Source organism: Lithobates pipiens, unplaced genomic scaffold, assembly GCF_037356315.1.
Source record: "Lithobates pipiens isolate NorthernLeopardFrog02 unplaced genomic scaffold, aLitPip1_a1.2 Scaffold_1, whole genome shotgun sequence".
Lineage (NCBI taxonomy): Eukaryota > Metazoa > Chordata > Amphibia > Anura > Ranidae > Lithobates > Lithobates pipiens.
The window spans coordinates 223,677,149-223,788,740 of record NW_027507685.1 but is presented as its reverse complement, the minus strand read 5'-3'; the positions used below and the strand labels follow the sequence as shown (position 1 = coordinate 223,788,740).

The 111,592-nt window shown below is 44.0% G+C and overlaps 2 protein-coding genes and 1 pseudogene across 4 annotated transcripts in view; 1 reads left to right on the top strand and 2 right to left on the bottom strand.

Annotated features, from left to right (window-relative positions):
- Positions 1-962: 962 nt before the first annotated feature.
- LOC143983616 (carnitine O-acetyltransferase-like) lies at positions 963-49,731 on the bottom strand (the record flags this gene model as incomplete). The annotated part of the gene is given in 12 exon segments (XM_077483537.1): positions 963-1,025; positions 1,375-1,510; positions 1,599-1,721; positions 5,433-5,561; positions 10,059-10,159; positions 13,444-13,622; positions 16,341-16,515; positions 17,738-17,903; positions 28,381-28,434; positions 30,755-30,873; positions 38,002-38,232; positions 49,568-49,731. Coding segments are annotated over 12 exon segments (1,521 nt in total), but the record flags the coding sequence as incomplete, so codon positions are not given.
- LOC143989482 (U2 spliceosomal RNA) lies at positions 37,177-37,261 on the bottom strand (annotated as a pseudogene).
- A 20,108-nt stretch (positions 49,732-69,839) lies between the features above and the next one.
- The window catches only part of PPT2 (palmitoyl-protein thioesterase 2), a 57,208-nt gene continuing 15,455 nt past the window's right edge, over positions 69,840-111,592 (top strand). Inside the window, exons 1-5 of one of the 3 annotated variants that reach the window (XM_077483502.1) lie at positions 83,800-85,711; positions 88,675-88,797; positions 92,360-92,533; positions 94,655-94,811; positions 103,076-103,171. In XM_077483502.1, the coding sequence (XP_077339628.1) occupies positions 85,697-85,711; positions 88,675-88,797; positions 92,360-92,533; positions 94,655-94,811; positions 103,076-103,171 (565 nt within the window). In that variant the 5' untranslated portion in view covers positions 83,800-85,696. Of the gene's footprint in view, positions 69,859-83,799; positions 85,712-88,674; positions 88,798-92,359; positions 92,534-94,654; positions 94,812-103,075; positions 103,172-111,592 lie in introns of those variants that run through there. The other 2 variants (XM_077483524.1, XM_077483513.1) reach the window with 2 other exon arrangements.

Genomic DNA, 111,592 nt, shown 5'->3' with positions numbered 1-111,592 from the left:
TTCAATATACAAATACCATACTGGTGACCCCACAATAGGGATAAAACTTTTTCGCAAAAGGGAGTTTAACAAGACACGTGACCACTCATTAAAACGAGAAGAAAAGAAGTTTAACCTTAAACTATGTAGAGGGTTCTTTATTGTAAGAGTGGCAAGGAAGTGGAATTCCCTTCCACAGGCGGTGGTCTCAGTGGGTGGTATTGATAGTTTCAAGAAACTATTAGATAAGCACCTGAACGACCACAACATACAGGGATATACAATGTAATACTGACATATAATCACACACATAGGTTGGACTTCTGTCTTTTTTCAGCCTTACCTACTATGTAATTATGGAAAGAATCCTTCATTCACACTATGCAGTGTGTAGATGAATCTGGAGTGCCAGATATTGTAATTCTGACAGTCAACAGCTATCTGAATACTCAAACAGCAGCTGCATGTGATTGTATGCAGTCACTGTTTTTCTGACAATTTTCCACCCCAGCCCTTTTGATTTGTCAGTTGAAGGATCTTGGGTGGGAGTGTGCCTACAGGGCCACCCTTGAAGCAAAGTTCACACAGTGTATGACCGGCTTAACATTCTGTGCTGACATTTCCTTCCTGAAGGCTGGCATAGCAGGGTAGAAGCTGTATTAGCATTCATATGCCCTAACCACACTCTCTGGTCAGGCAGATAGGCTTTATTTAAACGATTTTGTAAAAATGTTTAGTTGAGACACATATTCTCCACCCGTCAACCACCCCCCTTAAGTTGCAATAGGCAGCACACCCCTTTAGGGTGAAGTTGCGCTTTAGTATAGGACTGGTAAGAATGGGATAAGGAAGACAAGAGTCAAATAAAATCAAAATGAAGTTCCAAAGTAACAGAAAGAGCCCTCATCTAGAAATCAATTGATCGCAAGCATCTTTGATTGTAAATTTCATGCATAAAAATAAATTAAAATTACACTTGCTACCTGCTCTCTAGCGGTTTGGTGACTTTGTATCGCTCTCAGCATTAAAGCCAGCTTCTCTTCCACCTAGTACACCAAAAGCAGAGTACAAAATTACACCAGAAAAAAAAAACGCATACACAAAACTGCATAAAGTGTCCTTGTCATTTAAAGAAGAATCTTCCATTCTGTAAGCTCAGTTAACATTCATAAGCATGTGGCCTATTGATTACAAAATACATCAATGGGGTATTACTCGCGGTTATGAATGAGTGGATTGCCTGTCTGCACTTGATGAATGCCTCTTTTTTGTGCACTTTTGTATTTTATGGAACCTAACACAAGCTTATCTAGGTATAGGAATAGGTATCCTGCTATCAAATAACTCCTCCCCTGAGGATCCATGGCAATGCCATGTGACTGCCCCAACCCATACCGATTTGCTTGGATCATCAGCAGCTTGTACAAATTCCAGGGCCTCGGGGGAGGAACAGCGCACAACATCCGATCTTCCCTGATGAAATACTCGCAGTGAAACCACCTCACATGTGGCACATAAGGAGCTGTGTAACCTGCGGAGAGGTTTGGGAGGAATATCAGGTCAAGCTAGCTAGTGGCCCCATGCTCCAACCAAACAAATCATCTCATTCTTTTCCTTACCTGTAATAGGCTAGCTGAAGGGAGATCTGTAGGAAAGCTCCAGGACTGAGATTGTGTTTCTGTGGGAACTTCTTCCCAAAATCGGGAAAGGTGAAACAGCAGATGTCCAAATCATTCACCAGTCTGTAAAGGGTGAGAAAAGTAAAGATTTAGGGATAATGCACAATCAGGAGCTTGTTTTCAAATGCGGCTAGTATTACCCGACTGTCTGTTATTTCTACATGTAGTGCCAGATTAATGGTGCCATCTTGTGGAACTGGGTTCATGAGATCAATTGCCATCAGGCATGAGCTCAATGGAATATGTTCATAATACTCAAGTTTGAATGGGGGTTTTTTTTTCCCTTCAGTTTCCTCCCACAAAAGAAAAACCTATTGATAGGTTGATTGGTTTCTGAACAAAGCGGCCCATGTGTGTTTGTAATAGCAGTGGGGACATTTGATTACCAGATCATTTGGGACATCTCTCAAACTTTTCACCCCAGAGGAAAAATGTCCCTTACATTATTGGTCAGTAGGAAGAATGCCCCTTACAGTGGTGGTCAGAAAACCATCCGTAATGACAGCGAAAAAAGATTATTGGTTCAGCTTTAAAACACACATATTGGGGAATTTCTAAAGAAACAAACCTCTCATCAAAAAAAAACAAAAAAAAAAAAAAAACCCGTAACCACCTCGGATAATATTTCGTTTAGAAAGTTATTTCAATTCCAGATTTTATTTTACACAGAGACCTCTACATTTCTGGGCTGTGGGAGTGCACTATTGAGGATAAGTGGTTAGCCCCATGGATGTGTAGCGTTTGGGTCCTGGGCTCATCTTCATAGAGTTTTTATAGTTTCCCCGTGCTTACCTGGTTTTTATTCTGGTGTTCCAGTCACCTCCCTCTATGCAAAAATTTACTAGCTGGTTGAAGGGCCCACCTAAACTGATTTTTCACTTTTTCTGCAGATCGTTAAGAGTTAAAGTGGTGTTGCCACCAAAAAAAATAACAAATTGTTTAAAATTCTTAAAAAAATAAATAAATAATAGGGGAAAATTTTTTTTTTTTTTACTCACCTCTAAATACCTGTTGCTAGTGGGTCCCTCGTAGTCTGCCTTCTTCCTTGCCCGGGCTGGTAACATCACTTCCCCTCGCGCCGCACAGTCATCTGGGATCTTTCACGTGTCCCAGGTGACTGTGCGGCGTATCAAGGCGCCCTGCGCCGCTCGCACATGCGCAGTGAGTGCCCGGCTGTGAAGCCACAGCCGGGTGTCCACAGTACGAATGACGGCACAGCGAGCGGAGTGGGGAACGAGGGGGGGGGGGGGTTTCGTTCCCCTGCATCGCTGGACCCTGGGACAGGTAAGTGTCTGATTATTAAAAGTCAGCGGCTGCAGTATTTGTAGCTGCTGACTTTTAATTTTTTTTTTTTATAAATTTTTTTAAATTAGCAAGGGCTTCCAACCTCTTGAGGACTTTGTTGGTGAAATATCTGTGCTTGAGCCTTGGTTCACACTAGATGCGGTGCAAATTCGCTGCGGATTCTGCACCACATTAAAAATCACAACTTGTTCATGCGAACCGGGTTGTGGAGTGCATGTTAACGACACCCTGAATTTCGTTTGCACCAGAATCGATTCTGCAAATCTCACTATGTTTTGCAAACAAAAAAAATAAAATAAAAAAAAAAAGAAGGTCCTGCTTGAATTTGGTGCGAATGCAGTTTGAACCATACAAATCCATGGCTCAAATCGCACCCAGAGACACTGCATATAATTTACACAGGAATGTGTTGCGATTCCTGTGCGAATTACATGTGGTGTCCTGCACTGCATCAGTGTGAACCTGGGGTAAAGGATAAGTTCACTTTAAAATATAAAAAAAGATAGAGATAGATAGATAGATAGATAGATAGATAGATCAGAATATTAAAAGATGCACAACCATATGAAAGCTGCACAAACATGGAGTCCTTACAGCAACATCTCAGTGGCTTAATTAGAGTAACATGTGATTGCATAGCATTAAAGTGGTTGTAAACCCTTACAAACCACTTTGACCTACAGGTAAGCCTAGATTAAGGCTTACCTGTAGGTCCAAGAAATATCTCCCAAACCTATACGGTTTAGGAGATATTTGCCCAAAGACGGGCACCGCTGTCTACGGCGCATGCACTGTAGACAGCGGCGTGCAGGCGCACTGAGCGTGGCATCCTCGATAACGAAGATGCCGCGCGTCTCGGCTCCCGCACGCATGCACGGGAGTGACGTCATCGTGGCTTCACCGAATGACAGCGGCGGAGCTGCGAGACCCACCCAGAAGATGGATGCGCTGGACTACAGGGGACAGCGGTGACTTCGCTGGCTCCTGTGTCAGGTAAGTGACACATAATGGGATACTATGCGATGCATAGTAGTCCATTATGCTTTACCTTTGCAGGGAATGAAAGAGAAAGTAAACTCATCAGGGTTTACTTCCTCTTTAACTCTAAGATTCTAATGCACAGAGAGTGTAACAGAATCATTACTTCAGCTAAAAACTGTTCAAAATACAAACAGCTAGTGGTGACTATCCTCAGGTGTCAGTCTTAGGAGTCGTCCAGGGTAGCTCTGGTAACACAAGTGAAGAGCTGGAGAGATTCCAGACCCAAGGACACAGATAGGACACCCCACAGAACAGGAGTACAGTGGTAGCAACTGAGGAAGTGGTCCCCAGAGAAGCTGCATGCTATTAGAATGTTGCCTTGCTTCTTGCACACCCGTCCTGATAGTACTAGACAGCCCCTCTACATGGCTGCAGATCACTTGCCCAACCATCACTGTCTTATCAAGTGTGCATATGTACATTTTGAGACGGGAATGAGGGACACCTACTAGAAAATGTATGTAGACATAGGACACGCCCCTGCCACACCCCCTTAGAGAATTAACCCCAAAAAAGGTTAATTAAATCCACAAGTGCTTTTTGTTACCACTACCATTCCTTTATATTGGCTTTTAAAATGTATAGCAATGCAGAAATGTAGAATTGGATGAAAGGTTTAGCGCTGGGAAACACTTTTTGAAAGAAAAAAGTGAATTTTATATACAACTATATGGATCAGACCAAAATGAGGGACAAATGAGGAGGAATGAGGGACAGAGGGACATTGCTCCAAATCAGGGACAGTCCCTCGAAATCAGGGACAGTTGGGAGGTATGAGTGTGTCCCCCCCTCTGAACTATTGAGGGAGGGAAGCAGACAAACGTATCTTCCCTGTGCATGTACAGGAAGCCAGGATGTTGAAGGACATGGGGCTCCAGGAGCTTTTGCCTGCAATTGAGCATGGTGAGTAAATGGGCACTCCACCACACAGGAACTAAGGCAGAGAAAATGTGCCCATAGAATTTCAAGGAGAGGAGGACTCAGGTCATTGCACTCCACTTGCTCCCTTTTGATCTGTTACTATACCATAAGTGTTTTGTTATATCTATTCAATAAGTGCAAAAATACCCGTTGGTCCTGCCAGAAATCCCATGGGAGTATAAAGTCCGGTGCGCTATACTTCTGCTGTCTGTTATACGTTCCATTGCTTACAGTTCACACCTCCACCCAATGTTATGGTGATAAGGAGAGGGTGAGGTATTCTGTAGTCCTGTCGTAGTGTGACAATGCTGCTTCTCCATGGATACAGTAATGTCAGCGAGCATTGTCACTCTAGGACAAGATTATATTACTGGCAGAATCACCAGCTTAAAAAAAAAAAGGCAAAGGGCAAAATGATTTGCTATAAACATCACCAGTGACTTATTACATTTTACAGCACCCAGAAGACCACCCCCCATTACCAGCGACAGAGCATCACCCACTCACATGTCCAGGTTCTGCTTGGCCTGCTCTACGTGCTGCTTAGTCTCTGGGGGAAAATTGAAATACAGCTTCCTCGGGGGAGGGACTCTGGTGATGGGTGTTCGAGGAGGCAGCAAACTGGGACCCCTGGAACTGGAGGAGGAATACAAATTAGTCCCAAAGTAATCGAGTTATAACTAAAAATGTGAAGATACATGGGAAAAAACAAAACAAAAAAAACACACATTACATTGTAGTATACACAAAGAAACTGGAACCTTCTTAGGGCAGAATGAAGTTTTTCTTGAAAAGGTGTACTATGGGCCGATATACAAAAAATACATCAGTCCCATTTCAGTTTTACTGCTACAGAGTGGCTCTCCTGTGCAGAATATATATATATATTTTATATATTTAAATAAAATGAATATTCACAGCAGAAGCCAAATCTGTGGTTGCCGGGCACTCAGTGTCCTCCGGCACCCGCCAATCATCGGTATTACACAGAGAACTGAGATCTGCCTATGTAAACAAGGCAGATTTCAGTTCTGCCCGAGGTAAGTAAGGATTTTGTGTTCTTGCAAAGCAGAAAACAAAATCCATTACTTCTCTTAGTAAAGCCAACTCACAGTACACAAACACTGGCTAGGCACACATTTAACCCTTTGATCACCCTAGATGTTTACCCCTTCCCAGACAGTGTCATAGTACAGTGCATATTTTTAGCACTGATCTCTGTATTCGTGCCACTGGTTCCCAAACTGTCAGTGTCCGATTGTCCACCACAATGTTGCAGTCCAGCTATAAGTTGCTGATCACCACCATTACTAGTATAAAAATAAAAAAAAATGAATTAACCACTTCAGGACCGCCGTATTGCCATTGTACGTCAGCACAATGGCACAGGCAGGCAGAATCACGTACATCTACGTGATTGCCTTCCAGCGGGTGGGGGGTCCCATCGGACCCCCTCCCGCTGGTTACGGCGGTCCGATTCGGTCCAGGAGCGCTCCGTGATGAGGGGATGGCCGTTCGTTTTCGGCCACCCCCTCTGGATCGCTCCTGGCCAATGAGAAGCTTCCTCCCCTGTGTATTGTTTACACAGGAAGGAGGAAGTGATGTCATTCTCCTCGGGGCGGTCTTTTTGACCGGACTACGAGGAGAAGAGTAAAAGTAAGTCTGCACGAACACTACACTGACATGTAGGTACACACAGGCACACAAACCCCCCCCGATCCCCCCCCCGATCGCCCCCCGATCCCCCCCCCGCCCCCAGTCACAGTGTCACTGATTGCATTGATCATTTCTTTACTGATCAATGCATTCAGTGTCAGTTGTGACAGTAAAAACTGTCAGGACAGTTAGTGTTAGGTCCAGGGTAGCCCCCTATCACCCCCCAATAAAGATTTAACCCCCTGATTGCCCCTAGAGTTAACCCTTTCACCCCCTTTTGCCAGTGTCACTAAGCGATCATTTTTCTGATCGCTGCATGTGTCGCTAGGTAGCTAGTTATTTTTTTAGGTTCACCGCCAGGTTTTTATATCGCTAGGTACCCCGATATACTACCCAATAATGTTTTTAACCCCCTGATTGCCGCTAGTTAACCCTTTCACCCCCTTTTGCCAGTGTCACTAAGCGATCGTTTTTCTGATCGCTGCATTAGTGTCGCTACAGTCGCTAGGTAGCTAGTTATTTTTTTAGGTTCACCGCCAGGTTTTTATATCGCTAGGTACCCCGATATACTACCCAATAATGTTTTTAACCCCCTGATTGCCGCTAGTTAACCCTTTCACCCCCTTTTGCCAGTGTCACTAAGCGATCATTTTTCTGAACGCTGCATCAGTGTCGCTAGGTAGCTAGTTAACTAGGCTCCCAAAAAGTCCCCCACATGTGGTATCCCCGTACTCGGGAGAAGCAGCAGAATTTATTTTGGGGTGTAATTTGACTTCTGCCCATAGCATGTGTGAGCAATATATCATTTAGTGACAACTTTGTGCAAAAAAAAAAAAGTTTGTAATATTCCCGCAACTTTTGGCAAAATATAAAATATTCCATGGACTCAACATGCCTCTCAGTAAATAGCTTGGGGTGTCTACTTTCCAAAATGGGGTCATTTGGGGGGGTTTTGTGCTATTTTGGCATTTTATGGCCTTCGAAACTGTGATAGGTAGTGAGGAGTTAAATCAAAAATTTGCACCCTTAGAAATCCTGAAGGTGGTGATTGGTTTTCGGGGTGCCGTGCGCGACTAGACTCCCAAAAAGTCCCACACATGTGGTATCCCCGTACTCGGGAGAAGCAGCAGAATGTATTTTGGGGTGTCATTTCACATATAACCATGGCATGTGTGAGCAATATATCATTTAGTGACAACTTTTTGTAAAAAAAAATTTTTATTTTTTTTTTTTGTCATTATTCAATCCCTTAGGACAAAAAAAATAAATATTCAATGGGCTCAACATACCCATCAGCAATTTCCTTGGGGTGTCTACTTTCCAAAATGGGGTCATTTGGGGGGGGGGGGTTGTACTGCCCTGCCATTTTAGCACCTCAAGAAATTAGATAGGCAGTCATAAATTAAAAGCTGTGTAAATTCCAGAAAATGTACTCTAGTTTGTAGACGCTATAACTTTTGCGCAAACCAAAAAATATACGCTTATTGACATTTTTTTTACTAAAGACATGTGGCTGAATAAATTTTGCCCTCAATGTATGACTAAAATTTAGTTTATTCGATTTTTCTTATAACAAAAAGAAGAAAATATCTTTTTTTTTCAAAATTTTCGCTCTTTTTTCATTTATATCGCAAAAAAAAAAAAATCGCAGAGGCAATCAAATACCATCAAAAGAAAGCTCTATTTGTGGGAAGAAAAGGACGCAAATTTCGTTTGGGTGCAATATTGCATGACCGCGCAATTACCAGTTAAAGCAGCGCAGTGCGAAATTGCAAAAAGACCTCTGGTCCTTAAGGTGTTTATTGGTCCGGAACTGAAGTGGTTAAAACATTTTTTTTTTTTGAAAACTCCATAAATATATCCTATCCCAGAATTTTTAGACACTATAGCGTTCATGTAAACCAATCAATATACGCTTCTTGGGATTTGTTTTTACCAAAAATATGTAGCAGAATACATATTGGCCTAAATTTATGAAGAAATTAGATTTTTTTAAATTGTTTTATTGGATATGTTTTATCGCAGAAAGTAAAAAAAACATTGAGTTTTTTTCAAAATTGGTCTTTTGTTTATAGCGCAAAAAATAAAAAAACGCAAAGGTGATCAAATAGAAAGCTCAAATTTTATTTGGGTACAGTGTTGCATGACAGCGTAATTGTCAGTTAAAGTAATGCAGTGCTATATCGCAAAAAAAATGGCCTGGTCATGAAGGGGGAGGGGGGTAAGCGGTTAACCGCTTGCCGACCAGCCGCTGTCATACTGCAGCAGGTCTGCTCTCCTGTGGAAACCGCCGTAGATGTGCGTTGTCTTTGCATAAGAGATAGCAGGTGCGAGCGTGTCCACAGGTCTGGCAGACTCTATGTCCGTCGGTGACCCGTGATCGTGGTGCACAGAGGCAGAACGGGGAACTGCCTTTGTAACAAGGCGATTCACCGTTTTGCCAGCTGACATGTCAGAGATCTTCTGTTCCAAGTGATCGGGAGCAGTGATCTCTGTCATGTCCCTAGAAGCCCATCCCCCCTACAGTTAGAACACACCAAGGGAACACACTTAACCCCCTTGATCGCCCCCTAGTGTTAACCCCTTCCCTTCCAGCATTTTTATAGCACTGATTACTGTAATAATGTCACTGGTCTCCAAAGTGTATTTTGGGGTCAGATGTGTCCGCTGCAATGTCGCAGTCCCGCTAAAAATCGCAGATTGCCGCCATTACCAGTAAACACAATAAAAAATAAATAATTGCGATTTTTTTTTTTTTACCAAAAACATGTAGAATATATAATCGGCCTAAACTGATGAATCAATTTGTTTTTGTTATATATTATTATTTTTTTGGATATTATACAGAAAGTAAAAAAATTGTTGCTCTCTTTTTGTTTATAGCGCAAAATATAAAAACTGCAGAGGTGATCAAATCCAACCAAAAGTAAGCTCTATTACGTACGGGGAGTACGTCAATTTTGTTTGGGTACAACGTTGCACAATTGCGCAATTGTCAGTTAAAGTGGCGCAGTGCCGTATTGCAAAAAATGGCCTGGTCATTAAGGGGGCAAAGCCTTCCGGGGCTGAAGTGGTTAATATAATTACACATTAAAAAAGATTGAAATCTATATATTAATGCAGTTATTGTAATTAACTGAATTGGACCTGCTGCAATCCTCTTGTAATTCCTTGCACAGCAGCACACAGACTGGGAGAGAGGGGGGCAGCACTAGGAGCCAATCATATATGCCGCAGGCACATGTACTGACAAGGAACATGTTGATAGGAGGAGAGAGCAGGGTGAGGTGAGGTTGGAACTGCTGCTGGTCCCTCTCTGTCCAGTTACAGACTGGGGGTGGGGCAGTGACCTAGCTGTATCCATATAATTGTAGCACAGAAAAGACAGGTCTCCAGCCTGTGATGTGTAAATCCCTGGACTTGATGGATAGAAATGCAAACACTCACATATACAAGGGAAACATACTACTCACGTACCAGTAGTCTAAAACATGTCTCAGCATCCTCAGGACCGCAGAAGCGTCAGCTGTTGCTTGATCATATATGAGACCGCATGTTCCGTCTTCTCCCACCACGAACTGCAGGAGTCATACTCAGTGTCACTGTGCGCGGTGCTTAGGAAGGTAAAGGGTGCTGCAAGGAGTTAGTTGTTGGGAGCGATGTCGTGAGATATTAGTAAGGGAGAGGGAAGCGAGGTGTATGGCCTTATTTATTAAGCTGGTGCAGACCACCCCGACAATGGCAGTAAAGGTGGCCATATATATCAATTTGTTATCAATCTGTGTATGGGCGATCACAAACAAGCATCATCAATTACAATATCAAAATTATGTAACACATATTGGTATTTGATTGACAATACAGTGGAACCTTCGTTTACGAGTGACGCGGTAAACGAGTGTTTTTCAAAGACGGGCAACTTTTTTTATTTTTATTTTAAATTTCTGACTCAAATTCTGAGCGTTGTCTCGCAAAACGAGCAGAATTCAAGCCAATGGGGTGTGCAGTAGCGCATTTGGCCAGAGGTGTGGGGGTGCCGGTGACACGCGGAAGGATTCGGAGCCGTTCGGAAACACTCAGTTCCCAAGCCTTTCCGAGTTCAGCCGAGCTGTCCCCGAGTATTTCCGAGGCTCTCTGGCTCCCTCCCACCTCTGGCCACATGCGGTATTGCATGCAATAGAAGTCAATGCGGAAAAAATTATCTTCGTTTCCATTGACTTCTATGGGGAAACTCGCTTTGATATGGGAGTGCTTTCGATTATATGCATTCTCCTGGAACGGATTATGCTCGAAATCCAAGTTTCCACTGTACCATCCAAATGGGATTTTTGTACTCAACATAATATCTTTTTCTCGGCGTTCCTCGGAGGACACAGCTGGATCTTCAGATCCTATTTAACCCCTTGATTGCCCCTAGATGTTAACCCCTTCCCAGCCAGTGTCATTAGTACAGTTTCAGTGTACAGTATTATCACTGATTGATGTATTCGTCACCAACTGACATCGCTGGTGACACTATCGCAGTCCCACTATGAGCCCTTTCACACTGGGGTGCTTTGCAGGCGCTACAAATATCGCTAAAAATAGCACCTGCAAAGCGCCCTGAAAGAGCCGCTCCTCACACTCCAGTGTGAAAGCCCGAGGGCTTTCACACTGGAGCGGTGCGCTGACAGGACAGAAAAAAAAAGTTCTGCTAGCAGCATCTTTGGAGCAGTGAAGGAGTTGTGTGTATACTGCTCCTCCACCGCTCCTGCCCATTGAAGTGAATGGGGCAGTGCGGCTATACCGCCGGCAAAGTGCCACTGCAGCAGCACTTTGCAGTGGTTTTAACCCTTTCTCGGCCGCTAGCAGGGGGTAAAACTGCCCTGCTAGTGGACGAATACCCACAGCTAAAACGGAGCTAAAAATAGTGCCGTTTTACCACCAGCGCCCGCACCCCCCCAGTGTGAAAAGGGCCTATAGGTTGCTGATCACCGCCATTACAGTATAGCGTTTATAGCTGCAAATATATCCGGTATATATACACCATAGTTTGTAAATGCTTTTACTTTTGCACAAACCATTAAATATACACATATTGGGATTTATTTTTTTATTTTTTTACCAAAGACATGTGGCAGAAAACATTTTGACCTTGATTTATAAAAGAAATGTTTTTTTTATTGGATATATTTTAGAACATAAAAGTAGAAAATATTGTTTTGGTTTTTTTTTTTCAAAATTTTCTGTCTTTTTTCATTTATAAAATCGGAAAAAAAAATGAAAAACCCAGGTGGTGATCAAACACCAAAAGAAAGCTCTATTTTTCATGGAAAAAAATAGATATTTATTCCATTTGCGTACAGTATTGTCAGTTAAGGTAGGACAGTGCTGGATAGCAAAAAGACCCTGGTCATAAAGGGGGTAAAACCTTCTGGAGGCCAAGTGGGTAACTCAAAGCAAAAGATTTTTCAGCGAGTACAAAAATAAAATTTTTTCTTCTGTGTATTAAGGTAAAAAAAAAACCTTCTCTGCTGCAGGATCCCCCCCAGCTCCACCTTATTCTTACCCGAGTCCTATCCAATCCAGCGATGTGCACGAGAGCAGCGGTTATCGCCACCGTCTCCCTCCTCAATCAGCAGATTGATAGGAGCGGGAAGTCATTGGCTCCTGCTGCTATCAACTCCAGTGACACGGGAGTGGGGAGAGGGGTAGGGAGCCTCCATGATTAAGGCTTGGTTCACATCCAGGCATCCTGGACCACGGGCGTAATTGCTGCGATTCTACCCGCGATCTCGAATCACAGCAAATCGTGGGACCCCCTTCCGATGACCGTTACTTCCAATGGCACCCCAATCTCGGTGCGATTTTGCTGCAATTGTCACCTGAAGAATCCCGCTACGCCTGTCGCCAAAAAGAAGTTCTGTCATTTTGTTTGCGCGATTTTAAAGCAATTCGTCTGACAACAATCGTGGCAAAATTGTGGCACGATTGGGGTGCCGTTGGAAGTAAGGGGGATCGCAAGGGCGTCCCGCAATTCGCTGTGTTTTGGGATCGAGGGCAGAATCGCAGCAATTCCACCCACGACCTGTGACACCTAGATGTGAACGGAGCTTGAAAGAAGTGCAATCCACTGAATGAAAGGGTGGGCAAGAGAGTCAGGCGGAGGAGGAAAATGCTAGATAATTCTGGACATTTCCCAGCCAGGAAATTAGGTGGGCTGTATTTGGCTTGCTAAAGCTTCTAACATACACTGTGAGGCATTACAGTGTGCAGAGAAATCGGACTGAGCAATTTCAGTACAGCAAAGGAGATTGCGCAACTGTGCAAGACAAAGTGCTTTTAAATGCAGAAGTTTTTTTTTACGTTAATGCATTCTCTGAATTAAAGGTAAAAAAAAAAAAACTTCTATTATCAGCTACCCACGACCCACCCCCTAAATACTTACCTGGTTCCTATTTTGATCCAGCGCTGTGCTCTAGAGCAGCATCGCCTCTCCCTCTAGCCTCACAGACACAGAGGCAGCAGCTGAAGCCATTGGCTCCTGCTGCTGTCAATCAAATCCAATGAGGAGGGAGTGAGGCCAAGCCGCACTGTGTCCATGGACACACATAACCCAGCTCGGGCACGGTTCAGGACCTTTCTGTGGAACACCATTGGGCAATGATGAATGGCAGAGTACAGTAAACCACTGAAATTAGTTTCACTGGAGCTACTTACTCAGAGCGAATGCCTTTTTCTGTTTTTATTTTTTTTAATAGGCCCAGCACATTATCTGAGACATGCTGCATCAGTGCCATAGCACAGAGAAACACAGAATGTAATCTATCACTACAGAGGGAAGAACACAGAGGACACAGTGAGGGTGCAGTGCTAAACACACCTGCAGGGTTTTATCAAACCAGCGATTCCCACTGTTGGCGTGGCTCCCTCCACCATGCAGCATCTGAGCGGCAGTACGACTGCTGTACAGATCTTCAGAGTACTTCAGTGCGGTGGCGTCCAGACACACCGTAAACAGACTGCGCTGGATGCTCCGGACAGACTCCCTGTTCAGACGGTCTGGAGATAAAGACACAAATAAAAACTGTGGATGGATTGATATGGTAACTCCACCTTCATGGGGGGGGGATAAAATATAGCAAATAAATAAAAACGTTCCTTTTCAATCTGCAGCTCTGTAATTTTCTGCAAAACCCACTGCAATATGACAACCTGAAGGCTTTCTGTACACATCCTGTATAGAACAAGTCATGTCATTTCTTTCTTGTGTGATTGTCAGATTTTAGGCATCCCATGGAACAACATTTTTTGCTGAGATATTCATTAATTACTTCTAAAATGATTACAATGTTATGTCAGTGCTGTGCAGTATTCTTAGTATAATAACCTTTAGCACACCTTTTACCACAAAATCCTTTAACCTACTTGCAATCACTGAAATCTGGCTTCATGAATCTGACTTTCCCCCTCCTGCTGCCCTCTCCCCATGGTGGCGTCCTCTGGATTCACTCTCCCAGGCCTGGTGGATGGAAAGGAGGTGTAGTTGGAATCCTCCTAGCACTTTCAGATCCTTCATCCACCTCCCTCTCCTAATTAGAAGCTCACTGTATTCATCTATTCTCTCCAGTTTTTTTGGTAATTGCTGTGCTGTCTGCTTCATGGACCAGTATCAAGCTTCCTTGATGACTTCTCAGTCTGGCTACCCTACTTCCTCTCTTCTGAAATTCCCACAATCATCCTCGTTGACTTCAACATCCCTGTTAATGTTAAAACTTCTGAGCTTAACTTCCTCTTTTGACCTAAAACAATGGACATACGCGTCTACTCACTCTGATGGCAACTGCCTTGACCTTGTATTCTATCTATGCACCCCGTACAACCTCTCCAACAATTCTTTCCTCTCTCTGATCACTAACTTATTAGCTTCACTGTCTCCTTGTCTTCCTCCACCTCGCCTTCCAACTACCTAACAATTACACATATAAACCTTCACCATCTTAACTCTTTTTTTTCTGCAACAGATCGTCTCTATGACAAAATCTCAGCCTGGTCCTTCCTCAACCCGGCCACTTCTGTAAACAACGGTTCATGGTCATACACCCTGGAAACCTTGGCCACCTCACTACACACAGAATCAGGGCCGACCGCTAGAAACCTGGCAAGAAGACAATACCACAAGCCTAAAAAAAAAAAAAAGCGTAGCCACGCTCTTAAGCGCCTGTGGCATAATAAGTCCCAGCAAGACATCAACCAATATAAATCTGCCCTTCAAAAATACAATTCTTGCCTCCACACTTCCAAACACTACTACTTTATAACTCCCATTAACACACAGTCCCCATCAGCTCTTTTCTACCTGGGACCCTCTACTTAATCCTTCATTACCTCCACTTACTAATTTACTCACTCCCCAGGAGATTGCTAATCACTTCAAAAATAAGATAGATGCAGTTTGTGACGAGATCTCCACTTTACAGATATCTCCTTTACCTTACCCCTCTTGTCCACCTGCACAATCAATATTTCCCTCATTTAGCCCAGCTACTATAGAGAAAGTGACTACATTTTTTTCGAATGCCCATTTAATACCCTGCCCCGTTTCCTCGCAAATACTACGGTCACCCTCTGGCTTTATCCTACACTCTTTAAATCATACCTTCAATCTCTCTCTCTCTACTGCAATCTTCCCCCAACCTTCTAAAACATGCACTAATCACCCTCATACCTAAAAGGGACTCACTGGACCCCACCCATCTCCCTTCTCCCTTTTGCCTCAAAACTCCTTGAACGTCTAGTGTACAACAGGCTGAGCTGCCACCTCATCGAGAATAAACATCTCGATAGCCTTCAGTCTGGATTTCGCCCCCAAACACTCCACAGAAACTGCTCTCCTAAAACTCACAAACGACTAACAGCTAAAACCAACGGTCGCTATTCCGTACTCCTACTCTTGGAACTCTCCGCTGCCTATGATACAGTTGACCACCCCCTCCTCTTCAAAAAACTAAAATTTCTTTGGTTTCCGTGACTGTGCTGTCCGTTGGTTCAAATCTTACCCATCTCACTGCACCTTCAGTGTCACTTACAAGTCTACTTCCTCCTCTCCCCGTTGGGGTCCCCCAAGGTCCTGTCCCTGGACCTCTCCTATTCTAAATCTACACCTCCTCCCTGGGTCAGCTGATAGCCTCCATCACTGATTTACTAACATATTAGCCTGGATTTCACACCACTTCCTCAAACTCAATCTATCCAAAATGGAGCTCATAATATTTCCTCCCCCACGTGCCTCTTCCCCTGACTTCTCAGTTAAGATCAACTATAAGTCTGTCCCTACATGCCAAGGGATAACCCCCCGCCCCCCCCCCCAAACACGCTGACTACTTTTTTGGATTGTACCCTTGTCTTTTAATGGAATAAAGTTGTATATGAACCACTTGTGCTTCAATTTTAATTCTCATTAAATTGCAATGCTCCCATATTGACATTGTTGTGGGTTTTTCGGCCCTGAACATACTGTCTGCATTTGGTTCAGTGTACCTGCACCCGCATGGATGTCAAATTGGGAGCAGTGGCTGTGTTCATGCAGCTGCTGCACCCCAATTGGCATGAATGGGACTGCCTGCACAGAACACCTGTGCATCCCTGTGTGGGTAAACACAGCCCTCTCATGGGTGTACGCTGTAGTACACCTTTGTGAACGAGGCCTTATTGAAAGGGCTGTTGTCATCTGCTGTTCCTTCCATAAGCTTCAGCTGTATTTACTCAGAACACACTTACCACGGATTAGCGTATTGTACGCTCGGCCCCAGCTGTTCCTGTGGTCTGTGGTGAGCACACCCACCGGCTCCTTGTCAGTTTTTTTGGAGTGCGCTCGTAGGAAGAGCATCTGCTGGTGAATCTGGTCTTCTGTCAGTGGAGAACCGTCGCTGTTGTAGACATCAAGCTCAAAAAACTGACATAGAGACGGATACGAGGGGGACGATAGAAAAGACAGTAAAAATTAGAATACATATTATCGGGTCTATTTATAAAACATTAGTTGGATGAATGTCACAAGCTTTTGTTCAGCCTGCACAAATTCCCCTTGCATGTACTCTCATATGAATATTTCCTACGATTGTCAGCACCATCTAGTGGCTAAAAATTCCATCATTTTTATGAAACTCATCAAAAAAAAAAGAGACTGCATTTTGGCCACTAGATGGAGCTGATGATCAAATGAAATAATCCTATTAGAGTAAATACAGGGAAAAAAAGTGTGCCGGTTGGACAAATGCTTGTGCCATCTGGTAAAAATTTTTTTTTAGAAATAGATCCCCATGTGTGCAAATATTTTACAGTGGTCAGGCTTTCCTATCACACATTTCTGCTTTGTATGCCAAGCTCCAACTTCAGCTTTAAAAGTCGAAGATAAGCCGCATCCATTATTCCATGGGCTACTCTCCATAGGCTGCTTTGCATTACGGGGTACAGGCAGGGCTGCATTTTACTTAAAGCACTTGTGGGTCATTGCCTAGTTCAGCAGGGCTAGGGGAATGCCACAAAGATCTAAAATATACAGACTGTGATCACCAATTGTTTATTTTGTCTCCTCCTGTTCATCCCTACAGATATATGACCAAGTTCATCAAAAAGACTATACAGGGTAAAAGGTTCCGTTAAGGGGAGTCGCAAGACTCCTTATGGTTCAGGAAAGCTAAAAGCAAGGTAGAACCGTAGCTAGCATTTAAAGCAAAAAAGAACTTGATTTTACTAGAGCATTCTAGCATTAGCTTTTATGAAAAAAAAAAAAAAGAAGTTGCAAGGGGCAGAGCTTGCACAATCATGCAGGTGTACCTAGGGCAGTGATGGTGAACCTTGGCACCCCAGATGTTTTGAAACTACATTTCCCATGATGCTCATCTACACTGCAGAGTGCATGAGCATCATGGGAAATGTAGTTCCAAAACATCTGGGGTGCCAAGGTTCACCATCACTGACCTAGGGAATCATGATCTCTACAAAACAGCCTTGAACACAGGGGGCATGGCAAGGCTTTGACTTTGTTTCTGGAAGCTTTAATGTTACTTAATATCATATACATTTGAACATAGTGTATATATATTTTTTTATTCTACCATCTTAAAATTTTAAGCAGCCATACATTGACGTTACTATTATCAAGAGAGAGTCACCTGGTAGTTCTTGCAGACGGTTACTCGGTGAGGTGGGGCTTTGTTAGGTGGCTGCAGAAGGACTCGATCTCTTTTGTAGCCAGGCTCTCTACAGGAGCCAAAGAATTTGTTGTACTGGTCCGGACACAGGGCTTGACCTCGCCACAGCTCCTCGAGACCATCAGGGCTGGTTCAAGAGAAAAGAAAGATTTTGAAGCCTTATATATTGCAAATTTGCATCATCTCGTATCTATTAAAGCTGAATTCCAGGTAAAAGGCTAAATACATGGATAAAACATACACATGCATACACACACACACACACACACACACACACACACACACACAGTGAGGGGAAAAAAAAAAAAAAGTATTTGATCCCCTGCTGACTTTGTAACAGTGAGAGACAAAATAACAACAAAAGTATCCAGAAAAAAAACGCATTTAAAAAAAAAAAGTTATAGATTTATGCCTTTTAACCATTTGCTTACTGGGCACTTTAACCCCCCTCCTGTCCAGACCAATTTTCAGCTTTCAGCGCTGTCGTACTTTGAATGACAATTGTGCGGTCATACAACACTGTACCCAAATGAAATTTTTATAATTTTTTCCCCACAAATAGAGCTTTCTTTTGGTGGTATTTGATCACCTCTGTGGTTTTTATTTTTTGTTAAAAAAAAATAAAAAATTTCAATTTAAAAAGACCACATTTAAAAAAAATAAAACTTTTTTTTTTTATATATATATATTTTGTTATAAAATTTTGCAAAGAGGTCATTTTTCTCCTTCATTGATGTGCGCTGATGAGGCTGCATTGATAGGCACCGATGTGGTGGAGCACTGATGGGAGGCAGTGATGGGCAATGATAGGTTAAACTGAAAGGCAGCACTGCTAGGTGGCACTGATTGGCACCACTGGTGGGCATTGATAGGTGGCACTTGCAGACACAGAGGAGGAGGCAGATGTGCCTCCTTCCTCTTTGGGACAGATGTCCCTTGAGCATAAGCTGGTGATCAGCTTTTGTTTACCAAGCTTTTGTTTATACACGTGATAAGCTGTCATTGGCTGACAGCTGATCATGTGGTAAGGGGCTGGGATGGGCCCTTACTCGGATCGGTGATCACCTGAGTCTCGGTGACTTGGTGATCACAGCGCCTGGGGGCACGCGCAAAAGGGTAGGATGTCCTATGACGGCCTCCCGGAAATTCAGGTCCGTGCTGTGGCCGTCATTCGGCTGTCGCGCGGACCTCAAGTGGTTAATGAGTGAAATAAATATTTGACCCCTTCACAAAACATGACTTCGTACTTGGTGGAGAAACCCTTGTTGGCAATCGCAGAGATCAGATGTTTCTTGTAGTTGGCCACCAGGTTTGCACACATCTCAGGAGGAATTTTGTCCCACTCCTCTTTGCAGATCCTCTCCAAGTCATTAAGGTTTCAGGGCTGACATTTGGTAACTGGAACCTTCAGCTCCCGCCACATATTTTCTATGGGATTAAGGTCTGGAGACTGGCTAGGCCACTTCAGGACCTTAATGTGCTTCCTCTTGAGCCACTCGTTTGTTGCCTTGGCCGTGTGTTTTGGGTCATTGTCATGCTGGAATACCCATCCACAACCCATTTTCAATGTCATGGCTGAGGAAAGGAGGTTCTCACTTAAAATTTGCCAGTCCATTGTCCCTGTGATGCAGTGAAGTTGTCCTGTCCCCTTAGCAGAAAACACCCCCAAAGCATAATGTTTCCACCTCCATGTTTGATGGTGGGGATGGTGGTCTTAGGGTCATAGGCAGCATTCCTCCTCCTCCAAACACAGCGAGTTGATGCCAAATAGCTTGATTTTGGTCTCATCTGACCACAACACTTCCACCCAGTCATCCTCTGAATCATTCAGATGTTCATTAGCAAACTTAAAGTGGTTGTATTATCAAATTTGGGACTTTTGCCTACAGGAAAGCCTATAATAAGGCTTACCTGTAGGTAAAAAAAAAAATATATATATCTCCTAAACCATTACGGTTTAGGAGATATTCCCCTCGCAATGCACCGCTGACTGCAGCGGCGCATGCGCAAAGGGGATTTTTGGCTGAAAGTCTGGCAGACGCCGGACCCTGCCGGAGAGAAATCTCCCGCGCGCATGTGCGGGAGTGACGATATCGCGGCTCCGGCCACTCACATCGCCGGAGCCACGATAACCGGAAGAAACGCAGAGGGAACATGTCAGCTCCCTCGGCGTGGATCGGGCCAGATGTCAGGGCCTCGTTCTAAGGTAAGTATTTCATAATGAGCTAGTATGCGGTGCATACTAGCTCATTATGACTCTTCCTTTGCAGGTGAGAAAAAAATAACAAATAATTCAGCGGGTATACAACCGCTTTAAGACGGGCCTGTACATGTTCTTTCTTGAGCAGGGGGACCTTGCGCACACTGCAGGATTTCAGTCCTTCGCGGCATATAGTGTGTTACCAATTGTTTTCTTGGTGACTATGGTCCCAGCTGCCTTGAGATCACACGGGACAAGATTCTCCCGTGTAGTTCTGGGCCGATTCCCCTATCTCATGATCATTGAAACTCCACGAGGTGAGATCTTGCATGGAGCCCCAGATTGAGGGAGATTGACAGTTTTGTGTTTCTTCCATTTGCGAATTATCGCACCATCTGTTGTCATCCTCTCACCAAGCTGCTTGGGGATGGTCTTGTAGCCCATTCCAGCCTTGTGTGGGTCTACAATCTTGTCCCCGACATCCTTGGACAGCTCTCTTGTTTTGGCCATGGTGGAGAGATTGGAATCTGATTGATTGTATAAACGACACCTGTCCACAGAAGTAAACAACAAGCTGAGATTAAGAGCACTCCTTTTAAGGAAGTGCTCTTAAACTCAGCTTGTTATCTGTATAGAAGACACCTGGGTGTCAGAAATCTTGCTGATTGATAGGGGATTAAATACTTATTTCACTCATTAAAATGCAAATTAATTTATAATTTTTTTGAAATGCGTTTTTCTGGATTATTTTGTTGTTATTTTGTCTCTCACTGTTAAAAAAAAAATAAAAAAGTCATCATTAAAATTATAGACTGTACGTTTGTCCACTGACAAAGAAATGATGAAAGTCAGCAGGGGATCAAGTACTTTCCCTCGCTGTACATCTATAAAATTTCAGCACACATGTACACAATGAGTAGCATATGCATGTACACTATAGTAACACAAGTGGAGCAGTTGACTATGATAACCAGGTTTCATCTTAAAGTAGAAGTGCAGGTAAATACTATTTAAGCTCAAAAGAGATGTATGGTGTTTGTTTTTTAAGAATCATACTTCTGTAGGTGCTGCATCTGTCCCCTGGCACCTCTAACAAAGAATTAAGCGATCAAAAACCACTGATCACGGTTCTCAGGGCTCCCTGAGCAGCTCTCTGCTCTGCGCCCAAACCTCGCCCCCCCCCCTGCGCTCACTGAAGCGCTGGGCTGTGGGAATGGGCAGCTCACAGACTTCATTGTCGCAATCTTGCCCGTGCCTGGACCGGCTCGGACGTCGCCCAACAGCTGACTTTAACCCGCTGTCTGCTGAAAACAAACTGCACTCCTGTGATTCACAGGAGAAGTACAGCCAAACGAGGAAAATGCTTATACTTGCCTATTCTGAGGGCACTCCGGTCTGGTCATATGATTGGCTCCCAGCGGCAGCTTCAGTGTAGAGGAGGGACAGCCAACAGATGGCCCGAAAGCCTGGTACACACGATGAGATTATTGGATGAATAATCATCCGTTTTTTTGCATGCTAGTCTCCATATCGAAAATGAAGAGTTTACTAAAGTTACGAAAATTCTCGTACGACAGAATAAAAATTTGGAAGAGATGAAAAATATTGTATTTTCTGCCCAAATCTGTACAAGAAAATTTTTTGTGTTTGTCCCTTCGAATAATTTATGATGAACTGTTGTGATCGGCTCTCGAAAGCTGCGTACGATCAGATTATCATACGAATCGCTTTAAAAGCGGTATTTTTCGTACAATTTTCTGATCGTGTGTACTAGGTGAACTAAGAGAAGTACTAAAAGGAGTTTGGTATTTTTTTTCCCAGAATCATACTAACCTAGATGGATGCAGCATCAGTCCGACTGTGCATCTGTCCCCCACCACCTCCAACACCGCTGATCGCTAGGTTCTCAAAGCTCCGAGCAGAGAGCTGCTGATTGTCAGTCACCGCTGTCTGCTCTGCCCTTCCCCTGAGCTAACTGGAGCTTTGAGATGTAGAAGGGGGGGGCTGGCTCTGACTCTCAGTGGCTCGCTGAGAGGCGGGGCCAGGCACCGGTTTAGGGTTGTGGGTGGATCTCGACCATATTGTTGCGATCTCGCCCCAGCCTGGATTGGCTCTGCGACGTCAGCCGACATCAGGCTTCAACCCGTTGTCTGCTGAAATCATTTTAAGCACCCCTGTCAGTGTTAAATGTTTTTACTCATCTCTATAACAGATGCATTTGCTGGAGAGCTGGTTTGTTTAACAATTAGGCTTACTGACTGGACCACCTGGAGGAAAATAGAAAAAGAAAGAACCTACTGCTTTAAAAAGGAACTTTGACCCTGCTCTTTACAGGCTGCACCCCCACTCTGGCACTGCCATTGTTTTGCATGTGCAGATGCACCAATGGTCTCTTCCTAGCCTTTAGGTTCTAGCAGAGCCCTTCGGTGCATCAGCCCATGTGAAAGTGATTTTCCCTGCATGTGCAAAGACGGGAAAGGTTTTGGGCTATCCCGATGGCCGTCTTTCTGCACAGGGGGAGGGGAGAAGGAAACATAATTCTCATCTAGGCACAGATAAATGTTAAATAAATTTTTTTTTTAAATAAAAAGTCCAATTGTGAGGGGGGGGGGGGGCAGGGCAACATGACATGGCCTTTAGGGTGAAGGTCCACTTTAATATTGAAGCAAGAAGTCGCTATAGGACACTGCTTCAATTTTATTCTAGATTTGATCATCCAGGGCAAAAAAATAAAATAAAAATCGTGTACACTAATTTTGGGTTGTTTGAGAAGCTTTAACCACTTAAGGACTGCCCTGCGTACATGTACTGCGTCAGGGCAGCTCTTAAGCGCAAAATTACGCACATGCATGCAATTTCTGTTGACAGCTCTGGGGCATGCCTGCGAGCCGCTGGAGCCACGCGCCCGTTGTGATTGGACACAGCGATCTAATCGTTCTCTGGAGAGGCAGAAAGGCGGTCTGCCTATGTAAACAAGGCAGACCGCCGTTCTGTCAGAGAGAAAGAGAGAGAGAGATCTTGTGTTACTGTTAATCAGGAGCACAGATCTCTCTTCCCCCAGTTAAGCCACCCTCTATACCGGGGGTGTCAAACTCAAATTCATTGGGGGCCACATCAGCAGTATGGATGGTTTGAAAGGGCTGGTTGTATCTGTAGGGCTATGCATCTACTATTTAATATTGTAGTACTGTGAAGGGCAGGTGCAGACCAGCACGAGAGCACTCATACTCCTGTAGCAGATGATGCAACTCCAAAAAGGAGGGTTACACAACGCTGATATCCACAAGAAACGGCATTGGAGACTGCTCAGACCAAAACACCATCAAAAACAGGGTTCAGGAGCAGTGGCGTTGCTAGGCAGGTGCGGACCGCACCCGGGTGACACCCGTGGGTAGCGGCACCACACGCTGCCCTGTGCCTCACGCTGCAGCTGTGTCCCTCAGCGGAGCAGAATGAAGCCACCTCCCCCTCCTCTCTGTTTACATCCACAGAGGAGGAGGAGCCTGAGCTCGAGAGACACACACTGCTGTATCTTCTGTTCTGAGGTCTGTAAGGGGGTGCATCTATACTGATGGGGTGTCTGTACTGCTGGGGGGGTTCTGCACTGAGCGGGGGTGTCTGTACTGCTGGGGGGGGGGTCTGCACTGAGGTGGGGGTGTCTGTACTGATGGGGGGTCTGCACCGAGAGGGTGTCTGTACTGAGGGGGGGGGTCTATATTGATGGAGGGTGGTCTGTACTGAGGGGGGGGAACTATAGTTAGTTGGGGGGGGGTGACACCATTTTTTTCACACCGGGTGACACCAACCCTAGTGACGCCACTGTGCAGGAGTGCATTACGTACAGGGTGCAACAGCTCATTCTCAACCCTCCTCCTAGGTTCTGACCTCTGCACCCACCACTCCTCCCCCACACATAAACCTCCATAGCCCTTACCCCCCCCCCCCCCAAAAAAAAGTCCTTATATCTGTACTCTCTCCTACCTTACCTTGCCCCGCTCTGGTACCTCTCTGTATAGCAAGTCCTCAAAAAGCTAAAAATTGCCGCTCAAGCTGACAGGAACCTCCGCCGCTGACAGTTATGCCGGGCCGACTGCACATGCACTTAGCGCACCGGTGCTGCTGGATGGACTGAGCAGGAAAGGGTTACTCTAGTTCCCTAGGAGAGGGGCAGCTGCGCATGCGCTCACACAAAGTTGCCGCCACTCACTGGACTAAGGAGGAGAGCAGGAAATGTTTATTAGTTTCCTAGGAGACGGCCGGCTGCACATGCGCTCACACAAAGCTGGCGCCGCTTGTGGGACTAAGGAGAAGGATGTTTAATCTTGTCTGGGAGACAGGCAGTGGGAAAAACACGGACGCTGCGTGTGCCACATGACAAGGCCTGGCGGGCCGTATTTGGCCCCGCGGGCCTTGTGTTTGCCACCTGTGCCCTACACTGTTAGAAATAATTTCCTAGGAGCACACTTAACCCTTTGATTTCTCCTGATGTTAACCCCTTCCCTGCCAGTGTCATTTATACAGTGAGAGTGCCTTTTTTTTTAGTACTGATCACTGTATTGGTGTCATTGGTCCCAAAAAAGTGTCACTTAGTGTGAGAATTGTCCGCTGCAATGTCGCAGTCCCGTTAAAAATAATTGCTGATCGCTGCCATTACTAGTAAAAAAAATATATAAAAAAGGTCCCTAAATCTATCCCATAATTTGTAGACACTATAACTTTTGCGCAAACCAATCAATATACGCTTATTGGGATTTTTTTTAACCAAAAATATATAGCAGAATACATATTGGCCTAAATCAGTGGTTCTCAACTCCTGCCCTCAGGACCCACTAACAGGCCAGGTTTTATATATTACCTTGGGGAGATGTAGACTAGAATACGGCAATCACTGAGCAGCAAATTATATCACCTGTGATGTATTTCAGTTGTCTTGCAAACCTGGCCTGTTAGTGGGCCCTGAGGACAGGAGTTAAGAACCACTGCCCTAAATTGATGAAGAAATTCGATTTAAAAAAAAAAAATTATTGCATATGTTTTATAGCAGAAAAGTGAAAAAAAAAAAAAAAATTCCCCAAACTTGTTGCTCTTTCGTTTATAGCGCTAAAAATAAAAACCGCAGAGGTGATCAAATACCACCAAAAAAATAAATAAAAAATAAAAATAAAAAAAAAGGCTCCATTTGTGGGAAAAAAAGGACATAAAATTTTATTTGTGTACAGCGTCGCACGACCACGTAATTGTCAGTTAAAGTAACGCAGCGCCGTATTGCAAAAAATGGCCTGGTGGTTAAGGGGGTAAAACTTTCCGGGAGCTGAAGTGGTTAATGAAGACTGTTTCTTTACTGAAATCAGACACATATCTTGCAATTGTTTTATGAGGCATATATGATTTTTCGGCTGATCAGTCATTGTCAATTACCAATGAAATTGAAAAATAACTAGAACTAATGTCTGTCATTTATTCAGCATCTAGAACATTGCAATGTTGTTTGATTTGCCTGAATTGTTACTGTACAAAAATAGGTCTATGTATGGCCAACACAGAGCAGAGAGCAGTTATGATGGGTCACACTTCCACTAAAATGTCTAGATTATTGCTCTTTGCATTATTTATGAATTTATTACAGGCATTTATATAGCACCGTACACTTTACAAACTGTACATTCCCATCAGTCCCTGCCCTCAAGGAGCAGGCAATCTAAATATGAAAAACGGACTTTAAACACGGCTGCAGTGCTTACAGGAATACATTTGTAGCTCACCAATTCACTTGCAGTCTGGGATTGCTCTAACATTCGGAGTCTTTTTTTAGCCGCTTTGCTGGCCACTGGACAAAATCAAAAGTTTGATTCAAAAATAGAAACAAAATAGTGTAGCCAGGGCTGCTGTTAAGGATCATGGGGCCCCGTACAGCCTATCTACCCCCCCCCCTCCAGAAAAATAAAAATAAAAAAAATCAAATAAAATTTTCGCTAAAATAACAAAACAAAAAAAAACAAAAAAAAAAAAAAAAAAAAAAAAAACACAAAAAGCATTATTAGTGGACACAAAACAAAATTCCTAATAAATCTAACAGATAAAACTGTATTTCATTAATAAAGTTGTGTGTGCCATCAGCAGCTGCCAGCGGGAGGGAGAGAAGAGGAGGGAAGCCAGAAGCTCTGTGAGGGAAAGGAAAAACAGGGGGGCCCCAGACAGAAGAGGGGTGGAGGATGATCTGAGCAGTGGATGGGGGGTGTGGATACAGATACTAGAACCAATCCTCCTGCTGTGCAGCCATAGAGGGAGAGGAGAAGCCGGCATCGCTCAAAGAGGTGTCAGCAATAAGGCAGTACAGCATGCCCTCCTGCTCGGCAGGTTCTCGGGCCCCCCTTATGAACGGATGGGGTCCAGGCCTGGTATGGGAGGGCTGGCTGTACTGGCTTATCAGGGGCCCTGAGTGTAGCAATACTAAGGGCTGCCAGATTCCCAGGTCTTCCCTTTACACACAACCAGGCAACAGGAATTTTGCCACTTTCTCACAGACTCGAAAATGGGTCCAAGGGATTTTTGTTTTTTTATTTATGGGTTTGGAGGGAATATGGGAATATGGGAATGGCTGGAACTGTGGAGCGTGAATGAAATCTTTGAGGACTTGCTAATCTCTCTGGCTGCTAGGTATTAAATGTAAAAAATGCTGTCCTCCCATAGGATTGATGGCCCTGCCAAACTGACAACAAAAAATGCCGACTGAAGCATGCAGGTGCTGCTCCTTAGAGAAATACGATCAGACCTGGCTGCTATGAACCCAAGCTAGGAGGTGTAGGATGGCTTTGATGGCTATTAACTAGCATTAAGCGGTTCCTTGGTCTAGCTGAGGCTGGCAAAGGGGTGAGACTTCCAGCTGCTCCTTCTCTCCCCCTTGTCAAGCACAGGAGTCACCTCCAGATGACTGGATCCCACCACTCTGCTCCCTCACTGCCAGGCGCCTGAACATTTATGGCCCATCTACAACCCACCGGCTGTTCTTCTTCCCTATCAAGCAAGTTTTAGAAGCCAGGAGGCAGAAACAGGAGTCCCAGCTCTTGGAGCTCTGCACAGTAAACACAAACTAATAACCCCAAGTTACTCTGCCTACAGGGGAGCCAAGCTAAATTGACCTACTCTGTACACGGAGGGTACTACAATAGCTTGAACTACTGACATCGGTTAACAGGTTATTTTATTTTTTTTTAACAGATAAATAGATCCAGAAAAAAAAAAAAAAAAAAAACAACATGTAGATGAATCGAAATTGAGCAAGTTCAACGGGGAGCAGCCAAATTCTGATCCTTATGTAGCCATTCCAACTCAGCAGACGTTGATCTAGCAAACAACTTTTATTGAAAGGGGATGTTGGAAAATTTTAATTTGATCACCGGCTGTGTCGCTGATCAGTGTATTCTGACAGTGGAGGAGTCCCAGCTGTCAGAATACAATAGTACAATAGGGAGGATTCCTTCATCCACTTTGATTGTGTGGATAGGGGAATGTGTTCATAAAAAAAAAAAAAAAAACACAACAAATCATCTACCCAAAGATAGGTGGAATTTCGAACAAAAATTCTTTGTAAAATATTCTAATACCCCTTTCACACTGGGGCCAGGGGCGTGTTAGCACTAAAGCACCTCTTGTTTTAGATGCACTTTTTCGGCCGTTAGCGGGGCGCGTTTAACCCCAAAGAAGAGCTTTTCAGGCACTTTGGAAGCACTGCCCATTCATTTCAATGGGCAGGGCATATCAGACGCTATTTAGAGGCCATTTCTAGTACTAAAACGCCTGAAAATCGCCTCAGTGTGAAAGGGGTCTAAGAAAGTCTGTTCATTTTTCTAATCACTATTGGGTCAAATCGACATTTGTTTTGACTGCAATGGTGAGAAAGTTTAAAGGAGCAGGATGGAAAAATGTTCTCAAACTAATTTCTAACCATGCATGTGGTTTTTGTTTGGTAAAGTCCATTCATTCCAAAATCAAATGTTAAAAGCAAGAAAAATCTTTTCCGTTTGAAATTCTATACATCTATGGTCAGTTTAAGGCTTCAGCTAAAAAGTGTTAGCATTCTGCTGGGATTATTTGGATGTCTCAGATCGCTTATCATTTACAAAATAAAATATTGGGAAGGATTGTTATTGGACTCCAGCTCTCTCTCCAAATGAAAATAAACATGCAATTTATAAGCAATTGTTTTTATTGTAAAAAAATATATTTTTAGTCCTAAAATTAAAAGGCTAAATAAATGTAAATCTATAGAAAAAAAAAAAAAAAAAATTTTCCTTTAAAAACAGATCTGATCTGTGCACATACACCAGAAATAGTGAGCATGGTTTGCTCTTTTTTGTACCTTTTACTTTACAAGCAATAAACAACAACAAAAACAAAAGCGTACCTTTCAATTTTGGCTTTGAAATCCAAAACACCACATATTAATTTAGAGGCAAATCTGAAATCATATGAAAGAAGACATTAAATATGGGCTTTCCAAAGCATAAATAATAATAATAAAAAAAAAAATTGCTGAAAAAGAACAATTGAAACACCATTAGCAAGTCTAAAGCTCCCCTCTACCAGGCTTCTAATTGTATCGTTTGCTAAACATTACACTAAAATAACTTTTTTTTTCTTCTTCTTAAAACCCCAATTAAAATTATATGCCTATTATAATTATCTGTTTCTGCTTCACATTCCATGTGGATTTCCTTATCTTCATTTGAGAAAAAAGTTAAAAAAGTTAGGCTGACAAAAGAAAGTAGGAGAGAAAAGGAACCACTGGGGGCAATTGTTTATTACTGCCCTGTATGTGGCAATAGTTCAATAAATAAAAAAAAAATAGAAAAAAAATAAATTCATAATTTATGCCACAATTGGCAATATTCAGAAAACGACAGAATTGATACCATGCACTGAGCCAATGAAAGTGATTTTATCGCATTCTGACAAGTCTCTTGAGGCTGATCTTTACAAAAAATAAAATAAAAAATAGTGTAAAAATGAGCTGCCAATGCAGTCGCTTGCTGAAATAGCTAGTTGCCCGACTGTCATGTTGATCCTTCGATGCCGAGACATGGAACAGGAATGCGGATCAGGTGTTCAGATCTCACGTCAAGCTCACTTTCTCCATACTTGTTCTGGGTCAGGGACTTGTAAAGTACTGATGTCATTGTATCACCTTCACAGCCAGGCAACTGGGGTTTTCATAAGAGGAGGTATGCAATGGTAGCCTCCAAATCTTATCTGTACAGGTTTCCTCTACTTAATTTTTCATAAAAAAAAGGGAATAATCCTTTCACTGTGCAATATTAAAACAAGCTAGTAAAGATGGTAACAGTGGTGCACAGATCTGGACAAATGATCTACAGGTAGGCAGAAGATCCTCCCTCTATAGCCACCCTATGCCAACACTGCTGACCTGGTAGGAAAAAGTGTCACAGGTCACATTGGCCTTTATTGCACTATTAAGGTTTGAGCAACCCAATGGCTTACGTTTATGCCTAGAGCCCCATGCACACTGGCAGTTTAGCCCTGGGGCATGAGACTCTGGCATTTAACTGCCGGCGAAGGACACCACTGTCCCATTCAGGCTGCTGGCAGTCTGTCAAGCTCTATGGAAGACTCACAGCTGCTGGGGCTGGACAGGCACCTAACGATACGGGCAGTATAAGTCCAAAACAAACTTCTTTCACATTGTCATTATGGGGTATGGTTTGTAGAATTTTGAGGAAAAATAACAAATTGAATACATTTTGGAATGAGGGCTGTAAGGATGTAACATTACAAAATGTGGAAAAAGTGAAGCGCTGTGAATACTTTCTGGATGCACTGTATATAATTGAATTCAAGTGTACCTGTCACCACCTATACACATTAGTGCAGCCTCTGGGTTTTGGGGGTGGTTCCCTCCAGCACTGTTGGGCTGTGTTGAGCAGTGCTGCCCAGGGCAGTTTAAAAAAAAAAAAAAAAAAAAAAAAAAAACACACACAAGAAAGAAAAAGGCAAAATGAGCTAGTATGCATAGCATAGCCTAGATTAAACATTGAAGTTAAAGGGCAAGTTCACCTTATCACATTAAAAAAATAAAATTTGAAATAGCTCCAAATATCCTGGCCACCCCTCTAGAACCTTCCGCACATAATGGCCAGAATACCTTGTGCTGCTGGTGTAGCGATCTGTACACCATACACTGCAATATATAGCCTCAGAAGGAATATCCATCACAATGCTTGCCATGGCAAGTGCTGATTGGTCAGCACAGCAACATGACCATGAGAAGCGCATCTGGGGCTTCTTCCAATAAGGTGTCCCAGAAGAAAGAAGCTCTTCTGAGAGTGCTTACCTTTCCAAGCATTATATTGGATACCCACTTTCGTGGTTGTGCACTGCGGTGTACAGACCGCCACAACGTCAGCACTGGGACATCACAGTCACAATGTGCAGCGGGGTCTGGAGGGGTGACCAGGATTTTCAGGAGTTTGTTCACTTTTTCTTTTTTCTTGAAAAATGTTACTTACCCTTGAAGAATGAAGAAACAAAAGTGAGCACCACATTGCGTTACAATGCATTTCAGCTCACATCCACATCACATGTCAATGAAGAAACATTATGTACTATGTGATGTCATGTGTCGTGACATGGCAGTTATAGAAAGGGGAAGTGCGTTTCCTCGAAACAAGATAACTACTTCCAGAGTGACAGTTATAATACAGTTAAGTGATGGTCATTGACATATATGAAGAGGGAACAATGAAAAGAAGTTAGAGTGATACCTCAGCTGCCCCTTCCAATCTCTGTATTCCCTCTGGGGAAGAATGACAGCCGGGCTTGAATGTACAGGGAGTGGTAGATGGTTCTCTAGGTAAATACATTCGTGTCTCCAATCTGACAGCTAGATAAGTAAAGATACAAGTTTAGATTTATTAGAAGTGGGCAGAATTGAACATATAGTAGACATTTATGAAAATTGGTTACGATAACCATGTAACAGTGGTAATTTGCACCAAATTATAACATGGTGGGTGGGCCAGTGACTAGCTTTGTGGCCTTATGGTGCTTAGTGATATCTGTGTGGTGTTTGTACATTCTCCTTTGATGTAAGGTTCTTCCAGAAAATATGGCTGACAATCCAAAAACATACTGGTAGCACATGTGGCTTCTGATTAGGTCACCTACGCCTATATGACTGCCATTTTGTCCCAACAGTGATATCTGTAAAGAGTTTGTACCTCCTCCCCTGGTTTATTTAAGGTTCTTCCAGGATATATACTGTAGCCTCCTGCCACAGGCCAAAAACATGTTGGTAGGCTAACTGGCTTCTGACTAGATTGGCCATAAATTGTGTGCGTCTATATGACTGAAAAATACAGGATGGTAAATTCCTCCTAGTATCGATATCTCTATGGAGTATGTACATTCTCCCATGGTTTTTGTAGGGTTTTTCCAGGAGTTATGGCTTCCTACCACAGGCCAGAAATATACTGGCAAGACAATTGACTTGGTGTGTGAATAGAACTGGTAAACACATGATTGTAAATTTCTGTCAGCAAAGACTAGTTCTTTCTTTGTAATTTTTCATGTTTTCCATAATCTGTTGGTGCCAAATCACTATGAAAGATAAAGTTCCAATTGGTAGCCAAGGTTTGTGGAACCAATTTTTTTTTACTACACCAGTGTTCATACATAATCACACATTATACATAAAATCAGTAAAATTAAAAGCCCAGTTGAATTCTTAAAAAATGTTTTACTCTTTATATTACTGTACCACCATACATTTACCTGATTTCTGCTTACAAAATGCCTTATATTACAAGTTTTTCTTGGTTGAAATGCATTTCTTGCTATCCCACTTCAGTGCGCTAAGGTCTCAGCACACGTACCTTGTGAAGACTTTGAGGCGTTACTGCATCTTTTACCACAGCGCACGTTAAATTCCACCCAACACTGCTGACAAGACAAACGTGTGTTGCAGCTTATGTGGAAATATGGGCCTACAATGATTTTTACTTCCAAGAATATCATAAATATTAAGCCATCATTATCTATGAACTTTTTAGTCCCAAGGAGCACTAGTTGGACATTAACTGAAGTTCTTTGAATAGGCAATTTATCATCTGTTTTTGTACTCATAAACCCCACCCCCCCCTTAAAGAGATTATGAAGAATGTAAGCCCTGGACTCATTGACATGTCTAACACCTCCTAGAATGCATTGTAATAGATATGCCTGTGGGAATATATGTCTTTTATAACATCTGGTGACCTAAAACTGACCAGTGTCTTGAGCACCGCCCGTTGACTGAAAGTGGCAATGTCTTAAGATATGTGAAAGGGAGTGTCTATACCTGAAGGGGTGGTTATAGGGGTTGATATACAAAGGTCAGAATACAGAACTTGGTTTTCTAAAACGCTGGGCACAACGCTGTCCGTGTAAAATACCGCCATTATCTGTAACTTTCACTTTCTGTAATTGCCTCTGTCCATTGGCACCAGTTATAGCAGATACTTTATATTTGATTAATAGTAAGCTGCTTTTCTTTTTAAATACATTTGATCTTTATTTTTAAGCACAGTCATTTGTTACTAATCCTACCATGGTAAGAGCTGCATTAAGATTGCCTAGGTTCTTCTGATATAGACCAAAGATGGTATCCACCTATTATATTTATAAGCAAGCAAAGAAGTGGCGGTAAAAATCGCAAAAACACAGCACAATGTGGGGCAACATACTAATGTGTGCCATGAAACTAACCTGATGCTGTCAAAAAATAATTGTGCCCAAACCTTTTGCCCTGCACCACATTGCACATTAGTAAGTTATCACATGTTGAGCTGTGCTGCTACATGTCTGTAGGAAGATGCATTGAGATGCCATTTAAAACGAATGCCCCACGTTGCACAAACACACAATAACACATTGGTTACCCCAGCACATCTGGTAAATGGGCCTGCAGTGCAGAGGAAAAATAAATAAAAAAAGTGTCTGCCCAGGGCTATTAAAATATGGAGTGCACAGGGCAGTGTGGTTCAACTCTGGTGTCTAGTTGTTCTTAGACACGGTCAACTGCCGTTACAAGAAATTAATGTAAAACTATGAAAATGGAGTTTGTTATTAAGAAGTTTGTATGACTGAATATCTAGTTCCATGAATTCAACTGGGCGTGAAGATGATCATTTCAGGAATTGAAAATGACATTGTTATAAAACAAGACCTCAATGGTGGCGAATATTAATGAATAATGCAGAAACCACTTTAGCTTTTAATATTAAGGACCCCTTTACATTTTTGCTAAGCGTTATGTCACACAATAATGTGTTTTGCATTCAGGCAGCCCAAATGAATGAGCTACCAATGCACTAAAACATTCTACAAGGTAACATACTACCACAGGCGAGTTGGCTTAGTGCATTGGGTTGCCAATCAAAATGAATGGCACGTCAACAAATGTAGCGTGCATTGTGGTAACACGTTTTATTAAATTGCAAGAATGCAAAGGAGCCCTATAGGAAACCCAGACTGAGGATGTATGAAGGGTGCAATTGCGGACCTCTCCTTATGAAAATGTTTGTTGCCTGAGTGATATGGTAATCCAGTGGCTCTAGTATCACTAACTTTACCAGGAATAAATGCAGATCAGGAGTTCTGGCTACACTTAAAATTTTCTAATTTGCATGCTTGTTCCGGGAAAATGGCAAAAGTATAGAAGCCAGGTAACTGACAATTTTTTAGAAAGTCAGCAATGCAATTATTCTACCTAGCAGAGGTATCCTTTAAATAATGCTATTACTTTAAGAGGTTCAGCAGTTCTGTAAAGTTTGCTTTTCATCCCAGATTTGTTAGCAAAAAAGAGTTGGGAGATCTGGACAGGAGGATAATTACCCAAAAATATCTGTGAATTTACCATTTAATCACAGACTAGGCACGAAAATGCTATTTAAAGTAGAACTGAGGCTTTGCTTAGGATGAACAAGTTTACCCATTTTAAGGGTAAAGTCTGGGGGTGATTTGCTAAACCGAGAAGCAATGCAATCCATACTTCACTTCAAACAGCCAACCGTAAGTAGTGATTTGAGTAGGTCTAGAGCCCTTAAAATGTATCTGTAACCAAAGTTTTTAACAAGAATATGGAATGGGAAGAACCTCTTTTTTGCTGTCCTTGTTGCAACAGGGATAATTTTCCCCAACAAAAAGTGAGATGAAATCTAACCAAATTGAGAAGAAATCCAGTCCAATCTTAAAGAAACACAACTGGAGCAGGTGTCCCCATTGAAAGATTTCTTTTCTATGTCTGCTCCTGTAAAAACTGTCAAATTTTGGATTTACCATCACTTTTTTCCCAGCCACAACAATGGTCACCAAGACATATGCAGAGGGTGAATGTCCCTAGCGAGAGCAGACAGCAAGAAAAACCTGATCAATGAAGTACTGAAACCAGATACTCAACACGACAATCAGACAAATAGCATTTTCAGGAGAGGTTAACAATAGCAACTTCCATGTTTCACGTTAGACAGGTTTTCTTTACAATATGACAGAAATGTATCCTCAACAAGGGGGCACACAGCATTTGGAAAATATGCTCTAACCCTTCCCTATTGAAAACAAAAAGCTTTGGCTATAGATACACAACATTTCTAGTCAACAGTTATCTTGACTCCTCAAGGCAGGAGGTCATAGCCAACTCCAAAGGACATCCTGTTTCTTTTCCTTCCCTTCTCCAATACTCTTTCCTCATCTCTGTCTCAAAATTTCATAACTCTCCACTTCTTTCTTCCTCTACTTCAGGCATTCTCAACCAGGGTTCCTCTAAAGCAGTGATGGTGAACCTTGCCACCCCAGATGTTTTGGAACTACATTTCCCATGATGCTCCACTACACTGTAGAGTGCCTGAGCATCATGGGAAATGTAGTTCCAAAACATCTGGAGTGCCAAGGTTCACCATCACTGCTCTAGAGGTTATTAGAGTTTCCTTGAGCAGTGGCTGATTCATCTCTCATCTGATACCTGCATAGTTCTAGGGCCAATGCAGATCCAGCAGCAATTGACGTCTTTAAGGATGGCTTTTCTTCACACTGTAATCTAATTAACCAGTAAATTCCCACCGACCACCACCGTTAAGGGTCATTCTTTCCAAGGACCACCACCACTATAAGGGTCATTCTTTCCAGGGACCACCACCATCATAAGGGTCATTCTTTCCAGGGACCACCACCATCATAAGGGTCATTCTTTCCAGGGACCACCACCATCATAAGGGTCATTCTTTCCAGGGACCACCACCATCATAAGGGTCATTCTTTCCAGGGACCACCACCATCATAAGGGTCATTCTTTCCAGGGACTACTACCATAAGTGTCATTTTTCCACCAAGCACCACCACCATGCTGGTCATTTTTCCACCGACCACCACCACCATAAAGGGTCACTCTTTCCACTGACCTCCACTAAAAAAGGGCATTCTTCTCATTGGCCACCAAAGTAAAGGGCTATCTTATCATGAAGATCCCATGAATTATACACAATCTTTTAACTGACCTCCAATGCAAGATACATTCTTCCTCCCACCAAATATAGATATAATCACATTTATCTTTATTCTTTTACCTATTTCATCTACAAACTTACTGATCACTCTAATGAATATGAGCTGTAGATATAATTATAGCAGGGTTCCCCGAGACCTGAAAATTATTTCAAGGGTTCCACCGGAGTAAAAAGGCTGAGAAAAGCTGTTCTATTTACTCATCTATTGTCTCTCTTCCCCACTTATCAAGTTCAAAAAGCTATGCCTTTCAAAGCTTCCTTAAAGGTCATCCTTTTGAGATACACTATTTTAGTGTCCATATGTAATCTGAGATTGTTAGATGCTTGGCTCCGTATCCGCTTTCAGAGTCAGTGGCACCAGACTCAGATACTATAATTTTTTATTTATTTGTTACAAGAAAAACAAACTAAGATGCAATCATGTTCAGGAGAATTTAAAAAAATCCAGCTTCCCATGTACATGACTGGATGTTTGAAGTAAACACAAGCTCAGTTCTCACTTTAGCAAATCAGGCTCTGCTGCATACACAGATGTTGGGAACATGCTGATCGTAGGAGACAGCAGGAGTTGCTTTTTCTTTTTTTGAAAAAGCCCATGGCGTGCAAAACACACCCAAAAAACTTCCACCCGGTGCATAAAAAAAAGTGCACACACATAAAGAGTGAAACACTAAAAAGTGCAGACGGGCGTCTGACGTCCTCCACTAGGAAGGACCATACCCTGATCCCCCGGGGCGTTAGGCTCCAGACAGGGACTGAGGTACCAGACTCATCAGTGGTCGTCTAGCCGGAGCCAGACAACCTCCTTTCCCCGGGAGGACTGCCGAAACAGAACCTCCTAGGTACTTGGTACTATGGGGCTTCCCCGAAGGTAGGCCCCCCAATGGAGGTTGGACCAAGCCAGAAGGCCTATGTCCGCCCTCCCACAAGACTTTCAGGATAGGTCCGAAGACCGACACCCTACTCATCAAAACGTGAAGTGACAAACGTGACTCACACAACACAAATAAAATAAATAAAAAGTGAGGAAAGGGATAGTGAAGAGGAGAGTGAAAAAGTGGCCATTGTGCAATACAATGACCAGGCCCTCCGGCCAGGAATCAAAAATTCCTCTGGTCCTAGCCAAAAGGCCGGGCCCTAGAGGCAAGTGTAAAAAAGTGTGTATCTGGTGACGTGACCTAGGTGCGGAATATCAGAGTGCAAAGCACAGTGAACATAAGGCACCCCTGGACTGCTGCTCCAGGGGCACATCACCATGGGCTTTTCAACAGAAGCATCCCCGACCTCCCAGCCCAGGCCACGACAGCCCCCACCCCAGCCAGAAAGGCCTGGAGATCCAGGAGCTTGGTGAGACCCTTTGCCATCAGGTCACACCCTCACTCCCATCACTCCTACCTAACTACATTCGGAAGGTACAGGCCGCCCCCTGCTGGAACAGGAAAACAAACGTTCCCTCCCGAAAAACTGACTGGAGCTAAAGCTGCCACAATCCAAGCCAGAAGGCCAGGGTCCCCTCCCCTGGCGCCGACCAGTGGTTCTCCATCCCCATCAGAAGGCTTCCCTTTCGGCTACGAACCACACCGGGTCACCTTTACACCAGCAGGCTTTGCATAGCAACCGCCCTCCCTGCTCCACCTCGCCGTAGAACAGGGACAGAAGCCAGCGCCACCTACTGGTAACTGATAAGAACAGATACTACACTTGATCTTAGCCAAAAGGCCGAGAAGGAGTTGCTGCCTCAATTAAAACAGCATGTATAAAATTTTTACATTGAGGTCGACTAAGCCTAAAGCCCTAAACTCGCCAAAATCTCCAACCACCTTACTTACGGTGACTGTCCATCAGCAATAGTTAGAGATTTGGATGAGTTGCCTGTTTTCACAGAACACTGGCATTGTATAAACTAAGGTACACGACAAGTTGGCTGTTTTCACAGAACACTGGAGGCCGCCATGTTGGTTAGTATCAGGCGGACTAACAACGTCCACTTATTATATCGTGTACCGTAGTGTATACGCTGCCGGTGTTCTGTGAAAATCTCCAATTATTACTGCTGGACAGTCACAGGATATGTTGTGGTTGGAGATTTTGGAGAGTTGGAGTTTTTTTTGGCAGAACACTGGCCGATGCCACCCGACATTCGGGTCATGTATACTAGGCTTAGGTACTGCTGTACACAGGTTACAGAAAGCAAATTCTGGCTTTTATACTAGTTGTATTTAAAATAACCATTTACAATGATGGGCACCACTCCACACCTAGAGCAGGTACGTTGCTTGGCGTTTTGTATTGTGGCAACATGCATGTAGCCACAATAAACAAGTGCAAACGGACCATTACATGAAACCCTTTTAACCAAAGAAGCAAATTACTTAACAAAGTTCCACAAAGTGCCTCTCTTTAAACAGCAATTGCTACAATAGCCTCATTGGAACATAGTTGTGCCAAGCTGTAAGCTCTTGTGGTCTCACCCAGTTGTCAGTGTGCTCGGCCCTTCGCTGCAGTTGCCTCTCTAGCTCTTCTCCCTGTCCTCCAGGACGTAGGAACTCTTCTACAAGCTCCCGGGTACTCTCCAGCTCCTCATCGCTGACCAGAGGCTGGAGAGAGCGTAGGTAGCGGAACAGAGTTTTCTGCAGATCGGGGACTGGCTGTCGTGGGAGTGAAGTGGGAGAGCTATACCTACGGAGAGAATGGAGGAAAACCTGGTGGGGAAGAGAGCAAGAATGAAATTAATTAGAACATTATTGAGAACATATATTTTTATTGTCTCAGAAAGATGTGCACTACTTTACAGTGAGCCCCTATTCACACCTGAGATGAACGTTTTTCAGGCAATTCGGAGGTCCCATATCAGTACACAACATCAACAGTTCGAGGGTACATGGACCATCCTTATCAAGATAACAGAGTAGCGATTCTGCTTGCCAACTTCATGAAGAGGGACTACATATTCTCAAAAGTTTGTGTACCAACATAGAACTTCACACTGGAGGCATTTTTCATGTGTTTTAGCGCTAAAAATAGTTCCGGTAAAGCACCCAAAAAAAGCCTCATCTGCAATCCCAGTGGGAAAGCCCAAGTGCTTTCACACTTGGGGGGGCTGCCTTGGCAGGACGTCAAAAAAAGTCCTGCAAGCAGCTTCTTTGAGGCACTTTAGCCCATTGAAATCAATGGGCAGCACCACCGAAGGGCCTACAAAGCGCCTCAGCAGTGGCGCTTTGCAGGCACTTCTAACCCTTTATTCGGCCTTTAGTGGTGCTTAAAAGCACCCCGCTAGTGCCCGAAAATTGCCACAAAAACAATGCTTTACCACTGATGCTGGCAATGTGAAAGGGCTCTACCTTTGATGTCAAGTTGGCATTGTTTTTTTTTTTTTTTTATACTTTTTGGGTTTTTATTGCTGCCTGTGTCTGTTGGGGAGAGGTAAAGTATAAATACTCTGATCCCTCCTGTATTGATTTGTATTGCAAGTGTACTGTCTGCCCTCATATTGTAAAGCGCTGCGCAAACTGTTGGCGCTATATAAATCCTGAATAATAATAATAATAATAATAATAATAAAGCCAAAACCCATTTCTTCCAGGTTTGATAGAGTATAAATAGTTTTTTTGTCATTTTTTGTCCAATTGGGAAAATTTCCAAAGTCCTGTAGACCCAGGAAGTGAGAAAATCTTAGCCCCCAATTAAATATTTCCCCTCTACTCTTGTTATTGAGACAACTCAAACATTTTTACAATTTTCCCCTCACTTTCTATTTCAGGGATAATGGTCACCAGGAGAAAATTTAAATGGGGGAATCTTCCCAAGTGGCAGGGGTTGTAAAAATTCTGGAGTGTCAGAAAGACAGAACGTGATGGGAAATCTTTAGACATGTGCAATTCGTTTCGCACGAATCAGAAATTTGTACATTTGTGAGGATCCCAAATATAAATTTTTATGCATACGAATTTTGTACGAAATTTCGTTTACGAATTTCGGATAATTTTATCATAACGAACTTTCGTTATTGTTATGAAAAGTTAACGAAACTAAAAAGGTTAAAAACCCAGTCAGCACAGTACAGGGGTGGTGGGAGCCCCGCTAAATGACCAAATTTATCATAAACTTTTGCTATTGTTCCGAAAATTTTACGAACCTAACGAAAATTCGTATATAGCGTACGAATCCGAATTGAATTTTGGACAGGAATTACGAATTCATTTTAATACGGAACGAAACAAAACAAATTTATTGACGGTGCACATGTCTAGAAATCTTTCAGATGGGGACAACAACAAAAGCACAAATGGGTTATAGAAGGGGAAATGTTTAGAACATCCGTCAAGTTTTTATTAACCTGCGTACCCTTATTTCTTGTCTTAGTATAAATGGGACAAGAAGCGAGGGTAAATTTTCCCTCAAACACAAACAGCAATTAAAAAAAAAAAAAAAAAATAATAACTTTACAGCCATTTTGACTCTAACAAACTTATAAAAAAAAAAAAGTAACAAATATACGGAAAATGTCTAGTAAAGTGGTTGTCAACTTAAGAAATAGGGGCCTCGACTGACACTATCAAGGGGCCACACATAATATTTAGTGTACACTGTAAGACTGCTGTCATGCTAATATAGGGGATCGTCAGAGTCTGGGTATATGCTGGAGTAGATGGTCAAAGTCTAAAAACACGCAGCAAGAGATAGTCAGAATCTGGGGACAATCACGAAGCAGATGAGATGGTCGGCGACTGGGGGCGCGCTACGGGAGGTGGTCCGCGACTGGGGGCGCGCTACGGGAGGTGGTCCGCGACTGGGGGCGCGCTACGGGAGGTGGTCCGCGACCGGGGGCGCGCTACGGGAACGGTTGCAAAAACGAACCAAAAGGCTGCAAGTGGTCACCCTTAGGCCTCATGTAAGTTGATCACTAGGGTTTAGTGGATAATCTGATCTAGGAAAATAGTATACCTTCCGCAAATATCAGCATTCACCAGATCAGAGAAGATGGACACAAAGGGCAAATCACTGCACATGATTGGTGACGCATTTTTATAAATGCAGCGAATGAATACACAACAAACATTATCAATATACTGCGAAATTAGAAGCAGACTAAATCGCAGCAGCTGGTATGTAAATGTTGGCACATGGGCGTTTTTGTTCTTTCCCAGGTAGCTTTGCTGTGCACTGTGTTCTGAACGCTCAGCAGGGGGGAGAGTACTGTACTGAACAATGTAATTATGGGGACAGATGCTGAATGCGGCTGGTTCATGTTCTGTTTTCTTCACCAGCGTCACTCAGAAGAGAAGCGATTGGTTCTCACAGAGCTTGGTCACAGCAAAGCTACTAAGGAACATATAATACCGATGTGTAAATAACCGGACATTAATGGTGGCCGCCCCTCCGCCAGTTCTAATGAACAACAAATGCCAGAATATTCAGGCTTTTCTTTGCGTCCATACAAGTCATTATGAATGCAAAAGCAGCTGGAAGCAACTCAGAAGCAGGTCAAAAGCAACTCCTCTGCAACACAAAAGACAAATTGAATCAACTCAGCAGTACCTGAACATATATTGAGTCTGACTTCTATAGGCCGATGCCTGTGTAAAGTAGATCTAAACCCTAAAGGCTCATTTACATTGACGGCTTGGGGGGGGGGGGGTAATCTGCAGTTTTATAGTCCCATGACCAACTGCCTTAGATGGTGGTACACATGCCACAGGCAACGCACTTCATTTTGTGGCTACAGCACTTTTGATGTGTTTAGCAGGCAGTACCGCCGCCAAGCGCAAGTTAATATGACTTTGGCAAAACTGCGTCTGATGTACATGCATTCAGGGACCTTTCAGTGGTTTAAACAGGCTTCTAGGAGGTGACATGTCAGTCAACTGCCCTCTAAATCCCCTGCTAATCATTTTTCTAAGGTTTAACAGCTTTCAGTCTGGGCCAATTCTGACATTCCTCTCCCACGTGAAAAAAAAAAAAAAAAAAAAAATCTGCATTTATTTGCTAGAAAACGAAATTAGAACCCCAAACATTGTATATTTTTTTTTATGTAAAGGCCCTAGAGCAGGAATCTTCAAACTACGGCTCTCCAGCTGTTGCGGAACTACACATCCCATGAGGCATTGTAAAACTCTGACATTCACAGACATGACTAGGCATGATGGGAATTGTAGTTCCTGAACAACTGGAGGGCCGTAGTTTGAAGACCCCTGCCCTAGAGAATAAAATGGTGGGTGTTGTATATTTATGATACTTGGGCACTGGTTTTTCAAAATATTTTTTAGAAAAAAAATCGTCTAGGGGGTTCCTGTGGTAGATGGCCCAAAGAAATGTGGAAACTGACACAATCTTCTTTTGGGTTATTTATTTGAACCAGAAACAGAGGCTCTCAGTTTAGGATAGAGGGTTAGAATTAAGTTCAGGTACTTTAGACTGCAAAAATGTAAAGTCTCTTATAAAGAAAAATCCAGAGAATAGCAACCGTTTCACAGCTGAGACCTCCTCTCACTAGGCGTAGCAGCCGGTAGGGTGTTAAAGTGGAAGTAAACCCATTGATTTAAACAGTTTAAAAAAAACGGCATGCCGGGAATGCTAACTGCACATTGGCTGTGCTCTCAACCAAACTGTAAAACCACCCAATGGCTGGTGTCGTAACGGATCACATGTGCAGCACCGTGGCAGCTGAAGATTAAACAGAGGCAAAGATGGCAGCTTCCGTGGATGAAAACAATAGGGGAGTTTACTCTAGTAAAGTCTCTGCCACAGACTTGAGCATTACTGAGGCACATAGACAAATTTAAAGAGCTATCATACGGTACTAGTCTCTCAGCCGATCCAGCCATACCGTATGAGTGTAGATCCATGTAGTGTCCTTCAACTAAGCCTCCAGGCTCCTTCAGAGAAGCCAGCCTTGCGCACGGCCTTCTCCTGAAGAGTCCTCCCCTGGGGTTTCTCCAGTTGCTGGGCCTCTCCCTTAGATGAGACGGCACCGGACCACCTTTGGATCAATAGGCCCTGAAATCCATTCAGGCCTGTCCCTGCAGTTGCGTTGCCTCGGGCCAGCCAGCCACCGAGACTTAAAATGCATGGTTCCGCAACCCAGGCCAGGAGGGCCACGGAGCTGGTCAGGAGGACCAGAAGAACCAGACAGACAGAAAATATTCTCTGGAACGAAAAAAAAAAAAAAAAAAAAAACACCACGAAGCACGTGATGTCGGTACCTTAAATACCAAATACCACCTCCCAGAATGCACAGCAGGAGAACACTCCCACTGGGCTGGTTCCGAAAGAACAGTGGCATTCAATAGACCCAGCTAGACTGCGTTCTCAACTCTTGCCAGCGGTGACAGCGACACCTGCGGTCAAAGAGAACCCAGTGCAACCCAGCTAGACTGGTACTGAAACCAGAACTTTAGAAAATTAGCCCCAAAACCCAACTGTGGTTTCAGGAAAGTTAACTTTGAAAAAGACATAGCGCCTACTCATCAGGAGCCAGCACTACATTTAAAATTGCGTACGCTCATGAAACGACGCCAAACTTGGTACCTAAAAACCTCCCTAAGTGATGCTTTAAAAGATCACCAATTTAGAGTTACACAGGAGGTCTGGCGCTAGAATTATTGCTCTCGCTCTGATGTTTGCGGCGATAACTCACATGCTCCATCGACGTTCTGATCACTTTTACCATGTAGGGAATCACCGGCTGAAAACAGCGATATTGGAATTATGGTTTTATCCTCAACCAAGATCCTGGTATAACCTCATCAACCTTAGGCTGCTTATAAATGGCCTAAAGATGGTGACAGGTTAATGTTCGTTAAATCTAGGGGTAGAGGAATATGCTGTAATATTCAACGACTAAGGCTCACACCAAAACGCGTCAGCTGTTTGCTTTTAATTTGTTCATATGTAGCCAATAAATGTTTGCATGAAGGACCGTCTCTTCTCTTATGTAATATTCAACATACTCCTGGCCCTGGCAGGCTTCAGTGCAACATTCTGGGTTGGAGGTGGGCCCTAACCATCCTCACATACAATACAGGACCGAGGTCTTCCATTGTGCGCCATGACATCAGAGTGCGACGTCCAGCCAGAGAGTTGTAGAGAATAAGCGTAGAAGGGCCGGTCACACAGTTTGGAGGAATAGGACCTATTCCTCTAGACTTAATGAGGACTTGCGTGGGGGGGGTTTCGCCAGTCCACTGCAAGGTTATTCTTTTTTTTATAAATCCCAGCGCTCAGTGTATTATAAACAACTGCCATAATTATTTTTCTATAAATTATTATTTTCACATCTTCATCCTTTGTTGCATCTCAGTGCTGCTAATTTCCTACAGTTTCACTCCGCCACTTCCTGTCTACATGCACTTGAAGCAGCTTTGGCTGCATATCATTGCTCTAAGCCGGCTTCCTAAAAGTGGTAATGGTGGACCACGCTACAGGAGGTGGTCAGCGACTGGGCACACACGCTACAGGAGGTGGTCAGCGACTGGGGACACACGCTACAGGAGGTGGTCAGCGACTGGGGACACACGCTACAGGAGGTGGTCAGCGACTGGGGACACACGCTACAGGAGGTGGTCAGCGACTGGGGACACACGCTACAGGAGGTGGTCAGCGACTGGGGACACACGCTACAGGAGGTGGTCAGCGACTGGGGACACACGCTACAGGAGGTGGTCAGCGACTGGGGACACACGCTACAGGAGGTGGTCAGCGACTGGGGACACACGCTACAGGAGGAGAGTTCCGTACGAACGGACTTCGCCATACACAAATGGACTAAGTCAGTTCGTTTTGAACGTGATGACATAAGACGGGACTAAAAAAAAATGAAGTTCAATAGGCAGTAGCCAATAGCCTCCCTTGCGTCGTATTTGGTCCATCGGGCAGATTTGAAACATGTTCTATTTCTAGGTCCGTCTGATTTTTTTTTGGAAAAACGATCGATCGGATTAGCCCACATGCGATCGGAATGTCCGACGGACTGATTCCGTCGGACCTAGTCTGCCGGAAAGTTTGGTTGTGTGTACGCGGCATTAGTCATTACTACTCATCTCCACCATCACAGGATAGAGCTCTCAAATGCTGAGCTCAGAGCTACTGCATCAGAGAAAGAGCTCACTTCTGTGATGGTGGGGCACCAGAAGCAAGTTCACCTCTCCCCCCTCCTTCTCGGCAATCATCTGGGAGACGTCACAGGTCCCAGATGATTGGCAGTCACGGGTTGCGCATGCGCAGTGCGTGCCCAGCTATGAAGCCAGACAATGCCGTTGCTGCAGAAAGGAGGGGGAGACGAGCAGGGCTTCGTTCTAGAGGTCGACCGATATATCAGCCGATATTTGGCGTTTTTTAATTAATCGGCATCGGCCGATTGTGCTGTTAAAAAAGGCCCGTGATATATTCAGCGCGACTTGCAAATGACTTCAGTAATAGAAGTCAGTACAAGTTGCCTGGAGACTTGAGTAAAGTGACTTGTCTCCTCTCTGGGCAGTCTGCCAAGAAAAGATCAAAAAGATACAATATTTACACTTGAATGAATGAATGAACTCAACTCTGTGTGTAGAGTTCTCAGTTTAACCATTTAAAGACAATCTTTTTTGACACTTGATGCTTACAAATAAAAATCCTGCATTTTCTGCTAGAAATTCACTTAGAACCCCCAAAACTTATATATATTTTTTTTAGCAGAGATCCTAGGGAATAAAATAGCGGTTGTTGCAATATTTTATGTCACACGGTATTTGCTCAGCGGTCTTTCAAACTCAATTTTTTGGGGAAAAAATACACAGATAAAAACAAAAACAAAAAAAAAAAAAACAGTAAAGTTAGCCCATTTTTTTTTTTCATCCAAAAGTTTTGATTACCTGTTTTTGTGTATATATATATTTTTCATTCTAAATTATACATACAAGTGAACTATTTGGATGTTTGTTTTGTTTAATAAATGTAAGAAATTTTCTGTATCACTTAAGGCTGCTTTCACACTGGAGCGAGCAGTCGTTGACGGTAAAACGCTGCCAGTTTTAGCGGCGCTTTACCGTCATTTTAGCGGGGCACTTATAATCCAGCTAGCGGCCCAGGAAGGGGTTAAATGTGCCCGCGAAGCGCCGCTGCCAAATCGCATTGCAGGTGCTTCAGCAGCAGTGCCCATTCATTTCAATGGGCAGGAGTGGTGGAGGAGCGGTATACACCACTCAAAAGATGCTGCTAGCAGGACTTTTTTTTTTTTACGTCCTGCCAGCGCATTGCCTCAGTGTGAAAGCACTCAGGGCTTCCACACAGACTGCAGGGGAGCCGTTTTGCAGGCACTTTACAGGCGCTATTTTAAAGCGCCTGAAAAACGCCCCAGTGGGAAAGGTGTCTAACTGTTAGATTTTATGAGATGAAGGGGAAAAAATAAATAAATAATCGGCCTAACATATCGGCCCAAAAAAAAAATCTGCATCATATATCGGCCGTGGCGATTTCTAAATATCGGCATCGGCCAGAGAAAAACCCATATCGGTCGACCTCTACTTTGTTCCCCTGCATCGTTGGACCCTGGGACAGGTAAGTGTCCGATTATTAAAAGTCAGCAGCTGCAGTATTTGTAGCTGCTGACTTTTATTTTTTATTTTTTTTTAAGCGGAACTCCGCTTTAACGTCCTGGCTTCAAGAGGTATGTAAATGGCCTACACATATAGCAAAGACCATTATTTAACTTTGGTCAGAGCTTCATAGTTTATTTTTATCTACAGACGCCCCTTACTTGCATAGGAAGATTTTTTTGTAAAAGGTCAACCAACCCCCTAAAGCCCCATACACACTATCAGATTGTCTGCTGATTTTTTCCTTCAGGTTTACCAAAACCATGTAGTACAAGGGCCTGCCTGATTGCATACAAATGGAACCCCCTAAGGTTTGGCCTCATATTATATGGTTTTGGTAAATCTGATGGGAAAAAAAAAAAAAACAGACAATCTGATAGTGTGTATGGGGCTTTAGGCTTACTATGGCAGGATCAACAGGAAATATTTTGACAAATGCTGCAGATTTTAAAAGATAGAAACAATTTTTTAAATGACAGTATACTACTGAGCCAATGCCTAGATTTTGGATCTACTTTTAGGATAGGTTCACATCTATGCGTTGTGTGAACCCATTAAAGCTGAACTCCATAAAATAATCAAAAGTGCTCTTGCAGAGGGACCTTTACCAAAAACTGCCTATGCAGATAAGGTGAGTCTGTAAATAAAAACAAACTGTGCAGCTCTGATTAAAGTTGAATAATACCCTTGCTAAAGATGTAGGCCATTCATGTACCTCTCTCCCTTCTATTGTTTTATTCCATCCACGGTGGTGTGAAAACCATTAAGTGAACAAAAAGGTGCATGTGAATACACAAAAAAGTGCCTTTAGGATGTGCTTTGTCCACCCCTCGAATGGGTAGGGCCTTACCCTGAACCCCCAGGGTGCAAGGCTCCTGACAGGGACAAGGTTTCAAATTTGGTCCACCTAGTCAAAAGGCCTGGCAGACCCCTCTCTTTGTAGCCAGACAAAGCTGACCACCAATTACTAGGTCAAGGGGCTCTACCAAAGTGAGACTCCCACCAGGTTCAGGGGAGGAAGGAATCTAAATAGCCACACATCCTCCCCCTAGACTTCAGGGCAAGCCAGAGGACTCACACCCTCTGTTCCAGTGAAAAAAAAAAAAAAAAAAAAACACACACAAAAGTGAAATGTGACAAACGGGAGGAGAAGAAATAATTTTAATATATAGTGGCTGTGCAATGTGCACTGGATAGGCCCTGAGGCCTGGTAGCAAAAATTGCCCCAGACTTAGTCAAAGGGTCTTGCCCGTGGAGGTGTAGTACTCCCAGGATGTTGCTAAGTGAGGCCTAGTCATTACTGCTCACTTCCTCCATCCCAGGTGGAGGTGAGCTGTAACAACTAGGCCTCACATAGCAACATCATAGCAAAGCCCTGGGGGCATTCGGTTCGCTTTCAGATAAAAGTGGTCTCTGCGGCAGATTCGCCGCAAGATTACTTTGATCGGTGGCGGGAGAGGGGGCTCTCCGGTGCCCCCCGCCCCTTACCATAGCCATCGATAACGATAGGGTCCTGTGTCCCGTTAGGTATGGAGACTAGTGAGGGGGGAGATGGCTCCCACATGTCTCCATACCATTGCAGGGCGGAAGCGCCGTCAAAACGTCACGTGCCCAAAAGAGACTTTTTAAATGCCATTTAATTTTTTAAAGATCTGGTCTTTTTGACCCCAGATCTCATATTTAAGAGGTCCTGTCATGCTTTTTTTCTATTACAAGGGATGTTTACATTGTGTAAACAGTGTAAAAAAAAAAAATTTTTTTTTTATATAGATTTTATTATTTTATTTTTTTTCAAACACGCCCTGTCCCGCCGAGCTCGCATGCAGTAGCGAACGCATATGTAAAACGGTGTTCAAACCACACAAGTGAGGTATCGTCGCCATTGTTAGCAATAATTCTAGCCCTAGACCTAAACAGTTTTTAACTTGTAAACAACAAATCTCATAAAGAGGCTCGGTCCTTAAGTGGTTAAAGTCTAGAAGACCAAAAATGCGTGAATCTGCCCCAAAGGAGCTCTTGTACTTTTTCAAGCTTCAAGCGACAGGCGATACAACGCTCAGGTGTGAATAATTGGGGGTTCTTCATGTTGCGCGCTCTTGTGCTTCGCATGACAAAACTCTAAGGTTTTTAATGCAGGATTGCTGGTATTGCATTGTACATGATGGCGTCAGAGTACGACTGATGGACAAGCTCTGTAGAGAAGCGGCAAGGGGGGAAAGGTTGCTAACATAAGAGGAAGCCTGCGGGAGCGAGAGATGAGGTAAATGAAGCAGCATTTAAAAAGGAACATTTTTTGAGGTACTTTTGAACAACATTCGTCAAGTCATCAATTGTACTCATGAGAATGTCCACACAATGTCTGTATGAACGTGTGTTTGAAAAATGACTAGCTTTGGGGCTCCTTCAGACTAAGGATGAGCTCCGGCGTGTTCGCATGGTCCACATGCAGAGCCCGCCAGGAAGTCGGCGCTGCGCTAATCACAGGCAGGGAGACATTACCCCGATCTCTGCAGCCGCACATCGGGGCAATGTCTCACTGCCTGTGATTAGCGTTGCGCCGACTTCCTGGTGGGCTCTACACATGTTCTATGCAAACACGCCTGAGCTCATCCCTACTCACCACCTGTGCAACCCACCTACCTGGTTCATCGATACCTACTCTAACTTGCTGGATACAAGTTTTATTACTATGCCATTTATACTGTTGGTTGTCTTTCCATCCTCAGCAGCTACGTTCCAACTGTCTAACATCTTCTAGGTAATTACAGGAGTTCTCGCTAGGTTTTGTGTATATTTTTTGTAATAAAAATCTATTAAAAAGTGAAAAGCAACCCACCACACATTGCTTTTTAGGAGGTTGCTGCACATCAAAACAAGCCCTAAGAAGCCACAAACACCCAGGGCTTCTTCTAGGAAGCAGGCCCCAATGTGGTAGAACTACAAGTACCAGCATGCCTTGCTAGACCCCTGGGGTGCTGCAGAGTTGTCCAGCAATCGTATTGGGTACTCCAACCCTCTTTCATGTTACAAAAGGTGGAAAGGCAATTGGGTGCTGTAACCCACAGCAACCAGAGCCAGGTTACTAAATGACAAGGCAGTAAAGGCAATGGATGCTGTAACTCACAGCAACAAGAGCCCAGCTTTGTCTGCTGACAAGTTTGGCTCTGAGTAGTTGCTAGGAACGAATAAACAATCGTTCTCGGAGTTGCCGGAAACGATGAGGGCCCTAACACAACACAGCACCTGTGTGTAAACTTTGCTCAAGCTGCAGACCGTCACATCTCTCTGCAGCACATTAAAGCCAAAGAGTCCAGCTAATCTGAAGTGACATGCCGCAGCAGATGGCTGTATGCAATGCTCTGCCCTTCATTACTAGAAGAGGGGGGGGGGGGGTAAAAGTTGCAACGCTCTGCAGGTGTTTATACAAACAATAACAAGCAATGAGGAAACCCTGCAGGATTCTCACCGTGGCCCTGAGGGGGGCTGCGTAGTACATCAGATTTCGGAGCATGGTGCCAGCTGCCCCCCCTCCCCTCCTGGACACAGACAAAGCTGCCCCTGGGGGTAGTAGAGTACGACTGGAAGTGTTGCTGGGGAGGGAAGGGCCTGAGTGTCATGGGAGGGACACATCCACACTTCCTGCTGCTGGGTGGAGTCCCATGTGTTCAGAGTTTGTATACGTGTGGAGGAGCATGGAGGGGGCTGAGTCCTCCCTGACAAGTAGAACATTACTTCCAGGGACACTGTGCTGCTGTGACTATGATGACAATATGTCCCCAGGGCTGCTGATATATGAACTGCTTCCAATTCTGACATTTCTCTCATACATGTAAAAATCTGCATTTTTTTTTTTTTTTTTTTGCTGGAAAATTACTTTACTGTTTTTAACCACTTGAAGACAGAGCCTTTTTCTAAAATTTGTTGTTTACAAGTTAAAAACAGTTTTTTTTTGCTAGAAAATTACTTAGAACCCCCAAACACATATATATATATATATATATATATATATATATGCGCAGCAATTTTTTGAACACTTTTTTGGGGAAAAAAACAGTTTCATGCTTTAAAAAAAAAACATTAAACATTTTTTTTTTTTTTTTTTTTTTTTAAAGCCAGCAGCTACAAATACTGCAGCTGCTGACTTTTAAAATAGTGACACTTACCCGCCCAGTGCGCCCGCGATGTCGGCACCCGAAGCCGATCTCTTGATCGTCTCTCGGGTGCTGCCGCCGCCATCTTGGGTATGGGAATCAGGAAGTGGAGCCTTTCGGCTTCATTTCCCGATTCCCTACTGCGCATGCGCGAGTCGCGCTGCGCAATAAGGATAGTCCCCGCTGTCTCTGGGATCCGTGTGTTTCCCAGCAGGCAGCGGGGGACTTGCGGAAAGGGGCGTACCTTCTGCAGAATCTACGCCGGAAGTGGGTGCAGATACCTGTACTGTACAGGTACCTGCACCCCCCTCCCCCCTGAAAGGTGCCAATTGTGGCGCCGGAGGGGGGGAGGATTCCAATGAGCGGAAGGTCCACTTTAGGGTGGACCTCCGCTTTAAATAATTGTACTGGTTACATGTTTTGAGTTACAGAGGAGGTCTAGGGCTAGAATTAATTTCTATCGCTCTAACATTCGCGGCGATACCTCAAATTTGTGGTTTGAACACCATTTTCATATGTGGGCGGGACTTATGTATGTGTTTGCTTCAGTGTGCGAGCTCATTCATGGGGACAGGGGGCACTTTACATTTTATTTTATTTTTTTATTGTTAATTTTAATTTTTTTAGTTTGACATTTAAAAAAAAATAAAACATTTTTGATCACTTTTATTCCTATTACAAGGAATGTAAACATCCCTTGTAACAGGAATATGTCTCGATCGGTCTTTTTTACAGTGAGATATGGGGTCAATAAGAACCCACATCTCACCTCTAGGCTGGGAAGCCTTTTTTTTTAATGCAGAGGCCAGGCGTGAGGTCATGACATCACGCCCAGCCTCTGAACGATCATAGAGACTCCGGCGACCATCTGGTACGCCGAAAATCTCTATGATCACCATCCGGGGCCGGCGGATCCCTTCTCCGACTCTCCAATGGAAGCGGTGAGTCGGTAAAAGCACAGGAGGGCGGTGGGAGGGGGGGGACATCCCCTCCCGCTGCCCGTAAGAACGATCAAGCAGTGGAACAACCGTTATGATCGTTCTTATGGTATAGGGAATCACTGGCTGAAAAAGCTGATATTTGAATGATGCCTGTAGCTAGCGTATATGTCCTTGACTTTCCGGGGCTATATCTGAATGATGCCTGTAGCATCATTCAGATATAGCCCCGGAAAGTCATGGACGTCCCTGGACGCCCTCCCGGCGTGAAGTGGTTAAGGACTGAGCCTCTTTTTAAGATTTGTTGCTAGAAAATTTACTTAGAAAAAAATGTATGTTTGGGGGTTCTAACACCATAGAGAATAAAATGGCGGTCGTTGCAATACTTTCTGTCACACCGTATTTGCGCAGTGGCCTTACAAGCGCACTTTTTTTCTTGAGAAAATACACTTTTTTAAATTAGAAAATAAGACAACAGTAAAGTTAGCCCAATTTTTTTATATACTGTGAAAGATAATGTAGTAAATTGATACCCAACATGTCACGCTTCAAACTTTTACCCTTAAAAATCTCCATAGGCGATGTTTAAAAAATTCTACAGGTTGCATGTTTTGAGTTACAGAGGACGTCAAGAGCTGGAATTATTGCTCTCACTCTACCGATCGTGAAGATACCTCACATGTGTGGTTTGAACACCGTTTTCATATGCGGGGTGCTACTCACGTATGCACTCGCTTCTGCACGCGATCTCAGATGGGACGGGGCGCGTTTAAAAATTTATTTTTTTCTTATTTATTTTACCTTTTATTTTTTATTTTTACACTGTTCTTTTAAAAAAACTAAATGTGGCACTTTTATTCCTATTACAAGGAATGTAAACATCCATTGTAATAGAAATAAGCATCTCAGTACCTCAGATCTTATATTTACACAAAAATGCAATAAAAATTTTTTTTAAAAATATTGTCACTTAAAAAAAAAAAACGCTCTTTAAGAGCTATGGGCGGAAGTGACGTTTTGACGTCACTTCCGCCCTGCAATGATATGGAGACGGGTGGGAGCCTTCTTCCCCTTACTCGTCACCATACCCAGCAAGGAAGAGGATCCGTTCGCCTCCGCTGCTGCTGACGGCTCTGTTAAGCGGCGGAGGGCACCAGAGCGCAGCAGGGGGTGGGGCCTCTCCCGCCGCCGGTAAAAGTGATCTTGTGGCGAATCCACCCTTGAGACCACTATTTTTTCGAAAACGCCAGACCGCGGGCCAAAGAAGAAGATACCGGGGTTATGGCAGCTATCTGAATTTTCCTTTTCAAAGTTAGGACGTATATCGGCGTGCGGCGGTCCAGAAATGGTTAAGCAGAGCCCATGGAAAATAAAATGGTTGTTGCTGCAATTTTTTTATGTCATAAGATATTTGCGCAGCATTTTTTTTTTTTTTTTAATGCAAATTTTTGGAAAAAATACTCTTTAACTACTTCTCTCCCATAGGACGTCCATGGACATCCTCTGGGTTTCAGTAGTTATAACAAGATGATGATGCCAGCACCTACAAGCATCATCCCTTATTGATCTTTTCAGCCAGCGATTCCCTATAATGCAGTAGTGATCTGGGTAGCTAATTGGACACTCAATTACTTCTGCACGTGGTGGAAGGGGGCTCTACCGTCCTATAGTGGAGGCTGGGAGCGATGCGGCAATGGCCCATAGCCCCAAGTCTCTGCAGGGGTCCCCAAGGGGAGGGGAGGCTCTCTGGGGACCCTGATTTTATGGGGGGCTCTCTGGGGACCCTGATGTAAGTGGGGGGCTCTCTGGGGACCCTGATGTAAGACAGGGAGATTTCTGCAGCATATTTTTGGCAAGTACAGAATCCCAGTATATACAGAATAATATGCAAAGTGGTTGGAGGGAAGCTTTAGAATGGCAAAGATGTTTTTATTACAAAATTATGTGAGCAGATTGCAGTTCCTCTTTAATTAAAAAGTCAAATATAATACAATTATGTATAAAAATCTAAATGTTTTTTAAAAACTGTAATTTTTGTTTTATGGCCAAGTGCATCCTGCATTTTTGGTTTCGGCACCAAAATTTTCATTCAGTGCACCTCTAGTAGATAGTCACTTCAGGTTCCGCCTCTTTGTTTATCTGGTCGCCAGCAGCCAGAAAAGCAGCCGACAGCATTGGAGGCTAGAGGAGAGACCTGTCACGGCCCATGCTGTCACTAGGGATGTTGTTCATTCCTTGTGATAGCAATAAAGTTAATCTAAAAAAAAAATATTATTTTGTAGAAAATAAATAATGCAAATGCAAAATTTTCTCCCCCACACATATGTAAACGGTGATCAAATCACACATGTGAGGTATTGTCGCGAACATCAGAGTGAAAGCAATAATTCTAGCACCAGACCTCATGTGCAACTCTTAACCGGTAACCTGCACCTGCGTTTAAAGCGTCGCCTATGGAGAATTTTAGGCTCTGTAGTTTGCCGCTATTCCACCGGCAGACACAATTTTACATGACATGTTAGGTATCTATTTACTCGGTGTAACATCATATTTCACATTATACATAAACATTTGGTTAACTTTTTTTTTTTTTTTATTCATGAAAGTGTTTTTTTAACCAGTTGCCGACCGCCGCACGCCGATGTACGTCGGTAGAATGGCACGGGCAGGCATAAGGACATACATGTACGTCCCTTGCCTCCCTCGGGTCGGGGGCCCGATCGGGCCCCCGCCCGGTGCCTGCGGCGGTCGGTTTTCGTCCGGGAGCGATCCGGGACGAGGGGGCGGCCATTCATTCATGGCCACCCCCTCGCGATCGCTCCCGACGAATAGAAATCCCCGGTGACATCACTTCCTCTCCTGTAATGTAAACACAGGAGAGGAAGTGATGTATTCTCTCCTCCGTGTCGGTATTTTTCGTTCCGACACGGAGGAGAGCGGATCAGTGAGTTGCACCAACACTCTACACACACAGTAGAACATGCCAGGCACACTCACACCCCCCCTTTACCCCCCGATCACCCCCCCAATTACCCCTGCCCCCCAGTCACAGTGACACCAATGTCATTTTATTTTATTTTTTTGCATTGGTGTCATTTGTGACTGTAATAACTGTTAGGGCAGTTAGAGTTAGCCCCCTTTAGTTCTAATGTACCCCCCTAACCCCCCCAATAAAGGTTTAACCCCGTGATCACCCCCCGTCGCCAGTGTCACTAAGGCTGGGTTCACATTGCAGCGGTTTATGAGAACGAATGTGATTCGCACCGCACTGCAGTGCAAATCACATCCGATCTCTGTGCGATTCGAGTTCAGCCATTCGCCGCACCCGCCGCACATTCGCACGGGACCCTTTTTTTGGCCCGCAGCAGAATCGGATCGCATGGGTGTTCACACCATGCGATCCGAGTTTGCAGATCGCACTGCGATATGCGAACTGATCTGGGGGTGTCAGTAACATTTCACTGACACTCCCAGCAGTTCGCATAGGGCAGTGTGAACTGCCGCCGGGAGGCATGCGATGCGGGAACCCGCCGCGGATTCGCGGCGTTTCCGCATCGCTCCAGTGTGAACCCAGCCTAATAAGCGATCATTTTTCTGATCGCCGTATTAGTGTCACAGGTGACGCTAGTTAGGCAGGTAGGTATTTAGGTTCGCCGCAGCTTTTTATAGCGCCAGGGACCCCCATATACTACCGCATAAAGCCCCCTGATTGCCCCCTAGTTAACCCTTTCACCAGTGATCACCATATAACTGTTACAGGTGACGCTGGTTGGTTAGTTATTTTTTTATAGTTTCAGGGCACCCGCCATTTATTACCTAATAAAGGTTTAACCCCCTGATCACCCGGCGGGTGTCATTTGTGACTAATAACTGTTAGGGCAGTTAGGGTTAGCCCCCTTTAGTTCTAAGGTACCCCCCTAACCCCCCCAATAAAGGTTTAACCCCGTGATCACCCCCCGTCGCCAGTGTCACTAAGGCTGGGTTCACATTGCAGCGGTTTATGAGAACGGATGTGATTCGCACCGCACTGCAGTGCAAATCACATCCGATCTCTGTGCGATTCGAGTTCAGCCATTCGCCGCACCCGCCGCACCCGCCACACCCGCCGCAAATTCGCACGGGACCCTTTTTTTGGCCCGCAGCAGAATCGGATCGCATGGGTGTTCACACCATGCGATCCGAGTTTGCAGATCGCACTGCGATATGCGAACTGATCTGGGGGTGTCAGTAACATTTCACTGACACTCCCAGCAGTTCGCATAGGGCAGTGTGAACTGCCGCCGGGAGGCATGCGATGCGGGAACCCGCCGCGCATTCGTGGCGTTCCCGCATCGCTCCAGTGTGAACCCAGCCTAATAAGCGATCGTTTTTCTGATCGCTGTATTAGTGTCACAGGTGACGCTAGTTAGGCAGGTAGGTATTTAGGTTCGCTGCAGCTTTTTATAGCGCCAGGGACCCCCATATACTACCGCATAAAGCCCCCTAATTGCCCCCTAGTTAACCCTTTCACCAGTGATCACCATATAACTGTTACAGGTGACGCTGGTTGGTTAGTTATTTTTTTATAGTTTCAGGGCACCCGCCATTTATTACCTAGTCTCACTAGTGTACCCCTAAATTTAGGGGTGTCTACTTTCCAAAATGGGGTCATTTGGGGGGGGTTTGTGCCATCTTGGCATTTTATGGCCTTCAAAACTGTAACGCCCTTAGAAAGCCTGAAGGCGGTGCTTGGTTTTCGGGGCCCCGTACGCGGCTAGGCTCCCAAAAAGTCCCACATATGTGGTATCCCCGTACTCAGGAGAAGCAGCAGAATTTATTTTGGGGTGTCATTTCACATATGCCCATGGCATGCGTGAGCAATATATCATTTAGTGACAACTTTGTGAAAAAAAAAAAAAAGTTTGTCATTTTCCCGCAACTTGTGGCAAAATATAAAATATTCCATGGACTCAACATGCCTCTCAGCAAATAGCTTGGGGTGTCTACTTTCTAAAATGGGGTCATTTGTGGGGGTTTTGTGCCATCTTGGCATTTTATGGCCTTCAAAACTGTAATAGGTAGTGAGAAGTGAACTCAAAAATTTACGCCCTTAGAAAGCCTGAAGGCGGTGCTTGGTTTTCGGGGCCCCGTACGCGGCTAGGCTCCCAAAAAGTCCCACATATGTGGTATCCCCGTACTCAGGAGAAGCAGCAGAATTTATTTTGGGGTGTCATTTCACATATGCCCATGGCATGCATGAGCAATATATCATTTAGTGACAACTTTGTTAAAAAAAAAAAAAAAAAAAAAAAAAGTTTGTAATTTTCCCGCAACTTGTGGCAAAATATAAAATATTCCATGAACTCAACATGCCTCTCAGCAAATAGCTTGGGGTGTCTACTTTCTAAAATGGGGTCATTTGTGGGGGTTTTGTGCCATCTTGGCATTTTATGGCCTTCAAAACTGTAATAGGTAGTGAGAAGTGAACTCAAAAATTTACGCCCTTAGAAAGCCTGAAGGCGGTGCTTGGTTTTCGGGGCCCCGTACGCGGCTAGGCTCCCAAAAAGTCCCACATATGTGGTATCCCCGTACTCAGGAGAAGCAGCAGAATTTATTTTGGGGTGTCATTTCACATATGCCCATGGCATGCATGAGCAATATATCATTTAGTGACAACTTTGTTAAAAAAAAAAAAAAAAGTTTGTAATTTTCCCGCAACTTGTGGCAAAATATAAAATATTCCATGAACTCAACATGCCTCTCAGCAAATAGCTTGGGGTGTCTACTTTCTAAAATGGGGTCATTTGTGGGGGTTTTGTGCCATCTTGGCATTTTATGGCCTTCAAAACTGTAATAGGTAGTGAGAAGTGAACTCAAAAATTTACGCCCTTAGAAAGCCTGAAGGCGGTGCTTGGTTTTCGGGGCCCCGTACGCGGCTAGGCTCCCAAAAAGTCCCACATATGTGGTATCCCCGTACTCAGGAGAAGCAGCAGAATTTATTTTGGGGTGTCATTTCACATACGCCCATAGCATGTGTGAGCAATATATCATTTAGTGACAACTTTGTGTAAAAAAAAAAAAAAATTTTTTTTTTTGTCATTATTCAATCGCTTGAGGCAAAAAAATAAAATATTCAATGGGCTCAACATGCCTCTTATCAGTTTCCTTGGGGTGTCTACTTTCCAAAATGGGGTCATTTGGGGGGGTTTTGTACTGCCCTGCCATTTTAGCACCTCAAGAAATGAGATAGGCAGTCATAAACTAAAAGCTGCGTAAATTCCAGAAAACGTACCTTAGTTTGTAGATGTGACAACTTTTGCGCAAACCAATAAATATACAATTATTGACTTTTTTTTTACCAAAGACATGTGGCTGAATACATTTTGGCCTAAATGTATGACTAAAATTGAGTTTATTGGATTTTTCTAATAACAAAAAGTAGAAAATATCATTTTTTTTCAAAATTTGCGGTCTTTTTACGTTTATTTCGCAAAAAATAAAAATCGCAGAGGCAATCAAATACCATCAAAAGAAAGCTCTATTTGTGGGAAGAAAAGGACGCAAATTTTGTTTGGGTACAACATTGCATGACCGCGCAATTACCAGTTAAAGCAGCGCAGTGCCAAAGTGTAAAAAGACCTCTGGTCATTTACCAGCAAAATGGTCCGGTCTGAAAGTGGTTAAGGGGAACTTGCCCTCTAATGATTATACCTACCTATAATAAGGCTTACCTATAGGTACAGTAAATATATTTAGTTTAGCAGATATTTACTTTAGTGATGTCATTGGCACATGCGCACTGTGCTCTCAATGGACGGCGTGGCATCCATAGAGAACGCCACGCCACGGGAGTGACATCATCGCAGCTTGGCCAGTCAATCAGCCGTAGCCCACGAACCTGGAAGGAAGACCGGGTAAAGATGGAGGCCCCCGAGGAGCCGTGACAGCAGTCCACTGGAGCGCTTTGTTTTCAGGTAAGCCTTTCATAACGTGCTAGTATGCAACACATACTAGCACATTATGCTCTTAACTTGCAGGGGGAAGATATTTTTGTTTTCTTTTTTGCGGTTTACTACTGCTTTAATGAGAATTGGCTGAAAAGAACAGTACTAAGATCATGGTTGTACGCAAAGCCATGATCCCAGTATAATCACCTCAATGCGAGGCCGTATATATACGTGAATACACATTATTGAGGTGGTTAAAGAAAAAAACGTATTAGAAATTATTTTATGGGTATACAAAAGAAACAGATCAGCTTAGAGGCTCATTTAGATGCATGCACGTGCGTGTTTTTTTATTATTCAGTGTTAGGAGTGTGTAGTCATGCGTCAATGTACGTTTAATTTTTGCATTAACCACTTCAGCCCTAGAAGGATTTACCCCCTTGACCGGAGCACTTTTTGCGAAATGGTACTGTGCCGCTTTAACTGACAATTGCGTGGTCGTGCGAGGTTGCTCCCAACAAAATGTATGTCCTTTTTTTTTCCCCCCACAAATAGAGCTTTCTTTTGGTGGTATTTGATCGCCTCTGCGGTTTTTATTGTTTGCGCTATAAACAAAAAAAAGAGACCATTTTAAAAAAAAAGCAATATTTTTTACTTTTTTCTATAATAAATATCCCCAAAAAAATCTAAAAAAATAATTTCTTCCTCAGTTTAGGCCGATATATATCCTTCTACATATTTTTGGTAAAAAAAATTTGCAATAAGCATATATTTGAATTGCGCGAAAGTTATAGCGTCTACAAAATAGGGGACAGATTTATGGCATTTTTATTATACTTTTTTTTCTTTAATAGTAATGGCAGTGATCTGCGATTTTTATCGTGACTGCGTCATTATGGCGGACACATCGAACGCTTTTGACATTATTTTGGGACCATTGTCATTTATACAACGATCAGTGCTATAAAAATGCACTGATTACTGTGTAAATGACACTGGCAGGGAAGGAGTTATACACTAGGGGCGATCAGGGGGTTAAGTGTGTCCTAAAGAGTGATTCTAGCTGACAGAGATCACTGCTCCCGATGAAAGGGAGCAGTAGATCTCTGTCATGTTGCTAGGCAGAACAGGGAAATGCTTAGTTTACATAGGCATCTCCCCATTCTGCCGCTCCGTGACACGATCGCGGGCCCCCGGCGGACATCAAGTCCGTGGGACCCGCGGGTATTGTCACAGAGAATGCGGCAGGCGCACGTGCACCCACAATGCCACGATTTAAAAGGGACGTACCTGTACGCTCATTTGCCCAGCGGTGTCATTGTGCTGACATACATCGTCGTGCGCTGGTCGGCAAGGGGCTAATATGTGTTAAGCTACATCCACCCAACAGTTTATCTGCGGCCTGTGCTTAATATTTGCAGCATGCTTTTTCGTGATTGAAAATGCAGAGATGCGAAGGGGGTCTTATTTTCGAAGCTTAAAGTGGAACTAATGTTGACAAATAAAAAAACTGTGAGCAGGCAGGCTTTTTAATGAAGAAGAGACATGCAATGCTTGTTCTGCAAGGAAATACACTAACCTGCCTGTTCATTTGTACATCCCCTGTAGAATGTACACTGAGTTGTGCATGCGCAGTTCAGTTTACATCTCGGCATACTGCCTGTTTGCTGGGATGACTGCCATGACAGCCAATCAGTTCAGCTTAGGACCAGCACCCAGACAAAAACACACCTCCACCTTCCAGCCATATGGCGGTTACATTCTTTTGCTGGCTGCTGTCTTCTTCTCCCCAACTACTTCCAGGTGTTGGGTTTTCTGCCTCTTGATTAGCCGATGGGGAATGATAAAAGAAAAATAAAGGGATCTACAAACCCCTTCCCCCTGCGCAACCTGGAAAATGACTAAACAGTGTAATACAACACAATGTGAAAGTGAAGCAGGAGGTAGTAAAGCTCAAAGGCTTCAAATATATAAAGAAAACAACTGTGATTCCATACTGTGATAATAAAAAAAGTGTTTACAAAAATAATGTTTCAAAGGTAACATACACAAAAAAGTAAGTAAATGAATGAATAAAGTCCAATAGTCCACCACCAAGTGCAAATATTCTTGCATCAGGGGGCATGTGACCCCACATGACGTCAGACGCTGCTGACGAAACGCGTTAGGTCCCGTGATACGTGCTATGTCACTTCCGCCATCAGTTGGAACGCGGATGGCGTCCCTGCCATTTTCTATGGGCATGATTTTCATCTCTATTCTCTAAGTGCAATCTGTAGTTTTAACCATATACCGACCAGCGCACGACAATATAACGTTGGCACAATTATGCGGCTGGGCAAATGGGTATACAGGTACGTCCCCTTTAAGATGCGGCATTTTGGGCGCATGCGCCATGACCATCAGTCCTGCGGACTCGATTTCCACCGGTAACCTGATGATAGTGTAACGGAGCGGAAGAACAGGGAGATGCCAACACAAGGCATTTCCCTATTCTGCCTAGTGACATGACAGAGATCACTGCTCCCTTTCATTGGGAGCAGTGATCTCTGTCATGTGAGTAGTAGCCTCTCTTCCCCACAGTTAAAATCACTCCCTATACACACTTAACCCCTTGATCACCCCCTAGTGTTTAACCCCTTTCCTGCCAGTGTCATTTACACAGTAATCAGTACATTTTTATAGCACGGATCTCTGTATAAATGCCAATGGTCCCAAAATTGTGTCAAAAGTGTCCGATGTGTCCGCCATAGAGTCGTAGTCACAATAGAAATCGCAGTTTGTTGGGGAGGTTGCTATAATCAGATTAGCTCATGGTTAAGAGCTTTTGGGATTCTTTTTGCCAAAGCCTCTGAACTCAACTCAAAAAGTCCATGTGTCCAAGCACAGAGTTTTGAAGCAGTAGATTTTAGAGGCAATCAAAGCTCCACTCCTGGATGCAGAAAGGCAGAAGTTTTGGGCATAAAAAATGCCAAACTCTCCTAAATGCTAGGCGCGTTTAGCACTTTGTATTTTTAGCATTTCAATGGCCAAAATAAACTGAAATTCTGGCCAATGAAATAAACAAAATTGTCAAATGCTGCTAAACTCATCTGAATAGAATTTTTTTTTAAACAGAGTTTAGTGTCACCTTAAGGCCCGGTTCACACCGCTGCGGGGGGAGATCCGGATGTGATTCGCACAGCAAATCACATCCGATCTCCGTAGCGATGCGAGTTCAGCCATACAGATAGTATGGCTGAATTCGCAGCGCTCCCGCAGCAAACTCGCACGGGACCCTTTTTTTGGGTCCGCAACAGAATCGGATCGCATGGGGGTTCACACCATGCGATCCGATTCCTGTGCGAGTCGGCAGATCGCACTGCGATATGCCGACGGATCTGGGGGTGTCATTAACATAACATTGACACTCCCAGCCGTCCGCATAGGGCAGTGTGAACTGCCGGCGGGAGGTGTGCGATGCGGGTAAACGCCGCGGATTCGCGGCATTCCCGCATCGCTATAGTGTGAACCCGGCCTAAAAGGAGAAGAAAAGCCTTATGCCCTGTACACACAGTCAGACATTCCGACCACAAAATCCGTCGGATTTTTTCCGACGGATTTTGGCCAAAACTTGTGTTGCATACACACAGAAAATCTGATCACTCGGAACGAGCTGACGTAAACACGTATGACCAGGGCCGTCTTTAATATTGATTGGACCCTGGGCAAATGTTTTCTTGGGCCCCCCCCAAAATACAATTTTGCTCTCCACCTGCTCTAAGACATACAATAAATAGCAGCTAGACTTAGAAACAGGTTTCCTGTATCAGATCAGGCAGTGGTTGCGATTGGTTGCCAGAGGTTACAGTGTATCTTACTGACTGGTTCCTAGAGGTTACAGCACACATTATGGCTCACTGATTAGTTGTTAGAGGTTACAGCATGATTTCTCCTTGTTGATTGGTTGCTAGAGGTTACTGTACAGTAATACTGCTCACTGATTGGTTGCTAGAGATTACAGAACATCATCTCCTCACTGTAGGGGGCATGATATACATATGAATGCCGCCTTTATTTACATATCTTTGCCGCCGGATGCCGCTATTTACATATGATTGCCGGTTATTTACATGTAAACATAGGGTCTTCAGGTGAGTCATTTGTAAAAAACAACAGGGCAGAGCTGGGCAGCAGTAGTTGCAGCACTTCTCACTGAGATATCAGGACACAGTATGGGGCTGAAACTTCAAGGGGCAAGGGAATTTAAACTGGGATAGTTAGCAAGTATGAGGCAGCTGCTTTGGGCCCCACAACAATGACAGGGCCCAGGGCAGCTGCCCCTTTTGCCCTGCCTTAAAAACGGCCCTGCGTATGACGGGACTATAAAGAGGCCAGTAGCCAATAGCTTTCGTCTCGTAATTTATTCTGAGCATGTGTGGCACTTTGTCCATCGGAATTCTCTACACACGATCGGAAAAAGCCCAATCGGATTTTTTTGTCGGAAAATTTTAGATCCAGCTCTCAAACCTTTTCCTTCTGAAATTTCGAGCCCACACACGATCGGATTTTCCAACAACAAGATCCGATCAGACTTTTTCAGTCGGAAATTCCGACCATGTGTACAGGGCATAAGGCCCCTTTCACATGGATGCCTCCATGGAAGGTATTTTTCTTGCTCAGCAGACGATCGCTCCACTGATCCCCACAGAGCAGGCAGATGACAGGTCCTGTCCACATCCACTGTGCAAAATGGACACGGACCCAGTCCCACTCTCTATGGGGAAATCATGTGGAAATGGACTGCCTGTCCGTTTTCATCTGCTCCCATGTGATCCGCCAGACGGATGGAAAATAGGACCACTATCCTTCTGGATTTTGCAGACAGGGTTGGATGGTGGCGGGTGTCAGCAAACGTGTATCCACCTCTCCAGAGGAGACTGCAAGGTCTGATCAGGTCCGTCTAAAAAACAGGCAGACCTGATCGGACAGCCTGTGTGAAAAAGCCCTAAGGCAACCCATAGATGAGACTTTTTTTTTTTTCGTTCAACCAGCGCTGATCAAGCAGGGAAACTACGACAGGGAGGTTGTATATGTAGCACTGTCCCTGTAGGGCTTGCTGAGTGTTGGCTTCTTAGGCCTCTTCCTGGTTACCTGCAGCTGCTTGCTATAGATTTCCATTTGGTTGCTAGGGGTTTACACTTATCTCACCCTTACTCCCACTTGCTCGTTACTCAATGACCAATCCAAGGTATTTGTTTTTTTTTGTGTTTATATTTGGAACTTGGATAGGAGAAGGGATTAGTGGGATACTCCAACTGGAACTATTCACAGTGGATAAGGACAACTCTTACTTGGCCTCACCGGGTAATTTGTGGAAGCACCTTGTTTTAACCATACAGCCACGTGTATGGAGGAATTAAAGCGGGAGTTCCGTCGTTTTTTTTTTAAAAAAGCCAGCAGCTACAAATACTGCAGCTGCTGACTTTTAAAATAAGGACACTTACCCGCCCAGCGCGCCCGCGATGTCGGCACCCGAAGCCGATCTCTCGATCGTCTCTCGGGTGCTGCCCCCGCCATCTTGGCTATGGGATTTAGGAAGTGGAGCCTTGCGGCTTCATTTCCCGGTTCCCTACTGCGCATGCGCGAGTCGCGCTGCGCAATAAGGATGCTCCCCGCTGTCTCTGGGATCCGTGTGTTTCCCAGCAGACAGCGGGGGACCTGCGGAAAGGGGCGTAGATTCTGCAGAAAGTGACGTAGATTCTGCGGATATCTATGCCGGAAGTGGGTGCAGATACCTGTACAGATACCTGCACCCCCCTCCCCCCTGAAAGGTGCCAATTGTGGCACCGGAGGGGGGGAGGGTTCCAATGAGCGGAAGTTACACTTTAGGGTGGAGCTCCGCTTTAAGTCTTCTTGCTCTCACTAGCAGCAGACTTGATGCACTATTTTATCTTCAGGACACTCTCTAGCTTCCCCTTTACTAACACCCAACCACTGACTTTCTATCTGAAGGGATGACCCTCACAGGACAGGCCCCAAAGACACAGATCTGTACTCACAGTAAGCAGAATCAGATCCTTGCTGATGTCTCCCTTCCAGTCAGCTCTGCAGGACCTCTGGATTCAGCTTTTCTCTCTCTCTCTAGGCCCCTGGGTCAAACAACAGCCTCCGCGGAGGAGAGGGCAGCCGCCCCTCTCCCTCCTGGACTCTGCTCCCCAACTCAATTAACTCTGAGCACATGTACTCTTGCTTTATATACAGTATCCCAGCATGCAATGCAGCACTTTTCCTCCGCCAATAGCCAGGGCTGTAACAAAGCCCGTGCACTCACTTACCAGGTCCCCTCCCACTGTCCAATATGCCCCCCTATTGGACCAGTGTGGGACAGTCTGACAAGCTGAGCTGCACCTGAGCACAATGAGCAGACCTAACCAATAGATCCCGCTCCCTGGTAGGCAGAGAGCACTCTAAGTTTTACCTGACCATCTTCCTGGTAAGCAGAAAGGCCAAAAACAGTGCAGGTGCGAATCATAGGTGATGTCTGTGTTCGCCCGGGCTAAAACAAGTAAAATACATAGTTGCCAACTGTCCCAAATTTCCCGGGACATTCGTCCCAAATTAATTTTGTCCCGGGAAATGTCCCGGAAAATTCAGTTTGTCCCGGGAAATTGAATTTCCAGTTTTTTTGCCGCAATTTTTAAGAAGACCAGAAGTTGGTCTTCAATAGAGAACCTGTGGCGCCGCCCACCCCTGCTGCCAGTGTGTGTGTGTGTGTAAAGTGCAGTGGGCGGCGCCACAGTTCAAAGCCTCCGCACGGCAACGGCGGCATGTCTGGGCGGGGGCCAGTCTGTCACTGTGGATGTGGGGGCCAGTCGGATGTCGGGGGCCAGTGGTAAGATAAAGTCGGGGGCCAGTCTGTGGATGTGTGGGGGCCAGTCTGTGGATGTGGGGGCCAGTCTGTGGATGTGTGGGGGCCAGTCTGTGGATGTGGGGACCAGTATGTGGATGTGGGGGCCAGTCTGTGGATATGTGGGGGCCAGTCTGTGGATGTGGGGGCCAGTCTGTGGATGTCGGGGGCCAGTGGTATGTCGGGGGCCAGTGGTATGTCGGGGGCCGGTCTGTGGAGTATGTGGGGGGGGGCGGTCTGTGGAGTATGTGGGGGGCACCAGATGTAAGGAGGGGCTCCACTGATGGACACAGATGTGAGGAAGGTACCTCTGATGGGGCACCTGATGTAAGGACAGACTCTGCTTGGGACACCTGATGGCATCTGGTGGCAGGCAACGTGGCTAGTGACGCGCTCATGGCTCCCACTGATTCAGCATTATGGTGAGTTGAATGATGTAATAATAGAAATAATGCGCTTCAATCATCCTGACACCATAACAATCATGGCGCCGGGATAATTGAAGCACTAACACCAGGTATTTGGAGTATCTTTATCTGCTGATTGTCAAACTCTGGAAAACACATATTGCTATTGTGGTGTAGGATCGGGGGGCTGCTGTCCCTCCTTTCCCTCTCTCCCCCCCACCTTTCCCTCTCCATCCTGCATTCATCTCAGACTCTAACCACACCCCTTTGAGCCACGCCCTCATGTAAGCCACGCCCACTATGTTAGGTAAACCACGCCCATATTTTGCAGCGGCGCGCAAAGCACACCGCATTTTTACCTTTTCCTATGCCACACTCGTAACCGCATGCCCCGCCTCCTAATTATACCACTACTCTGCCTACTGCCAAAAAAGTGTCCCGAAATTTTTTTTTACAATGTTGGCAACTATGTAAAATTTTATGTGCCTTTCTATCTATGTACTAATGCTAGCATCATAAAGATTAAAAATAATGTTGACTGAAAGAGTAAAGTTCCACTTTAACCACTTGCGGAGCAGAATGATTTGCCCCCTTAATGACCAGGCAATTTTTTTCCAATACGGCACTGTGTCGCTTTAACTGGCAATTGCGCAATTGTGCGGCGCTGTACCCAAACAAATTTGACGTCCTTTTTTTTCCCCACAATATAGCTTTCTTTTGGTGGTATTTGATCACTTTTGGGGTTTTTAATTTTTGTGCTATAAACAAAAAAAGCCCGTCAATTTTGAAATAAAAACAATATTTTTTACTTTTTGCTATAGAAAATATCCTCCAAAAAGATTTCTTTATCAGTTTATGCCAATATGTATTCTTCTACATAATTTTAGTAAAAAAATTGCAATAAGCGTATATTGATTGGTTTGAGCAAAAGTTAGATCTCTCTTTACTTCCCTGACAGAACGGGGATCTGTCTGTTTACATTAACCACTTTAGCCCCGGACCAATTTTCAGCCTAAGGACCAGAGGTCTTTTTAAAATTTCGCACTGCACTGCTTTAACTGGTAATTGCGCGGTCATGCAATATTGCACCCAAACGAAATTTGCGTCCTTTTCTTCCCACAAATAGAGCTTTCTTTTGATGGTATTTGATTGCCTCTGCGATTTTTATTTTTTGCGATATAAATGGAAAAAGACCGAAAATTTTGAAAAAAAAAGATATTTTCTTCTTTTTGTTATAAGAAAAATCGAATAAACTAAATTTTAGTCATACATTGAGGGCAAAATGTATTCAGCCACATGTCTTTAGTAAAAAAAATGTCAATAAGCGTATAGGCATATGTGAAATTACACCCCAAAATACATTATGCTGCTTCTCCTGAGTACAGGGATACCACATGTGTAGGACTTTTTGGGAGCCTAGCCGCGTACGAGACCCCAAAATCCAAGCACCGCCTTCAGGATTTCTAAGGGCATTCATTTTTTATTTTACTCCTCACTACCTATCACTACCTATCACAGTTTTGAAGGCCATAAAATGCCAAGATGGCACAAAACCCCCCCAAATGACCCCATTTTGGAAAGTAGACACCCCAAGCTATTTGCTGAGGCGCATGTTGAGACCATTGAATATTTTTTTTTGTCCCAAGGGATTGAATAATGACAAAAAATAAAAATAATTTTTTTTTTACAAAAAGTTGTCACTAAATTATATATTGCTCACACATGCCATGGTTATATGTGAAATTGCACCCCAAAATACATTTTGCTGCTTCTCCTGAGTACGGGGATACCACATGTGTGGGACTTTTTGGGAGCCTAGCTGCGTCCAGGGCCCCCGAAAACCAATCACCACCTTCAGGATTTCTAAGGGTGAAAACTTTTGATTTCACTCCTCGCTACCTATCACAGTTTCGAAGGCCATAAAATGCCAAAATAGCACAACCCCCCCCAAATGACCCCATTTTGGAAAGTAGACACCCCAAGCTATTTACTGAGAGGCATGTTGAGTCCATGGAATATTTTATATTTTGCCACAAGTTGCGGGAATAGTACAAACTTTTTTTTTTTTGCTCAAAGTTGTCACTAAATGATATATTGCTCACACACGCTATGGGCATATGTGAAATGACACCCCAAAATACATTCTGCTGCTTCTCCTGAGTACAGGGATACCACATGTGTGGGACTTTTTGGGAGCCTAGCCACGTACGGGACCCCAAAATCCAAGCACCGCCTTCAGGATTTCTAAGGGCATTAATTTTTTATTTCACTCCTCACTACCTATTACAGTTTTGAAGGCCATAAAATGCCAAGATGGCACAAAACCCCCCCAAATGACCCCATTTTGGAAAGTAGACACCCCAAGCTATTTGCTGAGGGGCATGGTGAGACCATTGAATATTTTTTTTTTTTTTTGTCCCAAGGGATTGAATAATGACAAAAAATAAAAATAATTTTTTTTTTTACAAAAAGTTGTCACTAAATTATATATTGCTCACACATGCCATGGTTATATGTGAAATTGCACCCCAAAATACATTTTGCTGCTTCTCCTGAGTACGGGGATACCACATATGTGGGACTTTTTGGGAGCCTAGCTGTGTACGGGGCCCTAAAAACCAATCGCCACCTTCTGGATTTCTAAGGGCGCAAATTTTTGATTTCACTCCTCACTACCTATCACAGTTTCGAAGGCCATAAAATGCCAAAATAGCACAAAACCCCCCCCCCCCCCCAAATGACCCCATTTTGGAAAGTAGACACCCCAAGCTATTTGCTGAGAGTCATGTTGGCTGGACAAAAAAAAAGGGATTGATCGGTGGGTATGCCCACCATTAGAATACCTCCCTTCATCCACCCACTTCTAATGATGGACATACATGCACCATCTATATATGCCGAAGCATGGGGGCATCCGCCCACAAAAAAGTTATGCCACGTACACACGGCCGAAGTTTTTCACGGGCAAGCCCTCTGTCGGAATTTTGACCGTATGTACGCGGCATTAGGAGCAAAATCGCTCCTCCGCCCCTGCTGCCCCCATGCTTCGGGCATATATGCTCTTTTTTTTTTTTAACTGTAGTGGTGAAATCACCTCCTACAGCGTTGGAGTCGCAGCTTTATGTATCGTGGGAGCAAACGCTGTTTCTGTCAAGATAAATAAATCCACGCTGCAACTGAATGGCGTACCTGCTAAGCAAATTATGGTTAACATTAAAACAAAGTAACATTACGGTATAACAGTAAAACCTTACCATATCATACCTGCAAAGCAAATGCCAAAAAAAACAGTAAAAAATAAAACATTTTTTAACACAACCTGTGCCTAAAATATATATATGCCGAAGCATGGGGGCATCCTCCCGCAAAAAAAGTTATGCCGCGTACACACGGTCAAACTTTTCCACGGGCAAGCCCTCCATCGGAATTTTGACCGTATGTACGCGGCATTAGGAGCAAAATCGCTCCTCCGCCCCTGCTGCCCCCATGCTTCGGCATATATGCTCTTTTTTTTTTTTAACTGTGGTGGTGAAATCACCTCCTACAGCACTGGAGTCACGGCTTTATGTATCGTGGGAGCAAACGCTATTGCTGTCAAGATAAATAAATCCGCGCTGCAGCTGAATGGCGTACCTGAAAACAAAAAAAATGGTTAACAATAAAACAGCGTAAACAGTAAAGTATTAAAAATTTGAGAGAGAGAGAGAGAGAGAGAGAGAGAACAATAAACGACAACTATTTTTGTTTTTTATATATTATATTTTTTTTGTTTTTTTTTATTTTACTATTTTATTTATTTTTTTTACACTTTTTTTTTAACTGTAAACTGTAACAACTGTAACATTTCGGGTCTCTCAAAATGCGATGGCATCTTGGGAGACCCTGTGTTAGTGTGCCTAGCCTGTGAAATGCTGTACCCTACGCTAATACTTCACTAGTTCATGGTAGCGTTCAAAACACTCACCAAGGCAAAGACCAGGATTACCAGGACAGCATGGACAATAACAACGGGTGTCACGCCTATATCCGCGCTTGGTACAGACACGACATCTTTTTTGGGGGGCTCATTGGGTAGGGGTACTCGGGATGGCATAAGAATAATGCCTCTCATGCAGCCGGCTTACTGCATTTGGTTGGGAATGGTGAGGTGCAGAACCATCTGGATACAGAAGCTCTGTGACAACCTCTCTCTGGAAGAAAAGAAAGGTTAAAGTCCCACCTGAAGCTTTGCATAGCACAAAAGCATTCAGCAAAGCCAATTGAAATAAGTAAGCAGACACTTTTTTGTACCAGCGTCTGGCCTTACGGGAAACTAGATACGGCGCCAACAACTGGTCATTGAGGTCCACCCCTCCCATATTTTTGTTATATTCGTGGACACAGAGGGGTTTCTCCACAATACCAGTCGCCGTAGGAATTTGGACCGTCGTGTCTGCATGAAGGGCGGTAAGAACGAAAACATTCTTATTATCCCTCCACTTCATAGCGAGCAAATTATTACACTGATAGCAGGCTCTCTCCCCCAGCCTAAGACAGGAATTTACAAGCCGCTGGGGAAAGCCCTGGCGATTAGGTCGCACGGTGCCACATGCTCCAATCTGATGATCAAACAAGTGACTAAACAGTAGCACGCTGGTGTAATAATTGTCCACGTACAAGTGGTACCCCTTTCCGAATAAGGGTGACACCAAGTTCCACACTATCTTGCCAGCGCTTCCTATGTAGTCAGGGCAGTTCTCTGGCTCTACATAACTATCTTTACCCTAATAAACCATAAAGCTCCATGTATAGCCTGTAGCCCTGTCACAGCACTTATAGAGCTTGACCCTGTATCTGGTACGCTTGTTGGGAATGTATTGTTTGAATGACAAGCGACCAGTAAACTTAATCAGGGACTCATCAACGCAGACAACTTGATGGGGAGTAAACAAGTCTGCAAAACGTTGGTTGAAGTGGTTTATGAGGGGCCGAATTTTGTAGAGCCGATCGTATTCAGGGTCTCCACGATGACGACAAAGTTCATTGTCATTGAAGTGCATGAACCGCAAGATCTGCTCGTATCGTTTCCTGGACATGGAGTTAGAGAACACGGGCATGTGGTCAATCGGATGCGTGGACCAATAAGCCCGCAACGTCATGAATTTATGTGTGCCCAAATTGAGGGAAAGGCCCAGAAAGGTCTTCAATTCGGAAACCGTAACTGGTTTCCAATCTCTGGCAAGGGAAGGCAACTGGGGATTAGCGGCGATGTGTTGACCAGCATATAAATTGGTTTGGTCCACAATAGATCTATAGAGATCTTCCGTGAAATACAGAGAATAAAAATCAAGTGGCGTAAAATCATCTGTATCCACCTGAATACCGGGTTGGGCAGTGAATGGGGGAAGTACTGGTGCTGCAGAAGTGGTTTGCACCCAATCAGGATTGGCGAATTCTGCAGGAAGGGCACTATGGGAACGACGGGCCTGCCTTTGCCTTTTTCTTGGTGGCAGCGGGACATTACTTGTGCTTGCCACCTCGCCAGCTTGAACTGCACTTATGGGACTCGCCATGTCACCACGTGATACTGCAGTGCTGGAATGTACGTCCAGGGTGTACTAGGCCGCTGGTGCTTGCCAGTTCACCAGAAGGATGAGCGGCGCTAGTACTGGCTCTCTGCTCCATACAGGGGACCTGCGGTTCCTGCACCTCAAAAACATCAGAAGATCGGGGTCGGGTACGCCTGACGTTAGCAGGGACCTCATCTTCGTCGTCAGAGCTATCTGTCATGGAGCCGCTGTCCTCTACAGGTTCGTATTCTGAGCCTGAATCTGACAGATCAGTGTCTTCCTCTTCACTATCTGTCATGCTCAGAAACGTGTAGGCCTCTTCACTAGTGTACCTTCGCTTTGCCATTTTGGGCTCTAAATTTAGGGGTACACTAGTGAGACTCACAGGTAAAAAAGCACCTAGGCTGTCAGCGACTGTATCAAAACGCTACAAAAAAAACTGTTAGCGATCTCAGGGATCAAGCCTGACTCTGCGAACGCTGCAGTTATGTGTGTTGTGTTTTGTAAGTGACAGTGATCGATCGATACTGCACTTGGGTGGGCTGGGCTGGGCAGAGGGTCAAAGCGCTGGTGCTAGCAGGTATCTGGATTGATCCCGCTAACAATGCGTTTTTTTAGAACCCTAAACTGCTGGGCACGCTAGTATAGATCTGATCAGATCAGATATTGATCTGTTCAGATTCTATACCACTAAGGGAGGTGTATGCTTTGCGCGTGGGTGTTAGCGGTACTGGCACTAACCTACCAGTGCTGACCAGGAAGAGAAAATCTCTAACAGGATCTGAACTTTCTAAAGAATATGTAAAGATGAAGACAGCAGATATACAAGTAAAACGTATGTAGGGGGATTTGTTTAATCTTGGTGTATCATCTGAGGCTATTCACTTTTCTGGGTATACAGTGGTGTGAAAAAGTGTTTGCCCCCTTCTTCATTTCCTGTTCCTTTGCATGTTTGTCACACTTAAGTGTTTCGGAACATCAAACCAATTTAAACAATAGTCAAGGACAACACAAGTAAACACAAAATGCAATTTGTAAATGAAGGTGTTTATTATTAAAGGTGAAAAAAAATCCAAACCATCATGGCCCTGTGTGAAAAAGTGATTGCCCCCTAAACCTAATAACTGGTTGGGCCACCCTTAGCAGCAACAACTGCAACCAAGCGTTTGCGATAACGTGCAATGAGGCTTTTACAGCGTCCTGGAGGAATTTTGGCCCACTCATCTTTGCAGAATTGTCCTAATTCAGTTACATTAGAGGGTTTTCGAGCATGAACGGCCTTTTTAAGGTCATACCACAACATCTCAATAGGATTCAGGTCAGGACTTTGGCTAGGCCACTCCAAAGTCTTCATTTTGTTTTTCTTCAGCCATTCGGTAGTGGACTTGCTGGTGTGTTTAGGATCATTGTCCTGCTGCAGAACCCAAGTTGGTTTCAGCTTGAGTACACGAACAGATGGTCGGACATTCTCCTTGAGGATCTCTTGGTAGACAGCAGAATTCATAGTTCCTTTTATCACGGCAAGTCTTCCAGGTCCTGAAGCAGCAAAACAGCCCCAGACCATCACACTACCACCACCATATTTTACTGTTGGTATAATGTTCTTTTTATGAAATGCAGTGTTCCTTCTACGCCAGATATACTTGGACACACACCTTCCAAAGAGTTCCACTTTTGTCTCATCGGTCCACAGAATGTTGTCCCAAAAGTCTTGGGGATCATCAAGATGTGTTGTGGAGAAATTGAGACGAGCTTTGATGTTCTTTTTGCTCAGCAGTGGTTTTCTCCTTGGAACTCTGCCATGCAGGCCATTTTTGCCCAGTCTTTTCCTGATGGTGGAGGCATGAACGCTGACCTTAACTGAGGCAAGTGAGGCCTGCAGTTCCTTGGACGTTGTTGTGGGGTCTTTTGTGACCTCTTGGATGAGTCGTCGCTGCGCTCTTGGGGTAATTTTGGGCGGCCGGCCACTCCTGGAAAGGTTCACCACTGTTCCATGTCTTCGCCATTTGTGGATAATGGCTCTCACTGTGGTTCGCTGGATTCCCAAAGCTTTGGAAATGGCTTTATAACCCTTTCCAGACTGATAGATCTCAATTACTTTCTTTCTCAATTGTTCCTGAATTTCTTTGGGTCTCGGCATGATGTGTAGCTTTTAAGGATCTTCTGGTGGACCTTACTGTGTCAAGCAGCTCCTATTTAAGTGATGCCTTTATTGTGAACAGGTGTGGCAATAATCAGGCCTGGGTGTGGCTAGAGAAATTGAACTCAGGTGTGGACAACCACAGTTATAGTATGTTTTAACAAGGGGGGCAATCACTTTTTCACACAGGGCCATGATGGTTTGGATTTTTTTTCACCTTTAATAATAAACACCTTCATTTACAAATTGCATTTTGTGTTTACTTGTGTTGTCCTTGACTATTGTTTAAATTGGTTTGATGTTCCGAAACACTTAAGTGTGACAAACATGCAAAGGAACAGGAAATGAGGAAGGGGGCAAACACTTTTTCACACCACTGTATGTGAGGGTTTACATCCACTTTAAGGCCTCATGCATACTGGGCATCTAGCCCCGGTGAATGAGATCACAGTTTTCTGGTACGGGCAAAAGGAAAAGTTGCACCTTACAGCTCCGCTGCCGGCACTCTGTAAAGCTCTGTGAGAGGCTGAAAGCTGCTGTGGCTGGACGATGCAAGGATTGCTACTTACATTTAGGGCAGTATGCCTCCAGGGACGAACTCCCACAATGCACGCCTGAATTCTGAACATTTGTCCTTAGGCGCATACTGCCCTATATATATAGCACTTCTAGCAGCTTCAGCCTCTCAGAGTTTTATAGACTTGCCGGCAGCGGAGATGGACAGGGCCCCTGTACCTTTTGCCTGCACCAGAACATCAGGATCTGTTGCACTAGGCCTAAATAGCCAGTCAGCATGAGGCCTAATTCAAAAAAGCTGTTGGATTAAGGCATGTAAGTTAACTCAGTGCTTAATGTGTATGGGCCCCTTTTCCTCAACCCACATAACAAGAGACTGTAGATCAGCCACTTTCAACCAGGATTCCGTGGAATCGTAGGGTTCCTCCAGAGGTTTCCAGGGGTTCCTTGAGTTGTGGCTTATCGACCTCTCATTTGATGGTACCTGCATAGTTCTGAGGGCAACGCCACCTGGCGGAGCCTACTGCATGAACCCAATGGTCTTTTTAGCTGTTTTTAAGGGTGGCATTCTGTATGGGGGATACTCTTTCCACTGGCCATCAATGTATGGGGCATTTGTTCCTCTGACCGCCAATGGATTGGTTTTAGCAGGGGTTCCCCAAGACCTGAAACTGATTTCAAGGGTTTCTCGAGGGAAACAAGGTTGAGAAAGGTTGGTGTAGAACTGTAGGTCAACTTCATATTGGTTACAGCTGGCAGATAGATCTGGAAAATAAGGTGTAAAATACTGGGCGCTGTTGGGTGGTTCAATTTCCAGCATCTACTCACAACAACTCTACATAATACGTTCATGTTTTATAAATGGCAGATAATATTAATGATGTTTAGGTACATTTTCCTTGCTGTGTCACAAGAAAGCGCGTGAGCTCTTCCAGCTAATAAATAACTTGAGACAAATACATACACTACAACATGGAGTGCAGACAGAGCAGCTGATAAGGATGTGTAAACAAGGTGAAGGACTCTTGTAATACAGATAGTGTGTGACACAACAGAGGTCCTGAGAACTGCTATAAACACTTGTACCTGACCTACACTGGGTCAACAAGGGAGATTGAAACTTACCCCATTGGCAACACCTGTATGCAAGACTCCTTGTCGCAACAGTTAATCTTTAGATAATGTCGTATTAAACCCAGAACTTTTTTTTAGCTGAACATGCTGAGCACAATAAAATAAACGTTCCTTAGTAAACTATTTGGTAAAATTCTTACCCCAGCACTAGAATCAGATTCCTGCTGCTACAATTTGCACCAGTCCAAATTGCCGGGGTAAATGTATCCTAAGTCGACAAGCTCACCTACCATCACAATAAACAGTTGTAGCAATCAATTATTGTGGGAGTCTGGAAGGCTTTATCCAGGTGGTTCAGTAATAACATATATGCCTTAAAACACAAAGGTGTAAATGGGGCCTTAGGGAACATGCATCTTGTAGGGCCCTGTGTTGTATGCTATGTGTGCCACACTGATCTACTGTATAATTGTACTTTTTGTATTATTCTGCACTTCTCCACTATTTGCTCTATGCTGTGTAGTATATACTCCACTATTTACACTGTGCTGTATAACATATAGTCCACTTTTTAGACTGTGCTGTATAATATATACTCCACTATTTACACTGTGCTGTATAGACTATAGTCTACACTGCTTCACTTGTGTACACTTTGTTATATGATATTATATCTACACCGTTACACCGTGGTGTGTCATATAGTATTATTATTATATATATTATATATGCTCCAAATTGACAAGCTGTAAACACTGTGCTGTACAAATATATACTTCACACTGCTCTACATTGTACACTGTGCTGTACATAATAAACTCCATTCTGCATTTAGATATACTTCTTTGCATTTATATACACTTTTCTGGGTGTTATATTTTTCTCATTGTTACTTTGTATACACTGTGCTGTACTTGATATAGTCCACACTACTGCCCTGTATAAACTGTGCTGTAAATTATACAGTTCATTCTGCTCCACTGTATAAGCTGTGTTGTATACTATATACTCCACATTGCTATACTTTATACACTGTAACCTACCTTATATACTTCACATTGCTGCACTGTATAAAAAATGCTGCACATTATATACTCAATGGCGAATACACTATGTTGTATGCTACATGCTCTACCCTGCTTCACTATATACACTGAGCTGTATATTACATATTCTACACTGTTGCATGGAATGCACTTTGCTGTATGGTACCTACGCCAGCCTGCTGCACTGATGTCAGTGTGCTGAACTTCATTTACTCCGCATTACTGCACTGTATGCACTATGATGTATGTTATATATATTCCAGAGAGCTGTACTACATACATTGTGCTGTACATTACATACTCCACACTATGCTGTATGTTAAATACTCTACTCTGTTGCACTGAGTTTAACACATGCTCGGGGATATTGTCACATTATCTGTAAAATCTATCTGTGTAATAGCAAGTGACTCCAGCCATCAGAGACACTTGTTGTCACCCCCCGAGGAGATCAGAAATGGCCTCATTTGAAGTTCAAGGTCGAGAATATTGCTTGCAATTATCTGTCTGTTTATAGCCCGCCTCACTCATTTTGTGTGTTTAGAGATCTGGAGATCCAAGAACTTTGCTGCTGTTAGTATGCAGAAAATACAATGAATTCTTGCTGCAAAGGGCACAACTGGGAGATGGCGCATCTGATCCTAAAGCAGTTCAAGCAAAGTGAAGAATGTTGCCATGACTACCAAGATGAATGAATGATTCTTTACTTCTGTGCCTGAATCAATTACAACATAGGGAGCTTATCTCAGACATTAACACTTCTGGGGTTAGATAATAAGAATACAGAGCAATGTTGTGTAGTAGCCCCTGGCAGCCAATCAGCTTTTATTGGCATGTGCACTGGAAGCTGCTGAACTGGAATTACTTGTGTAGCACTCCCCCCCCCCCTCCTCCCCAAATGAGCTGATGGGTTTTATGGGCCCTCTAAGTGAATGTATTGGCCTTTCAGCTGCCCAAAAACACGCAGTGAATGAAAGAATGAAATATTTGTATAGCGCACAATGCGAACTGAATCGCCTCTAGGCGCTGTGGCGAGCTTTGATCATCTGCTAAAAGAGGAAGGTCTTGAATTTTTTCGTAAAAGCCAGGTGATTTTCTTCCAGGCGGATGTTGATTGGTAGAGCATTCCATAGCCGAGGCCCTTGGACAGCGAATCTCCGATCCCCCTTGGATTTATACCGGGCTTTGGGCACGAGGAGGAGGTTTTTGTTGGCTGATCGAAGACTGCGGTTTGGTGTGTAATGATGTATTTTCTCCATTAGGTATTGCGGAGCTTCTCTATGCACGCATTTGTGGGTAAGGCAAAGGGTCTTGAACGTGATCCGATTTTTTACGGTTAGCCAATGTAAGCTCCTCAGCGAAGGAGAGATGGATTCCCAGGGTTTTTTTCCTGTTATCAGCCTTGTCGCCGTGTTTTGGATCAGTTGTAATCGCGCAAGTTGATATTGTGGTAATCCTATGTAAAGCGAGTTTGCGTAGTCCAGTCTTGAATTAATGATTGTTCCAACTACCACTGCTTTGTCATTGTTTGGGATAAAAGGGGTGAGACTGCGAAGCATGCGCAGTGGTGACCGAATGACCAACATCCCCTCTGTTAATCTTTGTTTGCAGTTTTTACAGGCTCAGTGGGTTAGGGATTACAGGATACCTAAAATAGCAACAAAATATTACTTCCACTCAAGTAATATCTTGAGACCTTCCCACAGGCTAATAGTGTACCTTTAAGCTGAGACCAGTAATCTTCATTGTTGTGCCTTTAAAACCAAGACCAGCAATCTTCAGTGGAGTGCCTTTCAGTCAAGTCCAGTAATCTTCCGTGGTGGGCCTTCAAACTGAGACTGGCAATCTTCAATGTTGTGTCTTTAAGTCAAGCCCAGCAAACTTCAGTGGTGTGCCTTTAAGCCAAGTCCAGCAATCTTCAGTGGTGTGCCTTTAAGCCAAGTCCAGCAATCTTCAGTGGTGTGCCTTTAAGCCAAGTCCAGCAATCTTCAGTGGTGTGCCTTTAAGCCAAGTCCAGCAATCTTCAGTGGTGTGCCTTTAAGCCAAGTCCAGCAATCTTCAGTGGTGTGCCTTTAAGCCAAGTCCAGCAATCTTCAGTGGTGTGGCTTTAAGCCAAGTCCAGCAATCTTCAGTGGTGTGGAAAAAAACAGGGGAGATTCCCAAAAGATATTCTTCAGAGGATAGACCGGCTTGAAAACTAGATTTCTTTATTAAATATCCACCATAATTTATACATTTTAGAAATTTAGAATTTTTTACACGGAAACAACGAACTCTCAATTCATATGAAATATTATATATATGTTAAAAACTTTTTTCAGTATAATAATTCCTTCTTCTGAATCAGTATTTTTCTGATCGAATGAAGTCTGCAATATAAGAACATTTTGAGTAGATTTGTGAGCATGGGATGAATTAGTTGTGTATGGCTGGTTGTGGTGGCCACCGGTGACTTATTAAGACCTCCTTTCTCTTAATTTAAATTATTTGTGTTGGAGGTGAGGGTATATATTTTTCTAAAATGTATAAATTATGGTAGATATTTAATAAAGAAATCTAGTTTTCAAGCCGGTCTATCCTCTCAGAAGAATATCTTTTGGGAATCTCCCCTGATTTTTTTCTATATGCTTGTTTATTCAGAGGATTATCACCCCGGGGTGTGTTTTGTTGGATTAATCATGTTCAAAAACACCTCCGGCTGATGGTATTAAAAGACTGCTGTATGGGTGGTTATAATTATTATTTTTTTAAACCTATCCAGTCTTGACTAGTTCGGATGAGCATGAGTGACCTTTTTTCCTCTTTTTTCTTAATCTTTAGTGGTGTGCCTTTAAGCCAAGACCACCAATCTTCAGTGGCGTGCCTTTAAGCTGAGACTGGCAATCTTCATTGTTGGGCCTTTAAGCCAATTTCAGCAATCTACAGTGGTGTGTCTTTAAGCCAAGACTGGCAATCTTTATTGGTTTGAATTTAAACCCAGATCTGTTATCTTTAGTGGAGTGCCTTTAAGTCAAGCCCAGCAATCTTCAGTGGTGTGCCTTTAAGCTACGTCGAGCAATCTTCAGTGGTGTGCCTTTAAGCTACGTCGAGCAATCTTCAGTGATGTGCCTTTAAGCCAAGACCAGCAATTTTCATTGGTGTGCCTTTAAGCCAAGTCTAGCAATCCTCAGTGGTGTGCCTTTAAGCCAAAACCAGCAATCTTTATTGTTGTGCGTTTTAAGCCAAGACCAGCAAACCAATCTTTAGTGGAGTGCCTTTAAGCCAAGACCAGCAATCTTTACTTGTGTGCCTTCAAGCAAAGATGAGCAATCCTTAGTGGATAGCCTTTAAGTCAACTCCAGCAATCTTCATTGGTGTGCCTTTAAGCCAAAACCAGCAGTCTTTAGTGGTAGGCCTTTAAGCCAAGACTGGCAATCTTTATTTGTGTGCATTTAAGCCCAGATCTGCTATCTTTAGTGGCGTGCCTTTAGGTCAAGTCCAGCAATCTTTAATGGTGTGCCGTTAAGCCAAAACTAAGAATCTAGAGTAGACTGCCCTTTAAGTAAAGACCAGTAATCTTCAGCAATGTGCCTGTAAGGTGTGGGGTGGGCAGACAAACGCCCCTAATAACTCATTGGGCACCAAGTTCTGGGTCACATAAGAGGACTACTCAAAGGGTGGCCTCCACTCTCAGCGATGGACTTACACTTTGTACACTTGCACTATACTTGTTTCTCCACGGGTCCCCATGTCAATGTACACCTCTCACTGTAGCTTCCATTTAGGAGGGACATGCTGAACTTATGTCCACATCTTTTCCCTACATGTGGAAGGCTCCAGAACACAGGATTGTATCAGCTTTGCTGGAATCAGGACAGAAGCTCTCTCCCACACCTTGCTGGCTGTGACTTTCCTTTTCATGCAGCAGGCTATGTGGCATGTTGGCCGGTATAGTGTCATATACTGTCCCCATTGGATAGTGCCCACCCTGTACTGCGCTTGCGCAGTACGTAGGACAAGAAGACACCGAAGGTCTCCGGAGATGAACGGTGCCTGCGCTGTGAGTCCAGGTTCAAGCCCCACCATCCATGCGGACGTAGAGTTAGAATAAAAAATAGCCGAGCAAAGCGAGCCCATGCCCAAAGAGTGGCGAGCGAAGCGAGCCCGCGAGGGTCCCTGTTACTATGTGCTACCGTATGTCCACTTGAATGGTGGCGCTTGCACCTGGACTCCGTGCGCAGGGGCTGTTCTTCTTCGGAGACTTTCGGAGTCTCCTTCTCCTCCGTACTGCGCAAGCGCTGCGCCTGCGCAGTACGGGGCGGACACTATCCGATTACCGGACAGTTTTTGAGAGAACACCGGCTCCTCTCTGCATGGGATCTCCACTGTTGACAGAAGAAGAAGGTGGATGAAGGCAGAGAGGGGCAGAGCCCTCAGGTGGTTGCTGAAGGATCTGGTTACATAGCAGCTGACAGCCTGTCTTCTCCCATGTGTCTGGACTCATCTGGGCAAAGCTCTCTCCTGGTTTCATATGCACATGGAGGAGGACAGAGCCCAGCAGAAGCCAGCCAAAGCAAAAGCCTGGGAAATTTGCTGCTGCCCGACACGGAGGGAAAAGGTTAACTGGCACTTTTCACCCTGCTTACATCCCTTTAGGCTAAAACCAGCACTCTACAATGTAGTACCTTTAAGCTGAGACAGGCAGTCTTCTTGCGTGTGCCTTTCATTCAAGACCAGCAATCTTCACTAGTTTTTTCTATTGAAAAGCCTGTGGCGTGCAAAACGCAGCCCAAAAACTTCCACCCGGTGCCAAAAAAGTGCACACACATCAAGAGTGAACACAAAAACGTGCAACGGGTGTCTGCTATCCTCCACAAGGAAGGACCTTATCCTGATCCCCCGGGGCGTTAGGCTCCAGGCGGGGACTGAGGTACCAATACATGGCCCATCCAGCCGAAGCCAGCCTTTCTCCGGAAGGTCTACCGAAACAGACCCACCCAGGTACTAGGGTAGGGGCTCCCCCAAAGGGAGACCCCCCAAAGAGAGGGCGAACCAAGCCAGAAGGCCTATGTCCACCCTCCCACAAGACTTTCAGGGTTGGCCTGAGGACCGACACCCTACTCATCAAACGTGCAAGTGACAACAGAAAACGTGACAAACACACAAAGATAAAATAAATAAATAAAGTGGGGAAGGGATAGTGAAGAGGGAGAGTGAAAAGGTGGCCATTGTGAATACAATGACCAGGCCCTCCTGCCAGGAATCAAAAATTCCTCTGGTCCTAGCCAAAAGGCCCGGCCCTAGAGGCAGGTGTGAAAAGGCGTGTATACAGCAATCTTCACTAGTATGCCTTTAATCCAAGATCAGCAATCTTCAGTGGTGTGCCTTTAAGCCAAGACCAGCAGCAGGTCTTGAAGGCTGTAGCTGCATAATTAACACTGGAATCCTCTACAAACAAATTCTGGAAGGGAAGGATCCTTCAAGAAGGGCTCCTGGACATTTATCTCCTTCCCCCAACTAACATCAAAGACAATAAACTTCCTGCTAATTGTCCAAAGTGAACTAAATTAATTAACTATCTCCTTGCTTTATCTAGTGGAGAACACTCCCCAGGAGCTGGCAGAAGTAAACAATGCCCTGGTTTTAAGCCAGGTACACACAGACTGAATGTTGGGAGACATTTGCCTGTTCAAAAATAAAATGCTCTGTGTGTGTCGGTCTGACCGACAGAAGCTGGCCATTTGGCTGGCTTCTGTCAGATGAGCTGGGTTGAATGGAAAAAAACGAATGCCCCATACACACGAGCGGAATTTCCATCGGAAAAAGATGGGAGCTTTTGGTCGGGAATTCCGACCGTGCCTATCGGAATGTTTGACACATTTGTGAGGTCAGGCACTGATGTTGGAAGAGAAGAAGCGATGAAGAGAGTCAGCCGGGATTAGACTGGTCAAGAGAATCAATCGGGATTAGATTGATGAAGAGAGTCAGTCGGGATTAGACTAATGAAGAGAAGCAGTCGGGATTAGACTGGTGAAGAGAGTCAATTGAGATTGGACTGGTCAAGAGAGTCAATCGGGATTAGACTGGTGAAGAGATTCAGTCGGGATTAGACTGATGAAGAGAGTCAGTTGGGATTAGACTGGTGAAGAGAGTCAATCGGGATTAGACTGATAAAGAGAATCAGTTGGGATTAGACTGGTGAAGAGCCAGTTGAGATTAGACTGGTGAAGAGAGTCAGTTGGGATTAGACTGTTGAAGAGTCAATTGAGATTAGACTGGTGAAGAGAGTTATGCTGGAGATACACTATACGAAAAAATCGGCTGAACCCATTTTCGAAAAACAAACATTCAGCCGTGAGCACAAACGATAGTGCCATCATGTAATGACTGATAAATCGTTCAGTGGACAAAAACGATTGCATTTTTTGTTCATTTTTTTTTATACATATACCTAGTACAAACTGTCCGGAGAGGAAATACATTAGCCTTTCAATTTATTGGTCACTTGGGAGAAAATTTCCAAACTCGTCCTTCGTTTTTCTTTTGGCTCAAAAACATCCAAGCAATTATCAATTTTGTGCCCATTAACTGGCCAAAAAACTAACAAATTGTGTAAATGACTGAATTTCGAACGATATTTTGTATAGTATATGGCCAGCATTAGTTGGGTTTAAACTGGGGAAAATAAGCAGCCAGGTGGGCTGGTGAAGAGGCACCCAGGTGGGCTAGCATTTCCTGCTGTGGTGGAGCTGGGATCAGTGTCTAAAAGGAGAGCTGGAGGTACTCCAGAAGGCAGTCCACAAGCATTCTTGTGCTACTTCTACCAGGGATGGAAAGTTCATGACCTGTAAGGAGTTTTTGCAGACTGCCAGTACTGAAGAGAAGAATCAATCATAGCTGTAGTTGTACAGGATAAAGGTGTGAACTGTGAAGGATCTGAGTTAAAGCTGTAAATAAGGAGAAAGTTGTCCCTGGTTTTTCTAATATCAAGTTGGGCATCCCTTTATTCCAATCTCCATCCAAGTTATTAGCCCCTAATAAAATATAAAAACAAGTTTAGGAATGTTCACTATCTCTGATTCTCTGGCAGAAAGCTGAAGTTGTTGTGTGCCTGGCTGTGTAACATTGGGGAACCCTGTCATCTGCAGCCCCCACGGGGGGTAGTGCTACACCTACTGTAGGGACTGATTATCAGTGCCCATCAGTGATGCCAATCAGTGCCTCTTCATAAGTATCACCTATCAGTGCTGCCTACCAGTGCCCATCAGTGCCATCTCATCAGTGCCCATCAGTGCTACCTCATCAGTGAAGGAGAAAAAATACCTGTTTGCAAAACTTTTTTTTTTAAATAAAAACATTTTTGGTCTTTTTTCATTTAGCAAAAAGAAAACCCAGTGGTGATTAAATATCGCCAAAAGAAAGCTCTATTTCTGTGAAAAAAAAGATAAAAATGTCCTTTGGGTACAGTGTTGCATGACCGCGCAATTGTCATTCAAAGTGCAACAGCACTAAAAGCTGAAAATTTGGCCTGGGCAGGAAGGGTATAAAAGTGCCCAGTAGGCAAGTGGTTAATATCGTTTACTTCTATTTGGGGATCATATATATTAAATGGATTTTTAGAACAGGGAGATGGAGGAAGAGCTCGCTCTGCCCACTCCACGCATCGCCCTGGTATTGCAGGACCTCTAGGTTGCTTTGCTGTGCGCAAACATGAACTATGCAACTGAACCCATAGGACACCAGGCACTTTGCTTTCATTCTGTGTTAGGATGCATTGCTGGTGTGGATGAGCCCCTCAATATTCTAAGCCTTCATGCAGATCTTCAGCCACAAGAAATAAGAAGATTGATCCAATGTACTAATCAGTGTGTGATGCCTTTTATTTACATTGCCAACATCATTGGATCCACCATTGCCTTATACAGGTAAATCATTGGTGACAGGTTCTCTTTATAACTGATGACAATGGAGGTTTACAGGCTACAGGCGGCCTGTCAATCACTCCTCCTATCTCGGTTGCTAGGGAAACCGGTGGCGGAAGTGACGAGAGAGTCAAGGGGCGTGGCTTGTGCGGGCCATCTGCAGGCAATGTAAACAAGGAAAGGGGAAGAGACAACACAGGGAGGGGAGAGACATCCAGAGGCAGAGAGGAGAGAGCGCCCACTAGACAGACTGCACTGATGGCAGCACACAGGAGGGTATACACTCATATCTACAGGGAGATGCCAAAGGGCTCATAGGATGCCAGCTGGGAAGAGAGCACTGATTACTGAGAAACAGCAGAGAGAGACCAATGAAAGGAAGAGTGCTGAGAGACACCAGAGGAAGTGAGAGATAACCAGAGACCTCAGTCAAGGAGAGACAGACTGCAGTCAGTGAGAGATACAGCTCAGCAGAACCTGAGACAGTCAGTGAGAGAACAAAGAGACTACAGCGAGAGAGCAGGGAAGCCAGTCAGAGAGAGAGTGCAGACCTCAGTCAGAGAGAGAGACAGAGCACAGAGACCTCAGAGAGAGAGCAGAGACCTCAATCAGAGAGAGAGCACAAAGACCTCAGAGAGAGAGCACAAAGACCTGAGAGAGAGAGAGCACAGAGATCTCAGTCAGTGAGAGGGAGCACAGAGACCTCAGAGAGAGAGAGAGCGCACAGAGACCTCAGAGAGAGAGAGAGAGAGCGCACAGAGATCTCGGAGAGAGAGAGAGCGCACAGAGAATTCAGAGAGAGCGCACAGAGATCTCGGAGAGAGAGAGAGCGCACAGAGAATTCAGAGAGAGAGAGCGCACAGAGATCTCGGAGAGAGAGAGAGAGCGCACAGAGAATTCAGAGAGAGAGAGCGCACAGAGACCTCGGAGAGAGCGCACAGAAACCTCAGAGAGAGAGAGCGCGCACAGAGATCTCAGAGAGAGAGCACAGAGACCTCAGAGAGAGAGCATTAAAGAGACCTTAGAGAGAGCACAGAGACCTCAGTCAGAGATAGAGAGGTCAGAGATCTCAGTCAGTGAGAGAGAGCACAGAGACCTCAGCGAGAGAGAGCAGAGACCTCAGAGAGAGAGCACAGAGACCTCAGTCAGAGAGAGAGAGAGCACAAAGACCTCAGAGAGAGAGATCGCACAGACTCCTTAGAGAGAGAGAGATCGCACAGACTCCTTAGAGAGAGAGAGATCGCACAGACTCCTTAGAGAGAGAGAGAGAGCACACAGACCTTAGAGAGAGAGAGAGAGTACAGAGACCTCAGTCAGAGAGAGAGCACAGAGACCTCAGTCAGAGAGAGAGCACAGAGACCTTAGAGAGAGAGAGAGAGAGCACAGAGACCTCAGTCAGAGAGAGAGCACAGAGACCTTAGAGAGAGAGAGAGAGAGCACAGAGACCTCAGTCAGAGAGAGATCACAGAGACCTCAGTCAGAGATAGAGAGGTCAGAGACATCAGTCAGAGAGGTCAGAGACGTCAGTCTGAGAGAGAGAGAGAGGTCAGAGACCTCAGTCAGAGATAGAGAGGTCAGAGAGAGAGAGAGGTCAGAGACCTCAGTCAGAGATAGAGAGGTCAGAGACATCAGTCAGAGAGAGAGAGCACAGAGACGTCAAAGAGAGCGCAGAGACATCAGAGAGACAGAGGTCAGAGACATCAGTTAGTAAGAAACAGCACAGAGACACCAGTCAGAGAAGGACAAAACAAAAAGTAAAATAGAGAGAGAGTCCAGCAATTCCCTACAAATATATCACCTCCTAAACATCAGATGGTGCCACCATCTAAACCGAGATCTGAACTGAACTTCTGTGTAGAGTGACCGCACAGAGAGAGAGCACAGAGAGACGTTGAGTAGCAGAGACAGTCGCCCTGTGTTGCAGTTAGATAAGAGATCCTAGAAGTGGGTTGCATGTGACTGGGGGCAGCCATGAATTGCTGATATTGAAGAACGAAGTCGGAGGATGAGGCGGCTGGAAAGAATAAAATAGGAGAGCTGTGGTGTCCCGGGAGAAGAATGAGAGCGCACAGAGTAAGAGCTGATCTGCTTGTTGTGTTGTTGGTTTTCTTTATTTTGTATTTTTTTATATCTAGATATTCTTCTTTTCAGAACAATTTGAATCCTTGATATATTGTTTATGTAGATGGATCTCTTCTGCTCCTCTGTGGTCTTTCTTCGTTCTGTTTATATCCCGTTTGTCCGCCATATGTTCCCGTCACTCTCTCTTTTTTGTTCCACAAAAGAGTATAACCCACAGAGATTGAAGATTATTTTAGATTGTCACTATGACAGATTTATTAAAGCCTAGATCTAGTTGCCATGGGTTACCGCACTTCCAACCCCAATGCGTGCATTCACACCTGTTTGTTACCCAATCTAAGCATTATACGGTATCCATTAAGCCTTATATATTTTTTAAATTTATAGCTGGTGTCACATGGCTGATTGAGATGGCGCATCGTTCCCAGTGTTGGCAGAGATGCCCTAATAAAAATAATATCTTTTTGGGCATCACCTGTCACAGTTGGGCCAAAGTACCATGTGATGAGGAGCGCTTAGATCCCCATTGCTCAGCATGCAGCCTTTTGGTACTTATGGGGCCCCACAGGACAGCAGTCCATGTTTCCTTGCTTAGGTGCTTACTCACTGTTGCATAAGTTGGGTTAAGGAAGCCCATTCTTTGTTTACTTTCACCTTTTGGTTGGCGAATCTCCAGTTCAGCAGCTGAATGGGGCAGGGTTTGAGTTGGTTTCTAGGAAGCTGACAGCCGCCTGCATCCTAGCAACCACAAGCCTGGTATGAAATGGGGAATTATTCCTCTATGGGACTTTATAAGTCAGCTAAGTTAGCACAGTAGAATTGTATCAAAAATTATACATTTATTTGAATAAGTTAAAACATGGTGAAATTGAATAAAAAAATCGGATGCATATATACAAAATGTAGGTGATAGTAACAGAGAAAATTGCAACGATACAATAACACCACTAAACTCTGTCCTGATAATTAGACTAGGATAAGAAAGCCCGACGCACCTGGTATGGGAAACTGTCACAGTGACTGCTTCCCGACACACATGTCATGTGATAGCTTTCCATACCAGGCTCTCGTTGCTAGGATGCAAGCGGCTGTCGGCTTCCTAGCAACTGACTAGGCTTGTAGGTTGCTCAGCTTCCTAGAAACTGAGCACTGGCGTCTCTCTATGCCAACTCACAGTTGATCTTATTATTGCCATGTTGTTTATCTGTGAACTGGGGGGTAATTCTTTTAGAATCTTTCACATTTATATGCCAGATTCCATAAGTGGCAGCAGTAAGAGCTACCTGAATCTGGCACATATGTTGATATTGGTATGGAAACTGGCACACAGCTTTCATGAATTAGATGCAGGCCATGTTAAAGTTGTAAACTCCCATGGATGAAGGGACGATTTTTAACGTACGTGCACCGTTTAGGAGATATTTACTTGTGATGCCGTCGGTGACATCACCAGTCTCTCTGAAGGAACAGCATATGGTGCCATTCCTTCAGAGCCCTGTGCCATGAACAGTGGTTCCTATGCGTTAGAGTGATGTCATCGCAGCTCGTCCAATCTAATAACTGAAGCCCGCTGACCCGGGAGGAAGACCGGGTGAAGATGTAAGCCCTGTTAGCGGTGACAGCGCACCACTGGAAGGCCTGTTTTAACCACTTCAAGACTTCCCACAGTACATTTACATCATTACTTTGACCTTGGATACCGTTGCTATCGCAGCAGCTAGCTGCCATATCCCCGGCATTTCTTTGTCCTGCGGGCGATTCTGTATCTAATAAAAGTGGCCCCGGCAGTGGATTCGCCACAAGCTCACTTTTATAGGTGGTGGGAGATGTAGGTCGCACCCACATATGTAAATCGTATTCAAACCACACATGTGAGGTATCACCATGATTGTTAGAGCGAGAGCAATAATTCTAGCCCTAGATCTCCTCTGTAACGCTAAACTGGTAACCTGCAAAAATGTTTCAAGCGCTGCCTATAGAGATTTTTAGGTACTGTAGTTTATCTCCATTTCACAAGTGTGCGCAATTTTAAAGTGTGACATCTATTTACTCTGCGTAACATCATCTTTCACATTATAGAAAAAATTGGGCTAAGCTTACTGGGTTTTTTTTTTCAGTTAAAAAAGTGTATTTTTTCCCCAAAAAAATTGTTTGTAAGCGCAAATATAGTGTGGCATAAAAGATTGCAATTTTATTCTCTAGGGTCTCTGCTACAAAAAAATATATAGTTTTCTAGCAAAAAATACTAATTAAACTTGTCAGCAAAAAGTTCCAGAAAAGGCCTGGTCTTAAAGTGGTACATTTCACGTAGTGTGCTAGTAGTATGCGATGCATACTAGCACATTATAACTGGGCCTTACAGGTTTCAAAGAAAACAAAACAAAAAAAAATGTTGATTTACTCCTTTTTTTTTTATTTTATTTTATTTTTAATTTTTTTTTTAAAGGTGGCAGAAAAGTGTTATGCAGCATCTTTGGTGCGGTTTTCAAAAAGGAATAGTAAAATGAAATGAATAGTAAATGCGCCAAAATTGAATCAGAAACACATTGCATTTTTTGAGTCGCATGTCCAAATTTCACAGGTGTATGATGGGTAATAGGAACCCCCGAAAATGCACCAGAAACACATTAAAAAGGCATAGAAAATGCAAATGCTTTTTTTGATGCATTTTGTTCAGCGGAGCAGTGTGAAAGCAGCCCTACTGAATCCCCCTCCCCCTCTCCAGTGTTTTCATTGTGCTTGAAACCCACTGACTAAACAGACCAGAATAGAAGATTGTGGCCTGTCCAGGGAACGCATATCTGGTACCGCCCACTTGCCTGGTTATGGTCGCCTTTGTTTTAGCTATACATTAACCGACCTTTTTATATGTTGCCTCCCCACTGCTTTTATATTTCTAGCACAATTATTAACAAATCTCAGTGTAAATACGTTTTCCTAAACTTTTTTCGAAGCTCCGGCGAGTGTGTCTGTCTGTACAGCACCGACAATACCGCGGAACCTTTGGAGCAGTGACCCCACCAATCGCACTTTCCAAAGCTTTGTGGTCATGTGACTGCTTGGAAAATAAGTTTAAGGTATTTACTTTTTATAATTATTAGAAACTGTATACAGAGCAGTGGGGGCTTCAACATAGAAAGATAACACATAGCCTATCACACTTAGCCTATCACACATAGCCTATCACACACAGCCTATCACACATAGCCTATCCTTCTGCCTTATATTGTCCAGAAATGTTGACATCATACCCTATTTAAACTTAGAAGCAGTATTAACCACTTCAGCTCCGGAAGATTTACCCCCCCCCCTTCCTGACCAGGGCATTTTTAGCGATATGGCACTATTTTTAACATTGCATGACGTTGTACCCAAATACAATTTTTATCCCCCCACAAATAGAGTTTTCTTTTGGTGGTATTTGATCAGCTCTACTGTCTTTATTTTTTGCGCTATAAACAAAAAAAGACCGACAAATTTGGGAAAAAAAACAAAAACAAAACTTTTTGCTATAAAACATATACAATTAAAAAAAAAAAAAAGTAGCAAATCAGATTTCTTCATCAATTTAGGCTACATATTTTTGGGAAAAAAATTCCCAATAAGTGTACATTGATTGGTTTACAGAAAAGTTATAGCGTCTACAAACTCTGGGATATTTTTATTTATTTATTTCACTAGTAATGGTGGCGATCAGCGACTTATTGCAGGCCTGCGATATTGCAGCGGACAAATCGGACACTGTACTAATACGCTTTTGGCACTTTTTGGGGACCAGTGGCACTATTACAGTGATCAGTGCTAAAAATATGCACTGTCACCTGTACTAATGATACTAATGGCTGGGAAGGGGTTAACATCAGGGGTGATCAACGTGTTAAATGTATGCTTAGGCTGTGCTTACTAATTGTGGGGGAGGTGCTTTGGCTGGGAGAAGGCAAAGATCTGTGTTCCTGCTTAGCAGAAACACTTTGGATCAGTACCTTCCCCTCTGACATAACGACAACCCGCCTTGTTTACATAGGCAGATTGTCATTCTGCCCCTGTACTGTTTAATTGGCAGGCGCCAACGGACATCGTGTTTACGGTACTGTACTGGCTCCCTAATCACAGCGGAAGCGGGTTGCCGGCAGAGCAAGCGCGCCCTCCCCCAGACTCATAAATGTCAGATCACATATTAAGTAGGTGATCTGGCACAGAGCGGCCACCCTGCTGCAGTATATGTACGTGGGTGGTCTCTAAGTAGTTAAACCCTAAAGCAGGTATATGCAATTAGTGGACCTCCAGCTATTGCAAAACGAATGCGAGTTGTTGTAACATTTTTTAATAACTGCCCATTTCTGCACTAAATGGCACTTCCCTCTCTTTCTATACTGGGTACACACACGAGCGGTGGGGCAAACCCGCATGCAATTCAGACAGGAATCACACCACATTCCTGTTCAAATCGCATGCAATTCTTTGCAGTGTGCTTTAAGCCCATTCATTTTGTATGGGCTCAAATCACACTGCAAAGGTATCCGTACTTGGTGTCAGCGAGGACTTGGTCGAAAGCATAAGTTCTTGTACTTGCTGGTATAAAACTGGTATCGGTGCAAACCTAATAACTACGAGTAGTAAACAGTCTAAAGCAGGGATATGCAATTAGCGGACCTCCAGCTGTTGAAAAACTACAAGTCCCATCATGCCTCTGCCTCTGGGTGTCATGCTTGTGGCTGTCAGTCTTGCTATGCCTCATGGGACTTGTAGTTCTGCAACAGCTGAAGGTCTGCTAATTGCATATCCCTGCCCTAAAGCAAACATTTATTATATTGCAGCTTACCATTTCTTAGGTGTGATGGCTGCATTTGTTTTCTTTTTTTAGGCTTTCTTTCTTTTATTTTTACATGTCGATCTGGTCAGTAAGCCTGTCATTTTGTAACATAACAAGCTGTCCTGCAGATGTATCAGTTGAGAACAAGCCGTTTACCACTGACAGGTGCTTACAATGATCATCTTTTATTTATTCATGTAAAACTTTTATCCCCAAAAAACTGTTGCTGCAGCGTGAGCTGGAGTTTGTCTTCAATTTATTAGTGTATCTAAATCTACTAGCACATATATAACTCCATTTCCCTCAGACTGACAATGCTGCCGACCAAAGCTCCCGCCGTGCTCCTTCAACCAGAGTTGGGGGTGCTCTAATACAGGAGGCGTGATACTTAGGCCGCGTACACACGGGCGGATTGTCTGGCCAACTTAGTCCGCTGAAACGTGTTTCAGCGGACAATCCGCTCGTGTGTGGGCTTCAGCTGACTTTTTCAGCGGACAGTCTGGCGGACTAAGTCTTTCGGAATTTCCGTAATTTTGTCTGTCCAAACTTGGTTTCAGCGGACAGTCCGCTCGTGTGTAGGCAAGTTGGACGGACTAAGTATGGCGCATGCTCAGAAAGGATTTACACGCCGAAGGTTGCATTGCAGTGTATAGGACGTCGTATTTCTAGTCCCGTCGTACGTGCTGTACACGTCATCACGCAAGCTTTCAACGGACTGTCTGTTCATCGTGTGTGTTCAAGTCCGTTCATTCAAAAGTTGGACGGATTGTCTGTCGGATTGTCTGACGAACTTAGTTGGGCAGACAATCCGCCCGTGTGTACGCGGCCTAACACACACATATCTGTGCTGTGTTGGCAACAGCAATCAGCAAGTTCACAGCCAAAATCATTGGCTGCAAGCCTGCTGACGAACTCTTGCTGTGTCCAAGCACAGTATGAGAGGCAGGGGCACTCGCGCCTGTAGACCAGGAAGTTCGGCGCGACATATGGGTACGTCTTCGTGGCCAGAGGAGCCAGTAAAATGACTTTTGGCTAGCCAGCAAGTGGTTAAAATAAATGACTTTCTTGCACTTCCTGTTCAGATCTCAAAATAAGCAGTAAGGGGAAATGACCCCAAGCGGACACATATTGTGAAAGTGGGAAAAAAAAAAAAATCTAATAGTGGTTCTAATCCTTCCCCACTCAATCCAAAACTATAAACAGAAAGTGTTGGCCTGACTTGAGAATGAAGCTAAACGCATCTTTTATCGCAGACGCGCAATTGGTTGATAGATCACAAGGCAAGTTTAATAAATGTCAGCAGATGAGAAGAATAATACAGAGGGCGATCCGTAATCGAACAATCAGATTTCAACTGTCATTTTCCAACCCAGCCAAAATGAATGAATTCAGTTGCTTTCTGTAAGCACCACAAAAATGATTCTGCCTTCCTGTTCTAATGAACCTCCCTGTATGGCTTCTGAGGAGTTAACAGTCCTAATAAAATTAGATCTGTGTTTGCCGGCGGCTACAGAGAAGTAACTGGAAGTGGTGGAGCAAAGGAATGAAAGAGGAAGAAAGAGCGGACTGTACAGGAACAGTGCCCTGGCTGGGATCAGAAGTTATGACAAAATAGGGAAGGTAAGTGAGGACAGAGGAGGAAGAGATGATTATAGATTGGGAGGGGCAGGACGGTCACACGTCAGGTGTTTATGAATCTGGATCACCTGGATGGATTGTGTTAGTAAGGATTGTGTCACTGACACTTCTACAGCTGCCTTCAGATAGCACTGTTCCGGAGTTTGATGAAACCTGGTCAATCACACTATCTTTCTGTTTGTCTGTAGGTGACATCAAACATGGCCGCTGGGTGCCCCTCGGCACTGCCAACGCTCCTCTTCTTTGTGCCACTTCTGCTATGGCTGGTAGATCCTACGTTGGGGTATAAACCAGTTATCATGGTCCATGGACTTTTTGACAGTTCTGCGAGCTTCAAGCAACTGGTGGAGTTCATCAACGAGGTGGGTCATACGTGGACACAGGCTGTGAAAGTAGTGGTTAGCATTTATGTGGACAAGATTGGATAGTGGCACACTTTTTTTTTTCTTTCTTTGGTACCAATAACATATTTATATATGGTATAAAAGAAGGAGGTTGGGACTTTAAATGAAGTGTGTGGTCAATAGCGAACACAACACTTCCATCCCTGGTAAACATTAGGGAGAAGGGGAAATTTGGGACTTTAAATGAGATGTGTGTGTAAGCAAAAAACAAATATATTACATGATCAAGAGGTTTATTCCTAAAAATGCATTCAGCATGGTGCATAGCAGGTATGGCATATATATATATATATATATATATATATATATATATATATATATATATATATATATATATATATATATGCCCATCAGCTCGTCATACCTGCTATGCACCATGCCCAATACATTTTTTCTGAATAAGCCTCTTTTGATCATGTAATATATGTATATATTTTTTTGCTTACACACCTCATTTTAAGTCCCAAATGTCCCCTTCTCCTTAACAGATTTATATATAGGAGAGAATTGATATATACTGTGTGTGTGTTTATATGTTTATATATATATATGTGTGTGTGTGTGTGTGTGTGTGTTTGTTTATATGTTTATATATGTATGTGTGTGTGTGTGTGTGTGTGTGTGTGTGTGTTATGTATGTATGTGTATATATATATATATATATATATATATATGTGTGTGTATGTATATGTTTTGTTGTTATTATTATAATCATGTTTACATCACTGCCTTGGTAAGAGCAGAATATTTAAACTAAATAACCAATTGCAAACACATTCTAACAATTTTATCACAATATATTTTTGAAGTGATTGCTGGTAACAATATAGTATTTATTGAAGCAACACTATGCGTTTTGTGGGTTAAGTGTAAGTCCAGCCAAAAGTGTTTTTTCTTTTTTTCTTTGTTTTTTTTTGTGTGTTTTTGTGTCCCCTTCAGGGATATCTTTGTAAGTGAAAATTGTTCCAAAATAAGATGAAATTCCACCACAGACAGTTGTCCCAACATGGGGACATGTCTCCTCTACGCAATCATGAAATTTTGAGCACCCTTTCACTTTTCTCCTGGAGACAGTAGTATCCATGGCAAATAGTGGGGTTAGATCTCCCCCTGTGAAGATGCATACGACAATACACATCTATAAGAAGTTTCTAAAGCCCCATACACACCTATCAGATTTTCTGCAGATTTTTTTCCTTCAGCTTTACCAAAACGATATAATATGAGGTCAAACCGCAGCTACCAACCCAACAGTAACCAATTTTGAATGCTGCTGCTAAGGTTGTCTGGGCTGTGTTTCTTAGTGTAGGGGTGGTGTCACTTTTGCTAGATTAGTGAGTGAGTCTCTATGGGTCACATAGGGGGAGATTTACTAAAACTGAAGCACTTGGGTTTAGGTGCAGCTGTGCATAGTAGCCAATTGGCTTCTAACTTCAGCTTGTTCAGGTAAGCTTTGACAAAACCTAAAAGCTGATTGTTTTCTGTACTGTACAGAGCTTCCCCAAGATTTTGCACACTCAAGTAAATCTTCCCCATTGTGTCTTGTCTTCTAAGCCAGTGTCTTATCATATAAGGTCCTCCATCCGATAGTGTCCGCTGCGTACTGCGAATGCGCAGTACACACCAACACAGATTCCGAAAATTGCCCAGGACGAACGCCGCCTGCGCCGTGAGTCCAGGTTCTATCCCCACTATCCAAGTGGACATAGAGTAGGAATATAAAAGAGCCGAGCGCAGCGAGGCCGAGCCCGAGGGGCCCTCTAATATTTACAACCCTATGTCTGTTTGGATGGTGGGGCTACCACCTCCACTCACGGCACAGGCACCGTTCAGCTTCGGAGATTTTCCGAAGCTTCGTCTGCTCCATACTGCGCATGCGCAGTACGGCGCGGACACTATATGATGGCCGGACACTATATGGCACAACACCGGCATGAAGTTTATACCACGTGTGTACTGTATTGAAATGGTGAGGATGTCAGATGGTGTCCAATCTGTTTTAATAAACATTATGAATTGACCTAAACTTCTATACTTTAATGTATTAGTGATATCATTCTCATCTTTTTGTTCCTGCAGTCTCATCCAGGTACTAATATTTCAGTTATAGACCTGTTTGACCACAAAGCCAGTTTACAGCCCCTCTGGAAGCAGGTGATGGGCTTCCGGGAGGCCATCTATCCTATCATGCAGAATGCTGGCAGTGAAGGAGTACATCTGCTCTGCTATTCTCAAGGTGAGTGACTTTCAGGCCGATCACAGCCTAGAAATATCTGGTATCCACTTGCTGTGAAGGTTCCCTGCTCTGCCTGTTCACATTAAGCTGGGGCGATCATCATGGTTCTCACAGTTTGATGAACATCCCAGGCCTTTAATAATGTTGTGGGCCAATCAGAAACCCTGTACCCTATTTTGTTGATAGCAAGCAATGTGGGGTCCCATTGTTACTAAGGGCCCCAGCTACCACACTGCTGTCCATTCTGGGATTAGAGTGTGTGACAGCATGAAAGGGAACCTGTCACCAGTAGATGAGCACACAGTCTCAGTTGAGTGAATGCAACACATCTTAACGAACATGTATGTACAGTTTGATTGCTCTGTGACATTTCCAGTGAGTGAGTGCAGTGAGGTCCTGGACAATCAGGCTGTGAAGTCATTCTAAAGCAGAATGTGTTTCCACATTTGATCATTAGTGGAAGACTGACCACTGTGTTGAGGTTTCTACACAACCTGTGTTGAGGTTTCTATATGTGTATTTAGCTATGTGCCTTTGGGTTCAGCTCTAAAGATATTCAGCCACTGAGCATGAGGAAGAGAAACTGCATCATGCCCGTATCTGTGGCTGTACTTCAGCACTGCTTGGTTGTCCCTTTCTACTTCCTGCACATTCCTAATGGCAGTAATGGGCTAATAAGAATGTGTGGGGGCTAGGGTTGCCACCTATCCATGATTCACCCGAACAGTCCGTATTTTGAATCATGTGTCCGGGTTTCAGTCCACCTAAAACCTGGACACATTATTCAAACTGGACTATGGTTGGGGGATGGGAAGTGTTGGGGTGCTTATTGCCGATGGCTCACCCCCCAGTTTCTGGCAATCACCAGTACTTGGAGCGGATTGGAAGCAGTCGATCACATGAGCCTTTGCGTCTCTGATTGGCTGGAGCAGGGACAGCTGTCTATGTGCTTATTTCTATCTGAATCATGTCCTGCAGGAACCAGGGAACAGAATTGGATATGTACAATTCTGGGTGAGGAGGAGGGGCACAAACCTGGGTATATATACCATTATGGAGGAGGAGGGAGCACACAGCTAGGTACATAATACTATGTAGAGGATGGGAGGCGCATTGCTGGCTATGTACCATTCTGGAGGGGGACCAGGGCTGGGTATGTAACATTCTAAAGAAAATGGAGGCACAGAGTTAGGTATTTACCACAATGGAGGAGTATGGGGGGTTTGCAGAGCTGGGTATGTGCCATTCTGGGGCAGGAAGGGGCACAGAGCTAGGTATGTATCTCTATGGAGGAGGATGGGGGGGTTGCAGAGCTGGGTATGTACCATTCTGGGGCAGGAAGGGGCATAGAGCTAGGTATGTATCACTATGGAGGAGGATGGGGGGGGGGGGGTGTTGGCAGAGATGGTTATGTACCATTCTGGGGGAGGAGGGGGCACAAAGCTGGGTGTGTACTAGTAGGGGTGGAGCAGGGCACAGATTGGGTGTGTGTTATTCTGAGGGGGAATGAGATACAGAGCTGGGTATGTACCATTCAGAGGTGGGGGGGGGCACAAAACTGGTGGCCACTCCCACTGTTCTCTGTGGCACTCTGCGTGTGCTGCTTTACTACTTTCCTTGGGGTCTTAATCATATAGTCTATACTACAGATAAAAAATGGCCATATGCCACTAAAGTGTTCGGGTTTGGCTTGAAGAAAAGGTGGTAACCCTAGTCGGGGCAAGAAAGCTCTGACAGTCAGAGGTGTTGAAGTTTCTCCTGTCCGAACGACCTGCATTTGGCTAATACAAATTGGTTGGGGGGGTTGTTGCAGTCATCTCCTACCTGCAGTAGTTTTCCCTAGTTTTGTCCCAGGTCTGGGATATATGACCATGACAGAATGAAAGCAATAAGTGAATTAAATTCATTATTTTCCTCAAAATTCTACAAACAATACCCCATAATTACAACGTGAAAGAGGTTTGTTTTGAAATCTTTGCAAATTTATTAAAACTAAAAAACTAAAACAATCCCATGTACATAAGTATTTACAGCCTTTGCTCAATACTTTGGTGAAGCACCTTTGAGTATGAGGTCCAAAGCGCTCTAGAGTGCCTCAAGGATGTCTCTGTACATTGTTGCATTCATATTTCTCTCGATCCTGACTAGTCTCCCAGTTCCTGACACTGAAAACATCCCCCACAGCATGATGCTTCCACCACCATGCTTTACTGTATGGATAGTATTGGCCAGGTGATAAGCGGTGCCTGGTTTCCTCCAGACATGACAACACTTGTCATTCAGACCAAAGAGTTCAATTTTTTTTTCATCAGACCAGAGAATTGTGTTTCTCATAGTCTGAGAGTCCTTCAGGTGCCTTTTGGTAAACTCCAGGTGGGCTGTCATGTGCCTTTTACTGAGGAGTGGCTTCCGTCTGGCCACTCTACTATACCGGCCTTATTGGTGAAGTGCTGAAGAGATGGTTGTTGTTCTTCTTGAAGGTTCTCCTCTCCCCACAGAGAAACGCTGGAAGTCTGTCAGAGTGACCATTGGGTTCTTGGTCATCTCCCAGACTAAGGCCTTTCTTCTCCAATCCCTCAGTTTGATGGGTGGCCCACACTAGGAAGAGTCCTAGTGGTTCCAAACTTCCGTTTACGGATGATGAAGGCCACTGTGCCCATTGGGACCTTCAATGCTGCAGATTTTTTTCTGTACCCTTCCCCAGATCTGTGCCTCGCTCCTACAATCCTGTCTCCGAGGTCTACAGACAATTCTTGGATTTCATGGCTTGGTTTGTGCTCTGACCTTCACTGTTAACTGTGGGACCTTTATATAGACAGGTGTGTACCTGAATTGTAACTGAATTTACCACAGGTGGACTCCAAGTTGTAGAAACATCTCAGGGATGATCAGTGTGCCTGAGCTTTAGGCTCGGTTCACACAGGACGCGGCACGACTTGCAGCGCCGCGACCTCAGCGGCGACTTGCAAAATTACTTCTGTATAGAAGTCAATGCAAGTCGCCCGAGGTCGCCGCAAAAGTAGTACAGGAACCTTATTTCTAAGTCGGAGCGACTCGAGTCGCTCCTACTAGAACGGTTCCGTAGTACAGAACGGGGGCGACTTGTCAGGTCGCGGTGCGGCAAGTCGTGCCGCGTCTGGTGTGAACCGAGCCTTATTGTGAGTGTCATGGCAAAGGCTGTGAAAACCTATGTTTGTTTTTTTATTTTTAATAAATTTGCAAAGATCCCAAACAAACTTCTTTCATGTTGTCATTATGGGGTATTGTTCGTAGAGTTTTGAGGAAATAATGAATCCATTTTGGAATAAGGCTGTAACATAACAAAATGTGGAAAAAGTGAAGCGCTGTGAATACTTTCCAGGTGCACTGTATACAGATATATCAGGATACCATCTAGTGCCTGTTATTAGGACCATAGCATATCTATTTCTTTGTGAGTTTTGCATCCTGTCTTTATTGGGGGATCACAGTTTTCCGATTGAGCTGAATATATGTGGAATTGACGTGTGAAGGTGGGGTGGCAAACACGGTGGTGGTGAAGAAATTCCGACAGAAAGAATTTACTCTGGAGAATTCCTTTGGTTGTTTTTTGGACTGTTCGTGCACACAGTTATGATGATGTGTAGTTAATGAATTATTTTTAATGAGTGTGTATGTAATATTTTTGCACATCAAATTGCATCTTGTAATTGAGAGTCAGCCAATGTTTACTCAGTAAGGAGTGTATTGTTTGATTTAGCGCTGCTGTTCTGGACGCCAGTGAGCAGTCAAGAGACCGTTAGTTTTGTGAGCTGAATGCATGCTGAATCTATACTAGAGATCAGATTTGCTGCATTTAGCTGATATTAGAAGCTGTGTGTTCATGAGATGGTGACAGGTTCCCTTTAACGCTCTCAGAGAATCTGCTCCAAGAAAGGACAGCAGTGCAGTTGCTGGAGCCCCGTGATGTTGTTCAATGAATGATTGCAGTCACAGCGCATTAATTCTGCATGACGCGCTGCTAATGACTGTGTGGCACTGTGACAGACTGACCCCAGGCATACTGTAGTCTCTGTCTCATCTGCTCACAAGCAACCTACTAACCCACCCTAATGCCCATCTTCCTATATATGAATGAGGCAGCCTTTTTTTCTTCTGTGGCCGTCACATGCCAGCTATTTTCCATCTTGGCAATGATATCTGTGACATCTAATCCCGCGGCATGCTTCTCATTCCTGGGTATGAGTCACATGACTCAGCACATAGATTGGCCTTCAGCACGTGTAGACATGTACACATACACAGTGACACGTTACCATCTCGGCATTTCTTCCTTATACAGATGTCATACACATCCGTTCATGAAATCACCATAATTTATTCATAAGTTTTGAATTTTAATGCTGGGTCAGCATTAGCCTGGCTGTAAAATCTCTGCCAAATGATATTTGAACAGGATGTGTGGGCTGAGCAATGAAAGCTGCTTTTGAAGGACTTCTTGTACAGTGCCTTGAAAAAGTATTCATACCCCATTGACATTTTCCACATTTTGTCATGTTACAACCAAAAAAACGTAAATGTATTTTATTGGGATTTAATGCTTTGAAAAAGTATTCATACCCCTTGCAATTTTCCACATTTTGTCATGTTACAACCAAAAACGTAAATGTATTTTATTGGGATTTAATGCTTTGAAAAAGTATTCATACCCCTTGCAATTTTCCACATTTTGTCATGTTACAACCAAAAAAAACGTAAATGTATTTTATTGGGATTTAATGTGATAGACCAACACAAAGTGACACATAATTATGAAGTGGAAGGAAAATGATAAATGGTTTTAATTTTTTATTTTTTTTTACAAATAAATACGTGAAAAGTGTGGGGTGAATTTGTATGGTGCCCCCCTGAGTCAATACTTTGTAGAACCGCCTTTTACTGCAATTACAGCTGCAAGTCTTTTTGGGGATGTCTCTTCCAGCTTTGCACATCTAGAGAGTTACATTTGCCCATTTTTCTTTGTAAAATAGCTCAAGCTCTGTCAGATTGGATGGAGAGTGTCTGTGAACAGCAATTTTCAAGTCTTGCCACAGATGCTCAATGTGATTTGGTCTGGACTTTGACTGGGCCATTCTAACACATGAATATGCTTTGATGTAAACCATTCCATTGTAGCTCTGGCTGTATGTTTAGGGTCGTTGTCCTGCTGGAAGGTAAAACCTCCGCCCCAGTCTCAAGTCTTATGCAAACTCTAATGCCACGTACATACGGTCAGATTTTCAGACAGAAAATGTTCAATGGGAGCCTTTTGTCGGAAATTCCGACTGATTTTATTGTCGGAAATGTCCGATCGTGTGTACGGGACAGTACAGGTTTTCTTTTAATATTGCCCTGTATTTAGCTCCATCCATATTCCCTGTCCCTGCTGAAGAAAAGTATCCCCACAACATGATGCTGCCACCACCATGGTTCACGGTGGGGATGGTGTGTTCAGGGTGATGTGCAGTGTTAGTTTTCCACCACATATAGCATTTCTTTTAGGCCAAAATGTTCCATTTTGGTCTCATCTGACCAGAGCACCTTCTTCCACATGTTTGCTGTGTCCCCCACATGGCTTCTCAGAGACTGCAAACAGGACTTCTTATGGCTTTCTTTCAACAATTTCTTTACTTCTTGCCACTCTTCCATAAAGGGCAGATTTGTGGAGAGCACGACTAATAGTTGTCCTGTGGACAGATTCTCCCCCCTGAGCTGTGGATCTCTGCAGCTCCTCCAGAGTTACCATGGGCCTCTTGGCTGCTTCTCTGATTAGTTCTCTCCTTCCCCGTCCAGTCACTTTAGGTAGACAGCCATGTATTGGTTGGTTTGCTTTTGTGCCATACTCTTTCCATTTTCAGATGATGGATTGAACAGTGCTCTGTGAGATGTTCAAAGCTTGGGATATGTTTTTATAACCTAACCCTGCTTTAAAATTCCCAGTACACTTGCCAGCCTGCAAAATACAAAACAAATTGACAGTGTCTAACAAATCATAGTTACATCGTTGGTCTGCTTAAAAAAAGACATCCATCCAGTTCAATCAACATAGAAAAGAAGAAAATCACACACGCAAATAGAAAACTTCCATATATAAAATCCTATACCCTTAATTGATCCAGAGGAAGGCAAAAAACAAACAATAAAGCATTATAAAATTTGCTCCAGTGGGGGAAAAAAAATCTTCCCTGATCCCTCAAGAGGCAATCTGATATTCCCTGGATCAAGTTTACCTATAAATATTAGTATCCAGTTATATTTTGTGCATGTAGGAAACAATGCAGGCCTTTAAAAAAAAAATATACTGAGTTGGCCAGAACCAGGGAGTCTATTAGTCTATTCCACATTTTCACAGCTCTTACTGTAAAGAAGCCTTTCTGTATTTAGAGTTTAAATCATGTTGAAAACAGAAGGTTTAGTTGCACGTTTGCAAAAATATGTGGTTGCTGCACTGGTTCCTCAAGGCTCCTCTGTGTACTGCAGGCCTATTGTTTTTTTTTTTTTTTGGTTTTGCAGGATAGCTGGTATGTGTGCTGGCAAATATTTTGTTTGTTAAAAATGTTGCTCCACCCTAGATACAGTACAGTAAGTGCAGTACTGGGACAGGTTTGTTCAGTGCCCAGGGCAAAGATTTAGAAATACAGCTCCCTATAGTGCTGCTAATACATGCAGTAGAATGGGTGTATAATAGGATTGCCACCTCATCCCTTTAATCCCGAACATATATTAATTACACAGGTTCTGTGGCTGATTAAGGTGGTAATTAAACTCACTTGGTGCCTTATCTGCATTTAATTGGCCTCAGAACCTGTGTAATTCAGATGTGTTCGGGTTTAAAGGGATGATGTGACAACTCTAGTGTATAACCCTGTGCCCATTCTCAGCCCCCTTTTGCACTGGCTGGAGTGTTTACTACACATTTAGCCAATTGCTTGCTTTCTAGAAAATAGAAGGTACTTGCATATGCCTGGTGTGTTTTCTGTGTTAGCTGTGGGCAGATGGGATTGGCGCATGCGTGGCATCAGTAGCTGTGAGATTAGACATAAATCTGCCCCCTGCTGATTGCTAGCCACTGATCTGGAGATTGCGTGTGGTGAAGAGGCACCCTCCCTACCACTGTGCTCTGGACCCTCCTACTCTGTCCTTCCTGCCCACCCCATGTCCCGGCTCTGAGTAAAGCCTGGTACACACTATTCGTTTTTTTTGCGTTCAACCCAGAGGACTGAACAAAACAAACCGAAGAGCTTAGGAGGAGCCACTGTACTAGCTATCTGATGTTAGTACAGCAATCTCCCCCGCTGAGCTATTGTGTTCTGATGGGGGGGGGGGGGGGGGTCGGGTGGGCGACCCCCAATCCAGAACACTTCATCAGCGCTCTCAGCTATTGGCTGAGGGCAAAAATTGACTGCTGATTGGCAGACCATTTTTGGTCTAAAAGAGGCTGGCCTTCTTTCAGACCAAAAAGGGTCTGCCAATCAGCAGCCAATTTGCGCTCTCAGCCAATAGCTATCGTATACACGGCCTGAATGTTCCTGATATTCGTTCCATGTGTACAGCCCTTTAGTGAGCAGCAATGGCAGCTGGTACTGTATATTTGGGGGGCAATCAAGACATCCTGCCACAACCCACCCCCCACGGTCTGCCCTGCACTTACTCCATCTGCGTCGCAGGCAGCGACGGCTCCTTCCTGCGTTGTCTCTTCCTCCTCAGTGGCTTCACTCTGTGTCTCGGGCTTCATGGCGGCCTCTTCCCTTGGCGGCCAATACGATCACTTCTCCTCTCAGCCAGTCGGTTCTCAGGACCTGCTTCCTGATTGGATGGGAGGAGAATCAGCAAGACAATAGCGAATATTATATCGCTATTGTCACATAAGTGGGTGGCCTCTCGCCCAGAGCCCACCCTTTTTTTTTTTTAAGCCACAGGCTCTAATCATGTGCTTCAAAAAAAACAAAACGCCATTGAAATCCATGCATCCAGCACCCTGCATGTAGATTAGGGACCGGGCGCATGGATTAGGGGGGCGGTGCCCCTGCGCCTCTTATGGACGGGCTGCCACTGGTGAACAGTTTAGGACAGGAAGTGCATGACTGGCAGGATCACCAAGGGAAGAGGAAAAACATAAGGATCTGCTATGTAGTTTACTGTATATTATCTATCTGTATGTAGTTGATTTTTTATGGTTTATTTTCCTTCAACAAAATTAGTTTCATTTACAATTCCTAAATGTTATTATATTCTTCTTTATACAGGAGGATTAATCTGTCGGGGTCTCTTGGAGACGATTCCAGATCACAACGTAGACACATTTATTTCCTTGTCTTCTCCTCAGATGGGACAGTATGGAGGTAAGACTTTTGCAAAAGCAGATTGTTTTATTTTTTCATTTGGCGTAAAGTAGAACTCCAGGAAAAGCGGGAGATGCACAGATGAAATAGATTTATTGAATTGTCTTACCTGCCAAAGGATTAATAGTTCTAGTCTGTAGTGCTATCTATATAGCAAGGTCAAATTACAGCACTGTTTCATTTTCACTTTTTTTTTTTTTTTTTATATTGAACACTAGTTAGCAGTGAAAAAATATTTATAGGGGGGCTGTAGAGTAAAGGAAAACATTTCTTATTCCTCACTCATTGGCATTCAGCAATTTCCTCCATTTCCAATATTGGGCCCTTAAAATTCTATACTTGTGGTTTTCCATTTTATATGCAACTGCTTGAGCTTGCAAGGGGGAACAACTTCATGGGACCGCTTGTACAAGTTGTCTGCAGGAATGAATCATTGAGTAAGTATTTGTCTGCTTTACACACCCCTAGAGTAAACTAGTCGTTAATATCTGGGAAGGTAGGTCAACCACATACAAATATTTTTTTATTGCTAATTGGGGTTCAGCTGTTAATAAAATTATTTTTACAAAAAAATGACAGGTTAGCTTAAAGAATGCAAATAAAATGTACAATAGGAGCAGTCATTTACCTGTAAAACCTTTTGTACTTAAAGAGGAGGTCCACCCACCATGCAAAAATTAAAAGCCAGCAGCTACACATACTTTTGACTTTTAATAATAGAACCCTTGCCTGTCCTGGAGTCCAGCGATGTCTGCACCGCAGCTGATGTTTCCATCAGCTGTCGGGTGCTGCCGCTGCCATTGTGGGTTAGGGAACCCGGCAATGCAGCATTACGGCTTCACGTCCGGTGCCTAATGTGCACTGCTGCGCTTTCCTACTAACCTGGCGGCGGAGGAGGGAGCCGAGCTGCTGATGTAATTCGCTGTGGCTCCCGGAAGTGGGGACAGGATACCTATACAGGTATCCACCCCCCCCCCCTCGAAAGATGACAAATGTGGCACCGGGGGGGGGAGATAAATGGGAGTAAGTTCCACTTTTGGGTGGGACTTTAAAGTGGTTGTAAACCTCAGACATGAAATATGAAAGCATATCCGTCTATAGTGTGTACTAGTCTCAATCCAGAGCACTAAGTGTCTGTTCTGTCTGCTGCTTCGCTCATCTGCTATCAGAATGAATCACTTCTGATATGTTTTCCTGACACAAAGTGAAAAATGGTGACAGGGGAGGGATCTTCCAGCTGATTGACAGCCTCAGCTCTCTTCCCATGAGCTGTGAAAACCTTTCTTTCCAATCGGCTCTTAGAGATCTCCTCACTGATGTAACTTCAGCTCTCCGCCCCCTGCTTTTCAGAGCTTAGAGATCCTATGTAAATTCTGCACTTAGGATGTTGAGGAAAGACAGTTCTAGATAAACAGGTACAACATATGTAGGGAGATTTATTTCATCTCTGTGCATCACCTGAGGTCAGTCACTTCACTGGGTATATGTGAGGGTTTACATCCACTTTAAAGAAGTTATACTTAGCCTATAAAAATAAATCAAATGTAGCCACCATGCAAAAAAAGGAGAAATGCTGGTTCCATGGAAGTTGGATAAAACATTATTTTATTATTGCATGTGAACAACAGTCAAAAAGTAATCCAACGCATTTCAGCCGTCAATCCTTAATCAGCCATCCAAACGCGTTGGCTTTTTTTTAACGGTTGTTCACATGCAATAATAAAACAATGTTTTAGCACTTCCATGGCACCAGCATTTCTCCTTTTTTTGCATGGACTATATGGAGGTTTACAGAATGAATAAATTAAATATTTGTATAGCGCACAACGCAAACTAAATCGCCTCAAGGCAGAGACTTCACAGGCTGAGTGCTGTGTTCTTAAGGCTCACACCAGGCATTGCACAGGAGGTAGTAGCTCGGGTGCACCTGTTGCAGTTCTCTTCTAATGCAGCCATCACATCTAAGGTCTGGTAGGCTGGAATATATTAGATTTTTGTTGCTGGGTTTAGCTATTCTAAATTAAAGCGGAGTTCTGCTTAACATTTTTTTTTTTAAAGTCAGTGGCTACAAACACTGCAGCTGCTGACTTTTAATAATTGGACACTTACCTGTCCCAGAGTCCAGCCATGCGGGTGTACAAAGCCCTGCTTATCCACCCCTCCTCTCTGCGGCTCCGGCATTGTAACTGTGGGTGCCAGGTTGTGGCTTCACAGCCGGGCACCCACTGCACATGCGTGAGCCGTGCCGTGTGCCGTGACTGGCTGGGCAATCATCTGGGACCGGTGACGTGTCCCAGATGATTGCCAAGACGGAGGGGGGAGAGGTGATCTCCCTTCTGGTGCCGCGGTGCGCCGGGAGGAAGTGGAAGCTGGGACCCTCTGAAAAGAGTGTACTGGCTCCCCCCTCAAAAAAATGACATCTGGCATGTCAGGGGGTCACCTCCCTTAAAGCAGAAGTTCCATTTTTGGGTGGAACTCCGCTTTAATAAGCCTGACTCAGGAATAGGCAGATCATTTAGAAACTCAAGAATACAGGATTGGCTCCTTTCTTTGCTTCTTGGCTACTCATCAGATAGTGATTTGCATTGCCACCCTGTTTTCTTGTCGTATGCGCAGGCAAGTGACAGAGAAATGTGGCACCTGCCTAGCTGTGCAGTGGGCCAAAGATGTTGGGATCACAATATGGTGAATAGAATATATTGCTTCTGGCCAATAGTAGAAACATATGGATATGTGTCACTTTTATATTTATCTTCCTTACTGGTCTGCTTTAACAGAAATCTGAATCCACTGGTATCATATAAGGTATATAAGGTATTTAGATTAATAGGTTTATAGCTAAATCATGGTCTAGAATGATTTTTTTTCTGAAGGTAGTTGGATAGCTGTCACGCCACTCTTCTCTTAGGGGTGTCGCAGAGCGCGTCATTACTGTAAGTGGCACATTCTCCAGATTGTAGCACTCTATTAAGGTTGTGCTCACAGTGATATGTTTACAGAGTGAGGTTTGCTCCTGTAGTCTGCCCCTTATTACTGACATACTGTGGAAGCGATAAAGTGGTTGAAGTGGTTAAAAAATGTCATTCTTTAATATCTGCAAACAGGAAAGTCAAGAAGTATATTTACATGTCATGACATGAAAGCCTAAACAGGGAAGAGGCCAGGATTAACAGGGTTATTACTCTTTTGGTACCTGAAACTAGTCTTATGATTGACCTCTCCTCATCTCATCTCACTTGTATTAATAAAGCTGGACTTTGGCCAAACCTAGTTGAAATGTATGTGAGCATTGTTCTAACTGGCTAAACACCTATGATTTAGAACAGTGGTCTCCAAACTGACACCAACAATGGGGCACTATCCCCCTCCACTGACACCAACTATGGGGCATAATTCCTTCCACTGACACCAACAATGGGCTATATTCCTTTCATTGACACCAACAATGGGGCACTATTTTCCCAACTGACAACAACCATTTCTCCCCCTAATAACAAAGATGGGGCATTTACTATCAGTGGACACAGCCCAGCCCCCCCTAAATTTTGAAGGACAGTAAACTGACCCTTGTTTAGAAAGTTTGGAGGCCCCTGATTTAGAGCAAAGTGACATTCTCCACTTTCTTCCAGGGTGCACTACCTGAGCCTAAGTAGTCTATCGCCAGGCCTTACATAAGGGATAAGAGGCACTATTGTTGGTCCCAGAAATACTTCTGGGTATTCTTTGCAAAGTAAAGCTTTACCTCATTTACTAAGCTCTGGTGCAACTGCACTTTGCAAAGTGCACAGTCTATTTGCCTTTAGTAAATCAACCCCAATGACAAATAAATGATGCCCTGACACTTATGCCGCGTACACACGACCGGACTTAGGTCCGACAGACTTTCGAAGGAGTTCTGACGGAGTTCTGACAGAGTTCTGACGGACTTTCCGAATGAACGGACTTGGCCACACACAATCACACCAAAGTCCGACGGATTCGAATGTGATGACGTACGACCGGACCAGAATAAGGAAGTTCATAGCCAGTAGCCAATAGCTGCCCTCGCATCGGTTTTTTTGTCCGTCGGACTAGCATACACATGAGCGGATTTCTCGGTAGGAACTGGGTCTGGCGGAGTTCTTTCGGAAAAATTTGAAACATGTTCCATTTCTAAAGTCTGTCAGACTTTTGCAAATCAAAAGTCCGCTGCAGCCCACACACGATCGAATAGTCTGCCGGAATCATTCCGTCAGACTTTTGATGTTGAAAAGTCTGGTCGTGTGTACGCGGCATTAGGGTTCCCAAAGTAATGATGCACTTATACTTAAAGCGGTGTTCCGCCCAAAAAACTTTTAACAATAGGACACTTACCTGTCCTGGAGTCAAGAGATGTCGGTACCACAGCTGATGTTTCCATCAGCTGTCGAGTGCTGCTGCCGCCATTTCAGGTAAGAAACCCTACTATGCATGCACGAGGCCACGCTCCTCTCTTTTGCTGGCCCAGCGACAGGGAGAGGAGGAGGAGGAGGAGAAGGGAGCACTGCCGTGATGTCACTGGCTTCTGCCCAGACTCCTGGAAGTGGGAACAGGATACCTGTCAAAGGTATCCTGCCCCCCCCTCCAGAAAGTTGACAATTGTGGAACCGCAAGGGGAGAGGAGACAAATGAGTGGAAGTTCCACTTTTGGGTGTAACTCCGCTTTAAGGTCTGAGAGTAATAACACACTGATGCACAAAGTCTTAGAGCACTGATGCACTAACACTTGGTGTCCCAGGGTAATGATGCACTAACACTTTGGACCTCAAATTTATAACGCACTGACACTTGTGGTTTCCGCGTAATGATGCACCACTTGGAGTCATCATACACTTGGTGTCTTGATGTAATGACACAGTGATATTTAGGGTCTTGGAGTAATGACACAGTGACACTCTGTGAGCAGTGATACACAACATCTGTGACCCCATTAAATATGACAGTGCTAAGGGCGGTGATAAGATGTTAGATTTCTGGAGGCAGATCAGTAAAGGATGAATTCTACTGGCATTTTGATTTATGGAATAAGTCTAATAATGTCTCAGAATGATGGCATACCCACACTTCCAGTCTTAGTTTTCTATATAAATGTCCTGTTATATTGCTGGGAATGTTCAGTGAATGGTCCCCAGCTGCGCGTGACCCACATTACTGCATAATCGTTCTTTGTAAGTAAAAGAGGATCACTAAAAGGAAGTGATTGTTTCTGTTTCTTTTTGACGTGTGCAGTGCAGATGATAGTGGTCAGCAATGGTTGTTTTCCTATCTTATTTTTTCCAAATGTCATCTCTGTTTCTTCCTCTAAAACACTTGGACTCTCAGAGTAATGACACGTTGACACTTGGGGTCTCAGAGTAATGACACGTTGACACTTGGGGTCTCAGAGTAATGACACATTGACACTTGGGGTCTCAGAGTAATGACACGTTGACACTTGGGGTCTCAGAGTAATGACACGTTGACACTTGGGGTCTCAGAGTAATGACACATTGACACATGGGGTCTCAGAGTAATGACACATTGACACATGGGGTCTCAGAGTAATGACAAGTTGACACTTGGGGTCTCAGAGTAATGACAAGTTGACACTTGGGGTCTCAGAGTAATGACACGTTGACACTTGGGGTCTCAGAGTAATGACACGTTGACACTTGGGGTCTCAGAGTAATGACATGTTGACACTTGGGGTCTCAGAGTAATGACACGTTGACACTTGGGGTCTCAGAGTAATGACACGTTGACACTTGGGGTCTCAGAGTAATGACACGTTGACACTTGGGGTCTCAGAGTAATGACACGTTGACACTTGGGGTCTCAGAGTAATGACACATTGACACATGGGGTCTCAGAGTAATGATGCACTGACATCTGGGGCTCAGAGTGATGACACACTAAATCTCGGGGGTCTTAGAGTAAAGACGCACTGACACAGGGAGGTGGGTTTACTAAGACTGGAGCAGCCAGGATCTGAAACAGCTGTGCATAACAAATAGCATCTAGCCTTAATTTTCAAAGCGTAACTTAAAGCTAGAAGCTGATTGCCTACTATGACAGCTTCTCCAGATTCTGTTTGCTCTAGTTTTAGTAAATTCCCACTTTGGGGTCTCAAATGAATAATGCATGATAATTGGGGCCTCTGAATAATGACATTGACATTTCGTGTTTCGGCGTAATGATGCGCTGACACTTGGGACTGTTCACACCACAAAAATGCACTCCAGATTCGTTCCGAATGTGTTTCTGCATGCAGGATTTTAATGGGATTTGGCATGTTCTGGTGCATTTTTGATGCATTGCAGATTCTTTTTTTTCCTGTTAATTTTTTTACTGTACTAACGTCCAGTGCGTTTTTGATGCGTTCCAGTGCGGTTTTCATATGTTTTACTGTGTTCCAGTGCAGGATAAATGCAGCAGGTTCTACTTTTTTTTTTCTGAAACTGACTGATGTGAACTATGCCATTGAAAACCATATAACCTACTTTCCATGTGTTTTTGATGCAGAAAAAAACATACTGGATTGGATGTGGTGTGAACTGGCCCTCAGAGTCTCAAATTATTGATGCACGAACACTTGGGGTCAGGAGTAATGACACACTGGCAGTGTTAGTCCCAGAATAATGATTCACTAACACTTGGGGTTTCAGAGAAATGCTGCACTAACTCTTGGGAGTAATAAAGGGAGGACACTTATGCCCCGTACACACAATCCGAAAAAGCGGACGTCTTTTTTTGCTTACTGGTTGCAAGTAGAAATTAAATGACTGAAGTCACAAATTCTTGTATGACAGAAAAAATGATCAGAAGTGTACTGATCCGATTTTCGGATCATGTGTACAGGCCATTAGGGTCTCAGAGTAATGACACGCTGATGTTTGGGCTAACAAATTAATGATGCACTGACACATGGGATCCCAGAGTAATGATATAAGGAGTTTTCGTGTCCCAGTATAATGATGCACTGACACTTGGGCTCTCAGAGAAATAACACACTGACTCACAAGGTGTTAGAGCAATGATGCACTGACACTTGGTGTTCCAGAGGAATGATGCACTAACACTTGGGGTTCCAGAGGAATGATGCACTAACACTTGGGGTTCCAGAGGAATGATGCACTAACACTTGGGGTTCCAGAGGAATGATGCACTGACACTTGGGGTTCCAGAGGAATGATGCACTGACACTTGGGGTTCCAGAGGAATGATGCACTGACACTTGGGGTTCCAGAGTAATATCACACTGACAATCATAGCCTCACAGCAATGATGCAGTGACAATTGAGGGGGGTTAGTCCCAGAGTAATAATGCACTGACAGTTGGGATTTTTGAGTAATGGTGCACCACTTGGTGCCTTAGAGTAATGATAATACACTGACACTTGGGGGGTTGATTTACTAAAACTGGAGAGTGCAAAATCTGATGTAGCTGTGCATGGTAGCCAATTGGCTTCTAACTTCAGCTTGTTCAATTAAAGCGTTACTAAACGCAGTAATATGAAAATAGTTAATCTGCCCCGCCCCCCACACACACACAATGCCCACAGCTTATAAATCTTATTTTTACATTAAAATATTGCCACTATATACCTTTTAGGCTGATCTGTATATTACGGTCAGTGATAAACTGCAGTTTCTCCAGTGCTGAGAGTTCAGGAAGGAGGAGATTTGCACTTCAGCCTGCATACACGCCCAGATGTGTAATGCACATATCATGTGACCTGGCTATCTCTGAGAACAAGTAATTATTCTCTCCAGCATAAAAGGCACAACTGAGCATGTGCAGGTTGGCCACTCTGCCTGTGTTAGCTGGCTTTCCCCAGATAGACAGTGCAGGAGGGGAGGATCTGTGCATACAGGATAAAACATTCTGATTTAGGAGATTACATAACAAGAGTCCATAGTCTTGTAATACGTTAAGGGGTCCAAGGACCATATGGAGTGATGATGAGGGGTCCTACACTCAGGGCTGCCATCGGGGGGGGGGGGAACAGAAACCATGTTCCCAAACACTGGAAAGACACAAGGAGAGAGGCGCCTCTGGCAACAGATAGCAAGTTTTAATAACACTTAATACAGGCAACTCACATTTCAGAAGTCATGAGTATGAGCATGGATCGTGGAAGTCCCAAACATGTGGGTAGTCTTGTCATCAGTTTGTCATTCCATTCCTGCAAGGCGCTCTGCTTGGTACAAACATCGCTGGATGATGAAAAAATGGGGCACAGTGGAGCGTTCTCAAAACGAGGCTTGGGGCGCAGTTGGTGTGCAGGCATGGAGGGATGATGTCACTGGAAAACTATGCGTATCCTGAGCGTACAGGCTGTGAGTGACATGACAGCCGCGCTCCTTCTTCAAGCTCGAAGAGGGAGCACGGCTGTCGCCTATGTGTATGTGTGTTTGTTTGTT